Source organism: Pinus tabuliformis, chromosome 4_1 (assembly GCF_031772625.1).
Source record: "Pinus tabuliformis cultivar Carrire ecotype Pingquan chromosome 4_1, CPIR1, whole genome shotgun sequence".
Classification (NCBI taxonomy): Eukaryota; Viridiplantae; Streptophyta; class Pinopsida; order Pinales; family Pinaceae; genus Pinus; species Pinus tabuliformis.
Window position 1 is genome coordinate 331,589,893 of NC_142303.1, and position 144,179 is coordinate 331,734,071.

The following is a 144,179-nucleotide window of genomic DNA, read 5'->3' on the forward strand; positions in this document are numbered from 1 at the left end:
GGATTCTCCAAGGAAGAGTTATGTGAAATCTCCCACAGTGACTTGCCTCTAGACTAGTTCAGTAGAGAAAACTTGTACAACGTGCCACGAGTCATTGTTTCAACCTTTGGACCTAAAACATGCATACAAGAAACTACAGTCCGTCCTCTTTCTGTACCTTCTTACGAAATTTCAATCCGATCCTCAGAGAGAAAGTTATGACGATTTTCCCCAGGTCACCTGTTTTGAATGTAATTCAGGAGTCTGCAAAAAGACCAACTTCCTCAGATCATATCTCTGAAAATATCGTGCAAAAAGCTCTGAAATTCGGACCCAAGGTTCAGCGCAATTTCTTCTCAAATGGGTTTTTTTTACGACTTCTAAAACATCGCAGAAAAAATGTTATAGCGAAAATTCCACGATGGCTTGTTTGGAGCAGCGAAACCCTAAAATCAAAAGCTCTGATACCAAATGTTATGAAACCAGCTCAAGAAAAGATAGAAAAGATAGATCAACGCCTTAGAATTCAGCCTCTTCGAGGGGGCAACCTCCTTTACATTACATAAATGAACAATTCTTGGATGATTCAAATGACAAAACCTCCTTTCTATATATAGGAGTCTAAGGAGTCACAATATAATCCAACCGACCTAACAATAATAATATAAAGCCACAAAAATAACAATAGAGGGATTCTATGGGGCACAGAAATAACAACATGGGGGTAATAGGGGCACAACAATATAAATAAGGGGTATAACTACAATAGTAATGGGGTAATCACTAGTATTATAGGGACCCAACAAAACATCATCAAATGGGTCCTTCTCATGGCTGAATATTTTTACTTTGACCATAGTGGTAAAATCCTTGACAATACCGAATGGGTCGTATTGTCTTCCAGGAAACTTAGGTAATCGTAGAGACAACATATTATCTACTTCACTAAACGCATTTCCAAGTTCATGTAATGCAAACACTCCACATGACACAGGAAATTGAGGCTAAATGTCCTTCTTTGACGTCTTCAATGCTTTTCTCATACCTCCTTCACTGCATGTCTGATAGGCTATCTCTATAGCCATTAATTTATCTGGGACATAGAAAGGGAGAACATGGGGAGAGGTGATGCTGTCAAATACTCTGATGTATGTAAATGTCTCTTCCCCGACCCATCGGGCTACTGGGAGGATGTCCATCTCGGCTTCTTGGGAGAATCTGGTGGCATCTTGGTTTTTAAATTCGTTTATGGATGACAAGCATAACCCCGTGACAAATCTTGAAAAAATGTGGTTCAAAATTGGATTCCCATATGTCTTTGTGGTAGATGTGAATAGGAAGTGGATCTTGAATTGTCCACTTCCATCCCATAAGAGGGAAATTAGGACCAAAACAAATAGTGTCCATTATATAAGCACACATGAAAAACGGAGGATAAACCCTTGAAGCAATACTCCTTTTCCTTTTATACTCTATAATTGCTTTAACTAAATTATCAGACACGATTTGTGCCCAATCTATTATTGTTGCATTAATAGCTGCATCTATTAAGGGCAACCATTCTGAGGAGAATTTGTTACTGTCGGGTTTGCCAAATAGTCTACAGAGCATAGCCGCAGCAAAATAGAAAGGGGAACAAACAGATGCGGTGGTGTACATACCGTTTTTGTCTTTCTTGATTATTTCTTCATTATTTGACCAATTCTTTGTGTAGTCCACCGGGTCTTCATTTTCTTTGATGAATTTCTCAAACTATTGCCTGTTGTAGGTACCCTGTGGCTCCGGAAGGTGGTACATAAGCCTTAGGTTATCTAGAGTGAAAGACCTTATAACTTCCTGGCCTCCTGTTTTGAATTCTCTGTTAGATATATCAGCATTGTCAATGATCCACTTAACCATGTCGGTATAGGGGATTATTTTTGGTCGTGTGGCTATTCGGTGCAGAAATGAGCACGCAAGTTCATTTATGGAAGCATCAGAGGAATCGCGCCCATCAACTGTAATCATTGTCTCAAGAATCCTTGGTTGTTCTTCCTCTAGTAACTGATACATAACCTCCCATGTAGACGTCCCTGCTTCTCTATTACATGTAGTATCTGTGAATAGAGGAGTAATTTCTGACTTCTCAGAGGTGACTTCTTTCCCTTTCTTCACCATTGCTTTTGGCTCCCTGTTTTGCGGCTTTTTCCTGAAAGTTTCAAGAGGAACAGTTTATCAGATAAAAATGATACTGAACGTAGGAATGAATCGATGAAGAAAACCAGAAAAGGTCATAAAGGCGTTTTATTTGAAATCACGTAAGAAGATATCAAAACACTCTAAATGGCCTTTCACACATAAATGCAGTTACTTCTTCATAAATTCCCACTAATGATCCGTTATCCTTTAACTTGAATGTCCATAAATATTCACATTGTAAATCAGGAAACAATCTCCTAGGGTGGTGAGCCTTTAAACTGCGATAATAGCGATTTTGCGATTTGCAAAGCAATATCGCAGATCGCTATATCGCATAATTTTTTTTCGTTTAACTTACCACTTTTTTGAGTTTGTGCGAGATGCGAGATGCGAGAAACAAACGTCATTACTTATCGGGCTTATTTTTAACGAATAATGGACCTCCGCATGTGTTGGTGGAAATATTAAGAGGTAGGTCCAAGATGTGATTGCATTTTGCAATATTGGTTTATGATAGGTTGAGGCTTGTGTTGTATGATTGAAATGTGATGCGAGAAAGCTATTATACCATCGCAATTTCGGAGATAGCAATCTTGCAGATCGCAATACTTCGGGGTAGCATCTTAAGAGAAGTCTTTTATAAACAATGATGTTACGATGCGAGACTTTTAGCTTTTTAAAGAAGCTTTAAGGACTTCCTAACATTATGACCATTTTTTGAATATAGATTTACTTTTTTGGTTGTTTCGTCATATATCGTGGTGGGTTAAAAAGGTAGAGTTTGTGATGTATTTCATGCTAAATACGTAAAGGTAGCATTTTAGTGGTTTTTAGAGGTTTTGTTTGATATCTTGATTTATTCCAGAAATAAAAGAAATACCTACATGCTAGGATTGATTTTTTGGGTATATACATTTTCTTGAAAGGGTCCCCATTTATTAAAGTAATATTTTACTACTAACGTTAATAAATGGGGGGTTGTTGACAAGCACAACATGACATCCCCTGGAATTGAAAGTATAAGATGCACTGATGCCATGTCTTATTTTGATTTTTGTTGAAATGATGATTTGATGGTGAGGTTCTTATTTACCATTTTGTTGGAGGATCCTTGTATGCCACTTCATGTGAGAGTTTGTTATTTTGTCATGTTGAAGGAGAGATTTTATGAATGAGAGTTCTTATAGAAAAGTGTCTCATGGAGAGACATGCCACTCTAGTTAAGGGAGTTCTTCCTTGTATTAACAAAGAACACATCTTGTATTCATCATCGTCTTGCAACAATTAATGAACGAACTCCCCACTCTTGACATCGGGCCTAAAGACGTAGTCCACATTGGATGAACTCCATTATCAAGTTGTGTGTGTTCTTTGATTTTATGGTTGCATTTATGTTTCCTCTTCTTTAAAGTATGCACATGTGGTTTTTCATACTCTTTCACATGCAATTCTACTAACATCACAGAAGTAAAAGATCTTGGTTAATTCTAGTAGCTGAGAGAATCTGAATCATACATACCTCAAGGTCTTGGCCCATGTTCCACAAAACCTTACCTAAGGGTTTTGGTTGATCTGTTGTTGAATGTTAGTTTTGCTGTGCTAATTTCAACTTCAGAATTAAAAACACTTGCTTATCAATTTCTTAATGTGCATAGGTTTCCTTATGGTGTTTTTGAATGGAAATAGGTAAATTTGTCAATTTTTATGTCAATTTCATGAGAAAAATAACATGAAAATCAAGTTCTAAACAACAACAAACAAATGTACAACAAACCATCAAAATGAACACTTAACATAGTGTTTTGATGAAGCAGTTTACCGCTCTTGGGCTACATCTCCTTGGCCCAGCTTCCATGGCTTGAGCCTCTGTATTAGCTCAAAAAAAAAAGGGTTTTTTACAATTATCTATTGCTCCTGAAACCTGCTTCAATGTGCTCAGAACATCAAAATCATCTAGGAAAACCTTTTCCTAATCCCAATTTGGTCGAATTTTGCAAAAGTTATGACCAAAATAGTTTCTCCTAGTAAAACTCCACTAAAACTGGAAGAACTCCAATTAGTCCTGCTAATTTTGGAGAAATCCCCGATTTTTTTGGTCCACCAGAAGTTCCGTCAAGCTAAATGCGCATTAACTAAGTGATAAATGCAGATTAAGCATTAATCGTGCTTAACGCTAATACCGCATGTTTAATGGCAAACCGTTAGCATTAAGTGTTGTAGTGGTCACATAGGTGACATAAATGTTAGCGGTTTTGTGTTTGCATTGGCCGTTGGTTAACTGTAACCATAGCCATTGGGGTTGTGGTTGTGTTCACATGGGAGGGGGCTGGCCCACGGTTGGCTCCCTCCTCCCCCCAACTACCAAATCGTTACATTTTAAATATAACTTATGACCATTACATATTAAGATCCAATGCGTTGGTGTAACAGTATGTCGTGGAGTTTACGTGGACGAGGTCACGGGTTCGACTCCACTGACCTACCCAAAATTTTACCACTGTGCCATATTGCCAGTCCTTTGGGGAGGGACACGTGGTGCCTCCGTGCTTGCCACTTGTCCCCTCCTCATTGATCTATCCTCCGACTAGTAAAAACATGCCAAATCACCACACCTACAACCCAATAGAAATGTGCCACTTGGAAAAACTTGATAGGTTATTGACCACCCTTTGGCCTGCCCAGTCATCTACCACGTCCGCAGTACGGACTACTAACTGTGCAGTGACTGTACAATTTTTTTCAAAAATTTCTCTGTTTGGCAAAGCGGACAGAACACGATATCTTCCTCATATGAACTCGGTTTTGAGTGAAACGAGTTGAGCTGGGATCGTATCGCCGAGACGGACACAATCATTCAAGTTTTGAGAAATTCTAAGATTTTTTATTTTTGAGCTAAACACTGAGCACTTGATCATTACTCCCCACTCAAAGCCTTTTGGACCCCAAAACATGCTATCAATTGTTTAGCAAGTGAGGGTACAACTCCCTCACCTTCTCGATCTGCAATGATTTGGCCGTAGAAGTTTTTTGTCCCTTGAGTCCCACTCTAAGGTATCCAACATTCCCTCTCTTTGAAGTTCTAAGTCTTGTGTCAAGTATGAGATCTTTCTGAAGTTCATCAAGATATTTTGACGAGAAATCATCTATTGATGGCAGCTGAACATGCTCTCCTTGATCATCAATCAAAGGAGGCTCAAACAATCTCAAATTATCAACATTAACAATAGATTAGATTTGCATATAAGGAGGCACATCTAGCTTAAATACATTGTTACCAATCTTTTCCAAAATTTTTAAAGGACCATAACAGATTGGCTTCAACTTTTTACCTTCCCCTTGAAGTCTTTACTAATATATAACCAAACTTCATCTCCAACTTGAAATTTATGATCGACATAGTGTTTGTCATGCCTTGCCTTGTAGGTGCTCTAACTTCTTTCAAGTTGTTCTTGCATTATCTGATGTATCAACTGAATTTTCTCTATGACCTTCCTTGCCTTATCGATGTCGCTATGACCATCGATGATGACATATTTCTCAAAGATGAAGTCCAATGCTGACCTTGGCAAGTACCCAAAAAACACCTCAAATGGCGATGTATTTGTAGAAGAATGCTTTGCCCTGTTGTATGCATGTTGTATGTAATGCAATTGTTCATCCCACAACTTGGGATGTTTTATGCAATATCCTCTAAGAAGATGAATGATTGTCTTGTTGACCACCTCGGTTTGTCCATCTGTTTGTGGATGAAAGGATGTACTCTTCTTCAACTTAGTTTCCATCATGTCCCAAAAATTTGACCAAAAATTCCCAACAAATCAAGAATCTCGATCACTTACAATGGAAGTAGGAAGACCAAAATGAACCCAAATATTTTGAAAGAAAATATGAGCTATTTTTCAGCTGTAATTTTCTTTTTACATGGTGTTAGAATACACATTTTTTTGAACCTGTCTACAACTACATACAAGTAATCATGACCTTTCCTTGATAATGGAAGACCTCCTACAAAATCCATTGAGATACTCTCCCATGAACATGAAGGTACAAGAAGTGGAGTATACAATCCTAATTTCCTATTGCCAGGCTTACTTGTTGCACACAAAGAACACCCTCTAATGAATCAGATACATTATCAAACATGTGTGGCCAATAACAATACCTTTGGAGATTCGCTACTGTCTTGCCTACACCAAAGTGTCCAACAATCAATGAAGTGTGCGCCTCCCTTATGATATTGTTTCTTTCTCCCTGTGGAATACATAACTTGCCCAAGTGATACAACAAACTGTTATGTACATGGTAATCTAACTCTTCAATTTGGTTTCCTTTCCTCAAGCTTGCATACACATCTTGAAATTCATTATCATATGAATAGTGATCAATGTAACTTTCATGTAAAACAGAATTGTGCTTGAGTATAATAGATGAATTTACAATAGGCCTAGAAAGCATATCAGCTACCTTATTGTAGATTCCCTTTTTTTACTTGATAACCAAATGAAACTGTTGTAGAAAACCCATCCATCTGAAGTGTCGTGATTGCTGCAACTTTGACTATGACTGTAAGTACTACAATGGTTGATGGTCAGTATAGATAATGGTCTCCTTCCCCATCAAGTAGTGTTTCCATTTTTTGACACTTTGTACCAATGCGTAAAGTTCTTTGTCATAAGTGGGATACTTAGTCAGAGCACCATTAAAAATTTCAGAATGAAATGAAATGGGCTTACCATGCTGCATAAGAACTTCTCCCATGGCGTAATAACTAGCATATGTTTGAATCTCAAATGGTTGTCTAAGATCTGAAAGAGCCAATACCGGTGCTAAACTAATAGTTTATTTTAAAGCATCAAATTCTTTCTATTTTACATCTCCCCAATGGAAGACTTTCTTGACACTAGTCAATGCATGTAGTGGAGCTGCAATGGAAGAAAAAATAGCAATAAATTTCCTCCAATATTGTGTTTCCCCTAGAAAGCTTCTTACCTCTGTAACTATATTGGGCTTTTGCCAATTCATAATGACCTCAAACTTAGAGGGGTCTATCTTCGGCTCACCTCCTCCAACAATGTGTTCCAAATACACTAAATAATTCTTGCCAAATTCAAACTTTTGACATATTTAAAAACAGTTGTTCTTTTCTCAAGACATCAAGTACTTTGTTCACATGCGTGACATGTTCATCTCTGGATTTTCTAAATATGAGAATATCATCTAAGTAAACAATGACAAATTCATCTAGAAATGGTCTCAATACATCATTCATAACTCTCATGAAAGTAGCTGGAGCATTTGTAAGACCGAAATTCATAACAAGCCACTCAAACAATCATTGTTTAGTTTTAAATGTGGTTTTACAAATGTCCTCTTCAACTATTCTAACTTCATGATAACCACTTCGTAAGTCTAACTTAGTGAAATACTTTTCATAGCTCAATTGATCAAGAAAATCATCAATTATAGGGAGTGGATAACAATTCTTTATTGTTATTTTGTTCAGTGCACGGAAATCCACACACATGCGCAAAGTCCCATCCTTCTTTGGCACCAAAACAATGGGTGAACCACATGGCGAAGTAGATGGGCATATGATACCTTTGTTCAGGAATTCTTGAATTTGCTTCTTGATTTCCATGCTGTCCATAATCGACATGTGATACATTCCAATGTTTGAAAGTGGAACATCCCGTTGTAGCTATATCTCATGCTGAATTCCCCTCTTGGGAGGTAAACCCTTTGGTTCCTGAAACATCTTGCCATGCTTTCTTACCACATCAAACAAATCAAAAGATTCAAAATCAATATCATTCCTTGTCTTGATCATGAGAAGCGCAAAGTTTTAACTTGCATTTACTAGTCTCTTCACCTGCCCTGCATTAACCAAAGAAATGTTTAACCTTTTGCGATGGGCTCTCACAATATACTCCACTCCATTCTTGAGAAACATATATTTGTTTTCATGGAAATAAAATATTTCTTTCCTATCATACAAATAAGGACTTCCCAAAATGATTCCTAAGATGTCAAGTGGAACTACATCTAACTCAACTTCATTAATGAACTTTTCAGTAATGGCAAACCTGAATAAGCATTTCCTTGTAACTTGTAAATTTTCATTATTAACTATCCAACCCAAGGGATATGGCTTGTGATGAGGTATAGTTTCAAGGTTAAGCTTTTTGACCAAGTCTTCTGAAATTAAGTTTGATTGTAACCCACTATCAAATAATGCATCAATCTTTGTATGATTTGAAATTACCCTTACACGGAACAATTATATCCTTGATTCTTCATTTGGAGTGTTGTTGTGACTATGTGAGGAACTATTTCTTGCAAAAACTTCGTTTCTTTTTGTGACCACGGCTGATATCTTGGTCTCATCAATCTAATCCAAGATCATGTTGTGTGGTAGCAATCGTCTTTTGTTTTCCCTTATTGTTTGGTTTCGTAGGCCTTAGTTCCGCATGTAATTTCCAACAATGGGTTTCATCATGCCCCGCTTTGGAACAATGTTGACATATAGTTTTATCCTCTTCTTTTTTCACACTTGCATTCTTCTTTCCCTTCCATTTTCCACTCTTCTCTTTCTCCTTACCCTTGAACAAGGAAAACTTTAAGGATGGAAAATTTTCTTGAAGTTTAAAAATATTGGCGAATCTCACTAATCCCTAATATGCAAAATATAAAATTTTTATTGATATATTTGTAAAATTATTCAAATTTATAATTATTTTATATATAGTCTCTATATAATGTTGGCGATTTTTAAGGTAGAATAATTTTATATTCTAAAATTTGGGTGAATCATCTTTATAAAAAATGGAAATTGGTGAATCTTTTTTGTGGAAAAATCATGGAAAATTAGCCCACTGGATGAACATTAGCCCCCAAAATTTTCCATGCCCTTGAATGGCTTCTTCTTACTACCCTCTTCCTGAATGTTCTTTCCTCTTGCTTCAAGGTGCATGGCTTGCACACATACCTCATCTAAATTGCTTGGATTGAACATAAGGATAATATGTTTTAAGTAGGAATGTAAACCCCCAATATATTTCAACAGTGTATCTTGGGAATTCAAGTTTACTCCTAACAACAAAGCCCTCTTCCTAAACTCCTGGGTATAGTCTTGAACTGTTTGGCCCTTGAGTTGCCTAAAATTTTGCCAACTCATAATGGCTTTTTGCATATAGGCTAAAGGATAAAACTGTCTTTTAATTGCATAAACAAATTCAACCCAAGAAATGGATATCTTACCATGAATTCACATTTCCTCTTAAGTATTTGCTTCCCACCAAACTAGTGTTGCTCCTTCTAGCCTCAATGAAGCCAACTAAATTTTTATGTCATCTTCTTGAAGGTTTTGAATTCTGCAATAAACCTTGAATTGTCAAATCCAAGTGTCTAACTTTTCTGCATTGACCTCACCATTGTACATGGGAAGTTCAAACTTAATGTCCAATTTGAGTAAGGGAGTTTTTTCCTTTGGGTTTTTGAATGAGTATGAACATTTTTTGTGGTGGAAGTGGAAGATGATGTTGTTTGAGATGTTGAGGATGATGAAGATGATGAGGAAGATGATGAAGATGGTGGAGATGGAGGAGGATTTCCTCCATTACCCTTTGAATCCTTCTTTTCATCCTTTTTATCTCTTGAGATTCCCTCTCTATGTGGGGACTTAGAACCCTCTCCAGCCATTCTAGCATTCCTCTCTTCATATAGGACTCTAACCATGTCAGTTAATTCAAGAAAGCTTTCTTGAATGCTTCCTCTTCTAAAAGACCTTCAGTCTCTCTTTCTCCAGACATGATGACTTTGGATTCAAGCTTAGCTTTTGGTACTATTTGTACCTCCTCAATCTCAATTCAAGGTAAGACTTGAGGTGTTTCAAGTGCAGCTAGGATTGGAACTTTGGGTGGAGATTTTGGCCTTGTGGCTCTCCTTCTTCTGGGCATTACCTCAAGAGTTGCAACCAATAGTTTCCCTTCTCCTCTCTCCATCTTCAACCTTGTAAGCATCACAAATTTGCAACCATTAAAACCCTACTTGCACAAAACTCAAGCAATCAACCAAATAACCTTTCCTATGATACCAACTTGATATATTGTTGAATGTTAGTTTTTTTGTGCTAATTTCAAGTTCAGAATTAAAAACACTTGCTTATCAATTGCTTCATGTGCATAGGTTTCCTTATGGTGTTTGTGAATGAAAACAGGTAAATTTGTCAAGTTTTATGTTAATTTCATGAGAAAAATAACATGAAAATCAAGTTCTGAACAACAACAAACAAATGTACAACAAACCATCAAAATGAACACTTAACATAGTGTTTTGATGAAGGAGTTCACCCCTCCCGGGCTACATCTCCTTGGTCCAACTTCCATGGCTTAGGCCTCTGTATTAGCTCAAAATGGGAAGAATGTTGTTTACAATGCTCTATTGCTCCTGAAACCTACTTCAATGTGCTCAGAACATCAAAATCATCTAGGAACACCTTTTCCTGATCCCAATTTGGTCGAATTTTGCAAAAGTTATGACCAAAACAGTTTCTCCTTGTAAAACTCCACTAAAACTAGAAGAGCTCAAGTTAGTCCCGCTAATTTTGGAGAAATAACTAAATTTGTCAGTCCACCAGAAGTGTCACCAAGCTAACTGCACATTAACTAAGTGATAAACCCAGTTTAATTAAGCACTAATCGTGCTTAGTGCTAATACTGCGCGTTTAATGGCAAACCGTTAGCATTAAGTGTTGTAGTGGTCACATAGAAAGCATAAATGTTAGTAGTTTTGTGTTTGCATTGGCCATTGGTTAACCGTAACCATAGCCTCTAAGGTTGTGGTTTTTTTCACATGGGAGGGAGCTGGCTCGTGGGCTGGCTCCCTCATCCCCCCAACCGCCAAACCATTACATTTTAAATATAACTTATGACAATTACATGTTAATATCCAATGTGTTGGTGTAACAGTATGTTGTGGAGTTTATGCGGGCGAGGTCGTGGGTTCAACTTTGCCGACCTGCCCAAAATTTTGCCACTTGTCCACTCCTCATTGATCCATCCTCTCCTCATTGATCCATCCTCCGACCAATAAAAATATGCCAAATCACCACACCTACAACCCAATAGAAATGCGCCACTTGGAAAAACCTGACAGGACGTTGACCACTCTTTGACCTTCCCAATCATCTTCCACATCAGAAGTACACACTACTGACTATGTAGTGACTATACATTTTTTTTTTTAAATCCTTTGTTTGGCAAAGCGAATAGAACGCAATATCTTCCTCATATGAACTCGGTTTTGAGTGAAACGAGTTGCGTTGGGATCGTATCACCAAGATGGACGTGGTCATTTAGGTTTTGAGAAATTCTAAGAACTTTTATTTTTGAGCTAAATACTAAGCACCTGATCATTTGGCTCCTATTCCACATAATCATACCTCAGGATCTCACATTGTTCCATACATAAGCATCCCTAGATTTGTGAGCTAATAGTCTCCTTCTTGCCACAAATTAGCGAGTTGTATAGCCTCGGATCGTCTCTGAATTATGTCATAGAGGAGAGTGAATAGGCTTTATTTATAGTTGTTTGTTCATGCAAAGGGGCATGTCTCTTGGGCAGGACGACTTGATCCTCGGAGGGACGACTTGGTCTCTATGGAGGTAAAATTCAAATTCAAATTTTTTTCATTTTCCTGCTCTTTGATGAGCCTTATAATATTTTTCTTTTGAATAAAAAATAATATTTTTTCTTGCAAGCATGAAGAACATGCTTCATATGATTTTCTTTTAGAAATATAATTCATTTTTCAATATTACAAGTACAAATGAAAATATTATGAAGACCTACCATAGCTACAAAATTCAACAATTCACACACAACCATAGTTAGTTGATCATGTCAACAGTCAAACATAAGCACACAAGTAACTTTCCATTTAGGAACATATCAACATTACAGGGATCCACAAGTCCCTTTCAACCATGAGAACCATTCACAACCATCACATTAAAATACACGGGAATACATATCCTCATTAATAGTCCTGATAAACCCATTGCCATGCAATCACATTAATCACCATTCACATTGCACTATCATGCAAAAGATACACACAACTTATCTTATTAGTTGAATGATTGGCAACTAAGGGAGGGACTTCAACTCTCCACCCAATCATAGGCTAGCTATACTACAATATTTCTTGCAGTTGGCCATCCCCAAGTCGGATTCAGAGTCTACGGAGATAATTAATCAAGAGTACTCCCACCAATGACCATTCAACATATGGTAAGAGGCAGAGTCCATTTCTTAAGTGATTTCTCAATGGCCCCCAACTATAACACCATAATGATTGTCTATTTGGTAGAACATTGACCACAAGGGTTCATCCAAGATTCAATGAGTTTCAGATTAGTTATAGGAGAAGGAATATATATGTATAAAGGGAGGCTTATCAGTTGGAATAGCACTATAGAAGTAAATATCCCACTTCCAAGAGATTTATTATCGTATTGCACAAGTACCTAAGTGGTTTATCAACCCCAAGTCTAACCACTCAAGGGTTTATCATACCTTTTAAATAATTCTCGGGTGTCTCAGCTTGTCAAGTAGTTTATCAACCCCAACTAGTATCCTAGTGGTTTTTCAGCCCTAAGGCTAGCCACTTCCCAGGCCTTTATTAAGTTTTTGAGCAAACATTAGACCTATTTATCAACGTCGGCTAACACTTGGGTGTCACAACTCCACTGGACTTTCTTTGGCCATTCATTTCATCAGCACACTCGTAGGCCTTAGCAAACATACAGAATACCATTTCAAAGAATAACACAAGCTCTATCAAATTCTTTTTCCTTGTAGATTCATGTTCACTACCAATTCATATTATTTTTTCTCCTCTTTTGTGCACTTCCTCATTCTTTTTGTTAATCGACTCACTCCCCATCTGTTCACTTTTTTTAATTCCTCCAATCACTCTCATATCCACACCTTCCCTCCCCTATGCTTTTCCTTCTTGTACTTTTTACATGCATGTTGACCACTCCCACACTTCCACGAGAACTGAGATTGCATGTTTGTCCTTTACTCGAGGAGCCTATTCCTTGAATTCAAAGTTGCACCAACAGTGTCATAAATCCAATGGGGAGACAGGTAGTAAAATAAAATATAGTGGCTTAGGTTTACAAGCAACTCCTCCTCCTTAGTCCTCTAAATTCCTGTCCACTTCCCTCAGCAAATCAATGTGTTACATTTCCACATTATTTACATGAATTACAATTCATAGCAATATTTGCAAGAGGGATTAGCAAAAGGGATCATCTCAAATAGACATTTGAATTTATAATATCTATGAGAAGAGATGAGGAATGAGGAAAATATCAAGTTAAATAGAAGCTCTCTATCCTCAGTGACATCAAAAGAAAGATTTGAGAATGGGCATCAATGCATTTCTCAACATGCAACCATAATGAATTGAGTGGTTCAACAAAGACATGGGATACACATCTTGAAAGTAGAATGCACTATGGTAAGGAACTTGCACTCAACCTTAACAAGAACTCCCTATCTTTAACTTTAAACAATATCTATCAACTCTACACCTTTCATTGGTGGTCATATTTTTCAAAATTATTAAATTATTAAGTATTTTATTATATAAGCTACCTACAAGAACATACAAGATATAATAATTATAATCTTTAGCAAACCATCTTGTATTATTTTTTAGCATTACCTATTTTGTTATAAAATCTTTAGAATAGCTTTTGGTAAATTTACAATTAATCTATCTACATCATCTTTTTAATATATAATGCTCTGGTATTTCAATAAAATAAAAAATAAAACAAGAGATAATATCAATGCTTCTCTCTCTCTAAGGTGGATTGACTCACAGAGATTTCAATTTTGAATCTAATAGTTTACATAATACTTTATAACATGGAAATGGCCAATTGAGGTACTCACTTGAGCTACATTTTGTAAAATATTATTAAAATCAAAATTTCTTACTATTTTCAACTTTCAAATATTTTTCTCACATTGAAACTTTTTTTGTTTTAAATGATTTAATATAAAACAATTCTAGAAAATATAATTTCATTTTCTCTTAATACAATCAAACAAAATAAAAGTTGATTTCAAATAATAATGACTTTCTCAATTGTCTCATACATTTGAATCTGCATTGATTTATATTTTTTTAGCATATTACTCTCTAAGAAGAATAATAAATACGAAATTGATATATGATTTTATATATATATATATATATATATATATATATATAGATATATATAGATATATATATATATAACTTTATTATTATAAAAATATATATATATATTTATTATAAAAAAACACATATTCTTAACTATTCCATTTAAAAAAACATTAACACATATTCTTAACCATTACATTTAATCAAACTATATATAATATATAACCACCAATAATTATGATTTTTTATGTTCAATTTGTCAACACTATAATTGCATTTGCATTTTCCAACTCTTTAGCACTACTCGACTACTTTCTGTTTGTTTAATAAAATTACTCAGTTTATAGTTCTTGATGATAAGATAAGGCTAGCTATATGCAACCAGCAGAATTTTTGTTGGGTATTTTAATGTTAGTAGAGCTTTCTTGTGGGTATTTTGATGTTACTGAGCATCCAAGTAAAATTACATAAATTAGTAAAAAAATAATTGAAAAAGATTAATGATTATGGGTAAATAATCTACAAGGTTCTTATCTCTAGCTAATAGAATAGAGTTTATTTTATCTCTGCGATACTTCTTAATTAGTCAGTTTATCTGTATTTAGGTTACAGTTATGAAACTTCAGAATTTTGGGTGCCTTGGAAGTTCTTGATCGTGTTGAATCTATTTCCACCATCAAAAAATGATTCAAACACAAGCATTCTGATTTTTTGAAGATTTTTTTACCGGAAGAAAACTTTCACTTAGGCCTATCTTTAAAAAAATTGTTGCACAAGGAAACCTACCAAAATTGTTTAATCTCACCACTATCATGTTCATATAAATTAAAGGTATTGTCTACAGAGGCCACAAAATCACCTAAAAAGTTACTTTCGGTGAATTTTTTTTATTAAAATCTGATCGTAAGAGTGTTCCAATCGTTTTATCATCGAAATGGATTCAGCACCATCAAAAACCCTCAAGGCACCCAAAATCTTGAAGTTTGACAGTTGTAACCCACATTTCCCAAAATTTCTAGGGAATTTCAGCAAAATCATGCCTGAATTTCCAATATTTTCTATGTGAATTTGTGACCTTCTTAAACTACTCTTAAATTAAGTTGTGCTTAATCTCACTATTAGCATGGTCGTACAAATTAAATTGCTGACAAATATAGAGAAGCATCACAATCTACTTATGTTTTATTTATAGTACTGAGGTGGAGGAAATGGAAAAACCCCTTAATTTCATCCATTGAGTTGTGTATACGACAAAGAATATTTAGCTTATTAAAGGTGGAGGTTGGAAATGGAAAAAATATTTGGAAAGTGCATCCATGAGTTGTGTATACAACCAAAAAATAAAACCACACCTATTAAAAATAAAACCACACCTATTTTGTGTAAAAATCTCAGCTATAGGAGATTTATTTTTTTGGGCTTTATCTCAAATTTATTGAAATAGTAATTTTGAACTATGTAATTCATAGTAAACAAATTCGAATTTGAATATGAAGAATTTGAATATGAATCTAAATTCTATTCGATATTTAAAAAATTGGACTACGTAAAATTCAATATATGCAAAACATTCATATATTACAAAATTGGATTATATATATATATATATATTTACTTTCTATTTTCATGAACTAATTATTTATAAATTAAAACAATTAAAAAATATATTATACATGTACCTAATATTATATAATTCTATAAAAAAAAATCCATAAAACAACATGTTTTTAGAAAAGAATAACAACCTCAAAAATTTTAATATAACTCTTAAAAAAGAAAATTAACAACATTATTAATTTTATAAAAAAATATTATACATATATATAATACTATATAATTCTATAAAAAAATATAAAATAAATCACTTTCAAAAAAAATAATAACCTCAAATCATAAATTTTAATATAACTCTTAAAAATGAAAATTAACAACATTATTAATTAATAACTAAAAGAACCTAAATCTCTTTAGCTTTTCTAGTGGATCTTGTTGAAAACACACTTTCAAGGAATTGTTTATTTTGTAGATTTTGTTCATTTAGTTGAAGGTAGCACATTATACTCAATCCAAAACACACAGGAAGAGAAAAGCACACCCAAATCTTAATTCATGGTTTTCTATTTAGTTAAGGGCGGGGAAGAAAATTGGAGTGTACCAATCATATTTGCCAAATTTGAAAAAGAATACCATGGTATAAAATTCAATATGAGAAAAAAATAGAAATTATATATTTTTCAAATATTTATAACAAGAATATTTTCTATATTCGGACTTTTGTGATCCGTAATGAATTAAGCAAAAGTAATTCAATATGAGAAAAAAATAGAAAATATATATTTTTCAAATATTTATAACAAAAATACTTTCTATATTCAGGTTTTTGTGATCTGTAATGAATTAAGAAAAAGTCTTTCAGTATAAATCACATAAGAATACTTACTAAATTTGAAAAATAATACCAATATATAAAATTTACTATAATTTAATATGGAAAAAATTCAAAGTTATATGTTTTACAAACATTTATAAGTAGGAATTTATTATTTTTGGCAACTACAAACATACTATATGGTATTTTAATATGAAATTTATTGTTTCTCACAACTACATTTTTTTAATAAGCAATTTATTGTTTACTATACTTTTTTAATATACAAAATTATATTTTTAATTCTTTTAAATATTAAATTTTATATAGGCATACCCAATTTTCAGGGAATGGAATACGCTAGCCAATAGGGTAGAACTTGGTAATTATGATATAATTTACAAAATCCAAATATACTTAGGGGTTTGTGGTACTAGTGAAAGTCTGCTCCTTACTGACACTAGCTCATAATTCAAGTTGGCATGGTTTTCTTTGAATGACACTGATAGAATCAACTTTAGCAATTAGTGATGACTATCTCCATTGCTACTTTGACCACCGAATTATGATGAAAATAAATATTTCTAGAGAAACTCTGTTATAAATGGATGAAACTTTTAGATGTTTCATCATAAACATGAAGTTAAAAACATAGGTTAAGACTTCGCCTGAAACGTCAATGTTTTATCTATTTTAACACAACATCTTTATAAATAATTATTTTCATTATAAATTACAACTATGGAAATCTACCTCCTAACTGAATTAAAATAGATTTTCTCACACATCCTCCATGCCAATTTTTATCGCCCAATTCTATATTGCTTTTAGAAAAACACAACAAAAGCATCTCCGTTCGACTGTTCCTCCACAAAACCTACGAAGTGACAGTTCAATGCAAACTCCTCGAAAAGGGGTTAACGAGATCTTAATCTCCACAGAATATTCTATATTGACAAAATCTTGATTACCGACAGAGGTGACAACTAGGGTACAATGCAACGCCCTCTGAACTTTGCGAAAAGGGGTTAGATTTGACCAGTTAACACGGCAGTTCTTCGGAAAATCTTGTTAAAGAAAAATGGGTGTTGAGTATTCCAAAGAAGCTCCAGCGTTTACCAGCTGCCAAAATACCTGGAGAATGGTCTCAAACAATAAGTCCAGTTTGTGACAATATCTCCTTGGAAGGCGGTTCTGACAGGAGAATGCCCAGAAAATCTTATTGAAAACAAAATATGCTGCCAAATGTCCTCCGGCGCTTACCAGCTGCCAAAATAGCCGGAGAGTCGTCTCAAACACTAAGTGCAGTTTGTGATAATGTCTTATTCCAAGGCAAGGCAATTTCTACGGATCATTGCCTAATCGCGTAGTTCCCAGGAAAGTTTTGGAAATTTTGGTTATATTTAGATAAAATCCGGTAAGGATTTTTGTAAATCCAAGTTATAGTTGTTAAACTTCAAAATTTTAGGTGTCTTAGACGTTTTTGATGGTGCTGAATCCATTTCCACCATCAAAAACACAATTCAAACACTGTCTCTACAAGATTTTTTGAATTTTTTTTCCCGGATTCCGACCACTTTTGACCGTCCGAGCAATTCCTCCTCCTGGTTAGACGACTCCTTGCCTAATTCATCCATTTAGCTTTTAAATTTTAACATAACATGTCTATCCAATGGCTTTTTTTGTTTTTTTGTTTTTTGGAAAGAATTTTGATCATGAAAACCACGGTTATATTTTAATGAGAAGGGTTAAATTCATTTTAATATGTTAATATCAATATCTTCAAATAAGATTTTTTTTTAAATATGAAAATTACAACAATAAAAAATCATATATATAGTATATATCACTAAATTTTTAGTATGAAAAATTTCAAAAAAGTAAATCATATATTATTATTATTATTATTTTATTTTAAGGTTAGAGCTAAATCTGACACTAAATTAGTGTATGAGACTTTTTTGTTTGTGGAATAATGTACCTACACATATATACTCTACCCCCTCTGTTTTTGAACCTATGACCTCTAAAGAGGAAACACATGCTCTTAATCTTTAGGCCCACTCAAATTATATATATATATATATATATATATCACAATTTTTAGTGTGTCAAGTTGTGCATACCTTAGACAAAGAATTTTATATAGAGACTAAAATTCTAGGTACACTTGAATAAGTACACATAAACAATGTTTGTTCACGAGCAGTCTATATAGAAATAATATGGAGGAAATTTAATAAGACTATTTACTCTTTCATTTCATGGACACCATTTTTCAAATACAATGAAACTATTTTTCTTTCTTATATGGCAATGGGCCCAATCATTCAAAAACTTATAACTATTTCTTAAAAGAAATGGAAATATATATCATTTTTTTGAATATCATTGAAATCTATAATTTAAAAAAAACAACAACAACAACAACAAATTATTTAAAATCTTTAATAACACAATTTACATAAAATAAATATAACTTTCAAGAATTATAAGCCTAATGATTAGAACACATATGCATTATAATGCATGAGAACATCTCATATATATATATATATATATATATATATATATATATTTAGTATTGAATTTTTCATAATAAAGATATCAATTTTGATCCCTAGTTCTTATTGTTGTGTCTTCATATTAAGTAGGCATAAAGAAGACATGAAGGTAATATTTATAAATGTGAGCAAGAATAGCAAGTAGTAAATGCAAGCAAGCTATGTAGGCAGTAAATACAAGTGGAGTAGGTTGCTAGATACCATTTGTAAATCCCAACTCCAAGAGGATGGGGAGCTTATTTGAATTAGAATTGTATCTCCTCTTTGATCAACTAAAGGATTCACCACAACCAAATTTTTTGATCTACAATGCCCACTACTAAGATACAATTTCAATAAATAGGTGATACGTGGATGCATGAGCTCCATTTGCATAAAAATGATAACATTTCTTTTTTGAACTAGAAAAATTGTTAGCATTATTTATTTTTAAATGTTATAGTACATAGGAAAATGATTGATGAAGAAAAAAAATAAAAATAATGATAAATAGAATATGTAATGAAAAAATTCTGTCTTTCAATTAAACAATTTCCATTTTAAATTTGACAAATCTCTTTTTTATTTTAATTTTCATTTACATTGGAAATAATTCTACACCTTTTCATGATGAGTTAAAAAACTCTTAAAAACAATGATAATTTCAAATTTAAACCCTGATTGTGATATACTAGAAAACTATTACAGCCTCCTAGATTTGAAGATCTAAATAAAATTAATATATTGAGCTAATACAATTTATTAAACTATTACAGCCTCCCAGATTTGAAGATCTAAATAAAATTAATATATTGAGCTCATACAATTCATTAATTGGATCACTCCATTACTTTAAAAAGAATTAGGTAAGTTTATATGAAAAATTAAAACAAGTGATCCACAATTTGATGAAGAGATGGCTTCCACTAATATATATAAAATAAAAAGGTACGTCAATCAATCTTTACACGTAGAAATTAAGTGATCAATAAAATATCAAATCCTCTTTTAAATTCATTTCAATGTAAAGAGTATGTTTTTTTTTTAAGTTTTTCAAACTATTTTGTAATATAAGTTAATTACTAAATATTAAAAAACATTTTTTTTTTTATAATATTAGTGAATCATTAATATTAAAATTTTGTGAATAATTATGGCATTTCTAATTACAAAGTATTTTATGCTTCTTCTTTTTTCATTAAACATCTAAATATCTAAAAAAATCATTGCATTATGTATTAAACTAATAAAATAATCCCTATAATATAATTTTATTACTTTTTATTTTTTACGGTAATGTATAAAACCAATCTCACAAAAAAATAGTAAACTCAAATATGCCAAGCTTTTGTAAATGAGTTTGTTAATAGGTGGAAGATCTTTAAATATCCAAATAAGTATTTTTGCAAACATCATTTCCACATAAATAAAAGTGAAATATTAACCTCAAAGGGCACCCTCAACAATGAACAATATCCACATAGTTCATGTATTTCCAAGGATGCCCATCCTCATAGTTCACGTATTTCCAAGGATGCCCCAACCATGTGGGTATGTCCTCACTAATCAACGAAAAGATAGACTTGGTGTCACTAACAACACATGTGGTGACCCTCTAAGGCTCCATTCATGGTTTCCTAAAAAAATAGACTTGGTGCCACTAACCCCTACCCCACTGGTAGTGCAAAACACATATGGTGGCACTTTATTCATAAATATTGAATGAAATGATAAGTTCATTAACGAAATGATTATTAATTACCTTCTCTCCAACTAGATTAGTTATATACCTGAACTCATCTTCCATCTAACTAGATCTAACTAGATTAGTAATACAGGTAACTTGAACTCTAGTTCCTTAGCAACATTTACAAGATAAACCAATGTATTCATAGCTATTAAATAGAGCAATGTTATCCAAAACACCATTTGCAAAAACAAAAATTGATGCTTGAGAATGCAAATTTTCATAGGCATTTTAATGTATATCAACTTCTAGATATCATTAAGTAATTCACACATAGAAAAGGTCAATGAAAGACTTCACTATGGACACAAAATATTATATAAATCTGAGCATAATTAACATAATGAATATCAAATCTACTCTATCATAACGATTATCAAAATCAATTCCTAATAGAAAAATATATTGACCAAACTCACACACTTAAGATCATCCCAATATATCATATATCAAAGTTGTATCAAGCATAAATTTAACATGAAAAAATCTCGACAAAGCCATCATAAGAGGCATTAAACAATTAAGACATACAATTATAATATCCATAACCAGTTTTTCTTAGAAATAAACTTAATCAATCCCTAAATACCCATATAAATTTAACTATCAATATCCTAATTAAAATTTTAAAAATAAACTTAATCAATTTCTTAAAAAACCAATGTATTCAATTATCTTCCAGAAAAACAACGTGTGTTTAACAAATTTATTTGTTTTATAAAAATATTTTATTTTCTTATATATTTTTAAATTTAAATATATAAAATTTATATATCATCTCATTATAAAACATTTATATAAATTTATAATATATATAAAGTTGACATTCATACGTATATGACATTTATAATATATATAATTTGAGTACAACCACCTTCATCCCTTTTAAAATCGCTTCCTTCCATGATTCAAAATCTAATCTATTTCTTAAATTGATTTCATAATAAAAAGACATTATTTTTTTAATTATATCATCTTTTCTCTCCGCTTATTATGAAAACTGCTTTTGAAATGTCTTTATTTTTTGTTAAAGATATTTCAACATTGGATCTAGGTTAAGTTAAATTGGTCTAATATTACTTTAAGTTAAAGTGTATTTTTAATGTGTTTTATAGTTGTGTTTTTGTACTTTATTAATTTGATTATCAGAGTCATGTTTTATATCTCAATAAGTTAATGGGTCAAATATCTTGTTGATATTAATGACAATTCATGGCTTAGCAATTGATTTTTTTTTTAAATATCTTGTTGATATTAATGACAATTCATGGCTTAGCAATTGATTTTTTTTTTAAATAATAAATATTTGTTTGTTGATGATTGTTATGAATCTTATGTCTTAAAAATATAATAAACTAATAATTATAGTCATTTTCAAGGGGAAACCTTCTTTTACAATGAACATGTTCGAGTCAGTATTTGCATACTACCATCAATGATCAAAACTCCTCTTTTATATCATATTAGGGTCCCATTCTGAAATTTTTGTCATTCCACCTAGGTCCTCATTCAAAAATTTACTCATTGATGGTAGCCCTAGTCAAAAACCTCACTCTCCCTCAAAAATATATACTTGTTGGCCCACCTTCATGTCTCACTGAGCATACATAAATTATGAAAGTTTATTTCATCATGTCTCTATGTCAGTCAAGTCACCATGAAGTCTGCTCACTCAAGGTTTTCATTAGGTCTCTAGGTTTCATTTTTTCAAGGTCCAATAAAACACCATTTCACTACATAAAGCCAGCAAAAGTATGAGAGTGAACACCAATAATATCCCTTTTTCATTTAAAGAGGATTTGCAAACATGTGAAGATGTTTGCCAAAGTTCTAATTTTGATTTCAACTATGAGTTTCATCCCAAATTGTAATTTTATTCCAAAAAACAGAGATGTATAGATATATATATATCTATATATATATATATATATATATATATATATATATATATATATATATATATATATATATATATATATATATATTTATGTAATTTTATGTCATTATATGTAATAAGTAACTTTTCCCAAAGCTGCCAACTCGACATTAAATGTCAAAATAAAAAGTGTCTACTCCAATAATTGATCAATCTGCAAAGCAAAAGCATAAGGTAAAAGGGTATTAGTGCAATGTTTCAAAACATTAGCAAATGGGTTTTAAATCAACAAAATCAAATTATATCAAGTATTTAAAACCTTCAAGACATCCATTTTCCCCTCATTTTCTCTTGTCATGGTCGAACAACCACAACAAATGAGAAAATTTTGAGTTTGACAGGTGAAACCAGCAAAAGAGAGTTTTCATTGCACGTTTCAGTGTCACGTTGTGTGTTTGCCCAGGAGGGTGAGTTTTTGTTATACGTTGCACGTTTGACCAGTGAAAGGGCGTGTTTCAGTTGAGCGTTGCGCGTTTGACCAGGGTTGCTCTCCAGCCTCTAAAACAAAGTGCCATTGCCTCTGAAGCTTCAGTTCGGTTGTTCTCTTCCTCCAACAAGTAAGTAGCCCTGAAGTATACCCTCGTTTCATTTCACATCTCACAACTTCATGGTTAAGTCTCTTGAATGAAATTTCGAGTCTTCAAACCTGCAAACCCTAGTTTCATTCCCACACCTCTAATTTCACACCCTAATACTTCTATCCCTTTCCCATACCCCTATTAAACCCTTTCCCAACCCTCGTATCATTTCTTTATTTCCCAAAACCCTAAGACCTAGGTGTTCTATTTACCTAGGCTCCCAAAACCCCTAACCTGTAAAAAAATTCCCTATCCTAAATCCCTTTACATTCCCACTCCCTGTTACTTACCTTAAACTAGAAACCCCTTTCCTCATCTGCCTGAATTTCCTCACACCATTCCTAACTCCCTACACCTACATTCCACTATCATTTCATCTCCCTAGGGTTTCAAAATCAAGACACCATGTTAGAAGAAGAAAACAAAAGTTCTAATGAAGAGGAAAGAAAGGGGAGGAAGTCAAACAAAGGAGCGAGAATCCTTAGATTTGAGCCAAGAAATAGTAATGAACTCATGGCATCTCCCACGACTGTGACATATTTCAAACATCTAGGATGTTTTGAATTTTGTGAGAAAGTACAAAAGGTCCAATATCATCCTATGTTGAGTAGATTGTTCATCTCCAATCTCCATTACAACTAGGTAACCCTTGTTGGCGTCACTTTCACTGTATCCACTGCCATCATATCAGCTGCCACTGGAATCCTAGATGTTAGGGGAAAATTGTTTAAGCAAACAAACTTGGAGGAGCATTACTATGAGCCCTATATTAAACCTAGATACGGAAATGATAGAAAGAGGTTGTTTTTTTCTCTTACCTCCTGGATAGATATGTTCCCATGATGAAAATCATCATGAGATACTTTACTTGTGAAGGAAGGTTTCCAGACTATATACCTATCATATTCGGCTACTCATGCAATTCACAAGGGTTAAGATGCTCAACATACCTTATTATCTCTTCTGGAGCATTAACAAGATGGAATATATTGTCCAAAAAAGAGAATACAAGCATCAAATGAGGAGTATTTTCCACCACTCCCTCATCAAAATCATTGTCCTCCATCACCTCAAACAGTTGAACATTGCATGGAGTACGTTAATTGCCAATGACATATTCATTGATCCATCTATTCAGCATGTTCAAGATGTGCCTTCATCATCTCATCCTTCCACCTCCATTCCTCCATCTCAGCCCATATATCATTCATCATCATCTGATCAGTCACCCTCACCATCACCTCTATCATCACCATTTCATGAGCATATTCATTCACCTAACATAGATGAAATTAGAGAGCAAGAGAAAATTGAACAGGTTAAGGTCATCAAGCCTAAAGGGGTTGATTTGGGCACTTTGACACACACTTATTAGAGAGGCCATAGGCAAGTGTTTGCCCCATAGATTGTGGGAGGGGCCTTGCCTTCTTCATCGGCAAAGCAGGTATAGAAGGGCAAGGAAATGATGACAAAGGCAAAGATCTAACATGAGGAGGAGGACCTCCATGAGACAGAGCATAATTTTGACTTGGTTGACCTAGATGAGCATGATGACAGTGAGAGCACAAGCATTGTCATTAAAGAAAAATATGCACTCATAAGGGAGCTCCAGATCAATCTAGAGAGGGAAAAATACATCATCTCATACTATGAGCAGAAGAATGAGCAGTTTTAAGCCAAACATGATGTCATGGAGATTCAGCTCATCAAGGCAAAGAAAGAAGCAATGAAAGCCAAGGCATTGCTTGATGAGGCCTATGACAAGTATAGTGAAACTGAAGAAGAGAAAGAACCTAGAAGAAGACCTAGAACTAGAGGGCTGAAAAGAGCTCTAGAACTAGAGAAACAAAAGGAGGCTAAGCTTGCTAATAAGCTCACATGGAATGAGAAATTTTCCATCTTGATCAATGAGAACAGGAGCATTGGCTTGATAAGGTCAATCAGAATTTAGAGAAGCTCCTAGACAAAGCCAATCAACAAAATGAAATTCAGAGGAAGATGGAAAAACACTATGCCAACAGAGAAAGGAATGCAAGGGAAAAGCTCAAGGCTGCAAAGGCAAAAATTGAAGCCCTAACTCACCAAAAAGAGAAGGAGAAGCTAGACATCCTTGCTGAAGCCTCACTCCATGCACAAAACACATGATCAACAATAATTTCACCAATTTTGAGAAGTTATGGGGTAATTTTGAAGTTTTTGTGCTTTTCAAGTAATTATACACAATTTTTTACAGCTAGAATGCCAAGGGCAAGGGCGCTGCACTTTTGTTTGGGTCACTTTTTGGACAAAAGAAGACCACCATTGGATTCAGAGCAGGGAAGACATGCAGGAAAACAACTTTACAAGCCTTGTTTTGCACAACTGGCAGGTGAAAAGGTGAAAAAACACCTAAAAAATCAATGTTTTGCCTCCTTTTTCACCTTGATGTTGTGTGTTTGACCAGTCTTGGGTGAATCCATTTTTGGAGGATCAAATCATGTCCATTTTTAAAACTAAAGGTAGATCTAGAAACTAGACAGGATAAGCTTTCCAATGAGCTATCTTGGGCTCCATTTGGACACCGGGAATGCAGTCAAAATCAGTATGCAAGATGAAGGGAGTGTTTGACACTGAGAGGATGCGTTTGACACTGAAAGGGCGCATTTGACACTGAAAGGGTGCATTTGACCAGTTGCTTAATTTTTCACTGTTTTTCTCCAAATTGATTTTCCTCTAGGAAAATCAACTTTTTACTGATGTAATTGATCATGTAAATGTAATTATGGTATTTTTACTATTACCTAGGGTAAATACATTAGGTAAATAGACTCTATGAGGCATAATGAATCAGTTCATTGTAATTAGGGTTGAGTCATTTTGACCACCCTACACTCTAGCTATCTGTTCATATTTTGGTGGAACTACTCATCCTCTCATGGATTCGACCCCTGATGGCTGGGAGGAGTTTGTTTGAGGCCTATATCTTGTATTTTTTAGTCTTTTCAAAGGTTTGACTCAGTTGGACGTTGTGCTAGTGATCAGAGACACTATTGTATCAAATTTTGGCCAGTATTAATAGATGAGTTGCAACTATTTCTTTGGGATACACATGGTATGGATGTTTAGTAGTGTTTCTTCTTTGTGATCATTTGTATGAATGTTTTGTATGCTCATAAACCATTCCATGTCTATTATATGGTAGTTTTCAAGTTGATAGGCAGAATACATGTTTGTTCATGCTCTATTTTGGGAAAGTTATCATAATTTGTACATTTTTCTTCAGTTTAGGAAGAATTCATCTCATACGCTCTTCCAATCTCCTCACCAGTATTAAACCATCTCACCAAACAACCTTTTAATTATTAAACTTCATGCCTACCTTGCCCCTTTGAATGTTTGCAATCATAACTGATTAGCCCTGACCTAGCCTCTTTGACCTAATACCTTCATCCATCAATAACCCCGCCAAATCAAATCAAACAGCCTCGGAACATTATACCTATCCTAAAACCCTAATCCATCCAGCCCTCTTGGCTGTGATTTTTTGGAGAGATCCCTCTCCAGCTTGGTGGGGCTAGCTACCAAGTCAAAAGGTTGGTCTGTGGTTACTCAACTGGATTCTTCCTCAACCATGGAGATCTAGAGGAGTGATAACATACTGGCGCCGTTTCTAAGGAACGAAAGGTTCATTTTCCCTAGGTGTATGACAAGCTTTCGTTGGAATTTGGTCCTTTGGTTGACGGGACTAAATTTCATAAAGGTTGATCCCATAATTGCAGTGTCAAGATTGTAGAGCTGGCTTTGAGGAGACAAACAAGACAAAATTCTGCATCTTGATCCAGCTAATTCAGTCGAAGATATTCAGAGCTTGTTCAAAAAGCAAAGAAGGTTACTGATCACAAGTTCAATCAAACCTCATTACATTGTGTCAAGATTGTAGATTTGGCTTTGAGGAGACAAACAAGACAAAATTTCGCATCCTGATCCAGCTGATTCAGTCGAAGATATTCAAAGCTTGTTCAAAAAGTGAAGAAGGTTACAAATCAAAAGTCCAATCAAACCTCATTACATTGGTAAGCTCTTGATCGTTACCAATTTAAATTTCTCTGTTGAAGACTTTCCTTTGCTGTGAAGTTTGAAGATATATTTTTTCCACTCAAGTCTGAAGTCTTTTACCTCACATAATCTTTGACCTTGTTAAGATATTGGCTCTAAAAATATATACCAGGTCAAACCCTGACCCAAATCCTCCTTCTCCGGTTGATGATCCTAAAAGATTGTTAAGAAAACCTAAAGTCCCTTTCCCCAAGACTGAAAGCACAAAATTGGAAAGGACCACTTCCTTGCCAGATCAGATACTTAGTATTGAGGATATTCCTTTTGACATTAAATTTCAATTCCGTTCGAAGTCTTAATCTTGTCTTACAGAGGAAGTGTTTGATCCCATAAAGTTTGATTCATACTTACCTGCCTCAAAATCTTTGTTTAATCAACCTTCTTCTACTTCTCAATCTTCAAAACTTGAGCGTGAGGTTTCGTCTAATTTTGAGAAACTTCAAAGCCTAGTTGCTCAATTACAAATTACTACAGAAAAATCCTATATTCAGTATCATCTTGAAAGCTTATCTTCTGCCATACCCCCTACTGCACCTCTGAAAACATCTGTATCGCCACCTCCATCTTCATCCCAACCAAAACAACCCATTGTAGTTCCCATTCACCATCCCCCAGCAGTCATGGTGAGATTTTCACCCTTAGTATTACCTGGCCAATTGGCAGCTTTACCTTAGACCCATGGCCAGAGACTTCCTCTTTTTGATGGCAGCCCGGGAATCACAACACAACAGCATATTGATAAAATGGTTGATTTCATTGATTTAGAGGAGGTTGATGAGGATGATGCCAAAATGAGACTAATGGCTCAAATTTTTTCTAGAGATGTGAAAAAATGGTTCTATGGTTTAGCAGCTCGCTCCATTGATACCCTAGCAAGGCTTAATGAGTTTTTCTTAGCCAGGTGGCAGGAAAATAAAAATCCATTGCAAATATTGACGGAATACAACACATTGAAAATGAATCCAAACGAGATGGTTCAGGAGTTCACTATAAGGTTTAATCATATCTATAATTCCATTCCGAATAACATGAAGCCTCCACCTGATTTGGCACTTCAACATTACCTGGATGCCTTTGATCCCGAGATGGCTTATCAACTAAGGGAAATAGATCCTGTAACTCTAGAAGAAATGCAGAATAATGCAGTAAGCGTGGAAGCAAACTTGATTATTAAAAAGTCTCATTTAAAACATGAGAAACCGAAAAAGAAAGTAACAATGTTGGCTTGTATGGGCCTGACCCAGATTTAGCCAAGAAAATCCCATTACCACTGGCCCTTTCAGTAGCAGTCCGTGGAGCGTGGACTAAAGTCTCACCCGGAGTAGTATGGGAGGGTGCTAGAACCAGGTTTCTGCACCCTGGGGATGTCTGATGAGATTTTGGAGGTCCGTGGTTTGACCCTGCGCGTACGTCGCTATGTGCACCTGTTAGTCCTTCGCAACCTGTGAAGCTGCTTCCGTGCAGCCCTACTTGGGGCGTGACCCGTATTATACCCAAGTAGCTTGCTATTTAATCTATTATTACCCGATTACTCAACTTATTTGTGTAAGACTAGTGATAATTAACCGTATATTCAACAATCATATAAGTGCACACGATAAACAAAATAGTATAAATGTAAAGAAGGCAATACACAAGCAGATGCACAGAAATTGGAATCAACTTCTATTTATTATTCTTTGTTCAAGATTATAGACTCGAAACCACCCTGCGCACTCTTCTACAAGGGTCCGCGCACTCAGCTACAGACTCTACTAAGCCTCTGTGCACTCAGTTGCAGAGCCTCTTCCTACTACTACAACCCAATACACTTAGGATCTTACTCTATGCTCGGACCATGATAATCATCTATTTCTCTGATATGCTAATTAGCTATCTTTACAACTTAGAGCGTCGCTAAATTTATACAATCCCATAGGGCGGACAACTCTATGACTCAACCTATCCTTCGCGCTCCGCGCCTGTAATTCGTAGAGTCTTACAATACATTTGACCAAAATTTGGGCTTTGAGGCCCAAAACATGCTGTGGGGGGAGTCCATGCCCAACAGGCCCCCAACACAATCATCGTGACTTATCCTGAGTCACTCTGTTAGTGTGGCGATCTTGGCGAGGAGTCCCTCCAACTGGTCCCGTACTACTCGGAGGTCCACAACGCACTGTTATGCAATTTGCTGGACCTGCTGTATGCGCTCTTCTGATGCTTCTTTGTTAGGATCAACTGCCTGCCTTAGCACGTAGAGTCCCTGAATCTGTGCGAGCTTGCATTCGATATCTGCCATAATGGTGAAGGCCTCATCAATCCATGGCTAGAGGCGCGCTTTGAGAAGTGCCTCTTTTTGTCTTGCAGCATCCACCTGCTCTTTCAATGCCCTTGCTTGCTGCATCTTTACCAGCCGTTGAGTGAGGATGATTGTCCGTGTAGTTGCCCTTACATTATCGTACTGCTCCTGAAGCTCAGGCGCCTCTATTTCCAGGTGCTGTATGTTGGGGTCCTCCTGTAAGGTTGTGAGGACGTCAAGGGCTTAGTCCAACATACTGATATAGTCCTACACTGCCCGTCCAATTTCTTCCAATCCTTTTTGAATAGCACTAACGCGCTGCTCTCTAACTTCCTGAGGAGTGGAAGGCTACGCCTTCAACTGCAGCTTAGCAATCTGGAGATTCAGCTCTAGCTGCACATGTGTTGTTTCCTGCGTGCGTTTCAGACTCCACTTGCCAGACAGTGGATCCACATCTCTATTGGTAGGTCTGCAGCAATGGACAACTCTGGGACTCGTCGGCATGCTTCATCAACTATCTACACTATCTGCTGGTTTTGTGACACTAGTTCATCACGTTGTAGGCTGAGCTGTTCGATATTGATCTTTTGCTCACTCATCACCTGAATCGCACGGCCCTCCCTGGTGTGGAGCTCTGCTGTTATGCCATCGATAGTTGGTACAATGTGTCTTGAGGAAGAGCAACCAAATTAAGGTTAAGTCCCTTGATCCTGCCCATCACGGCTCTGTCGAATTCATTCTCTGCTGTTAGCTCTCCTTCCGGTAGCACTATGGTGTTGACCATCTTTGCGTGTAGCAGCTACTCTGCTGCTGATGTGTCTGCTGCGCTGTAGGTGACTATAGTTCCTTCCTGTGGGGGCCGCACCTATAGTTCCTGCAGCTGCGCCCTTAGGGCCCCCAACACAATCTGTTGCTCCGACATGGCTTCCTGGAGCGCTTCCTTGGTGACCTCGCAAACCATGTCACCAATGTCATAGAGGTCACCTTCTGTTAATGTGATTAGGTTGATGGCCAATTTGGATGCCTTGACCTTTTTTCGTGGACCCAATCTCTCTGTTACATGCGGCCTTTTCAGTTGGGTGGAAGTTGTGCTCGGGTCCACGCCTTCTTCTACTAGGTTGGTGTCCTCTGCCTCCTATCCCATAGACAATTTTGGGCCCTCTTCTTCCTGTGTTTTTGCGGCCCCTATTGTCTACATTGTTGCTGCTACTTCAGCGGCCTTTGCATGTGACGCAGCTACCTTTGCTGCCTCGTAGACAACCCTTACCTCTGTTGCCGCTTTTTCATTGCACCTCATCTTGGCCAACTTCGTGACATGCAACTTGGCCTCATCCTTTCGTTTCTGTGCTGTTGTCCTATCCAGCTCCACCAAATCCAGGGCGTGCCACTCAGGAGGCCATGATTCTAACACTGAAAAAATCGCATCATCAATGGCGATGAAGGGAAGCTTGGTCCACTGCTACGCCAGATCCTTTCGCGCCTTGATGTAGATGTTGTGCATGTTCGCCTTGAAGTCTACAAAGCTCTGCAGACTGTTGTAAACTGTGGGGGATAAGCGCAACCTCCTATTTATCCACATCCTTGGTAGCCCAGAGCGACGCGTATTTTGCAGCCTCTGGTAAGTCTTGTTTGATGCTCGGGAACTGACTGTCCTCTTGCAGTTCTCCCACTACCAGCAGAATGGACAAGAGCAACCATTCGTAGTGGAAGGTCTTACCCTGCTCTTGAGCTTCTTTTTTGTTGGTCAAGAATTCCTTGCAGAGGAACTCGGCCCAGTTGAATTGGACCCCCTCCGTGCATTGTTCAGCCAACTCAACTACTAGCGCTGTTACTTCGTCGCCGCGACATTTTCTCATTACTTTCCCGGCCAGAAGTTGAGTGGCTATGCGCACCCCCTTATCTTTGATGCTGCTAATTGTGTAACCCCACTTCTTCTTCTCGAGCTTTTATTTCTTCTTCATGGCTTCCGTGAGAGCTAAATCACCACTTTTTCCTCCGATCTTCGCGGGGTCCTTTCCCTTACAGGGAAGGCGAGAAATTCAGTGGATGAGATATGTCATGATGGGAATAGGCTCCTCTAACCATAAGTACCCATTGTGCACCAGGCAAAGTGGCTACTTGATGACAAAGTGGTGAAAGTGTGGAATCCACAGCAAATGAAGCAATCTGACCTTCTCCACACCGCGCAGCCATTTTTGCGATTCTAATGTTGTGATTGGCCCCTCTGTGCTTCGCTTCATGAGGCTCTCCATCTCTAAGTGTGGGAACTTCTCACTGTTTGCGAGGTCCCAATCTTCAAACTTCATTATGGGAACGCAGCCCAGGTGTGAGCCCTCAAACACAATTCCATCAGGGAGGAGCGAGGTCTGGATTGCGCTCTTGGTGGCATCCAGATCATTTGGTATCTTAGTTTTCCCTTCCTACGGAGGGACGTACTCGGGCAATTTTGCTATACAGAGCACAGGCTGGATGTCTTCTTCCATGTCCTCTGCTTCCTCTATCTCATCGACGAGACCCTGTAGGTCCTCCTCCTCATCATCTATCTCAATGGTGATAGCCTTGCCCTTTTCTTCCATTGAGAGCTTATTTAACTGTGGATTCTTTGGGGACAATTGGATTGGTTCCACTGCATGCTTATCTTTTTACATCCGAGGTGATTTCGAAATTTCCGGCGTGTCCCCAGCATCTCCGAGAACATCCTGCACCGTGGGGTTCTGCGCGGCTTCATCGGCGATTCTTTCTAAATATCCCACACCTCTCCTTGGTAGCTTCCATCTTGTTTGAATAGTATGTGGTCGTGTGTGAACTTTGGGGCTTGAATATCGCTTGGCGCTAGACACTATGGGCTCTAATCAACTGCTCAAATCTCAAGTGAAAAAGTGTTGTCATGTGGTTAGCCCCTGGAGTTTTATGGCGCCTTATGAATTCAAATTTGACCATTTCCCCCAATTTTGGGTCATTAATGCTTTCTTGGCGGTAGATTGTCCCAAATCTTGCCCTTAATTCGTGTCTTAAATACCCGCCGCATACTACCTTTTGCCTTAAATCAGACATCCCGTCATGAACAGTGACAACAATGGTCACTTCCCAGCCTACCCGCATGGCAGTGCAACCCCCCGTGCGTAGGCACAAAACTTGTGACATGCGGATTCTGCGCGCATCTCCCTTATCACGGAGCTCCCAAATAGAATCTTTTATAGTCTCACACTCTCTTTCAACTGCCTGGAGTGCTGAGACTATGCTCCCTACGGCTAGTTAGGTGGTCGCACCACTTGTGTGAGACTTCAATTTACCTTCCAGTATAGTCCGCGGAGACTCCTCCCCTCACGACAGCCGACGCCACGTGTTCTATTGTATGTAGTGCATTCCCCTGGTTACTATGTTTGATGAGGTGCGGTCATAGCCATGGCGGCAGAGTCATAAATTCTCGGCGACAATCTTCTAATGCAGTGGTATGATCATCCATATCTTGCCTTGTCCTCCTTGGCTTATCGACGAGACACGCTTGCATGATCTTGTTTTCCAGCCTCTTGATCTCAACATCCGTCAAAATGTTTTTCTTCCTCAACCGTACCTGGTCCTTTTCGAGTTCGTGAAGTCTAAGGTTCCCTCGCCAAATGGCTTCCTGAATCCTTATATGTTCGTCCTCACGTAGCTATGTGATTTCTTCATCCTGGTCTTCACGCACTGTCACAACTATGGGAGCCATTACGTGCGGATTCCTTTTTGTATTCTCTTCATAACTTACAGTTTCTACTCTATTTCGCACCTTTGGAATCGTTTTCGTGCTCAGGGTTTTGCACATGGTCCTATAGGCCCATCGAACTGTTGGCACGCATAGGTCCCAATTAGTTTGTATCGCCTGGTGAACCCTATTCAGTACTTCGCACACCCTATCGAATGCTTCTCTGTGGATAATTGGTAGCACGCGTCACCTTTCCTGCTGCTGCAGTCTGTTCTGATTCTCTATTCTGGGAGTGGTGTGCACTTGTGTAGGCTGTACAACATATGCTCGTACCCATCAGGAAAGGTGGGTACGCAACTTGTTCCACCCTAGTTAACTGGCTCTTGTTCTGAGCTGGGGTTTTCCAAAGCATAGGCGCATCATCCTTCTGCATCCGCGCCAGTCCTCAAAACTTCCTTTATGCGTACCCCACCATCGTGCAGGCACTACGCGCAACACCCACTTCAAAGCATCGAATCGCTGTTGTTCTGGTACTGCGCTTTCAAATTTTCTCAGAAATTCATCCACCACTCTCAATCCATCATATGTCGATAACGCCCTTGCTTTTGTTGTCACGCAGTGTAGTGATCTAACCATCATGTTTCAATTAAGCATTGTTACTTCGTGCAACCGATTCTGCCATCACTCTATTTCTTCGTCTAAATCTAAAGTGTAGGAGCTTCCGCGCTCCCATGAAATCCTTCCATCTGCAGTTGGATTCACCCAATCCTCTTCTCGCACAGTTATCTTGTAAATACAATTGAGATCGTCATCACTATCATCGTTGCACACTGGTTCAGTGTATCGCGCTCCTTCGGCTGGATCTAGCGGTACTACTACGCATAGTGACTTTTTCTCAAAGATCATTTTGCGCTTCTTTAGATTTATGACTCTGTTCATATCGGTGCCCCAGTCTATTCCTAGTAGTGTGGGATAGAGATTACTGTCATCAACAATCTCTATCACTTCAGAATTCACCTGCGCACTCGCACCTTCAATATCTACTGTTACCCCTTGCAATCTTCCCATGGGCAAGATCTTCTGTTGGTTCTCCATTCGTAACTGAATAGGAGACCATTGTAGCATGGGTCTGCCCATGCGTTCCCATGTTTGTTTTGGTAGTACATTCACGTCCGATCCTAGATCCAGGATTACCTAATCCATTTCATACTCACCGATTTGCACAGTCAACCTCATTTCCCTTCCTGTGCGCAATGCATGTTTTCCAAGTTTCCGGACCACGTGTGGTTCTCCTAACCCCGCGCACCTAGTGATAAGTTCCTATAGTCCTTTGACTACCTTTTTGTCATGCAACAGTTTCATGCATGTCTTCAAAAAGGTAGTGAGCATTGAAGGATCCATGCCTGGATCTAGTTGATCCTTACTACCTGAAGTGGAGGCCTCCATGAAGCTCTTCTTAGCTTCCATGAATGTCTCTTTCACAAGTTCTAAATCAAATCCGGGTTCCTTTGTAGGAGCCTTGTGAACCCATGCACTTTCTTCTAGATGCTTCTCTTTTTCATCACCTATGGTCATACCGCTCATGAGCATCATGTTTACATTTGGGTCTTCTTCGCATGGCTTAGACCTCATCATTTGCAAATTCTGAGTCGAAGGGGGCTAGAGTACCCCTTTTTCACGCATCCTCGCTATCAATGAAGGGTAGTCTTCTGCCTCATGATCAAATTGAATACAGTACAAACATGATGTCCTTGTCGGGTTTGTACAATCGCGAGCGTAGTGCCTTGTCTCTCCGCAATTGTAACAAATTAGTTGTCCGCGACCCCTTCCTGGTCCCATTCCTCCTCGACCTCAACTGCGCCCCTGAAATCTAGCGTGCGCCATTCCTGCATTTAGGTTGAGGGCTCGTGTTTTGGTCTGCACCCTATAGGCAGGGGTCTGATCCATCATTAGTTCGTAGCTTCTGCAGGTGCGCTCATCATGGTCTACCGACCTACAAAAGTTACAAAACAATTATTGGGACGTCTATGTATATTTCTGCAATAGATGACAATTGTCTGTAGTGTGTTTTCCTCCTATCTCATAGATCGCGCACCATAATGTAGGTGCCATGCTCGGTCCTGTATGTGCCTCAGGTCTTAACGGAATCGGCCCTCCTCTTTCCAAGTAGTTCACGAACACTAGATAGTGGTCCTTGTCATGCCCCTGGCCTTTGCATTTTATGCACCATACCTTCTTGCGCGCCTCAGGCCGAGGTGTCCTGTCCTGTTTCAAACTTTGCATTTCCAGACACAAATTTTCCAATTGCACATGGATTTGTTGGACTCCAAGACCAGGGTCTTGTATAGGGGTCTCATGCAATCTCATCGCCATTTCTAAAGCTTCGACCTGGGTGGAAATTTTTTGCTGTGATAGTGTCGTCCTTAAGTGCAGTGTCAGTGATGCTACAAACCATGCGTGGTGTTGTCCATCCGTCAATGTCATGTTGGCTTCACGAATCATACCCTTCAGTCTTTGGTCCAGATCCCAGGGGGTCTCGCCCGAGAGCATCGTGATCTTCTTAAACCTGATGATTGATTGTGTTTCTGACTTTGGCTTGCTAAATTCCCTGTTCAGCGTAACCTGGATTTCTGCGATTCCTACTTTTGGATGGTCATTAGAATGCTTGATGTACCATGTTAATGCGCGATCTTGAAACGCACTCACCAGTGTTGCCTTCCTAATATCGTCATCTGCGAGGCCTTGTGCTTTCCATACTGCTCTTACCATGAACCAAAATTGGTTTGGATCTTCATTCCCTACTGCTCTGAATACCGGTAGTTTGATCGCACTCGCCATGTTGAATTGTGGTGGTGGCGGAGGTGGGGTGGGTGGAGATGTAGGTGAGGAGGGTGAGATGACTGGCGGTGTAGATGGAGGTAGTAAATGTGGAATGCGCTACCTTATCAGACTGATCGCGCTTCTCGGAGAAACTTTCACAAGCTATTCCTCACTTTCCCGCGAGGGGGAAATCAAGGGACTGGTTTCCAATTCTTCACTACTTCTACTCCTGTAGATCTTCCCACTTCGCATAGTCCCAAACATTAATTTATTCGCATAACCCGATTTTCACACAATAACATCTTAATCCAAGTGTTCAAAGATTTGATATACTTACCTCACAGTCCCTTGAGGAAATTTCTCTTCGCCACATTGTAGCTGACGGTCATGTCTAGTGCGAACTCAGTGATAAATCCTCTATAATTCGGTCGAGCCAATGGTCCATAGCTCGCACAATCTTATCTCCTGATGCTTCTAGTTTGCGCACTAATTCCGAAGTCCACACGATTGGTTTGTCGAGCCTACACCTTCCTTGACTATCTGCTAGCTTCACGATCCACTCATATAGCTCAGAAGGAAAGGATGCAAAGAAAATTTTGTGTATTTCCGTATACAAGTAGCGTTCCAACCACTGTTCCTTAGATACTCACGGATTTCTGTTTTCCTATGCCGCGAACTCGTGAATCTTCTTGTTCAACCACTCTTCAATTTCTTTCTTTGTTGGATTCTAGTGGCACGACATGAGACATCCCTTATGCAGATCCTAGTCTCGGCAACGGAACCATTTCTTGGCTTGTATGGGACTGACCCAGGTTCAAAGGTGATTTATTGGTGAGCACCAGTATTGCAGCAATAACGCTGCAACTCCTAGGCTTCCTACTTTACTTTTATCAACCCGGTAGTTCGTAACAAACTTGGAAGTGACGGTGCTGTATGCACAAGTACTAGTTCTTACTGCAGGCTGTCACTTGGCCAACTGGTGCAAGATCACTAAGAGCTCAAGCCAGCTTCTATGGATTCTAGAAGAAGCTCTAGATGTGATGAAAGAAAGGAAAGCTTACTCTACAGAAGCTACTCTACTTGCAGAAAGGAGAAAGAAGACTGAAATGTAAAGTAAACCTAGCAAACCCTAATTAACCAAATAACCCTACTTTTGCAAAAAGAGAGATGAAAAACCCATGAAATGAATGCCATTACCTACTTAGGAAGTAAACAACATCTACTCAAGCTATTTCTAGAAGGAAATGAGAAAAAACATATTTTTGGATTTTTATGTGAAATTGTCATGCATGTAATTTATTTGTTTGTGGACGTGGCAGCGATTAGGTGGCGATGGAGGGAGACTTTGGGATTTGCAGAGTTGTAGGAAGGTGTGGATGGGTCCTAGGAGGCCTTTGGTGGCCTTCTGGAGGCTTTCCCTGCAATCGGACTTCAAAAAGTCACCTACAAGAAAATCTATAGGAGGCTGGAGGGGATCTACAGGTGGTCTATAGGAGGATGTCGAGAGCTATTTTAAAGGTTTTGAAGGTGGGAAAATGGGTGGAAAGGGTAGCTGAAGGCTAGAAGGATGCGTTAAAGTGTCTAGGGTTTATCAAGAAGGATTAGGAAAGAGAAAGATGGTTGGACTTGTTCAAGGAAAGAAAGGAAAGTTTATGAGAAAAGTGCAGAACATTAAGTCAGATTTAGGAGGGACTTTGGCTGACCTGTGGAACATGGATCAAAGAGAGATGATGATGGCTTATTGACTGACTTATTGTGAGGAGAATATTGCTGCAAGAGAATTGTAACTCAAACAATGAGATTAAGCAAGCAACGAAACTAGCTACACCAAGAAACAGAAATGTGCATCAAGCTATTCTAAATTTTGATCTAGAAAATAAATGCTGAACAATGTTATATGGAAAGAAAGCATGGAAGTAAATTCATTGTAAAGACAGAAATGAGCATGGTGAAATGGATCTACAACAAAGCATTAACCTTCTAACAAACTGCAACACTAGAAATCCTATGGAAAAGGGAGATCTTTGTTTTTTATGGCAGCAAGAGGGTCTTGGCCTCAGTTCATGGTCCCAGAGGGAGGCAAGGAGGCCAAGGCTTTGTTGATGGCCTTTTTGTATCTTTTTCATATCACTATTCAACCTGCTACAGCAAACTGAAATGGAAACAACCTTTTAAATCACCAAAAGCAACCTATTCTTAACCAAGAAAGAAATTTATCTAACAACAACTAATTCATAAACTGAAATGAAACATAAAAGTACAGGAAAAGAGGAGCTTGGCTGCTTGGATTGGGCCCTAACCCAAGAGCTTCAACCCTCTGAGAAGACTTAGTGCTAGCTCAAAAACAATCTCATCTTCATTATAAAAAATACCAGTAAGATTACATGAAACTGTCCAGAAAAGTAAGCTCGAAATTGAGCAGAGCAAAATTGCAACAAAATTTCAAAAATTTGACTAATATTCAACAACCTAATGAGGCCCTAGGCCTCTCTACTTATACAACTAAAGCTCCCAACAGCTTCCTTAAAATCAGGGAGGCTTGGCTCCCAAAACTTGAGATAGATAGAAGTTATCCTCCACTTGCTCGGCTACCTCTTTGGTGCATTAATGTGGCTGCTTGTGCTCCAAGCTTCCTGAAGGAGAATTCAAAGTAGGAAGTCATAAATGAGGGGGACACCCTCCTATAAATCCTCTCCCTTGTTTTCTTCGAATATTTGCTGCCAAATGTCCATTAAATCTTTGACTTTGTCTCCAAAATTGACCAAAAATTTGCATTAAGCACACATTAGACTCCATGGCATAATGACCAACCCAACTCACTCTATTAGCATAAATATAATAAAAAACATGCAATAAAATAATGAGAATGGTGGATTAAGCTAAGTTAGGAGGCAAAATGAGCCCATATAATTACCCATTTATGGGGCTCATCATCACCCCCCTACTGAATGTGTTTCTCATCCTCTGAGCAACTAGTCCACCTCCTCATCTTTGATGGCCCTGATGGCCTCCCTAACATCCCATGCTTTTGATGTGAGATCCTCTTCTTTATCATGGAATCCTACCTTTCTATCCACTTCTTCCCACTGCTATTGTTCTTCTTCCTCTTTTATGCCCTCTAGCAGTCCTAGCAGCAGTGGGGGACTTAGTTTGAGGCCAATCCAATTGACCTTCAAACTCTACATAGAGTGCTTGTACAATGGCACTCTCCTTAATGCTTCTTTCATCCTTGTTGGGGAGTGATACTCCCTTATCTGCAAGTTGTGTGGCTGTGTATTCGACCTCCTCATACAAGCATGAATACAGTCATCTCCAAGTAATCTAACCATGTCCTCAAAATGTGTAATGGCCGGAGCCTAATCATTGATATTCTTAGGGGTAGTTTGAGGATTATTTGCAAGCAGCTGGTGTGTACTGATGAGAGCCATGGGGTCTGATGGCTTAGCTCTATTCATTAGGGGTTCATTTTGCTATTTTTCCATCAACTTTTTTATTTTTGTTGCCCTTTTCTCCTCATGATTCATCCATGAGGCCATGGCCATCAGCTGCAGGTCCCCTAGCCTAGCATTGGGATCCCATAGGTTCATATTGGCAAGGGCCATGTTATGCAAATAGAACTCTGTTATCTTTGCCTTGTCTTTTGTTGAAATTTGGTCACATAGGTCCATGCACTGTTTGTAATCCTGAAAAGGCATTGTGCCTCTCCGTGCCAAAGTCTTGATCTAAAACTGTAGCCACTGGTCTTTGAGGTATACTCCATATGATTTTACTGGTGTTCTGCACTATAGTGCCTCCATAGACTAGCTGGCCATGCATGCCAATTGTGTTTCCTTTTCTTGCAGCTATCTTCTTAGCAACTCATTTTCTGTTTACAAGTGAGTTCTTCTGATTGCCTCTCTATTTCTTACAGCACTTAGCTCCCTACCCATCTCTTTAAGTTGGTTCTCCATGTGGCCAATATCCTCTACCCCCTTGGATTTGGCAATTTTCATCCATCTATGGCTCCTTATTCTTTCTTTTTCCCACTCAAAGAAAAGTGGGACTGCAAATTTCTGTGGAATGATTTCCCCCCCCAAGAAGATTGTAGTAAGAACCCAAACTAGGCTGGGGGTCAAGTTCTTGAGTCTTTGTTGTTTCCTCCTTCCCTTTTGGCTATTCTTCCACCCTTTTCTCAAGTTTTTCGGTCTCCTGTAGCTTAGTTAGGGTCTCCTGTAGAATAGTCTGTGCCTCCTGTAGAGTTGTTTTTGAGTCCTGTAGTTGCACTCTTTCCTTCCAGGTGGAAGATCTGGGACTTCCTCTTTCATATGTGATGGGGGTTTTAGAGGGAGATTCTTCCCCTTTGATAGTGGGTGAATCTTCAATGATAATAGGCACTGTTGAAGATGGTTGTGGTTTCCCTATTTTTATCCTTGTGCTTTCTTGAGCCTTGAAATACATTGATGTTACCCTCTTCCTCTTTTGTTTGGGTTTATCTAGGGTGTTGAGGGCAGCAAGAATAGTTGTTGCTTCCCTTTCTAGGGTCTTAGGAGACACTTTTGTCTTTTCTGCCCCTTTTTCCTCTCCTTTTGTCTTATCTGTCTCTATTGGTTTTGTTTCCTCTTGCTCTGTTCTGGTTTCTTCCTCCTCTTGTTTTGGTGTCTTCCTCCTTTATTTGTTCCTTAGTTTCCTCCCCTTCTTCCCCTTGTTGCTCTTCCTCCTCACCTTCAGAAGGATTGTGGTCATATGTGAGGGCCTTTATATCATCTTCTCATGTCATATTTCTAAATATTTCCCATGCTATGGGGATTGTGAAGGTGTGGAGGGCTTCTTCTACTAATAGTTTAATTAACCCATGGTGAGCCAACTGATCTGGACCTCCTGCCTTCAACTTATTGCTGGAGTCTATGAGGGACTGCAGGAGAAAATAGGGGATGCTGAGTTTTTGTGGTGTGGGAGTGTCCATGCCATATCTCAGCTCATGGAGAAGTCTAAAATGGTAGCCATAAACTATGTTATACCTCCCTTCATAGGAAATATACTTGATGATTTGGTAACTGACCTCATCCCAAGGGTAAGGTATGCTTGTTCTTCTAATGCCATTTTTGTCTTCTACAGGATGTTCATTTGGTTGGAAGAAGGTTTTCTTGGCAACTTGTCCCATTGGCTTTTCATCTTTGCTCCAAGGTAATCCAAGTGGGAGGCTAGTAACCCTACTGATAAATTCTGGGGTGATTTCCATGGTGAGACCTCTGAAAGTAATAGTGGCATGGGTCTTTGAGTGAGGTACTAAAGAAAGGGAAAACTCCTGAGCCACTTCTTCATCAAACCCTTGAAATTTTTTGAAAAATGGCATCCAATTTGCTCTGGTGAAAATGGATACCACTTCGGGATGTTCATGGAGCCTAACTCAATTTGTGGGTTCTTCCTCATGAATCCCCCTTTCATTTTTCTTATACCCCCTTTGAACACCCAAAATAGAGATGGAGACAAGAATTTTGAAGAAACAGAGAAAAACTGTGTTTTTTTTTTAAGAAAATAGGCAGAAATTGTTTATAGAATTCTTCTCCTTCTACAGGCTCAATTCCCCCTTAAAATTGTATCATTCCTTGCACATATTAATAATCAAGGTAGGTATGTATAGAACCTACCTCCTCAAACCAGAATTTGAGCAAAAACCCTGTGTTCTCTTCAAAAAACTGCTTACTGCCCCTCCTGTAGAACTGGTTGTAGGTGCTCCTGTAGAACCTGTTACTGTTCCTATAGATTGCCAATAGCAGAAGGATGGCTAAAAATGATAGAGAATGATGGTTTCAAGGTTATGGAGGTGCTATAGAGCTTGCTGCAGCTAAGTGGATGAGGATGAAATGGAAGAAAAGGTGGTGAAGGACTTTCGAGGAGGAGTACTCATGTCTTCTTTGAGATATTTACGGTAATGGGGTGAGCTGGAAAAACTATACGTTGCCATATTTGGACCGTTGGTCTCCACTGCCTTGTCATCAGGACTCCTCATGACTCCTTCCCACAATCACTTCCCATCATTGCATCGGAGTTTGTATACCCTCCACTACCTGTCCTTTGGATTTTCTGTGAGTTGACTAGGCACACGTGTGGTGGCATCTCCGGATGAGCGCAGTCAACTAGACGAGGGTGGCCAGTTAACTGGCCACCTTTTCTCGTTCAACCCTAACCATCTCATTTGCTTATGCATATTTTCCAATTACATAGATGCAACAGAGGAGAGGGTTAGTCACTTACCTGTGAGTCGAATGTACATGCTGTGAGGCATTTTGGTTCCTTTTGCTGCTGCATGCTTGTATTTCAGTTGTTGCATGCCTGTATTTCCTTTGTTGCATGCTCTCTGCTTTTTGATGTGTGGCTGTTTTCTTTGTGTAGGTATCCTCTGGCTGGAATTGATCTTCAAGTGTATGTTTCAACCTTCAGATTTGCACCCTCATGCTGCTGATGCTAGATTTTAATAGGACAGTGACTTGTTTTGTCCATATCTCCCAAACGGTAGACTGGATTGACCTGAAATTTTCTGAGCATGTTTCCATCATCATTATGCACCACCCATAGAAAAATTTTGGTCAATGGATGCATGGATTTCGAGAAAACTAAAAATGGTTGAAAGTGATGGAGGTTGATTTCTTGGAAACTGTGCACTAGAATTGGCTGAAATTGCTTGGGCATGTTACCATCATCCATATGCATCTCCCCATGAAATAGTTTTTTAAATGGATGCACAGATATGGAGAAAATGCAAAAACTACTGAAGGTGATGGAGACCAATTTATTGGTAACCGTGCACTGGAATTTGTTGAAATTGCTTGAGCATGTTACCATCATCCATATGCAACTCCCCGTAAAATAGTTTTTTAAGTGGGTGCACGGTTTTCAAGTTAAAGAAAAAACAAATTTCTGCTCTATGTATTTTTGTATGAGAGCATCCTGCAGTTTTTTTGGACAGTAAAAAATGAGCTTGGGGTGTGATGCAGACTTGGAAATGATGGAAGAAGGTTTGAAGACTGGAGGAGGATTTATAAACCCTTTATGAAGCTTCCCTATTCCCCAAACTGCTTTTAAAATCCATTTCTGGCTCTCTGTAATTTTTATAGGAGCCTCCCGTAGAAAACACAGGGCCTCCTACAGAAAACACAGTTCTCGAAAAAGAAGCACAGTGAGGTGAAAAGAATGTCAAGAATGATGGAGAAAGTTGAGGGAAGGTAGGATAGGTGTTGGTATTGGTTTCATAGCTCCCTTGGCACTTGCTGCTACTTCCTAAAGTCCTGTAAACTTGCAATACAACTAGAAATTCATTTTTTTTTCTTTTTCTCTCTTTTTTTCTTGAAAACAACTAGGGCGCCTCAGACAGGTTTTCACCCTAATTGCCTACCCTAGGCGCCTCCAAAGGAGGTTTTCACCCAGGGATCTTATTCTCTTTTTATTTTCTCTTCTTTCCAACCCATTGACTGTTGGAAGAATCACCGCACCTCTATAGAATCCGTAATTTCCACCCTGGGGATCCTAGTCACTGTTTGTTACGTTTACCAACACCTGCGGGTTTTGGTGTAACGGCAAACCTCTACATGGTATCAGAGCTTGGACCCAGGTTCGATTCCCCCGAGTTGCATTTGAGGGGGGTGTTGGAAGAATCATCGCACCTCTATAGAATCCGTAATTTCCACCCTGGGGATCCTAGTCACTGTTTGTTACGTTTACCAACACCTGCGGGTTTTGGTGTAACGACAAACCTCTACATTGACTGCCTCATGGAGGTTTTCAATCAATGAGCCAATTTGAGGCGCCTCCAAGGAGGTTTTCACCTTAGATTTTTATTTTTTTTCTCTTATTTTTCATTTTTTCCTTCTTTTTTTTTCTCTCTACCCTACCCTACTTAAAAGACAAAATCACTTTCAAGTATACGAATACTTCCAATGGAGCCATGTGCACATCTAGATGATAGACAAAATGATGTGGAAGCTTGAAATGTATGCTTTGACATGTATCTGGATTTCTGAGACCAAATGATATGACTTTGAAGGGATCAATCATAGTTGAGGAAGGGAGTGATGCTGCAACTTGTCTTCTTCTACCATGACCTTCATATCTTCCTCTTTTTGCTGATTTTTCTCTTGAATACATGGAGGATTTGATGGTAACCATGAGGGAGCTCTCTCGATCTCTGATTTTGATGTCTTCTCTTCATCAAGTGTAGCCCATGGTTCTTTGATCTTCTCTTTTACATCTTCTTCTACTGGATGTGGTCCTTCGATGATATCAATATAATCTCTTTTTTGCAATCCTCTTCCTGAGCTATGGTGAATACCATTGAACTCAAGAGGAGTTGTTTGGAAGTGTTGTACCTCAGCATTGTAAATGGGTTGAGCTACTTCAATGTGTGGGTTTGGAAATGGTGGTACAGGTAGTTGAGTGGGAGTGTATATTTGAGATGGATGTGGATGGAGTTGTGGTTGGGTAGGTGGTGGAGGCAGAAGAGTGGGAAGAGAGATGTATTGGGGCCTCCACCCTTGATGAGATGCATTCCACTGAGGTTGTGGCTGAGCATAGGATTGAAATGAATGAGCAGCTAGTTGGTCATGATATTGAGATGGAAAGGACCAAGGAGGAGGTGTGGACTAGGAAGGATGAGTAGGAGGGCCCTAACAAGGTATGGGAGTGACTTGGTTGGGGGTGTAGTATGCCTGAGATGTCCCTTGCATCCCCTACTGATATGGTCTAGGTCCATGTGGCCTCCTTTGGTTTATGTAATAGATCTGTTCAGTGGCTCCTTCGGCCCCTTGGTATACAGCTTTAAGTCTGGGCAAGGACAGGCACTTATCTGTAGAATGATTTTCTTCACAAATTGAACAAACCCTTATAGAGTTCAATGGGCATTCATTCCTAGGATGCCTCCTGGTGCATCTAGGGCAAAAAATGGCCAAAGCCCTCTCTTCTTCCTCTTGTTTCCTTTTGATATGTAAGGCATCCATTTTCATGGCAAGAATCTGCAACATCTCACTCTTGAGGTCTTCCAGCATGCTTCCAATTTCACCTTTAATGGATGAATTGGAAGAAAAGGTACTGCTCCCAACATTTCTATTTTCAGCCATTGGCTCTAGAGGAATGTTTTCTTCTTCTTCTTCCCCTATAGGTTCTTCAAATATGTTTGGTTGTTACCTAAGGGTTTTTCTTGATTGCAGCCACCGAAGAAGAGAGAAGGTTGGCTGTGTGAAGCAGTGGGGGTGTTGGGCAAACATTTTCCTGAATTATCTATGTTCCTACGAGGCATGAAAGGAAATATTTTTGGTTGGTTTTTATTTTTTTTTCACTAATTGTACCTGAAAAACTGAAAATGATTGAACAAACAAATTGCAACTAATTGAAATGAAATTGCAAAACTGAAAAGGAAAGCAAATGGAATGCAGAACTGAAAGCAAGGAAATGACTAATCTACTTTTGCAGAAATAAAGTTGTTGAAATGAAATTTGTAGAACTAAAAATGAAAGCAAATGAAATTCAAAACTGAAAGCAAGGAAATGACTAATCTACTTTTGCTGAAATGGAAATTTCAGAATTGAAAAGAAAGCAGGGAAATGACTAATCTACTTTTGCTGAAATAAACTACTTAGCAAAATGTTGCAGTAGAAAATAGAAAAAAAGCAGTCATCACAAAATACTCTGACGCTTCCCCGGCAACGGCGCCAAAAAGTGGTGAGCACTAATATTGCAGCAATAATGTTGCAACTCCTGGGCTTCCTACTTTACTTTTACCAACCCAGTAGTTCGTAACAAACTTGGAAGCGACGGTGCTGTATGCACAAGTACTAGTTCTTACTGCAGGCTGTCACTTGGTCAGCTGGTGCAAGATCACTAGAAGCTCAAGCCAACTTCTATGGATTCCAAAAGAAGCTCTAGATGTGATGAAAGAAAGGAAAGCTTACTCTACAGAGGCTACTCTACTTGCAGAAAGGAGAAAGAAGACTGAAATGTAAAGTAAACCTAGCAAACCCTAATTAACCAACTAACCCTACTTTTGTAGAAAGAGAGATGAAAAACCCATGAAATGAATTTCATTACCTACTTAAGAAGTAAACAACATCTACTCAAGCTATTTCTAGAAGGAAATGAGAAAAAAAACATATTTTTGGATTTTTATGTATTTTTATGTGAAATTGTCATGCATGTAATTTATTTGTTTGTGGATGTGGCAACGATTAGGTGGCGATGGAGGGCGACTTTGGGATTTTCAGAGGTGTAGGAAGGTGTGGATGGGTCCTAGGAGGCCTCTGGTGGCCTTCTGGGGCTTTCCCTACAATCGGACTTCAAAAAGTCACCTACAAGAAAATCTACAAGAGGTTGCAAGGGATCTACAGGAGGTCTACAGGAGGATGTCGAGAGCTGTTTTAGAGGTTTTGAAGGTGGGAAAATGGGTGGAAAGGGTATCTGAAGGCTAGAAGGATGTGTTAAGGTGTCTAGGGTTTATCAAGAAGGATTAGGAAAGAGAAAGATGGTTGGACTTGTTCAAGGAAAGAAAGGAAAGTTTATGAGAAAAGTGCAGAAAATTAAGGCAGATTTAGGAGGGACTTTGGATGACCTATGGAACATGGATCAAAGAGAGATGATGATGGCTGATTGGTTGACTTATTGTGAGGAGAAAATTGCTGCAAGAGAACTGTAACTCAAACAATGAGATTAAGCAAGCAAAGAAACTAGCTACACCAAAAAACAGAACTGTGCATCAAGCTAATCTAAATTCTAATCTAGAAAATAAATGTTGAAAAATGCTATATGGAAAGAAAGCATGGAAGGAAATTCATTGTAAAGACAGAAATGAGCATGGTGAAATGGATCTACAGCAAAGCATTAACCTTCTAACAAACTGCAACACTAGAAATCCTATGGAAAGGAAGATCTGTGTTTTTTATGGCAGCAAGAGGGTCTTGGCCCCAGTTCATGGTCCCAGAGGGAGGAAAGGAGACCAAGGCTCTGTTGATGGCCTTTTTGTATTTTTTTCCTATCATTGTTCAACCTGCTACAACAAACTGAAATGGAAACAACCTTTTAAATCACCAAAAGCAATCTATTCTTAACCAAGAAAGAAATTTATCTAACAACTAATTCATAAACTGAAATGAAACATAAAAGTACAGGAAAAGAGGAGCTTGGCTACCTAGATTGGGCCCTAACCCAAGGGTTTCAGCCTTCTGAGAAGACTCAGCGCTAGCTCAAAAACAATCTCATCTTCATTATCAAAAATACCAGTAAGATTACATGAAACTGTCCAGAAAAGTAAGCTCGAAGTTGAGCAGAACAAAACTGCAACAAAAGTTCAAAAGTTTGACTAATATTCAACAACCTAATGAGGCCCTAGGCCTCTCTACTTATACAACTGGAGCTCCCAACAACTTCCTTAAAATTAAGGAGGCTTGGCTCCCAACAACTTCCTTAAAATCAAGGAGGCTTGGCTCCCAAAACTTGAGATAGACAGAAGTTATCCTCCACTTGCTCGGCTGCCTCTTTGGTGCATTGATGTGGCTGCTTGTGCTCCGAGCTTCCTGAAGGAGAATTCGAAGTAGGGAGTCATAAATAAGGGGGAAACCCTCCTATAAGTCCTCTCCCTTGTTTTCTTCGAATATTTGCTGCCAAATGTCCATTAAATCTTTGACTTTATCTCCAAAATTGACCAAAAATCTGCATTAAGCACACATTAGACTCCATGGCATAATGACCAACCCAACTCACTCTATTAGCATAAATATAATAAAAAACATGCAATAAACTAATGAGAATGGTGGATTAAGCTAAGTTAGGAGGCAAAATGAGCCCATATAATTACCCATTTATGGGTCTCATCATTTAGCCAAGCAAATCCTGGTACCATTGGCCCTTTCAGCAACAGTATGCGGAGTGCAGACTGAGGTCTCACTCGAAGTAGTATGGGAGGGTGCTAGAACCAGGTTTCTGCACCTTGGGGATGTCTGATGAGCTTCTGGAGGTCCACGATTTGACCCTGCGTGCACATCGCTACGTGCACCTGTTAGTCCTTCGCAACCTGTGATACTGCTTCCGCGCAACCCTACTCGGGGCATGACCCGTATTATACCCAAGTTCCCTGCTATTTAATATGTTATTACCCGATTACTCAACTTATTTGTGTAATACTAGTGATAATTAACCGTATATCCAGCAATCATATAAGTGCGCGTGATAAACAAAACAGTATAAATGTAAAGAAGGCAATACACAAGCAGATGCACGAAAATTGGAATCAACTTCTCTTTATTATTCTTCGTTCAAGATTACAGACTCAACACCGCCCTGCGCACTCAGCTGCAGGGGTCCGCACATTAAGATGCAGACTCTACTAGGCCTTTGCGCACTCAGCTGCAGAGCCTCTTCCTACTACTATGACCCAATACACTTAGACTCTTACTCTATGCTTGGACCATGCGTATTCATCTATTTATTTGATATGCTAATTAGCTATCTTTACAACTTAGAGCCTCACTCTATTTATACAATCCCATGGTCTGCAGACCATAGGTAGGCCGACATGTCATTGCATTACTTTACAATACTTAGGGCGGACAACCCTATGACTCAACCTATACTTCGCGCTCTGCACCCGTAATTCACGGAGTCTTACAATACATTTGACCAAAACTTGGGCTTTGAGCCCCAAAACATGCTGTGGGGGGATTCCATGCCCAACAAACCATCAAAGAAGAACCTTCTCCTTCCACCAATCTTAAACTAGATTCACTGATCAGAACCATGGAGAGGATGGCCGACCAGATGATAAATTCAGATAGACCTCAGGAGCCACAAGTTAGAAATTCAAACTTCAGAAACTAGCAGTAACCTCAGTACAGGATAAAATAAAGAGAGCCGAAATATTTTGAAGCATCGACATCTTAGCAGCCAATTCAAATACCCTTGCAGCATAATTATGCTCAAGGAGAATTTGATGATGAAACAAACCCGATTTTCGAGGAAAATCACTTCTTTAGGGAAGATTACCATCCCATTTTCTTGACTAAAAATGAGAAGTATGTCGAGAAGACGAAGGATCCTAAAGATGAAGATTACATACTGGAAAATGACTATGCATTGGAAACTCAATCCAATGATTATCAAAGAGGATACTTGAATGCACTCAGCTCTCAGCAAAAGCAATATTCCTTGAGAAATAGGGATGTCCCAATTACTCCTATTCAGAAAAGGACATCGTAGCAGAAGGATACCCAACAGAAGACAAACCCTCAAGATAATCAAAGAAAAGGTAAAGAGTTGGCGACAACTAACCAAAGCAAAGTAAATCAGCCATCTACAAGCAATCCAAACAAGGACCATGACAGTCAGAAGAAGGATCAGACACCAAAAGATCTGCCCGAGAAGAGAGACATCATCCAAAGAGAGGTAGATAAATCGAGTTCATTCAATCTAGAAACTGAAATTTCAAAGTTGAAAGTGTCAATCCCTCTTACTAAACTAGTCAAAAATAGCCATTACAAGTCTGATATAATTAAAATGCTCAAAGTTGATCCTATGTCCGACATGGTTAATGTTGAAGATGACCAACATGAATTAATTTTTGGTCCAACCATAGATGGTCAGTCAGGAGATAGTGAGGTTCCTCCATTTTACCTGAGTTTAAGAATCCACCAATGCATTCTTCACAACTCCATGCTTGACTCCGGAGCCTCTCATAATCTAATGCCCAAAGCCATCATGGAAATTTTGTGTCTAGATATAACTCATGAACACCATGACCTATACTCTTTTGATTCTGGTAAGGTCCATTGTCTTGGTCTAATCAAATATTTGGTAGTATCCCTGGACCAAATCCCGACAAAGAATGTTTTAATGGTTGTGGTGGTAGTTGATATACCACCACAGTTTGATATGTTATTGTCAAGACCCTAGGGAGCAAAACTAAGAGGCACACTGCAATTAGACTTCTCCTATGCTACCATCTTGGTTTTCGAGCAATTGAGGAAATTGTACCGCGAAACCAAAATTAAATTCATGATAACTAGCAAGGAGAAGCCCAATAATCATCCTATAAATGTTGTACATACAGATTTAGAGTCATTTATTTTATATAATGATAGTGGATTGAATGATGTAGATAGTCAGCTTGTGGAAATTAAAGATGTATCAGAGATTTCCAATTGTATAAGGACAATATTAGATCAAGAAAAAGAAAAGATGCCAAATTCATTTGAACAACCATCCGATAAGGCAGAGAAAGGCTCAGAACAACCGTCAGAGAAGGTAATGGAAAATTCAGAAAGCCATGAAGACAAAGTTCAGAAAGTTGACCCAAAGCAGAAACAAGATTTACAGCCCTTGGAAGAGGAGCATGGCCTTTGGACCATGGACTTTGATGGTGCTCTTGGGAAAGATGGAGCAGGCATTGGCATTTGGATTCGAAGTCCACATCATCAGCAAGGTGAGATCCCTCAGAATGTTAGATTATGCTCATACAAGTTAGCTTTTGATTTCACTAACAATGAGGTGGAGTACGAAGCACTAATCATAGGTTTAAAGATCTTGAAAAGATTGGGTGCAAGAAAAAATTATATGTATGGTGATCAAGCAAGTTAAAGGTGAATATCAAGCTCACCATCCACGAATGAGACAATATAGAAATGTTGTTTTAGATATTTTGAGGATGTTTCCTAAATATACACTTTCAGTTGTACCAAGGAGTCAAAATCTTATGGCGGATTCATTAGATACAACTGCAAGCAATCTCAAAATCCCCATTTTTTCAAACAAGAAATTTGAAAAAATGGGGATTTTCAAGATGATGTAGCAAGGAAGCCTACTTTGGTTCCTACAGATAAAGGTGTTGAATATGTGAACATTGGAACAACAGACAAACCAAAAATGATCAAGCTATCCAAATCATTATCTCTCGACGTAAAAGAGAAATATATTCATTTATTGTTTGAATTTTCTGATGTTTTTGTGTGGGATTATGCAAACTTGAAGGAGTATGATAAGAAAATAATTCAACATATCATCCCAATCAAGCTCGATCAAAAGCCCTTCAGACAAAAGCTAAGAAGGATTAACCCAAGACTATTGCCATTTATAGAGAAAGAAGTTAATAGACTTTTGAAGGCGGGCATCATTGTTCCTAACAGATTTTCTGATTGGATATCAAATCTAGTTCTGGTGAGAAAGAAGACCAAGGAAATAAGGCTCTGCATAGACTTCAGAAAATTGAACAAAGTATCTCTGAAAGATAATTATCCACTTCCCAAAATGGACCATATCCTTTAGAGAGTTGTTGGTGCTTCTCGGTTGTCACTTTTGGATGGCTACTCTCATTACAATCAAGTTTTAGTGCATGAAGATGATCAGGACAAAACAACACTTACCACACCTTGGGGCACATTTAAATATGAAAAAATGCCATTCGGTCTCAAAAATGCAGGGGCCACGTTTCAGCATGCCATGGACATAACATTTTCCAATGAAAAAGATGTTTTCTTGGTTGTATACTTAGATGATGTAACAATGTTTTCACATTCAGATGATGAACATTTGCATCATTTAAGAGTCATTTTCCAGAAATGTAGAAAGTTCAGAATCTCTCTCAATCCGAAGAAAAGTTTGTTTGCTATGGAGGAAGGCAAACTTCTTGGCCACATCATCTCGAAGGACGGCATCCAGATTGACCCTTCACGAGTAGAAGCCATTCAACAAATTGATTTCCCTCGCAGCAAGATGAATTTCTTACGCAGATTTATTCCTAATTTGGTTGAACATCTTAGAGAAATGACAAATATGTTGAAAAAGGATAATGATGTAAAGTGGTCCGAAGAAGCCCGCAAGTCCTTTCATGCAGTAAAGCTTGCCTTAACCACTGCCCCTATTTTAATCAGTCCCGATTACTCCAATGATTTTATTATATTCTCTTTTGCTTCTGAGCATACCATGGCAGCAATATTAATGCAGAAAAAGGATAAAACCAAGCTGCCAATAGCATTTTTCAGTCAGAACATCAGGGATGCAGCCCTTAAGTACAACATCATTAAGAAACAGGCCTTGGCTTTGGTAAAGGCAGTGAAAAATTTCAGAGTTTACAATTTACATTCACATACTCTTGCTTATATGCCTAATGCAGTGGTAAAAGAAGTTCCTGTGCAAAATGACCTGGAAGGTATAAGAGGTAGATGGATAGCAACATTATTAGAATATGATCTTGAGATCAAGCCTACCAAGCTGACCAAGGGTCAAGGCTTAGCCAAACTCATGGCTGAGTCAAATCTCCGTGCTCTAGATATCAACCTTGTAGCAGCATTGTCTGATAATGAAGAAGAAGTACATCACATTTAGGTGTCTGATATCTTTCTATCATCTCCACGATATTCTGATATTATTTATGTTTTGCAACATCTAAATCCCCCTCCAGGCATGTCTAAGGCTAAGAGCAGGTCATTGAAGTTGAAGGCTTCAAAATATTGTATTATGGACAGCGCACTTTATTGGAAGGATCCTGGAGGTGTGTTGCTAAACTGTTTGACCGAAGATGAGTCTAAAGATGTAATAAATGACTTCCACAAAGGAGATTGTGGGGGCCACTTGTACTGGAAGACCACAACCAACAAATTACTGAGAGTGGGTTACTATTGGCCTACACTTTTCACAGATATCTACAAAGCAGTGATGAGTTGTCACGAGTGCCAAGTTTTCCAAGGTAAAAGAAAACTTCTTCCTTTGCCTCTACAACCTATTTTAGTTCATGCACCGTTTCAGCAGTGGGGCCTAGATTTCATAGGCGAGATTAACCCATCATCATCCGCACAACACAAGTGGATATTGACAGCTATAGACTACTTTACCAAGTGGATTGAAGCAATTCCTACCAGGCAAGCAATAGATTCAGTTATCATTTAGTTTTTAGAAACTAATATCTTGTCTCATTTTGGTTGTCCTAATAAGATCATCACAAACAATGCAGCATCATTCAAGTATAAAAATATGATTGAGTTTTGTGACAAATATAAAATTAAATTGGGACATTATATAGCATACTATCCACAAGGAAATGGTTTGGACGAGTCCTCCAATAAATCCTTAATCAAAATCATCAAGAAAATGTTGGAGGCCAACATAAAGAATTGGCACAAAAAGTTGATCAATGCATTATGGGCAGATCGGGTGAGTAGTAATAAATCTCTTGGGCTTTCTCCTTTTCAAATTGTGTATGGAATAGATATTGTCTTTCCTTCATCATTAACAGTGTCGGTCATGAAATTGCTACAAGAAGCAGGAAGTGAAGAGAATGATATACAGCATTGGATCAATCAAATGATTCACCTACAATAGACACGGGATGAGGTATTTCAAAATACCTCTAAGCTCCATGATAGGATAAAGAAAATCTATGACCGAAAACTAAAGGAAGATGATTTCAAAATTGGAGATGTGGTGCTTCGTTGGGATGCCAGAAACGAAGACAAGGGTAAGCATGGTAAATTCAAAAATCTGTGGAAAGGCCCTTATCAAATTTTAGCTTTCCGAGGACAAAATGCTTTCTTGTTGGATGAGATGAATGGAGAACCATGCTTAGGAGGACCAGTCAATGGTAGGCTCCTTAAGCACTATCTTTTCTGAAATAGGTCGGTTTCATTGTACATAACAGTTTAATTTTATGCAAGTGTGAAGTAGAGAATCCCTGGAGTTCAAAGCCCGAAGTGAAGGCCATGGAGCTTCATTTATTTTCTTCCATTTTCAAAGTTCAGTCATTAGATAAGTAAGTCAGTTTTGAGTCAGTTTGTGTTATTTGAGTTGTCAGAATTCAATCATGCATTTCAGTTTATTTTTTGATCGTATTGGCCCACATGGTTAAGCACTTGATCTACGATGTTCTTGACACCTCGAAGGAGCTGCCTTCCCCAAATAAGGTCGATGGTAGAGTCAGTATTTGCATACTGCCATCAGTGATCAAAACTCCTCTTTTATATCATATTAGGGTCCCATTCTGAAATTTTTGTCATTCCACCTAGGTCCTCATTCAAAAATTTACTCACTGATGGTAGCCCTAGTCAAAAACCTCACTCTCCCTCAAAAATCTATACTTGTTGGCCCACCTTCATATATTAATGAGCATACATCAGTTATGAAATTTTATTTCATCATGTCTCTATGTCAGTCAAGTCACCATGAAGTTTGCTCACTCAAGGTTTTCATTAGGTCTCTAGGTTTCATTTTTTCAAGGTGCAATAAAACACCACTTCACTGCATAAAGCTAACAAAAGTATGAGAGTGAACACCAATAATATCCCTTTTTCATTTAAAGAGGATTTTCAAACATGTGAAGATGCTTTCCAAAGTTCTAATTTTGATTTCAAGTATGAGTTTCATCCCAAATTGTAATTTTATTCCAAAAAATAGAGATGTATTTCTATTTTTTTTTATATTTATGTAATTTTATGTCATTATATGTAATAAGTAACTTTTCCCAAAGCTTCCAACTGGACATTAAATGTCAAAACAAAAAGTGTCTACTCTAGCAATTGATCAATCTGCAAAGCAAAAGCACAAGGTAAAAGGGTATTAGTGCAATGTTTCAAAAGCACTTTCAAAACATTAGCAAATGGGTTTTAAATCAACAAAGTCAAATGCTATCAAGTATTTAAATCCTTCAAGACATCCATTTTCCCCTCATTTTCTCTTGTCATGGTCAAACAACCTCAACAAAGGAGAAATTTTCGAGTTTGATAGGTGAAACCAGCAAAACAGAGTTTTCGTTGCGCGTTTCAGTGTCACGCTGTGTGTTTGACCAGGAGGGTGTGTTTCTGTTATACGCTACGCGTTTAACCAGTGAAAGGGCACATTTCAGTTGAGCGGTGCGCATTTGACCAGGGTTGCTCTCCATCCTCTAAAAGAAAGTGCCATTGCCTCTGAAGCTTCAGTTTGGTTGTTCTATTCCTCCAGTAAGTAATTAGCCCTAAAGTATACCCTCATTTCATTTCACATCCCACAACTTCATGGTTAAGTCTCTTGAATGAAATTTCGAGTCTTCAAACCTAAAAACCCTAGTTTCATTCCCACACCTCTAATTTCACACCCTAATACTTCTATCCCTTTCCCAACCCTCATCTCATTTCACTATTTCCAAAAACCCTAAAACCTAGGTGTTCTATTTACCTAGGCTCCCAAAAACCCTAACCTGTAATAAAATTCCCTATCCCAAATCCCTTTACATTCCCACTCCCTGTTACTTCCCTTAAACTAGAAACCCCTTCCCTCATCTCCCTGAATTTCCTCACACCATTCCTAACTCCCTACACCTACATTCCACTATCATTTCATCTCCCTAGGGTTTTAAAATCAAGACACCATGTCAGAAGAAGAAAACAGAAGTTCTAGTGAAGAGGAAAGAAAGGGGAGGAAGTCAAACAAAGGAGGGAGAATCCTTAGATTTGAGCCAAGAAATACTAATGAACTCATGGCATCTCCCATGACTATGACATCTTTCAAACATCTAGGATGTTTTGAATTCTGTGAGAAAGTACAAAAGGTCCAATATCATCCTATGTTGAGTAGACTATTCATCTCCAATCTCCATGATAACCAGGTAACCCTTGCTAGTGTCACTAAGTGGGCCCGGAGGCAAATTATGGCGCAAAGTCTATTTTTAGACATATGGATCATGGTCTATGAGCTGCAGAATGTTGTTTATGGATGATTGGTCATGTTGGGAAAAATAGATGGACTTCTATTTTTTTATCACATCAGAAGTGATCAGAGTCTATTTTTAGACTATTAGTCAAAAATAGAAAAGTCTAATATTATTGTCTCATAATAATATTTAGACTATAAACTTTATCTTATCCTCTTGGAGCACTTCAGTTTGAGCTACAGATGTGGCACATGCAGCTGTCAGAAGGAAATACGCTTTCTTTGTGGGTCAGTTGAGTTGTTGCATGCAGGACTTCAGTTAGAACTCAAGCAGTTGAGTTTGGTGGAGTTGATTGTGGAGTTGATGGAGTTGTGTTCAGTTTGACTTGGTTAAACTAGTTGTAATTAGTCTAACTATAAATAGACTAATGATGAGTTGTTAAACTAATTATTAAGTCATAAAGCAACTAAAGAATACATCAGTTAACTCAGTTGCATGTCAGTGCATGTAAAGTTCAATGGGGACAGGTGTTAAATGTTGAGATTGCTATCAATTGTGACTATAGTTGTGCATGAGGATTTGCACAAGCAATGTATTGAGTATGCCAATGAGTATTGCATTGATTTGCCCAGTAGAATAGTCTGTGCTCACGTGATTTCCAGTGTGAGTGATTCTCAGCAGGTTTATGCAATAGAGGAAGGCAAAGCAGTGGAGCAGATTTGAACTTGTGACTTGTTTGGGTTTGAGCTGGTTTGTGTGTAACAGGTGGAGATAGTGTTGGATACTTGTGAGGAGTATTGACTATGTAATGTTACATGTTCTCAATCATTAATATACAGATAGTGTGGGGTTTTCAGCTGTAAGCTTTCCCCAGGTTACATATTGTGTTAATGTGTGCATGCTATTGATGTTTTATTTTTATTGATGCTGCTAAATTGATGATCAACATAGAGGAGCTTATGTATTGTGTATGTATTCCACAATAGTACATGATTAGGATAATCTCCATTGAATATGTGTTTATTATTCAAAATTTCTACAGAGGAGCATTACTATGAGCCCTATAATAAACCTAGATACAAAAATGATAGAAAGAGGTTGTTTCCTTTCTCTTACCTCCTAGATAGATATGTTCCTATGATAAAAATTATCATGAGATACTTTACATGTGAAGGAAGGCTTTCTAGACTGTATATCTATCATATTTGGATACTCATGCATTTCACAAGGGTTAAGATGCTCAACATACCTTATTATCTCTTTCAAAGCATTGACAAGATGGCATATGTTGTCCAAAAAAGAGAATATGAGCATCAAGTGAGTAGTACACCACTCCCTCATCAAAAACATTGTCCTCCATCACCTCAAACAGTTGAACATTGCATGGAGTACCTTCATCACTAATGACATATTCACTAATCCATCTATTCAACATGTTCAAGATGTGCCTTCATCATCTCATCCTTCCACCTCCATTCCTCCATCTCAGCCCATATATCATTCATCATCATCTCATCATTCACCCTCACCATCACCTCCATCATCACCATTTCATGAGCATATTCATTCACCTAATAGAGATGAAATCAGAGAGCAAGAGCAGATTAAAGAGGTTAAGGTCATCAAGCCTAAAGGGGTTGATTTGGGCACTTTGACACACACTTATCAAAGAGGCCATAGGCAGGTGTTTTCCCCATAGATTGTAGGAGGGGCCTTTCCTTCTTCATCAGTAAAGTAGGTATAGAGGGGCAAGGAAAATATGACAGAGGCAGAGATCAAACATGAGGAGGAGGACCTCCATGAGACAGAGCAAGATTTTGACTTGGTTGACCTAGGTGAGCATGATGACAGTGAGAGCACAAGCATTGTCATCAAAGAAAAAGATGCACTCATCAGGGAGCTCCAAATCAACCTAGAGAGGGAAAAATACATCATCTCATACTATGAGAAGGAGAATGAGCAGCTTCAAGCCAAACATGATGTCATGGAGATTCAACTCATCAAGGCAAAGAAAGAAGCAATGAAATCCAAGGCATTGCTTGATGAGGCCTATGATAGGTATAGTGAAACTGAAGAAGAGAAAGAACCTAGAAGAAGACCTATAACTAGAGGGCTGAAAAGATCTCTAGAACTATAGAAACAAAAGGAGGTTGAGCTTGCTAATAATCTCACATGGAATGAGCAATTTGCCATCTTGATCAATGAGAACCGAGAGCATTGGCTTGATAAGATCAATAAGCATTTAGAGAATCTCCTAGACAAAGCCAATCAGCAAAATGAAATTTAGAGGAAGATGGAAAAACACTATGCCAATAGAGAAAGGAATGCAAGGGAAAAGCTCAAGGTTGCAAAGGCAAAAATTGAAGCCCTAACTCACCAAAAAGAGAAGGAGAAGCTAGACATCCTTGCTGAAGCCTCACTCCATGCACAAAACACATTATCAGCAATCATTTCACCAATTTTGAGAAGTTATGGGGTAATTTTGAAGTTTTTGTGCTTTTCAAGTAATTATACATAGTTTTTGACAGCTAGAATGCCAAGGGCGCAGTGCCCTTATTGACACGCTTTTGTTTGGGTCACTTTTTTGATAAAATAAGACTCCCATTGGATTTAGAGTAGGGAATACATGCAGGAAAACAACTTTACAAGCCTTGGTTTGCACAACTGGCAGGTGAAAAGGTGAAAAAACACCTAAAAAATCAATGTTCTACCTCCTTTTTCACCTTGACACTGCGCGTTTGACCAGTATTGGGAGAATCCATTTTTGGAGGGTCAAATCAAGTCCATTTTTCAAACTAAAGGTATATATGGAAACTAGCATGATAAGATTTTTAGTGAGCTATCCTAGGCTCAATTTAGACACTAGGAAAGCAGTCAAAATCGGCCTGCAAGATGAAGGGTGTGTTTGACACTAAGAGGGTGCATTTGACACTAAAAGGGCGCGTTTGACCAGTTGCCTAATTTTTCACTATTTTTCTCCAGATTTGATTTTCCTCTTGGGAAATCAACTTTTTACTAATGTAATTGATCATGTAAATGTAATTATGGTATTTTTACTATTACCTAGGGTAAATACATTAGGTAAATAGACTCTATGAGGTGTAATGAATCAGTTCATTGTAATTAGGGATGAGTCACTTTGACCACCCTACACTCTAGCTATCAGTTCAAATTTTGGTGGAACTGCTCCTCCTCTCATGGATTCAACCCCTGATGGCTAGGAGGAGTTTGTTTGAGGCCTATATCTTGTATTTTTCAGTCTTTTCAAAGGTTGGACTTAGTTGGATGTTGTGCTAGTGATCAGAGACACTATTGTATCAGATTTTGGCCAGTATTAATAGATGAGTTGCAGCTATTTCTTTGGGATACATGTGGTATGGATGTTTAGCAGTGTTTTTTCTTTGTGATCATTTGTATGAATGTTTTGTATGCTCATAAACCATTTCATGTTTGTTATATGGTATTTTTCAAGTTGATAGGCAGAATACATGTTTGTTCATGCTCTGTTTTGGGAAAGTTATCATAATTTGTACATTTTTCTTCAATTTAGGAAGAATTCATCTCATATGCTCTTCCTAACTCCTCATAAGTCTTAAAACATGTCATTAAACCACCTTTTAAGTGTTAAGCTTCATTCCTACCTTGCCCCTTTGAATGTCTACAATCATAACTTATTAGCCCTGACCTAGCCTTTTTTACCTAATACCTTCAGCTAGTAATAACCCCACCAAATCAAATCAAACAACCTCTGCACTTTATACCTATCCTAAAACCCTAATCCATCCAGCCCTCTTGGCTGTGATTTTGTGGAGAGAGCCCTCTCCAGCTTGGTAGTGCTAGCTACCAAGTCAAAAGGTTGGTATGTGGTTACCTCAACTGGATTCTTCCTCGGCCTTGGAGATCCGAAGGAGTGATAACATAACACAATATACAAGACAATATTTGATGGTGCTAAGACTAGGTATCCTTTATATATATAGGAGACAAGGGGTGCAATTATAATAAAATGGGACCATGAGAGGTTCTAGTTAACCTCCTAATTTACTAGTTAAACTCATAATGAATGCTTATTAGGGCCTTAATATATAGCCCAAGGGTCATAACATATCCCCCTCTTTTAAAAGGTTTTTCCCTCAAAGCTTGTTGTTGAGAGTGTTTCTTCATGAACTGCTCATTTTCTCAAGTAGTTTCTTCTAAAGGTATGTCCATCCACTTGATTAGGTACTCCATATTGATTCTATTTCGAAGAGATAGAGAGTGTTGATCCATAACATTTTCTAGTTCAAAAATCAACTTTTTTTCTACATCTAATTCTGTAAGTTCTGTTTGCACTAGCATAGTTTATCCCAAAACCTTTTTGAGGAATAATACATGAAAAAACTTATGAACATGAGAAGAGGGAAATTCTAACTCATACACCATATGTCCAATATCGTGTAGTGCCCATCAAGTTTTGGAGCTAATTTTCTATTCTTATTTTGCTTAAGTGTAGATTGCTTATACAGTTGTAGTCTTAGAAATACCTAATTAGCCTCCTCAACTTGTCTTTCACTTCAATGTTGATCTACTTGTTGTTTCATATTGTTTTGCACCATTTGAATGTTTTTCTTAAGAATTGTCAAAGTTTCTTTAGTCTTCTCTATAAGTAACTCTATTACTTGTACTTTGGACTTATCTTATAAAAAATATGAGATATGAGGATCCAAATATACATAAAGAGCCTCAAATGTGGTCATTTTAGTTGATATATGATATGTAGTATTATACCACCATTAGAGGAAACCACTTCATCCATTGAGATTGCTTATCTGACGAATAACATCGTAGATAACATTCTAAATATTTTTCACTATTTTTCTTTGACCATCTATTTGTGGATGATATGTTAAACTCATTGCTAGTGTTTTTCACTCATCTTCCATAATTCTTTCCAAAAATTACCTCTGAAATTTGGATATCTATCACTTTCTATTACCTTAGGAAGACCATGACGTATATAAATTTCCTTCATGAATTCTTTGGCTATTCTGTATGTACTTTGAATTCCACAAAAATGTGCATATTTTGTGAGTCTATCGATGACAAAAAAATGGAATTATGAGGAGTGTTTCCAGGTATTAATTAAATTTGATGTTCATGATCTCTGGATGGAGGTATACCTTTTGTAATTTCTTGGAAATCCCTATGGTGCTTTTCCAAGGTATCTTTTAATTCCCTGAGAATATTTTCATCTTCTTACTTAACTTCCATAGAATACAATTAAACCACAATTCCATTGCTACCCATTTTTATAATCTTCTCCATTCTATCAGATTTGACAGCTTGACAGGGTCCAAATTTTAATTTTGATATCATGTTAACTCCTTTCAATTCAAAGCTCATGAATAATTAATTATAGTTTCTATAAATTGTACCAATGTTCTCCACCATTAAATTCCTAGAACAACATCCATACCTCCAATTGGAACGAAATACATTGATATTTCCATATTATATTCTCCCATAATCATTTTTAATGTTGTGGCATTTTCCGCACAATCACTACTCTCCATTGACAACTAAAACTTGAAAATTTGTCATTGGATGTACAAAACAATTAAGGTGTTCTCCCAATATTTTATCAATGAAGTTATCGGTACTATCCGATTCAATAACCACTAGGACTTTTGCTTCTTAATGTAACCAACAATCCTTGGGGACTAAGGAGCTAATAAACCTGCCAATACATGAACATACATCTCACACATGTTCGAACAATGTGATTAGGCGCTTGGTATTTAGGTCAAAAATCAAAGTTCTCAGAATGGCTTGAAACCTAAACGACCACATCTGTCTCAGCAAAACGATCCTAATGCAACTCGTTTCACTAAAAACTGAGTTCGTATGAGGAAGTTATTGAGTTTTGTTCGCTTTGCTAAACATGTGAAATTTTGCAAAACAAAAGACGAGTCACTGCGCAGCAAGCAGTTCATACTGTTGATGTGGCAAGTGACTAGGCAGGGTCAACTTTGGTCAACGGACCAATTAGAGCTCGCCAAGTGTCAGAGTATTATTGGTTGATGAGAGGTGGTGATGTGGCATATTGTGATTGGTTTAGAGCTGGACCAATGAGGAGGGGACAAGTGGCAAGCCCGAAGGCCGCCACATGTCCCTCCCCAAAGGACCGGGCTTGGCACAGTGCAAAATTTTTATGGAGGCATCGGGGTTTGACCCCACGACCTCCCCTCCACGACCAAGACTCTCTACCATCTCCGCTACTGCATGTTTCTTACCCCTATAGTTCACCATACATATTTGAATTGTAAAATGTTGAGGGTTGGCGGTTAGTGGGGGGGCAGCCCGCGGGCCAACCCTCCCCATGTGAACACCAATCGTTGGCGGTTACAGTTACCATAACCTCCGGCGGCTCCAACGCAAACCATAACTGCAACGGTTTATGTCACCATGTGACACCATCGCGGAAACCGCTAGGTCAGGGTTACAGTTAGGTGGTGGTTAATTAACCCAGCGGGCAGTGCGACCATTAACCCACGACATGTGTCACCTCCACAAAAACAGTCAGGGTTACGGTTTCGGAACCATTGGGGGAAACTCCTTTCTAGTACCTTAGAGCTTGCATGCCTCAATGGCAAGTTCTTCGTGCTCGACGATAGGTTCTCATCATTGGCCCTCGATCGAGTGATTTCACAGGTGTTCGACTTCAGTTCCTTATTCACACTTTGTGAATTATACTGATAGTATCTTGAGAGCCATTGACATTATGGGTGGTTTCTCTTGCACTTGTTAATGGTTCACATCATTGGCCGGTAATCAAGTGATTTTCTAGCATGTTCGACTTCAGCACGTCTATTCACATGTTAGAATTTGTACTTTGATCAGGTTGTGTTGGAGTGCAAGACCCTGGGCTTAAATCACAAAGTCCACGTTGCGAGGAGTGATGAGTCATTCATGATTATATACATGATTCTTTAGACGGATGGCTACGACCATGCTGTGGGTATGATTGTTATCCTACTCAATCAAATGGATGCGACCATACCATGGGTATTTTCATTTTGATTCTCTCTATGCAGATGGTTGCACCCATGTCGTTGATCTATTTCATATGATCCCTTCATTTAGATGGTTGTGTCCATGCTGAGGATCCATTCACATGATATTTTTCTTGATGGATAGTTGCGCCTGTACCATGGATTCGTGTATTATTATATGCCTCTCATTTTTATTAGGCATTACTATCAGATTTCAGATATGTACATGTATGTTTGAGTTGTAGGTCTTCCAATGCTAGTATTCTAAGTCCTTGCTCTGTCTTAAAGCATTTTAGCCATAGCTCTGAGCTCTGACTTCATGCTTTAGGGGGCATCTGTTACATAGCTTTTTCACTCTCTTGTCACACCCCATTCTTGATCTCGGAGAACCCTAGTAGTGACTATTATGTTATACTTTCACCATGAAACCTATGCTCTTGCATCCCTTGAAGTTTGAATAAATTATTCCCCACTACCTTCAGAACATTTCTAGAGAATCCTTCTTAAAACCCAATTTTTAAGATCAACGCTCTTTCCCAGTGTCTCACCCGCACTGATGGCATATTTTTACACTGTGACCGACGTCGATCAGTGCTACTGTTAGCCCAATACCTGCGCTAGTCTACTTCTGGATTGTTTTTATGAAAGGAAACAGAGTTTCACATCTAGAAACTTCTAGTGGCGATGTGTTGGATGTTCATTTGGTTGGATAAGGGCCGAGAACTCCATATAAGGTTCTTTCCCCCTTAAAAGTGGACCTTCCCAAGGAGATAAGACCTTCTTCCCCCTTGAGTGGATCTCATTCTTATCCTCCTCTCCCTATATAAACCACTTCCTCTTACCCTTTTTGGTTACAATACAACACATAGTGAAAGTGGTGGAGAGATAGAACCAGCTGCAAAATTCTAAAATCTTTAGCTTTTGATAGAAGAAGATTAGTCTTAGATGACAAAAGACTAGTCTTTGGTAGCTAAAGCATGAGGAGAGAGAGTTAGAGCTTGGAAGCCATTTCATGTCAAGCTAGAGGAGGAAAAGAGTGTTGAAAAGGTGTGTAGCGGGACTTGGATACCGCAAAGGAGATCTCCAACGTCAAGGCTTCAGTTGTATTTCTCTTTGAAGTTTATTTTAATACAACTAATGGTTTATTTCCTATATCGGGTGTAATATTACATTTGATAGCTTAGAACTCCTTGACCTTTTAAGTAGATTGGATTCGATTTTATGTTATCACGTTTGTTGTTGTTTCTTGCATGTTTGTTTCAGGTACTTGAATGAAAGGAATGAAAGGAAGTTGGAGCAAGGAAGCAAGATCACCATCAAGTGGATTAGCATTATAAGAGGTAGGCCTTCTTATTTGATTCTAATCTAAGGAAATTTACATTAGATTGTCTTGTTTGTGGCTAGACCCACTCTCTTGGACTAGATGGATCATCTATGTCTGCATAGAGGATATTCCTACACCACAGTTAGACTTACGAAGTGGTTATCATCAAGTTAGAATAGCTAAAGAGGACATTTGGAAAACTACATTTAAAACTAAACAACGATTTTTTGAGTGGATTGTTATGCCTTTTGGTCTTACAAATGCTCCAGCTACTTTCATGAGAGTTATGAATGATGTATTGAGACCATTTCTAGATGACTTTGACATTGTGTACTTAGATGATATACTCATATTCAACAAATCCAGAGTTGAACATGTCATGCATGTAAACAAAGTACTTGATGTCTTGAGAAAAGAATAGTCGTTTTTAAAGATGTCAAAGTGTGAATTTGGCAAGACTTCTTTGGTGTATTTGGAACACATTATTGGAGGAGGTGAGCTGAATATCGACCCCTCTAAGGTTGAGGTCATTCTAAATTGGCCTAAGCCCAATATAGTTACAGAGGTAAGAAATTTTTTATGGGTAGCACAATATTGGAGGAAATTTATTGCTAATTTTTCTTCCATTGTAGCTCCATTACATGCATTGACAAGTGTCAAAAAATTCTTCCATTGGGGAGATGTACAGTAGAAAGCATTTGATGCTTTGAAGCAAAAGATCAGTTCAGCACCAGTATTGGCTCTTCTGGATCTTAGACAGCCATTTGAGATTCAAACGGATGCTAGTGATTACGCCATGGGAGCAATTCTTATGCAACATGGGAAGCCCATTTCATTTCATTATGAAATTTTAATGGAGCTGTAACTAACTATCCCACTTATGACAAAGAACTTTATGCATTGGTACAAAGTGTTAAGAAATGAAAACACTACTTGATGGGGAAGGAGACCATTATCCATACCGACCATCAACCATTGCAGTACTTACAATCACATTCAAAGTTGCAGCAGTCACAACATTTCAGATGGATGGGTTTTCTACAACAGTTTCATTTGATTATTAGGTACAAAAAGGGAATCTACAATAAGGTAGCTGATATGATTTCTGTTGATTTTGGGTAGCAGCGGATGTGCTCTAGCTACGAAATTTGGTGGAGAGCTTAGGGCACATGAGATCTCCAATACCCAGAAAGGGTTTGGGAAGACTATAAGCAATTCATGAGATATTAAAATAATTAATATTTTTAATGGAGTCCCTAAGTCTAAACTTAGGGAAATTAAAATATTAATGTGGATTAATATAAAACTGTGTTATAATGGTCCAAAAGGAATGGATCAAGCCATATCTAATCTTAGCCGTTGATTAGGGACTTAATCTCAGTCGTTGATATGTCAACGAGAAAAATATAAGAGGAGGCTTGAGGGTCACTTGGAGAGCACACTAGAGTGATCAGTCATTCTATTCTCTACAATGGGGTTGGCTAAGAGAGATAGAATCATTGATGGGAGTTGCAACTAAGGGGCATTGAGTATAGAGGGACAGAAAGGAAAATATAGTGTCGGGAGAGCAACACAGTAGCTGGGGAGAGGGACGCAGTAGTAGCCAGAACTCACGCAGGGCTAGGCAAAGGTAGCCAGGAGCTACGTAGAGCTTCAGAGAGGCCAGCATTGCTGACACATAGGGCCAGAAGGCTGATGCAGGGCCTCCTAAGGCTAACACAGACCCATCTGGGGTGACACAGGGCTAGCGATGGGCAGAGAGGGGCTTACCCAGTCCAAAAAGGCAAATGTTAGGGTTTTTGGGGCAGATTGGGGCTGAGGAGCTACCAAAAGGTGTTTTTGGGGTTTCAGCCAGGATATGTAGGTTTTAACCCCGTACAGAAATTACCCGCATACAAATTCTAAAACACAGAAAATAAACAATGCGAGAGCATAACACATAAAACACATATACATTGAGATTTTCCCCTGGATCCCAAAACTGGGAATACTAGCTTGATTTTTCATTATATTCCTTTCAATGTTACAATACATATTTATACATACTGAAGCATCCAATACCATGGACCGAAAACCATCGCATCCAAAACCATGGACTGAAAACCATCACGCCCAAAACCATTTGCAAAAATCATGCACAAAACCATAGGTAGGTCTACCCAACCTAATATAGGGTCCAAAAACAAAATTTTTCGGGGTGTTATCCTGGACCCCATAGAGGGGGCTACCTGCACCCCTCAAACCCTCTATGACCCCCTCACTACACAATCGGCACAACGAAGGGGTGGGGGGGGGGGTGCTCTGCCCCCCCCCCTAGCCCCCCAGTTAGGCTAGTTGTGAAAAGAATATAACACAACGCAACATTCTCCCACTTGTTTTTTTCTTTCCACAGGGGGCCACAAGAGAGCTTAGTCATTTATCCAACCCTGCAACACCCATTGTTTCTCTACACCAAGAGAACTTCTCAGAGCTTACAAATTTTTTCAATGCATCTGCAGTATTCTTCAAAGTGTCCACCTTTACCAACAACGCCTTTTTGTCTTCTATCATATCCCTCACAAAGTGATACTGAACATTAATGTGCTTTGTCTTTGAATGATATGCAGGGTTCTTTGCCAAGAAAATTGCACTTTGGCTATCACAGTCTATCCTTATAGCTCCCTATAATAACCCCATACTTGAACACAATCTCTACAACCAAACTGCTTCCTTGCTTGCATGAGTGGTTGCCATGTATTCTGCCTCTCTAGTTAATAGTGCCACTACAAATTGTTTCTCACTCATCCAACTGACTGCACCTCAAAATAGGTTAAACACATACCCACTTGTAGATCTTCTCTGATCCAGATCTCCAGCCCAGTTTGCATCAAAAAAGCCATGAATATCCAACACTCTATCGAATCCTGGTCTTCCTTGGTAGCACAAACCATAATCACTAGTGCCACGCAAATACTTGAAAAGCCGCTTCACAGTGTCCAATGCTCCTTTCCTGGTTTTGACATAAACTTGTTCAATACTCCCACTACATGTGCAATGTCTAGTCTAGTATAGACCATTGCATACATCAAGCTATCGACTGCACTTGCATATGGAACACGGGACATGTCCTCTTCCTCTTCTTATGTCTTGGGACACTGTTCAGCAGATAACTTTACACCTACAAGAATAGGAACCTTCACCGGTTTACTATCATGCATATTAAATCTCTGCAATATTGTCTTGACATACTTCCTCTAGTTTAACAAGACCTTCCTCTTTGCCTGATCTCTTTTAATTTCCATGCCCAAAATATAGTTTGCAGTACCAAGATCTTTGATGTCGAATTTGGAGGACAATTGGGTCTTCAAATCCTGGATAATTTTTTTGTCATTTCCAACCAACAACATATCATCCACATACAAGACCAAATAAATAACACGGTCACCAATTAATTTAATAGAATAGAAATAGAAGTCACCTTGGCAACAGGAGAAAAAATATCACCAAAATCAATTCCCGGCACCTGGGAATAACCTTTTGCTACGAACCGAGCTTTGTATTTCTCCACCTTACCTTCTGCATTTGTCTTCTTCTTGAACACCCATTTTTTGCCAATGGGTTTCCTTCCAGCTGACAAATCCACCAGATCCCAAGCCTCATTTTTGTGCAAAGATGTCATTTCATCATCAATGGCCTCTTTCCAAAGTTTTCCATCCTTTGAATCTACTTCTTCCTTCATAGTTCTGGGATCATCATCAGTAACAGATAAAGCAAAATTTGAACAGAAATCAAATGGACTATACCTTTACGGTTGCCTTCTTTCTCGAACTGATCTTCTCACACTCGGAGTTTATGGCTCTTCATCTTTTGATTCCTCCTCTATTGTAGAGTCTGATTCTTCCTCCTTAAGCTCAAACTCTATCTTCTCAGGTTCCTTTGGTTGGACTTCATGTTTAATAACATATTTCACCTCTCTGAACACCACACCTCGGCTATACACAACCTTCCTTGTTACTGGGTTCCAAAGCTTATAACCCTTTAAACCATCCTTATACCTAATAAAGATGCACTTTTCAGATTTACTATCCAACTTGGTTCTTTTCTCCTTTGGAACATGTACATATGCATCACATCCAAATACCCTTAGATGTAAAAGAGAGGGTTTCTTACCAGTCCATACCTTTTGTGGAGTCTTATCCTCCAATACTGATGAAGGTGATATGTTGACCAGGTAACATGCTATCTCCACCGCCTCTGCCCAGAATTCCTGTCGTAACTCGGCACCACTAAGCATGCTTCTTGCCCTTTCCATCAACGTCTTGTTCATTCTTTCTGCAACTCCATTTTTCTCTTGTGTGTATGGAGTAGTCTTCTGTCGTGCTATACCACACTTCTTACAGAATTCTTCAAATTCCATGCTGCAAAACTCTCCACCATTATCTGTCCTCAACACCTTTATCTTCTTCTCTGTCTAGTTTTCCACCAGAGCCTTAAATTCTTTAAACCTGTCAAAGACTTCAGATTTCTTCTTAAAGAAATATATCCATGTATTCCTTGAGAAGTCATCTATAAATGATACATAGTACACAAACTTACCCAGTGATGGAACATTCACAGGTCCAAACACATCACTGTGCACAAGTTCTAATATATGTTTCGCCCTCTTACCACCATAGGGGAAACTCACACGATTTTGCTTCCCATATACACAATTTTCACAGAAATCAAAATCCAAAGAGTTTTCACTCATACCTTCTACCATACCTTTACCATGAAGTATTCGAAGGCCCTTCTCTCCAGTATGTCCAAGCCTTTGATGTCACAACATGGTCTTCTCTCTAGAGACCACTAGATTTTCTACTCCACTTTCAAGAACCACAGAACTGTTTCACCCATCAATAATAGTGCTACCTTGCAGCTTGTACATAGTTCCAATCTGAACTCCTCGAATCAATACCAGTGCTCCCCGAACCATTTTGCAGGTATCCTTCTCAAACACTGTTTTTACACCTACATCATCTAACTTGCTTACAGAAATCAGATTTCTGGCCAATGCAGGAATATGCAGAACACCCAGAAGAGTTATAACCCTTCCACCTTGTAACTTCAACTTTACTTTTCCACGACCAATGATTCTAGCCTTCTTGTCATCCCCCAAGAAGACATCACCACCATCATATTTCTCATACTCACAGAACCACTCTCTATGGGGAGTGAAGTGAAAGGATGCACCTGAGTCAATTAACCATGCCTCATGATCTACATGTGTACTTGAAGAAGCCAAGTACACATACCCACCTTCATATGATGTGGTTTTTGCCTCTGCAGAAAGAGCATCATCAGATCCCTTTCCTTTGTTAGGAGCTTTACATTTACAATCCCTTTCGTAGTGCCCTTCCTTTCCACATTTCTAGCACACCACCTTTACAGGTTTTCCTGGAGATTTAGATCTCCCTCTAGATTTAGATCTCCCACTTGATGACTTATTTTTGTTTATGTTCTGGGACCGTCCTCGTACGGATAAGGCATCACCATTATGGCTCTCCATATTTTTCTGTCTTATCTCCTCCCTCAGCAAGGATGAGACTATTTCATCAAACTACAACTGGTAGTTTCATTTCTACCTATTGCAATTGTTATCTCAAAATCAAGCCCTGGAAGGCTATAGACCAGGAAGACTTCAAGTAACTGTTTCAGACCAATCTTTTAGCTAAGGCTTAGCCTCCTTAGCCTGAGAGGGATCTCTCAAAGGATTTAAGGTTTGTGATTATAATTGAGATGGCTAACTCTTTATAAAACAAATAGGAATGAGGCTGGTAAAATCTAAATTAATAAGCATCCATTGGGCTCATGGAGTCATATGTCATTCAGCATCCTATTAGCAGCCTATTAGGGTCTGATTTTGTGATAACAGCAATAACCGGACTATCCCATGAATCTAGTAGAGAACACAACAAACTGATGCACTTATTTTCATCTGAAATTTTAATATCAACAAATAATAACTGACTTACCACAGTATTAAATGTGTTCAAATGTTCTGTCACCGAGTCTCCATATTTCATCCTCAGGTTATACAGCTTTTTCCGTAGGAACAGTTTATTCACCAAAGACTTAGATTGATACAAAGTCCCTAACTTGTCCCACAAAGCCTTTGTCATAGCTTCCCCCGGATACATTTAGCAATACTAAATCTGAGACACACAATCGTATTGTGGTCTTAGCCTTCCGACCCAACTTCTTCCATTCTTCATTGGACACTCCCATTGTTTAGTACCTGGATCTACCATGACCCACTGATCTTTATCCACCAACAGATCCTCCATGTTGAGTTTCCATAACTCAAAACTCTGACAATTAAATTTCTCGATCTCTATCTTTCCACTGCTCGCCATCTTTTTTCACCACCAGAATCGATCTCGTAGATCTCCCACTGAACAAGGTCTACCACAGGCTTGAGCGAAACCCCTCAGCAACAAAGGTGTCCCCTTGAAGCCAAAACAACTCTGATACCAAATGTAGGTTTTATACCCGTACAGAAATTACTTGCATACGAATTCTAAAATACAGAAAATAAACAATGCGAGAGCATAACACATATACACAGAGATTTTCCCCTAGATCCCAAAACCAGGACTACCAGCTTGATTTTTCATTATATTCCTTTCAATGTTACAATACATATTTATACATGCTGAAGCATCCAATACCATAGACCAAAAACCATCGCATCCAAAACCATGGACTGAAAACCATCATGCCCAAAACCATGTGCGAAAATCATGCACAAAGCCATAGGTAGGTCTGCCCAACCTAATATAGGGTCCAAAAACAAAATTTTATGGGGTGCTGCCCCAGACCCCATAAAGGGGGGCTACCTGCACCCCTCAAACCCCCTGTGACCCCCTCGCTACGCAGTCGACGCAACGAAGGGGGGGGGGGGGGGGGCTCCGCCCCCACTCTATCCCCCTAGTTAACTACGTGGCTAGTCATGGAATTAATATAACACAACCCAACAGGATATTTGTCTCAAACTAAGAGGTATTACTACCAAGGAAATTCTCTGTTGGGTAGGCCAGATTTGGCACCCAAATTGTACTCTGATATTGCTTAATAAGAAAACCCTCAGATAGTTGCACTGGTTTTCCCAAATTGGGTTTTTCCGGGGACATTGGTCCAAAAATAACAGTGTCATTTGGTGTGATTGTTTTTGTTTTTGGCTATTTCAGGGAAATCTCATGTTTAATGTCTTCTTTTAATCTCCCAATAAATGTTCATCACTTATGGTATCCACCCCTTTGCCCAAAACCTAAAATTCTAAATTATAGTCTTCGTTATCATAAAATTGATTGATTCTTGCCAATTGACTAAAATAGTCTTGTTCCCAAGCTTTGTCATATTGCGCTTTTAAGTGGTTTGTAAGTAAACCCAAAGTATAATGATAAGAATGGGGCTTTCTTTTAACTATCCATTGATATCATTGATAGGGTTTTATCACAAGGTATAAAGTTTCTATGTGAATCCTTTTCTTATCAACCATAATATTATGCAATTCAAAATATTTCTTTATTGGTGCACCCAATTAAAGATCTATGTTCCATGAAAAAAATTTAATTCAACCTTAAGAAGGTTCACTCTTTTAGGAAACCATCCATGAGTAGCTCCACAATTGGAGTCATTTGAAAATTCTTATTATTGGCAAGTTGTTCAACTTGAATATTACCTTTATTTTCATGATTTCCTTCATACACATTATCAATTTTAAGGAACCTCCTTTTTATGGTTTATATAATATTTGTTCCATTTTTTCATATTCTTATGCATTTCTTCTTATTTTCCTTCACTTTTTGTTCAATGTCCCATTTTATTTGATTCTTGCAACTATGACGATTGATTTTCCAACTTGATTATCCAATAGTTGGCATCTTCTATTTCTTCATGAGTCATGGATGAACCTTCATGAGGTTTAATTGGCATTGTAGTTTTTTTATCTTTCTTTAGAGACATGTGGGAAAACAACAATAATAATAATATTCCTCTTTATCACAACTTCTAGTCACCCAAAAGAAAATGGATATTCTAATCCAAAGTTATGTCACTTGTAAGTTAGGTACCTTAATAATTTAATTTGTTGAATGTATAAATTGTTGACCTTTTTCTTGATATATCTCTAAGATTTGAGCCCTTCTGAATTTGAAATTTCAATATGTAAAACTTTGATATTTCTTCTCTAGAATTCCACAAGTCTGGCCAAATTTTGATGTTCCAAGTGAAAGTTATGGTCGCTTTCCCAAGACTTGCTAATTTTTTGTCTCTTCCTAAGAGACAATATATATATAGCTTGCCACATGTCCAATCCTTAAAATATAATTTTGAAATTTTTATCTGAGGTACTTTATTATATCTCCTCAGATCCCTAAAAATTTCACAGTCTAAACAGGAAAAAAATGGTTATAGTGAAAATGTTGAGTTCACTTTTTTTAAATTGATTTCAAGACCCATCACAAAGCCTAACTTTTAGAGAGTACATCTCAATTATAGTGAACCAAAATATAATTTTTTAACAAGATATTCCTAGAGATATCTCTGTAATATGCTCAAACTTTTACTATCTAAAGCATTCCAAAAAAAAAAAAAAAAAAGTGAAAATTTCAAGATGACTTGTTTGAAACTAACTTTAAGATCCTTCACAAGCCCTAACTTCTACAAAGCATATCTCAGAAAATATAGCAAACCAAACTTTGAAATTATAACTAGATATTTTCCAAGATCTCACCCCAATATTCTCCAAGTTTCACCATCTAAAATGTCCCAAAAAAAAAAATTATAACAAAAATTCCAAATTAACTTGTTTGAAGTTGATTTCGAGAGCATTCAAGAATTGTAAATTCATCAATTCATATCTCCAAAAGTATAGTGAACCAATATCTAAAATTTTAACTAGATGTTCCCTAAGATTTCTCCTTAATATGTTCAAAAATTCACCATTTAAAGCATCACAGGAAAAACAAATCATAGCAACAATTCCAAGATGGCTCGTTTGAAGAAGAAAAACCCTAGGGTCATATGCTTTGATACAAGATGTTATGAACATTGCACCTTAAAAATGATAAGAAACCAATAATTATAGTTCTCTTCGAGGGGGAACCTCTGTTTACAATGAATACAATGTACAAGACAATATTTGATGATCCTACAACTACATCTCCCTAGTGTATATATATAAGAGACAAAGAGTATAATTATAATAAAATGGGACCATGAAAGGTTGTAGCCAATTTCCCAATGTAAAAATTACACTAATAATGAATACTTATTAGGGCCTTAATATAGGGCCTGGGGCTATAACAATGATCATAAACTGAATAGATGTTCATATAAATTATTTCTTGCATTAATAAATTGTCTAAGTACCCTATATTGTTTATCTCCTTAACGGTTTTAACCACATAAATCATGGTGTACTAATCTTTGATCTAAGTGTGAGAATTTTTCACTTTGTCTTTAAACATTTTTTACAAATGCTTTCTCCAAGTTCATCTTTGAGATCTTATTCACAATTTTATTATTCAATGTGACATTAAGGCAAAGTCATGTGAATAGCTTCTTCAAACCAATTTCTTTTGGATATTATTTTTACCATAACTATTTCACTCTCCTCTTGTTCACTAATTTTGTACATAATCATGCTTTCAATAAAAGAAAGCTCATCAAATATGCATATGTATTTTAATGATATTTCGAAAATTATCCTTCTCTTCTTAATTTTGTTTAATAAGATTTTGTTGGGTGTGGAGCTTGATTATCTCCTTGGTTCATAGGTCTTATTTGAGTCATGTTTGGATCTCAATCCTTGATAGGGGGTGTGGGGGGACTCCCCCCCCTCCCCCCACTCCCACTAGCGTCACCAAGGGGGGTGGTAGTAATTCTTTGGAGGGCATCGCCCCTGAAGTAAAAATTAAATAAAATTTTCCTTGTAAAGTATTGTAATTTCGTAGTCAATTTGGGTTGTTCATTAGGTGGAAGATTTGATGGTAGAATATATGTTAATTTATGGATTTTTTTCCCTAGAAGGCAAACCTCGATTTATATGGGGGAATTTTATTGTGGTTGTGTATTATTTTGTGCGAGAAAAATAGAGGAGATTGTGTGAGAGCGAAGAGGAAGTTACAATGGATTTTTTGTAGATTTTATCCCTTAATTTTGTTGGATAATATAGGGAAAATAATTTATTGTTTCTCTGTATAAATAGTCCAAATTGGGTAAACCACTTATATCTGTGTCTCTCTTATTCTATGTTTTTTTGTTTCTGCAATATTTTATGTGTTCCGTTGCTTTGTTATTTAATTTCTAACAGTTTTAACTTCTTAAAATAATGTAAACGCATTTTGTTTCCATTGAATTTATGTACTTCTCTTCACCATTTCTCTATATTTTCAAGTACCCTAGATTGAGTCATTCACACTCTCAAATCAAAAGCATGTAATTTGAGATTTGGAGATTTTTTTTCCAAGAGTTATTGACCAATGGTCAAAATCTATGCCTTTGACTCAATGATCTATGTTGTCCAAGTAAGGACAATGAACAATGGTATTAACTAAATAATTAGTCTATGTTATGGTGGAAACATGTAGTAACAATGATGTAAAACCATCATATATAGAAAACAAATACAAACCACTGAAAACAATAAATAATAACAAACACATGAAGATGAGCTAGGAAATAGTTATAGAGAAAACCCAAGGGGTAAAATCTCTAATTTATTGTGCAATATCCCTTATAAGTCAATCTTAAAAGTACATAAGATCTATCTTGGAATAGAGTTGAACTAAGTTGATAGATTGGTATATAATGAAAAAGGAAACTACAGGTCTAACCATGCCAAATTTAAAATCAATGTCATTTACTCATAGAGCATATGTATATTTATAAAATCTCTAAGTGATGCTTGGGTTCCCAACTTGTTGCATTTCACTTTCATTCCGTTACAAGAACCATTGAAGCAGACCAAGCAACTCCTTGTAAGTCATTGGCTAGAAAAATGGAAAGGGATGCATGTTGTGACATCAAATCATGGTGTTTCCCAAGTTTCCATTATATGTTCAAAATGTCATATGACATGTCTACTAAATCATTAAAAATTGTCTAACATGCATAATGATCTATTCTTATTGAAGGATGCATGAATCAAATAAAGTCTATAAAAGGAGTTTTAACTAAGATATCAACTTAGATTTGACTAAGAAATCAAATGAGGATTGTACACAAGTTCATTCAATAATAATGAAGTCTTCGCCCTGCATCACTCAAACATTTAATCCACCCAAGTGTTGGGAGCAGGATCCCCCAAGGGCAGTTTTGGGGCTAAGGGCCCATGTTTTAGTCAATTTTTTGTAATATTATTGTAAAGACTCTGCATTTTGTGGTAGCAGAGCACGAAGGTATTATGTGTCACAAAGGAGATAAGCTCTAAGTAGTTAGAATAATCAAGCATCGGACGAGTAAGAGAGTCATAGCTTTACAGCAAGAAGTTTAAGTCTTGGGTTGTAGCGTAGGTAGAGGCTCTACAGCTAAGTGCGCAGAGGCCTAGGGTAGAAGTCTGCAGCTGAGTGCACGAACCCCTGCAGTTGTGTGCGCAGGGTGAACAGAGTCTGTAATACTTGGAAGATATTAATAAAAGGAGTTATTCTGCAATTTCTGTGTATTTGTTCTGTTGATGGGTTTGGATATTTTGTGTATGAATTTCCTTTATTATGTTTATATGGTGCGCGAATGAATGCAATTACATTGAATAATTGAACGCAATCACGAATATCTTCTTACGCGGTGATAACTTTAAGTATTTGACAAGATAAGCAAATCACTTAGGATAATTGAGGAATCTGCACAGCACGTTGCCATAGTAGTGCGAAAGTACCCGAGCCACAGGTTAGGGCTGCGCGAAGGTCAATCGTATACTTTCACGAAGTTATTGAAAGCCAGAATAGAGGATTTGTCTTACAATCCCTAGAGCGAGATCACCTGCGCGAAGGCAGGGATAAAAGAGATCAAACGACATCACAACCATCTCAAGGGTGAGAAACTTGGTTCCAACATCCCCCCATACTGCTTCGGGTGAGACTTCGGTCCGCGCTCTGCGGGCTGATGCCGAAAGGGCCAGTAGTGTAGGGATTTGTTTGGCTAATTAACGCTGAACCTGGGTCAAGCCCCCTCAAGCCAACAAATGGTTCCGTTGCCAGGACCGGAATTTGCATAAGAGATGTGTGATGTCGTATCACTGGAATCCAACTAAGAAGGAGATTAGAGACTGGTTGGATAGAAAGATCCACGAATTCACAGCACAGGAGAACAGAGACCTGCGACTGATAAAAGAATAGTGGTTGGACCAGTACCTGTATACAGAGATCCACGAGATCCTTTTCTACTATTTCCTTATTGAGCTATAAGAGTGGATCGCAAAGCTAGCAGATAGCCAAGGAAGGTGGAAACTTGACTGTCCTATTGTGTGGACCCCAAAGCTAGTGCGAATGTTCGAAGCATCGAAGGATAAGATTGCCTATGCTATTGATCATTGGCTCAACCGCATCATAGGAGAATTTGTGACTGAATTCGCAGTCGACACCTCAGTGAGCTATAGTGAGGCGGAGCGACACTTTTTCAAAGGACCGCAAGGTAAGTATGTAAAATATTTGAATACTTGGATTAAAATGTTGTTGTGCGAAAAATGGGTTATGCAACTACCTTTATGTTTGGGACTACACGAAGTGAAAAAAACTTACAGAAACGAAGGAATTAAGGGTCTAGAGTATAGCCCCTTGATTTCACCTCCGCGAAGGGATGAAGAAGGGATAGCGAAGGCTTCTCCACGAAGTGTTATTCAGCTAATAAGACAAGGATTCCCACGAATACCACCTCTGCCCACACCACCTCCGACTTCACCACAATCATCTCCAACTTCGCCTGTACCACCTCCACTTCCACCACGGTTCAGTATTACAGTGAAGTTGCCTTTGTTCAAAGGCTTGGGAAATGAGGACCCGAACCAATTCTGGTTCATTGTAAGGGCTGTATGGGAAGCTCAAGGTGTTACAGATGATCATATAAATAAGGCGACACTGGTTAGCACTCTACAAGATCATGCACTAACCTGGTATATTAAGTACTCTAATGATAACCCAAATGTTGGAATAACAGACGTCCAAGCAGCACTAAATAGGGAATTTAGTAGGCCTAAATCTGAGGCGCAGTCGATAGTAGGATTCAAATAGATCACGATGAACCGGGTGAGATGCCTTGGGAACTAGATCAGAGGCTAAAATGTACAATCCACGAAGCCAACATGAATTTGACAGATGGACAGCATCGTGAGTGGTTTGTGGATTCGCTACTACCACACTTAAGGAGTGCATTGTCGCAGCAAAAGATAACAACTCAGGTAGAGGCCTTGGAGATTGTCATGAGACTACATGAGACTCTGATGCAAGATCTTAATCTAGGAGTCCAACAAATCCATGCACATCTAAAGAATTTGTACCTTGAGATGCAAAGTCTGAAGCAGGACAGGACGGTTCGGCTAGAGGTACGCGAGGAGGTATGGTGCTTGAAATTCAAGAGTCAGGGTCATGACAAAGACCATTGCCCAGCTTTTGCAAATTATCTTGCAGGAGGAGGACTAATGCCTTTAATTCTAGAACCTCAAGCAAGACCTAGTGCGGGGACTGCATTATGGTGTGCTATCTGTCAGGTAGCCGGAAAACATGCCACAGATAACTGTCACTAGTTATAGAAGTATGTAAAAGCATCGCAACAGATGTTCTGCAACTTTTGTAGATCGGTAGGACATGATGAGCGTACTTGTAGGAGCAATGAATTAATGATGGATAGAACTCCCGCTTACAAGGTTCAGGCTGCAATGCAGCCCCTTGACCAAAATGCAGGGATGACGCAGACAGGATTTTAGGGGTGCGGACGAGGCTGAGGCAGGGGAGGACCTAGTAGAGGTCGAGGACAGTTGATTTGCTACAAGTGCGGAGGACCAGGACACTATGCCCGCGATTGCACTAATCCAACGCGTCCGTCATGCAAGTATTTCACATTTTTTTATCATGAAACGGAAGATTGTCCTACGCTGATAGCTAGGATATGTGACAAAGGGGCGCTACCACCTCCACCGACTCAAAACCTACAGATGATGAGGTCTGATCCACGTGAGGAAGATCCGAATGTAAATATAGTACTTAGGAGTGGGATCGCGACAGGGATGACAAGGGGAAATAGCCAAAAGACAATACATGCGTTTGTAAAGCCCCAGAAAAAGAGGTTGATTTTGACTTGAAGCGCGCTCATGAAGCCTTCATGGAAGCTAAGAAGAGCTTCGTTGAGGCCTCCACCTCAAGAAGCAAGGATAAGCCTAAGCCAGAGATGGATCCCTTTATGCTCACAACTTTCCTGGAAACCTGTATGAAGTTACTGCGCAATAGTATGGCTATAAAAGGGCTACAAGAGCTCATCAATAGATGCGCTGGAACCGCACCAGGTGAGCCGCGCGTAGTGCGAAAGATTGGCAAGCATAAAACAAGAAAGATATGGGAAATGAGACTAACCGCACAAATAGGAGAGTATGAAATGGATCATGTCATTTTGGACCTAGGGTCAGATGCGAATGTCCTACCAAAGCAGACTTAGGAGCGAATGGGGAGACCTGCACTGCAATGGTCTCTGATTCAGCTAAGGATGGAAAATCAGCAGAAAATCATTACCATGGGGTGACTGTAGGGGGTGACTATGAATATTGAGGGAGCAAGTGTGCTGGCGGATTTCGAAGAAATAGAGATAGTGGATGACAACAATCCTTACCCTACGCTCCTGGGAATTGACTGGGCTACTGATATGAATGGGGTAATCAATCTGAAGAAGCGAAAGATGATATTTGAGAAGAAATCGCTGCGCGTAATAATACCCCTCGATCCTACTGAAGGGTCGCGCTATACGGAACCAGTTTGCGATTATGAGAGTGATGATGATCTGGACTACATCTATAAGATAACAATGTGAGACCAAGACTAGGTGAATCCCACCGTGGATGGACAGATTACGTGGGATCGCAAGAGTTCCTACACTTTAGACTCTGATGAAGAAATAGAACACTGGCAGAATCGGTTACATGAAGTAACTACACTAAATTACAACATGATGACCTGGTCGCTACGTTGTGTGTCATCAGAAGTAAGAAATCTGCCTATTTATGATGGTCTAAATGAGGTAGATATCTTTTTGGATGCATTTGAAAGGGAAGTACCAGAAAAGTAGTGCTTCCAGGCCTTGGATTAGGCACTGCCCGCTATGCCCGCAAGATGGTGGGGTACGGACAAGGGAAGCTTTGATGATTGGCGCGAATGTAGGAAGATGATGAGAACACGATTTGGGAAGCCTAAGATGCGACAGACAGACAAGTACAATGGGCAGAATGATCCATGCGTGCATTTGGCCAAATGGACGAAGGCTTATGGAGAAAATCCCTAACCTGAGTGGGTGTGCCTGTTCTATCATACCTTGGATGTTATCCCAATGAATTGGCATATAGAAATAGAGATTTGCCATGGGATAGACGAATGGGATATCCTGCGCAAAGGATTCATGATGACATTCAATTTTGAGGATGGGTTTGACAGTATTGATGAAGCGCTACAAGAGGTGAAAGCAGCCATATTTAGGATACTGCATGATCCTTTAGACCTAATTCAGCCTGAATGGGCTACTTAGCCGAGTCATGCGCTCAAATGTTATAATGCAACTACTAAAGATGAGGATGAGGATCTGCAGAAGATTAACATTCTAGAAACAGAAGGCCACCGCGAGGTTCAAGGACCACAGATTGAGAACCCTGATATAACTGCGCCAGTGAAAACTAAACAAGTGAACATTGGTACGGAGGTAGAACCCAAATTCGTGAATATTGGAGACTACTGGGACGATGTGACGGTGGATAAGATCATTGAATTGCTCCGTGAATACCAAGACTTATTCCCTACCAAGTTTATGGATCTAAAAGGAATAATCGGAGACCTAGGGGTGATGAAGATCACGTTAAAGCCCGATGCGAAACCATTTAAGTAGAGGCCTTACCACCTCAATCTGAAATACAAGTAAAAGGTCCACTTAGAACTAGACAAGATGCTAGCAGCAAGCATCATTGAGCCTGTGGAAGAATCTAATTGGGTAAGCCCAATGGTGGTGCAAGAGACTGAATGACGCTTGTGTGCATCATCCTTTCCTGACTCCATTCACGGATGAAGTGTTGGACAATGTAGGTGGCCAGGAAGCATATTCCTTCACTGATGGGTTCTCTGGGTACCACCAAATCAAAATCGCACCGGAGGATAGGAGCAAGACAACCTTCGCGATTGAGTGGGGTTGTTTTCAATACACTGTAATGCCGTTTGGATTGAAGAATGCGCTTGCAATCTTCTCGCGTGTGGTTGTTGCGACATTCAAGGAATTTATTCATAAGTTCTTGGAGGTATATTTTGATGACTGGATTGTATTTGGGCTGGTTAAGCGCCATGTAGAAAGCTTGCGCCTAATGCTGGATACCTGTCGAAGATACCAGATCGCATTCAAGCTCAAGAAGTGCCTATTTTGTGTTCCTTTTGGGAACATATTGGGGCATGTGGTTTGCAGACAAGGACTGATGGTAGACCCCGTGAAGATCATGGTAATACTGCACTTGGAAGCGCTGAGGAGTGTGAAATAGTTGCGTGCTACTTTGGGACATACAAGTCATTACAGAAAGTTTATCAAAAGCTATGCCCAAATCACCGCGCTGATGGAAAAATTGTTGAAGAAGGATGTCACATTTTGCTAGAACGATGATTGTAAGAAAATCTTAGATATATTGAAAGAAAAGATGGTTACCGCATCGAATTTAGTCTTCCCAGACTGGAAGAAAAAGTTTCATGTACATGTCAGCGCGTCATATATAGCATTGGGGGCAGTACTAACACAGGATGGCAGAGAAGGCTTGGATCATCTAATCGCATTTGCAAGCCACAGATTATCCAAAGAAAAGAAGAACTTCTCTACCACTGAACGCGAGGGGCTAGCTATGGTGTATGCACTCTAGAAGTATCGGATCTACTTGTTAGGAGTCCATTTTAAGATGTACACAGATCAGTCCGCACTGAAGTACCTCGTCAATAAGCATGTGTTGGGGGGGCGAATCTGCAAATGGATCTTATTGTTCCAAGAGTATGATTTTGAAGTTTTTGTGAAGCTTGGATGATTGAACGCGGGACTAGACCATCTGTCGCACATCGAAACAGGCGAGGAACCTACTAACTTGGAAGAAGGATTGCCCGACATGCAGCTATTTGGAGTGCATGTCGCAGATGGTCATTTTGAGGATATAATACACTTCCTAACAACAGGAACTGCACTGGAAGGATACTCTATCTAGCACAAGAATGAATTAGTGGTGCACACGGTAGATTTCTCTGTCATCACTGGGCATCTATACAAGATGGGGACTAATGAGATATTGCGATGATAGGTGCATGAGTTTGAACGAAGCAGTGTCCTCGCAGATGCTCATGGGGGCGCTGGCCAACCCTTCATCAGGATTCAAAAGCATATTGCAAGGCATGTGATGTATGTCAAATAATAGGCAGGCCATCGCGGAGGGATGAAATGCCTTTGAATCCACAAATGATGTTGCAACCCTTCGAAAAGTGGGCAATAGATTTTGTAGGACCCATCCAGCCACAAGGGAAGACAGGAGCAAGGTACATTATCACTGCGACGAAGTATTTGACTCATTGGGCAAAAGCGCAGCCGGTGAAGGATTGCATGGGCACGACAGATGTAAAGTTCCTTTTTGAGCATGTACTGATGTGATTTGGATGTCCATGGATCTTGATGAGTGATCATGGTACGCACTTTCTGAATGAGACAATCAGTGCACTAACGGAGGAATTTCAAGTATATCACCAGAAGAGCACACCTTATCACCCACAGGCTAACAGGACAGTGGAGGCGTTCAACAAAGTGCTTGAAAATGTGCTGACCAAGGTTTGCAATGCTCAGAGAAGTGATTGGGACCTACGCATACCTGCAGTATTGTGGGATTATCGAACGACATGCAAGAAGTTGACGGGACAAAACCCTTTTAGGCTTGTCTATGGTGTGGAAGTCATAATGCCTATGGAATACATCGTGCCTAGTTTGCACATAGCAGTACTCACAAGTATGACGGATCACAGAGCCTTGGAAGAGAGGCTTGCACAGCTGGATGAGCTTGAAGAAGAAAGATTTCTAGCTGGATTTCACCAGCAGGTCCAAAAGCAGGGTGAAAAGGCATGGCATGATCAACACATCAAGCTACGCACATTTAAGGTAAATGATCTAGTCTTGTTGTATGATAGTAAGTTTGATAAATTTCCTGAGAAATTCAGGATACACTAGTTAGGACCTTATGTTATTAAGGAGATTACCGATGGAAGAGTGGTACAGCTAGTCAAGTTAAATGGAGAACCCTTCCCAGGAAAGGTGCATGGCAGTCGCTTGAAGCCATACACCAGCGGTCCGGCCATGTGACTAAATGAAAGTAGCATAGTCTTAGCACTCCAAGAAGCTGAAAGGAGGAGCGGGATTATAAACTACACTACCTGAGTTGGGGAGCTGTGCAATTGGTGTTGAGATTGCAACAAGATGATGGAGCTTAGTGAAAAGAGTTGCCTTCACTAAGTGGGCCCGCAGGCAAATTATGGCACAAGTTCTATTTTTTGGATCCCAGCGGGGATGATCACAGCAGGAGTGACCACAGTAGGGATGATCACAGTAGGAGTGACCACAGCAGGAGTGATCACAGTAGGATTGAGCACAACAAGAGTGATCACAGCAGGAGTGATCAAAGTCTATTTTTAGACTGGCTGTCCAAAATAGAAAAGTCAAATATTATTGTCTCATAATAATATTTGGACTATAAACTTGATCTTATTCTCTTGGAGCACTTCAGTTTGAGCTACAGATGTGGCCCATGCAGCTGTCAGAAGGAAGTACGCTTTTCTTATGAGTCAGTTGAGTTGTTGCATGCATGACTTCAGTTAGAACTCAATCAGTTGAGTTTGGTGGAGTTGATTGTGGAGTTGATGGAGTTGTGTTCAGTTTGACTTGGTTAAACTAGTTGTAATTAGTCTAACTGCAAATAGACTAACGATGAGTTGTTAAACTAATTATTAACTCACAATGCAACTATAGAATACATCAGTTAACTCAGTTGTAGGTCAGTGCATGTTCAGTTCAACAGGGACAGGTGTTAGAGGATCAGATTGCTATTAGTTGTGACTATAGTTGTGCATGAGGATTTGCACAATCAAGGGATTGAGTATGCCAATGAGTTTGCTCATGTATTTGCCCAGTATTATAGCCTCTGCTCACGTCTAACACAGTGTGAGTGATTCTTTGGAGGTGAAATACGAGTTTGGTAAACCATTCTCATTCATTCTTGAGCAGGTATTGAGCAGTGGAGGCAGGCAAGCAATGGAATAGATTTGGAGATCAGATCTTAGTTGTATTGTGTGTAACAGGTGGAGTTGGTACTGGATTGCTTGTGATAAGCATTGTACTTTGTAATGTTACATGGTCTCAATCATTAATATACAGATAGTTGGGGTTTTTAGCGAGATGCTTTCCCCGGGTTACATACTGTGTTAATGTGTGAATGCTCTTGATGTTTTATTGTTATTGATGCTGCTATATTGATGATCAACGTAGAGGAGCTTATGTATTTTGTATGTATTCCGCAATAGTACATGATCAGGAATATATCCATTGAATATGTGTTAAATTATTCAAAATTTCTACAATTGGAAGATGGTGTGAAGCAAGGACGTGTCACTGGGTCCGCAACAACGTGGAGGGAGCTGTGCTACCCAGGGAGAAATCGCGTAGGTTGGCTAGAAAGTGACTGTTAAAGTCACAGTTCATGAAAAGATGACAGAAGTGAGGCAAAATAGAGCGGGTGACTAGCATTTAAGACAGAATTTATGGCTTAGATCCTTGAAAATCTGCCGCTAATCCGGCATTAATGAATCGATTTTAGGGGGAGCAGTTAGATTTGAATTTAAATTGCCCTATAAATTACAAGTGGTTGTCCAGGAACAAACACTTGGCATTTTTAGTATTCAGCTGCTGAGCTCTCAGATGCCTATGGACCCAGAGTTTTTCAAAGCTCTCAAATAGACTCCTGTATTTGTGAACTTGCCTAAGACGTTGCGAGTACTGATAGAGAGTGTTATGTCATCACCCCTAGAAGTTATAAATACACAACAAGTGGTAGAAGAGCTGGCACAAGAAATGGAGAAACAGGACGAAGAAGTTGCCCCAGAAGTAGCCGAAGTACTGGCGGAGGTCCCTAAATCTCTGAGAACACCAAGTCCAAAGCCAACCCCAACCAAGGAGACCGTGAAGGATAAGAAGGGCAAGCAGCCTACCATCCCGGTGCGCATGTCGCTGAGACAGAACCCAAAAAATCACACTACCCAGGAGAAAGGCAAGGCTATAAACCTAGAGGCAGAAGAGGAGGATATCAAATACATCCCCATGGACGATGAAGATGTGGGAATGGAAATAGAGGAGGTTGAAGCCCAGGGTGCAGACCCTATTACACGGTTGTTGGAGTATGTCCCTCCGCGCAAGCCTAATTCCAAGGTCCTAAAGGACATTGATGAAAGCAAGACTCCCCTGCAAACCCCATTACTACCGATGAAATCGCTTTTGACAGTCTGCGTTTAACACGGTTTCCCACATTGAAGCTCGAAGACTGGGGCTTAGCAGATCATGAAAAGTTCCCACACCTGGCAACCGAATAGTTGAGGCACCACATCATAGACACAAAGACGGGGATGACTACACTAGAGCCAAGGAAGTGGCTCAAAGGAGTAGAAAAGGCAAGATTACTCAACCTGCTCTGGGTGTCGCACTATAACCACACCCCCGTGACAGTTTTAGTCATCAAGAAGTTGTTGTGCTTGGTGCATGATGGGTGTCTATGGCTGGAGGAGCCAATACCCATCACCGATATGTTGATTCACCACATCACACGCCTGCTGTATACAGGCAAAAATCCAACTATGATCTTTGGTGGCAAGGGCGGCGAGCTGGCACTCGCAGAATCGATGAAAGAGAAATTCAAGTTGGTGAAGAAGTCGTGTGGGTATGCCATCTCCAGAATCAACGACCTCGCTATGAAGGTGGCAACATAGATCCTTGCAGGGAAGGTGATGCGAAAGTGTCACGCCGACGAGGTGACAGCGCTTGTCGTCGCGCTCGCACAGCAGTGCGCAGAAGGAGTCCAATTTAATTGGTTGGACTACCTTCACGGCGAGTTCATGGCAAACTTCCATGAGGCGCAGGAGAAGAGCAAGATGTTCCACTACGCATGGCTCTTGCTATCGATTGTTCTCATAGCATGGTAGCTACCATAAGAGAGCCAATTCCCCTCAGTCGCATCGGACCTTCCTGAAGTAGCAAAGTACACTTTACTCAGGGCAACTAAGGATGCATACCGCGTTCGGGACAACAAAATCTTCTGGATCCTGATGGAAATGAATATCAGGATGGCTATCAATTGCAAGCCGCAATTTTTTCCCATAGTATATGCTAACCTGCAGAGCTATGCCGAGTTCAAAGCTGATTTCCATCGGATCTCAATCAAGGCATGAAAGGACCCTATGCAGAAGTGGTACGATTTTTCGTACCTGGCCACAGATGATGTCATCAATGTAGTATTGGATAAATGGTCGGCGGAGTGGCGCACTTCCACGGAATTGGAAGTAGATGGAATCAAGTTTGCCACACAAAAGAATAAGGATGAGGCCAAGCTCGAGATGGTGCAACAGGTCGAGAATAGGAAGAAGGAGGCCGCTGAGAAGGCCAAGACAGAGTAGACAGGAAAGGAGGCAGGGAAACAAACAGAGGGCACAAAGTGGGGCTCTAACAAAGGTGCACAGTCACCTTCACCAGAAACTGAAGAAGAGGACACATAGCAGCATGACGCAGACCCTCAAGATACGTTCGGCCATCTTAAGCACCCGAGAGAGCCGGAAAAGGGAGGGTCCATAAAGAAGTCCAAGGTGACCAAGACCTTGTTGGACCCCATCAAACTAACAGAGGGAGACTTATACGACATCGGTGACACAGTAAGAGATGTCACCACGGAGACCCTGCAACAATTTGAAAAGCAGCAACAGATCGTCCTAGGGGCCATCCAGACTAGATTGCAGGAGTTACAGGCCCGCGCGTCAGAAGTTGGTACGGTGTCTACCAGCTTGGCTACTATCACATCAGAGGCTGTCGATATGCTACGCATGAAGGCTTCCTGTGCACTAGTGTTTCCGAATGGAGAACTGACAACAGAAAATGAGGCTGACAGGCCCATTGTCAGCACCTTGAAGGGTGTAGGATTGAACCTAGCAGTGCTCCTGCATGAAGCACTCCACTCCTTGTAACATGGAGTAAATGTAGAGCTGAGGACCCGTGAGCACTACGCCCTCCAAGTGATCAGGGAACAAAGAATAAAAAATGAGCAGATGGCCTTGCAGAGGGATGTTGCCATCGCTGCCGAGGTCGAGGCGACTAGCCAGAGATAGAAGATCATAAAGGTCGTGGAGGAGGCCTGCAGAATGGTGCCAGAATTGGCCATTCCAAAGGAGGAGCCAGCTGAGGTTCGCATCTGTAAATTGGCCATAGGGGTGCACGAAACTTGGACAGAGATGGCGAGGGTTCAGTTGGAGCTGAACTTGCAAATTACAGAGATCCAGTTGACGGCTCAGACTTCAACGCCTCCAGAGCTAAAGGAACAATGGGTGGTCGTTGTCACAAAATCAGTTGCAGCAGTGGAGAGTGAAGTAGCAGACTGCACCCAATTGTTTGAACATTCATTTGAGGTCCTGACCAGCTTGTAAGAGGACCCAAACATCCAAAGGCTCGAGACAGAAGTGCGCAAACTCCAATAGCGCTATGACAAAGTTAAGGGTACAGCACGAATCACCACGATGACACAGAGGTTAGCCAAGCTACATGAAGCCAAGCAGCTAAAGGAGCAGGTGGACGCAGCGCCGCATAAGGAAGTAGTACTGAAGGCGCAACTAAAGCCCTGGCTAGAGAAAGTCTATGTAGTGATAGGAAATATTGAAGGCAAGCTTACGACTCTGCAAGAAATGTAAAAACAACTTCAGGCTGAAAGCGCAGGGGTAGTAACTGAGAAGACAGTCGAAAATGCAAAGCAAGCAGCAGCTCAGTGCATAGCTAAAGTTGCGGTCATCAGGGTCAAGTTGGATGAGCTTCATGCAAAGATCTTCGCGCCTGCTGAGTGACTCGAGGGTGAGTCACGATGTTTGTGTTGGGGGCCTATTGGGAGCGGGATCCCCCAAGGGCAATTTTGGGGCTAAAAGCCCATGTTTTAGTCAAGTTTTTGTAATATTATTGTAAAGACTCCGCATTTTGTGGTCGCGGAGCGCGAAGGTATTATGTGTCACAAAGGGTAGTCTGCCCTTAGTTTTTTAAAGTAAAGTCAGCTGTAAGAGATCTACCCATGGTCCACAGACCATGGGATTGTATAAAAAAGAGCTAAGTTCTAAGTAGTTAGAATAATCAAGCATCGAACGAGTAAGAGAGTCGTAGCTTTATAGTAAGAAGTCTAAGTCTTGGGTTGTAGCATAGGTAGAGGCTTTGCAACTGAGTGCGCAAAAGCCTAGGGTAGAAGTCCGCAGCTAAGTGCACGGACCCTTGCAGCTGTATGTGCAGGGTGAACAGAGTCTGTAATACTTGGAAGATATTAATAAAAGGAGTTATTCTGCAATTTTCGTGTATTTGTTATGTTGATGGGTTTGGATATTTTGTGTATGAGTTTCCTTTATTATGTTTATATGGTGCTCGAATGAATTCAATTACATTGAATAATTGAACACAATCACGAACATCTGCTTACGCGGCAATAACTTTAAGTATTTGGCAAGATAAGCAAATCACTTAGGATAATTGAGGAATCTGCACAGCACGCTGCCATAGTAGCGTGAAAGTACCCGAGCCGTAGGTTAAGGCTGCACGAAGGTCGACTGTATACTTTCGCGAAGGTATTGAAAGCCGGAATAGAGCGTTTGTCTTACAAGCCCTAGAGAGAGATCACCTGCACGAAGGCAGGAATAGAAGAGATCAAATGACATCACAACCATCTCAAGGGTGTGGAAACTTGGTTCCATCATCCCCCCATACTGCTTCTGGTGAGACTTCGGTCCACGCTCTGCGAGCTGATGCCGAAAGGGCCAATAGTGTAGGGATTTGTTTGGTTAATCAACGCTGAACCTGGGTCAGACCACCTCAAGCTAACACCAAGTTAAGTATCGACTATCTAATGATATATTTGTTTAATGGCAATGAAGTTTGATCCTCTCAAACTATTAATACATGTATAACAATTTCTTTATAGTAATTAAATGATTAGCTTCTATGAACTATCTAAAAGATTAAAATGCTAGTCCACCCTTCTTTGAATTCATTTTTTCTCATCCAAATTTGGTATATCAATGAAGTCATAGCCTATATTTATATTGGTTATAGTGATCGTGTGGAACTAATTTCCCTTTATGCATGGCTAAGCTTTATCAAATGGGAAAAAAAATAAATAAATAAATTTGAGGATGAGATAAATTAGTTTCTACTTGTAGGTCTAGAGGTATCTACTATATTTAACCAAAAACATTAAAAAGACCACAAATTTGCTTCGAAAGAACATTAATTAACATGAAAATTACTATATTTTATTATTAAAAGTGAGGAATGATTAGCTAATTGATAGTTTTGTATATGTTATAATGATGTTTACTTATATGTCAATAAAAATCAATTGTTGTAATGTGTAAATTTTTTGTCGTGTTCATTAAATTAAGTTACTCAAGTCAAAAAAATCCATTTATATTTTTATCAACATATCTTTTGATTTGAGAAAGAACTTTAAAACAAACAAAAGTAGTAAGAAAAAAATTTCCCATGTTGAAGTTGTCTTGTCAATTAGAATTCAAAAATAAGGACTCAATCATCATTTTAGTAGAGAGAAGAAAGGATAATGATTGTATTGTCCTTTTTCTTCATTAAAAAATTACATCTTAAATTTTAGCATGATAATAGTCACCTTTGGGACCTTAACTAGGAAACAATGTTGTGGATATTCATTACCAGATTAATAATATTTTTAGTTAATGCAAATGAAATTTGGTTATAACTTCTAGTTACAACGGAAAATTTAGACACGATGATATCAAACTATAGATATTACATGACATATGGTTTTGTTTATGTTTTGGACACATGGAGAATTTGTTTTTGTTTTAATCTTATTTAGATTTTGTAATCTTAAATATAATCAATCATCGATCTCATAAAAACAAACTTAAAATTATCTTAAATTGGTTGTATTAAGTAGAGTTGAATATTATCTTAAACTCATGATTTAAAAATCAATTTAATTGTAGAAATTCTTAACCATATATGCAATGAATAATCTTATTCAATTTTAATATTAAGAGGTAGCACAATGAATATCTTTATTCAATTATAATATTAAGCTGTAGTATATCCCGCAAGAAGTTGATTGAGGGGATCAATTTGAATGTCTAGTTGTTTATAGCCTATGTTGATAGCCACCAAATAGTCACCTCTCCTAATTTGTGTTTCTTATGTTTGAAGATAATAAATATATTTTAATGATGAAGTAAATATATTTTTAAGAAAATGTGTTTATAACACTCAATATTTCAAGAATCATTCAGTTTCCTTCTCTGAAATAAAGCATTTACTTGTGATGGGAAGATTAGGCATGTATCCTCCATAGGAATTCTATGTATGGTTCACTTACACGGTGAGTTTTCCATTAAAAAAATGAGCAAGCTTCATTTTATCATGACTAAGGTTATCAAGCTCATATTTGACATTAAGAATGTCATTAGTTCTATTCAATTCAATAATTTCTCTTTCACTCAGTTGTGATGCACTTCTTGCAGGGTGCCATAATGGTAATTTTAGAGAATATGTTGACGACCATGAAAACGCAACCATGGTCGTGCTTAGAAGAAGGAAGGTCTGACATGTAATCCATAGAGATGGATTCCCAAGGTTGACTAGGAGTAGGAAGAGGAGTATATAAGCCTTGCTTCTTGATGGTTGGTTTGGAAATGGCACAAGCAGTGTAGGATTTAATGTACCTCCCAACATCCCGATGAAGGATCAGCCACTAAAAATACTTTTGCAGTACTGCCACTATTTTCTCTACCCCGAACAGTCCAACGACCCAACTGTAGTGCACCTCCCAAATCATCTTGGAACACTCGCTTTAAGGAACACATATGTGTCCCAGGTGGCATAATAATGCATCCTGGAGGTGAAAATTTGGAACTTTCTTACCTTCCCAGAGTGTCTAGTATGTGCTGCCGAATTCTAAATCACTCTTGTAAAGATGCGGCGACCCCGAAGTCTCATGCCCACAGGAGTCGAGCACAGCGATTAGTGCCATGACTAGTGGTCAGTTGAAGCAGTCTGCAACATCATTGGTGTTTCCCTTCTTGTACTTAATGTTCAAATGGAATTATTGCAGGTGTGTATACCACTTTTGTTGGTGATCGTTGTGCAACTTCCCTTGTGTCTGTATGAACTGTAGGGGTCGGTGATCTGTGTGGATGACCATTTCCTTCCCCAAAATGTAGTTCTTCCATTGACAGTGGACCTGCACAATGGAATAAATTTTTTTGTCATAAGTGGGATACTTTCGCACTGTGTCTTAAAGTGTCTCACTATGGTAAGCCATTCGATGCCTCATTTGAGTAAGAATTGCACCAATAGCATAGTCGGAGGTGTCTGTGTCAATCTCAAATGGTTGTTGCAGGTCTGGTAATGTGAGCACTGGTGCAGAGGAAGGGTGATGCTTTAACTCGAAAAATGCCTTCTATTGGATTTCGGACATAAAAAAAAAAAACTTTGCTTTCACTCTGCCCTTAGTGACTTGACTTAAAGGCCAAGTGATATGAGAGAACCCCAACACAAACCTACTATAGAAATTGGAAAGACCAAGAAATTTGTGGAGCTCTGTTAGAGTGGTTGGGGCTGGCCAATCCCGAATGACTTGTATCTTGGTTGGTTTCACATGCACACCTTGCTCATCAATGATGTACCCTAGATATTGAAACTGGGTCATGCCAAAAGTGAATTTCTCTAAATTGGCACACAGATTGTGTTATCATAGCGTTTGAAGGACTTGTCAAATATGGTGGAGGTGCTCTTCCCAACTCTAGCTGAATATCAAGATGTCATCTAAATACACCACCATGAATTCATTGGTGAATGGTCGCAATATGTCGTCCATCAATCTCATGAAGGTTATGGGGGCATTTGTCAACCCGAAAGGCATGACCAACCATTCGAAAAGGCCCTCCTTGGATTTGAAGGTAGTCTTCCACACATTGGAGGGTTCGATAGGCACCTAGTGATAACCAGACTTCAATTCAATCTTGCTGAAATATTTGGCCCCCTTGAGCTAGTCTAGAAGGTCGCCAATCCGTGGGAATGGGTACCTATTCCAAACAGTGATCTTGTTCAGTGCCTGATAGTTAATACAGAGTCTCCACATCCCGTCCTTCTTCTGTACCAATACAATCGGTCTCCCATAGGGTGATGAAATTGGCCTGATGTTCCCTTTCTACAACGGCTCCTGAATCTTCCTATTAATATCATCATTATCTAGAACAGGGCATCAATAAATCAGTCCATTGGGTAGCACCACGTCAGGGGTCAGATCGATGGAGTGCTTGACCTAACAATGCAAGGGTACCCCTGTAGGTGAGGTGAAAATGCCTTTGTACTCCTCCATGACCTTGTCCATCTGTTGAGGAGCCCTATCTCGAAGTCGTGGCCACAACCTTCTTCTTGCCCTGAAGGTGAATAATAACGAAAACAAATTTCCTGGTTTGTGAAATGATCTTACTGTAATGGTTTGTAGTGATCAAAGAGATGGTGGTAGGCGAGGCTACCCCCAGTATCCTGTGCAACTTATTACCCAAATTAATAATAATGGAGTGAGGTCTAGACTCATATATATCATGCCACTTCCACAAATATGGTTGTCCTAATAATACATAACAAACTTCAAGAGGAGCAACATCACATAGTACCTCATCCCTAAAGGGCTTGATGTTGTAGGGAAGGCGGCATTATTGTCTAACACAGAGATCTCATCCTTGATGAAGCCACCAGATGGTATACAGCTGCAGATGTCTTGTCGTCAATAGGCCCAGTCGCTTAATGACCTCTACTGAAATGAGGTTCTTTTGGCTTCCGCTATCGACAATGAACTGCAGTGGAGAACCCTTCACCCACATCTATGAGTGGAAGAGGTGTTCCCCCTCCTCTGGATCTTCAAGCTCATTCTTCTCGATCTTGGTGGTGGCCACAGTTGCACTAGGCTTCGCGTCAATGATCTGCTTCCATTTTTCATTCCCCTTGTCGGGTTCTAAATTAGAGTTGAAACATGTGTCTGATTCGGAAGCCTTCAACTCGACCACCAATGATTATTTGGCCCGACACTCACTTCTGTTGTGAGTGGAGCTCTTATGGAACTCACAGCATTTTCCCATGTCCTTCTTTATCTTTAGGGTTTTCTTTCTTTGCTTGCGGGTTTCCTGGGTCGCCCGCCTTGGCTTTGGCCTTTGCTCTGTGGTTTGGGGGCACCTTTTCCTTGCTTGGATTCGCAGATCCAAAGTCTCGCTTCTTCTATTTAAGCTTCTGCTCAATCTTGACAGCGTATCGGTATGTCATGCCGAGCAAGGAGATGTCCAAGAACCCCATCTCGTCCTGGATGTACTTATGTAGTTAGCCACGGTACTTGAGTACCAAATGCCGCTCAGAATCCTTGATACCCAATTTTGTGCAGAGGGCATGGAAAACATTGTAAACTCTAGCACATCTTGGTCCCTTCCCTGCTGAAGTGTGGTCCACTTTATGTGTTTATATTCATAGCTCTTGACAGGGTAATATTGTTCCTTGATGGCATCTCAGAAAGAATCTCAAGTGGGTGCAGCTGAAAACAATGATTATTCCCTATCGTCCTTTTGTTCACAGTATGTTTCCCACCAATCCTTAACATGTGGGGCGCCTTGAGAAGTGCAAAAGTAATATTTTCCCGATTGGAAAATTCATGAACTGAAAAATATCATTCAAACAGATTCAACCATTTATCTATGACGTCTCCATCTATCTGGCCCTCAAATATGGGAATGTCAAAGTTAACTTTTAACTTAAAAGGAGTGCCACCTCCAAAGTGGTTGTTGAATAAAGATGCGTCGCGTGTGGGTAGCCGTCGAAGGATCTGGGAAAAGTTATCCATCATTGCATTCGTTTGTCGCTCTAGGGCTTCCTCGAGAAATATTTTGATAGGATCTTCTGCCCCCTCGTCTTCATTTTCTTCCACCATATTAGGTTTTCGGGGTTTGTTAGGCTAGTCTTGCAAAGGTTCAACCCGATCGAGCCCTAACTCCTTATACACTAAACTCGTTGGGGACATGCAAAGAAAAACAAAGAAAAAGCAGACCGCTCTGATACCACTAATCCAAACTTTAAAAAAAATGCAACAAATTATAGATATAACCACAAATACAAAGATACAGTAGAAATAACACTTCATTTCATTAATATCAGAATATTGAAATATGCTTACAAATAGAATGGAAATAAACTAGCTCAGGTGATAGTAGCTTATCTCTCAGAAGATATGTGGTGGCTACATGCCTCTGAATCATGTTACAATGAGGCTCAAGGGCCTATTTATTATTGAAAAACAAGGGAAAACCCTAAACGACCAAAACCCTAACCCCAGGAGAGGGAACACTAAGAGTTTGTGGGCCTCATTGGGGATAGTTTAGCAGCCAACTTCTCGAGGTCGTAACTTGGCCATATTATCTATGTTTGGTGCATATGATACCTTGTTGGAAAGGTCTCTCAGAGTACTGTAAGATTTGTGGCAGGCCCCTGCCAATAATTATGGGCCTGCAACGGACCTCGAAAAAATGTCATTTAGGGGGTCAAAACTACTCTGGAAGTTCAGGACCTGAAAAAAACTGCTAAAAATAGTAAATGTTGAAATAAACAAGGAAACAGAGGAAACTAACTGGAGTTCTAGGCGGAATAGGCGAGTGGACACAAATATCCTCCTGGATCAACTCCACGGGCAAAAACCTTGGTTTCACTCTTAGTTGTTTTTTTTCCACCTCCGAGCATGGTCGCACATACAAGGCATGGATTTTTCGATTGACCACACTATTAACATGGCCATTTTTCGGTTGAAGGCCACATTGTTAGCATAGCCATTTTTTGGTTTAAGGATTTCAACTTCCCTTATGGGCCTTCCTTCGTGCCACTGGGGCTTTATGTATGGAAACTCCTCCACTGCTTAATCCGGAAATTGCCAATTGTATTCCTCATGCTCTTCAACACCTGTTCAAGCCTTTGTATCACCCTACAAACCTCTACAACTTCTTGTATTCAAACATCAATCATGCTCTTGACACTTCAATATTTCACTATGGTTGTTGACCATCAAACATACATGAATACATACAGACAAGAGATGAACAAATAATCATCCATGTAAACATATTGATATGGAATTGTGATGAATCCATTAATCAAAAAACCATACAATCCATCTCTTAAACATCCATAGAATCCTACTCTTCAACATCCATACAATTCTTCTCTTATGATGATAGAATCTAAGTCAACATTCAAAATCTAGGTTGACATCGAGGCCAACACATTAGCCATAATGCAACACTCTGCAAGTAAAAACAACTAAACACGCTGCGAATAACGGGAAATAAATAACCCTGAAATGTTAATGTAGCAGAATACCAACTTTAGCAAATCAACCTTCTCAAGATAGAGATGTAAACACTAACTTCTGGAAATTAGAAATTGTTCATAAAATCAAAACATAAGGAATTACATAACTCCTATGATAAATCTAATTAACAAATAACACTACAACACATAACCAATGAAGGGATCCCTCCTTCACCAATCATGGTTGCTAAAGCTTACTCACAGATTAGCGCTTCAAATAATAGAAAATTGCACACTTTATTAAAAATATGAAGCAACAACAATCTCGTTGTGTCTTTGTTTACTGATACAACCCCTATCTCTATTAATTCTTCCTCTAACTTAACACCCAATCTTCTATACGCCCATACATTTATAGCAAAAAATATCAGGGGGCGAACTAGAACTAATTCACCCAAATATGGGTTGTAGAAATTATTGACATGTTACAGAATATTGACTTTGTTTGTTTATGGGAGATATTTGTTGTATAACAACTCAAGATCAGATTACATTTGACTTATTTAACATATAATCACCATAGAGTAGGTTAAAGTTGTTTCAGTTGATAATTGGTTGCTATGTTTGGGACGCAAACTGTCAATGGTCGCAACAATAAATATGTGCCCGAAAGAACCATATGTAGTGCCAAAAATATAGAAAATTTTGGAAAACCACTCAAGTTTCAACTCAATTATTCCATTTTGCACAAAACCCATGTCTTAGATTTTTGAGATTCATCCTAATTTTCCTGAACAATCCAACATAAAATGGTCACTTCTTATCTAGCATATTTTTAACTAAGAACGTTTGACCATGAGCTAGAGCTTAGATTTTTCGACCTGGATGAGTACTTGGAGGTTCGAACCATGATTTTTGTTATAATAATTCTCTTCATAAACCATCATCAGTAAAATTATGCATAATAATCTTTAATCTATTAAAAATAAAGGAAAATAAAAATTACTTAACCATGAAAGCATAATTAAGCATGATATGGTATTTTATAAGAAATTATGGTAAATGGATTGATAAAGGAGTTGTGAAAAGTGGTGAAATGGATGTCTAGAAGTGATAGTAATTGTGACAAATCAGTGACCCAATAGTTACATGAATTACCTTAATTGGTTATTCTTTCTAAAGCACATCATTTCATGGCAATCTTGATTTTCTCCCTTTGTCATTGGTGTTTTCAGCTATCTAGGCAAGATCCTGCATTTGAAGTCAACTCCCTGTAAAGTTGAGCAAGAGTTCCTAGAGTAGATTTGACTTCTCCCTCTAGATAAAATATTTCGGTCAGTGCAACTCCCTTTAACATATGAGCTTTTATACTTTTGTCAAAGAGAAATTCATATAGGATCAACCTTGATCCATTAGTCTAAGTGTATCAACTCTAATGAGCCTATATAAAGCCTTATTTTTGGTTACATGTGTAGGAATTCTTCATGTACCTCATCAGCTTGAGTCAATTCACTTCTTTCATCGAAAAATATGGTCTCTACATAAATGTACTTGACAAGATATCCCTTCATAGCCTTCTTCCCTCCTGTTCAATTAATCTTTTGCTTTAAATTGCATTCCATCCAATCATAAGACATTCTACTCCCTCTGAATTCAAATTCCAACTAGAACAATATTTCTCAATACAAGTTCTCTTGTCATAACCTTTGTTCTTCCATCCTTTTTCATTTGCTACCAGAACCTTGGCAGTATTCATTGTGTACCTGCAATCCTCACTAGGAGGTACAATTAAAATCAAGCAAAGATTCAAGGACAAGATACTAACTACTAGTAGAAATTTATATCATTAGTGATAATCAATTAAGAGAGATATAAGATACTTATCTTTGGAGAAGAATGAAAACTCCCTCGTGATCTATAGACTTATTGCATACATCTGTAGCTTTTTCAGCTTCATCCACATCATCATCATCATGTCATTTCTTTCTTGTAAGATCTAGGGTTTCTATTTTCAACAAAAACATCCAACCGTAGGATTTTGTCTATAGAACCTTGGGTTTCTCATGTTCAAACCCCTTTGTATAATAGGGTTTCCAAACCCTAAATCTGATATGTTTTCCTTGGCATAGATCAACCAATCACCTTCATTCAAACAACTTGACTTCTTTAAAGCAGTTCTTTCAATGTGTAAAGAGTAAATCCTTTCAACATTCAAATACCCATCATATTTGAGTATGCTTTAGTATTACTGATTTTTAGCCCATAATATCTTCCAACTACTTGTATTTCTTGAGAGACATTTTTGTGCTTAACTTTGAAATAGGGTATGGCTTATGATGAAATGACAATGCCCTGCAACATTTCCAAAGAAAGCATTCTAAAAACTTGGTACATGTTACTTCATGTCTTCAAAGACGTGATACGAGCAAGCCCATCTTCTTTAGAATACTCTTTTCCTTCAAAACTTGAAGGAAGACATGGCCCTCCTACGTCAATCATCTTGGATCTCTGGCATAACATACCCATAAGAATGCATACAAATATTAGTTAGGTGAACTCCCATATCAGTTTCCTACATGTTATCCTTCTTTATAAATAGAACAAAGACCTTTTTCTCTTCAATCAAAAATTCTAAGAATAATATTTTGAGCTTATGGAGACTAAGGAAACTCGAGCTCCTCTAAGATTAATTAGCCTCTATCCTTGAATACTATTCATAAAAAATCAAAGGTTTCTTACTGCAATGATGAGATCTCATAAGTATTCAAAATATCTTCAGTCTAATGACATTTATATAATCCTTTGACTAAGAAGGAGGTTACAGCCTTGCACAAGAATAGTAACAATACATTACACATCTTCAAGCAATTCATAATATAGTCTTCTAACAGAGCTCCTTTGAGAATACAATAATGCATAGTTCTTATTCTAGGAGTCATTAAACTCTAGCATGAAACCTTAAGCAATATTTTTAAGGATACTTCAATCAATGCCACATAAGGTTTAAGAAAGGATTTTTTTAAGATCAAGGTATTCAGTGTAAATGAACTTTAGAGAACATATGCTTAATCCATTTTGAAAGACATATATCTCGAAACAACATACCTTGTATTATGTCGGCTTCTGAAAGGTGATCTTCCTTGGAAATATTAGCAAATTCTATTTGAACTTCCAGATCCTTCGATCTACAACACTTTCCTCTTGAGAACCATATACAATATACCAAAACAAGGCATAGTGGTTGATAAGTCTTTAGGCCTGAGGCTTTAAGGTTCCATATGAAGTTTTAATGTATTTAAGTGTGTGTGTCTATGTGTTTTAATGTATTTAAGTGTGTGTGTCTATGTCCATGGACCCTTCTGGTGCCATTTGTGCAGGAGCAATGAGGAAGACACTGAACACCTGTTTCTGTCCTGCCCTGTAGTCATTGAACAATGGTCCCTCCTTTCTTCTCTTTCCCCCTCCCTCAATCGATGGCAAGGACAGTCAATCATCGAAGCCTGGCTGAATTGGCTGGAGCACCACTCGGGCAAAGATAGGAACATCCCTCTCCTCATGTGCTGGGCTATCTGGACGGCGAGGAATCGCGCAATCTTTGACCAAAAAATTCCATCCTGGCCAACCATTGTCTCCCACATCCTTGCAGATTTCGCTCTCATCCCTGATGACCCCCCGCAAGCCCCTCCTCGAACCATCTCCCCGGAACTCATTGATAAATCCTACCCCTGGGCCTATTTTGATGGCTCAGCCCAAGCGGAGGGATGTGGGGGCGGGGCCCTCCTTTTCCTTAGGGAAGCCCACTGCTTCAAACTACAAATTTACCTGGGAAATAATTTTGCCGAGCTTTCTACAGCCAAACACCTCATACACTTTGCACTTGAGAAACGATGCACCAAACTACAACTGTTTGGAGACTCAAAACTTGTCTGCAACTGGCTCAACAGAAAATCTACCTGCACTGTTTTTTCTTTGAGACATATTCTGGATGAGACACACAGACTTATAGCTGCTTTTGAAAAATTTGATTGTTATCACATTTACAGGGAGCGCAACTCACGAGCGGACCTCCTATCCAAGCAAGCAGCGCAAAGGCAAGAAGAGGACTGGTTAATATAGGAAGAAGTGGATGGAACCTTCCATCAACACTATCACAGGCCTTTTGTGGACCTACAGGCATAAAGGGAGATACAGCTCTGAAGGCGGTTCCATCATATCCACACTCTGTAATTTTGTTTTTGCTTATTATTTTTGCTTCTAGTTCGACCCACGGGGGTACTTCTTCTACAGGGCAGCGGTGCTACAGCTGCTAGAAACAGATGACAGTCTTTCATTATAGACGCTTCTTATTTCAGACTGCTATAGGCCTGGAGTTTCCTTAGTTTTTTTTTCAGTTTTATACAAGTCTCCCTGCGCGGAGTTCAGCCAGTAAACTCCCTGCGTGGAGGCAAAAACAGGGGATCTTTTGTGCTATTTTGTACATGGTTGAAACAAACTATCTTATTTTTTGCTACTGTCCGAGAGGCAGCCAGCCTCAATATGCATATGCTCAGACATCTACAGAATGTAATTTCTTTTGACTTAATAGAAATTACGACTTTTTTCTACGGGAAAAAAAAATAAAAATATATATATATATATATATTCAATTTTTCACTAAATTTGCTCCTTTAACATAAACTTTGGAAAATGATTGAACTTCAATTAGGCTTTTCATTATCATATTCTGTCCAATCACATGAGACATTAGTCCTGATACAAGACTATGATATTTCAAATCACTAAAATACTGAGGCATGGAAAAGGGTTATTCGCTCTCCTGGACCTAATATTATTCATCTTCTTAGAATAAAGCATTTTGACCTTGAGAGACTGGCAGTTTCAGTCCTTCATATTATATTCTCTGAGGTCTTTCATTAATCATACGAGGTCTCCTAGGATTAGATCTCCAACTAGGGATTCCAAGAATTCACCATAGCTTTGATACCATGTTGATTTTTGCATGGTCTTGTTTACTGATAATTTATTTTGATGTTTCAAATGATCTTCTTTCACATTCATAAACATGATTACATCATTAAGCAAATTATAGAATACATCAATGATATAATGACATTAGAACCATGAAGAAAAAGGCATACAATGAACATAAGATATTACCCTAGGAAAACCCAACCAACCTTTTCCTTAGAGAACCAATGCAACAAGAGATACATCACATTCAAATAACCAACAAGATGACCAACCTCCAAAGAACAAGTCAAACCTCCACCATTTTGTCTAAATAATCCCTGCAACTAAGTCAAGATATTTGTCCTTCAAGTCTGCCTCTGAACTTGTATTATGCCGCATAGATCAGCCACTTTCCACACAGATTAACCATAGGATTCTTTGATCCCCTACCTTAGAGATAAACCACAAGGTCTCAACCCCTTTCCATAGATACATTGATTTGGGTGGCTCGAGAAAGGGTCAAGAATAAAAGTGTTCAGATTTTGTAGAAACTAAGACCAGAGCATAGAGCTCGGCTTCCTGATTCCAACGGCGCAAAGATCACCTCAAGCCGAGTTCGTATGCGAAAGTTATGCTAAGTTAAAGTTTCATTCAAACTCAGAAAAATACAAAGTCAAAAGTCAACCAGAGGGCGCCACATGGCACTCCAACAGGCTTCTACATGGCATCTCTGATCCGAATGGAAAATGGCATCAACCCATGGTACTCATCCACCCATATTATTCATCGACCCATGGAATTTACCCATGGTATCGTAAATGGCATCCACCCATGGTATTGTAAAATCCACCCGTGGTATTCATTCACCCATGGAATTGACCCATGGTATTGTAACTGAAAAATACTATAAGTAACAAGTCACATTTTGTAAAAGGACAGGTGGTCCGCCACAATGTAGCCTTTACAGTTCAGATGCATGTAGCCACACATGTCTTCTCAGAGATAAGCTACCATTGCCCTAGCTGGTTTATTTCCATTTCTGGTTGTAAGCATATTTCAGTATTTTCCATTAATGAAATGAAGTATTATTTCTGTTGCATCTTTGTGTATATGGTTATCTCTGTAATTTGTTGCATTCCTATTTAAATCTAGATCAGTGGGTTTTAATAAAAAGTTTCTTTGTGGTTTTTTTTATTGGGCATTCTCCTATTTTCTTCTGGCAATTCAAGTTTTCAGATCTTGGGGTCCTTTCCCCCAAGATCCATTCAAGTTTTCAGATCTTAGGGGTCTCGCCTCCCAAGATCCATTTCAATCTGATCTGGCATTTCAAGTTTTCAGATCTTGGGGGTCTCTACCCCAAGATCCATTTCAATCTCTTAGATCTTGGGGGCCTCCCTCCAAGATCTGGAATAAGCTACCATTGCCCTAGCTGGTTTATTTCCATTACTATTTTAAATAAAAGTTTCTTTGTGGTTTTGTTTATTGAGCATTCTCCTTATTTTTCTTCTGGAAATTCAAGTTTTCAGATTTTGGGGGTCTCTCCTCCCAAGATCCATTTCAATCTTTTAGATCTTAGGGGCCTCCCTCCAAGATCTGGATCAGTGGTATCGGAGCGGTCTGCTTTTTCTCTATTTTTTTCTTTGCATGTTCCCAACGAGGTCGGAATATAAGGAGTTAGGGGAGGCCCCCAAGATCTAAAAGATTGAAATGGATCTTGGGGGAAAGACCCCAAGATCTGAAAAAAAATTGAAATGCCAGAAGAAAAAAAGAGAGGAGAATGCCCAATAAACAAAAACCACAAAGAAACTTTTTATTAAAACCGATAATAACTGTAAAGGCTACATTGTGGCGAACAATCTGTCATTTTACAAAATGTGACTTCTTACTTATAGTATTTCTCAGTTACAATACCACGGGTCAATTCCATGGGTGAATGAATACCATGTGTGGATTTCACAATACCACGGGCCAATTCCATGGGTGAATGAATACCATGGGTGGATGTCACAATACCATGGGTGAATGAATACCATGGGTGGATGTCACTTACAATACCATGGGTGAATGCCATTTACAATACCATGGGTAAATTCCATGGGTCGATGAATAATATGGGTGGATGAGTACCAAGGGTTGATGCCATTTTCCATTCGGATCATTTCTCCCTCCTTAAGAAGCAATGGTCCCCATTGTGTAAAGTTCCCTCCTGTGAAGCCTTTGTTGAATATGAAGAGCCACTGAAGATAAGGGTTTTATGTGGTTAACCCATAACCATGATAAACGAAGATCTGAGGATAGAGATATCTTGTAATGCTTGTGACCAATTGTGATGATGATAGTGTGCGGCCTAGCAAATGGACTTCGATGAAGTGTGGGTTTATGGATGACCCATAACCATGATGTTGGTTGTTGATGAAGTAGTAGGTGCCTACATAGTCTGGGGTGGGAGGGCATGTCTCCAAATAACCCAAGCTGAATTTTGCTATGTTGAAATTGATGAATGTGAAGTAGGTGCCTACTAAAGTGAGGTGGGAGGGCACGTCTCCAATGGGAACCCACTCTAAATGCTGCTCCAGATTAAAATGGACATAAATCGGTTAATATAACTCAGAATATTTATTATAACCTGGTTTTGGAAACATAAGGATCTTTTTGCATCTTCCCATGTGTTGGAAATCCTTATCTGGACACTCTAAAAACTCAAATTCGCACTGCAACTATTCCACCGTCACAAAAGTTCTGAAAAATAGCTGATTTTAAATCAGCGATATCTCCCACATCCGAACTCCGATTCGACCCATTTTTTTTTTTGAAATTGGGTGATTTTTCGCAAGGAATCCAGATCTGGTATTTGTTTTTGTAAATTTTGTACCAAATGTTTCAGATCTGATCTGCAAAGTCGCCGCCCAAGAACATTCCTGCAAAAAAATGAAAAAAGAAAAATTCTTCCCGCTTGGCCCAAGAAAATGCTCTGTGGAGGACGTAGCACATGCCTGAAGTTTGTTGAATATTGCTGCAAAATTTGAAATTGAAATATGCATCAAACCCTCATTCCCATGGAATCATAACCTGCTCTGATACCACTGATCCGGATCTTGAGGGGAGGCCCCCAAGATCTAAAAGATTGAAATGGATCTTGGGGGAAAGACCCCAAGATCTGAAAAAAATTGAAATGCTAGAAGAAAAAAAGAGAGGAGAATGCCCAATAAACAAAAACCACAAAGAAACTTTTTATTAAAACCGATAATAATTGTAAAGGCTACATTGTGGCGGACAATCTGTCATTTTACAAAATGTGACTTCTTACTTATAGTATTTCTCAGTTACAATACCACGGGTCAATTCCATGGTGAATGAATACCATGTGTGGATTTCACAATACCACGGGCTAATTCCATGGGTGAATGAATACCATGGGTGGATGTCACAATACCATGGGCCATTACCATGGGTGAATGAATACCATGGGTGGATGTCACTTACAATACCATGGGTGGATGCCATTTACAATACCATGCGTAAATTCCATGGGTCGATGAATAATATGGGTGGATGAGTACCAAGGGTTGATGCCATTTTCCATTCGGATCATTCCTCCCTCCTTAAGAAGTAATGGTCCCCATTGTGTAGTTTCCTCCTGCGAAGCCTTTGTTGAATATGAAGAGCCATTGAAGATAAGGGTTTTATGTGGTTAACCCATAACCATGATAAACGAAGATCTGAGGATAGAGATATCTTGTAATGCTTGTGACCAACTATGATGATGACAGTGTGCGGCCTAGCAAATGGACTTCGATGAAGTGTGGGTTTATGGATGACCCATAACCATGATGTTGGTTGTTGATGAAGTAGCAGGTGCCTACATAGTCTGGGGTGGGAGGGCATGTCTCCAAATAACCCAAGCCGAATGCTGCTATGTTGAAACTGATGAATGTGAAGCAGGTGCCTACTAAGGTGAGGTGGGAGGGCACGTCTCCAATGGGAACCCACTCTAAATGCTGCTCCAGATTAAAATGGACATAAATCGGTTAATAAAACTCAGAATATTTATTATAACCTGGTTTTGGAAACATAAGGATCATTTTGCATCTTCCCATGTGTTGGAAATCCTTATCTGGACACTCTAAAATCTCAGATTCGCACTGCAACTATTCCACCGTCACAAAAGTTCTGAAAAATAGCTGATTTTAAATCAGCGATATCTCCCACATCCGAACTCCGATTCGACCCTTTTTTTTTTTGAAATTGGGTGATTTTTCGCAAGGAATCCAGATCTGGTATTTGTTTTTGTAAATTTTGTACCAAATGTTTCAGATCTGATCTACAAAGTCGCTGCCCAAGAACATTCCTGCAAAAAAATGAAAAAAGAAATATTCTTCCCACTTGGCCCAAGAAAATGATCTATGGAGGACGTAGCACATGCCTGAAGTTTGTTGAATATTGCTGCAAAATTTGGAATTGAAATATGAATCAAACCTTCATTCCCATGGAATCATAACCTACTCTGATACCACTGATCCGGATCTTGAGGGGAGGCCCCCAAGATCTAAAAGATTGAAATGGATCTTGGGGGAAAGACCTCAAGATCTGAAAAAAATTGAAATGCCAGAAGAAAAAAAGAGAGGAGAATGCCCAATAAACAAAAACCACAAAGAAACTTTTTATTAAAACCGATAATAACTGTAAAGGCTACATTGTGGCGGACAATCTGTCCTTTTACAAAATGTAACTTCTTACTTATAGTATTTCTCAATTACAATACCACGGGTCAATTCCATGGGTGAATGAATACCATGGGTGGATTTCACAATACCACGGGCCAATTCCATGGGTGAATGAATACCATGGGTGGATGTCACAATACCATGGGTGAATGAATACCATGGGTGGATGTCACTTACAATACCATGGGTGGATGCCATTTACAATACCATGGGTAAATTCCATGGGTCGATGAATAATATGGGTGGATGAGTACCATGGGTTGATGCCATTTTCCATTCGGATCTTGAGGGGAGGCCCCCAAGATCTAAAAGATTGAAATGGATCTTGGGGTCCCTCAAGATCCGGATCTTGGGGGCCTCCCCTCAAGATCCCCTCAAGATCCATTTGGTGAGGAGATGTTCAAGAACTCCATCTCTTCCTGGATGTATCTGTGTAGGCAGCCGCGGTATTTGAGTACCAAATGCAGCTCAGAATATTTGATACCCAACTGTGTGGGAAGGGTATGGAAAATTTTTGTGAACTCTGGCACATCTTGGTCTCGTCCCTGCCGCAGTGTGGTCCATTTGATGTATTTGTCCTCATAGCTTTTGACAGGTTAGTACTGCTCCTTGATGGCATCCCGAAAGTCATTCCAAGTTGGTGCGGCTAAAAATAGTGAGCCTGTACTTTCATCCTTCTGCTCACAGTAGGTTTCCCACCAGTCCTTGACATGGGGGGCTGCTTTGAGAAGAGCGAAAACAATCTTTTCCCGACTTGAAAATTCATGAACAGAAAAATACCCATCTAGCAGATTTAACCATTTATCTACGGCATCAGCGTCTATTTGACCCTCGAAGATGGGGATTTCAAAATTAACTTGTACCTTAAAGGGTGTGGCATTTCCAGAGTAGCTGTTGGAAGCCGATGCGTCGCCTCTGGGTAGCCGCTGAAGGATAATGATCCGAATGGAAAACGGCATCAACCCATGGTACTCATCCACCCATATTATTCATCGACCCATGGAATTTACCCATGGTATTGTAAATGGCATCCGCCCGTGGTATTGTAAAATCCACCCATGGTATTCATTCACCCATGGAATTGACCCATGGTATTGTAACTGAAAAATACTATAAGTAACAAGTCACATTTTGTAAAAGGACAGGTGGTCTGCCACAATGTAGCCTTTACAGTTCAGAGGCATGTAGCCACACATCTCTTCTTAGGTTTACAAGCAACTCCTCCTCCTTAGTCCTCTAAATTCCTGTCCACTTCCCTCAACAAATCAATGTGTTACATTTCCACATTATTTACATGAATTACAATTCATAGCAATATTTACAAGAGGGATTAGCAAAAGGGGTCATCTCAAATAGACATTTGAATTTAGAATATCTATGAGAAGAGATGAGGAATGAGGAAAATATCAAGTTAAATAGAAGCTCTCTATCCTCAGCGACATCAAAAGAAAGATTTGAGAATGGGCATCAATGCATTTCTCAACATGCAACCATAATGAATTGAGTGGTTCAACAAAGACATGGGATACACATCTTGAAAGTAGAATGCACTATGGTAAGGAACTTGGCACTCAACCTTAACAAGAACTCCCTATCTTTAACTTTAAACAATATCTATCAACTCTATAGTTTTCATTGGTGGTCATATTTTTCAAAATTATTAAATTATTAAGTATTTTATTATATAAGCTACCTACAAGAACATACAAGATATAGGAAGGTCATTTATGATAGAGTCATGTTCTTCTTGTAAAACATCTTTTTGCAGACCTTGCTTATAGTCAGGGGGAGCATGAACAGCACACTTCAGCAGAGCAGAGACTTCAGCATGTACTCAAGGGGAGCATGGACAGATTGGTACACCTTGGCATATACAAAGGGGGAGCTCATTCAGAAATTTCAACAGGCACTCAGGGGGAGTATGGATAGCAAAGGAAGAGAATATCTTGGTCCACCCTTTGCCCTTGATGTCAAAGGGGGAGAGTGATTTGGTATTGTTGCCATCAAGTCCAAAGGGGGAGATTGTTGGCATTATGATGCATGTGTTGTACTTGATGGCAACCAACTCGTAGAAGATCAACTCACTTATATATATCTAGATGAATCTATGGAAGAGATATCATATGTGACAAGGAATCAGATGACAATTCTCAGTATGACAAGTCCAAAGGGGGAGATTGTTGGCATTATGAGACAAGTGTTGGAAAATTTATTTGATAAATTATAGTGCAACAAAGTTTCCTTCATGTAGAGAAAAGTTCACGCACTTTTATGCAGAGAAAAGTTTATTCCATGTAGAGAAAAGTTCACACACTTTTATGCAGAGAAAAGTTTATTCCATGTAGAGAAAAGTTCACGCACTTTTATGCAGAGAAAAGTTTATTCCATGTAGAGAAAAGTTCACGCACTTTTATGCAGAGAAAAGTTCATTTCATGTAGAGAAAAGTTCACGCACTTTTATGCAGAGAAGAGTTTATTTCATGTAGAGAAATGTTCACGCACTTTTATGCAGAGAAAAGTTTATTTCATGTAGAGAAAAGTTTACGCACTTTCATGCAGAGAAAAGTTCCCTTCATGCAAGAGAAAAGTTCACACACTTTCATGGTTGGTTCATGGTATTAGTCCGACAGTTTTTGATCCTATGGCTTTGGTCCGTGGTATTGCATCCAAAAGTGTTGATCTCACGCACTTTCATGGTTGGTTCATGGTATTAGTCCGACAGTTTTTGATCCTATGGTTTTAGTCCGTGGTATTGCATCCAAAAGTGTTGATCTCATGCACTTTCATGGTTGGTTCATGGTATTAGTCCAACAGTTTTTTTGATCCTATGGTTTTGGACCGTGGTATTGACAAAGGACTAAGGCTATAAAAGAGGAAGGAGATCATTTGGCAAAGCATCATCTGAATTATTGAATATCTCATAAAGTGGTAGATCTGGAATACTGTGATTGGGTTATGGTGCAGATCTAGATCTGAGCTAAAGAGGGATCTCACCAGTTGATGGAAAACAAGATCTAAGGATAGATCAGGATCAAATGGTTTGAAATGAACTATCTCTATATATTTGATTATGCTTATTCTAGATCTGTATACTGACGCTTGTAATGATCTGAACTGGGTATAACTCGAGTTTGGAATCGCTGCAAGTCATGTTTGAATATTTATAGATCTGTACGCGGGTTGGCTTTGGTGTAAGCGCGTATGTATGTAGGTTTGGTTCATTGTAGTAGCGTATACAATTTGAGCTATGATATTTGAAGTCACAGGTGGTTCTGGTTGTTGATGGGTTCTGATGACAGTTTAAAGGTGTCAGTATTCTGCATATCCTGTTTGGTTGATTGTGTTTAGCTTCAGTATTGATGGATGAGAACTAATATTGGATCAGGATCATAATGGCTCATATTTATGTGATCTGATGGACTAGATCTGGGTGCTAACACATATATTATCCTTGTATATGTATTGATCTAGTGTTTGGGTGATTCAGAAGATTGATTGATTATGTGCTTCAATGATATTAATGGGTCCAGTATGAAAATTGGATGAAACGTGGCCTTTCAGATTATGTGTTGTGCTTCAGGAGTATCCAGTATGAAAATGTATGAAACGTGGTACCCGGAGGAGAGAAGATTGTAGGCCAGCGCCTACGTACTAGTATCTTAGCTAGTACAAGAGCTAAGGGGTTGGCAGCTCCCTTCCAGTAGCAGTTGAAAACTTTGGAGCATTGTAGCAGGTAGCAGCCTGCGTACTAGTAAATGGATCGGCTAGTACAAGAACTATGGGGGTTGTAGCTCCCTTCTAGGAAAGACTGGAGAATGAGAGAGGGTTGTAGCTCTCTGCAGGTAGAAGCCTGCGTACTGGTATAAGACTACACCAGTACAGAAATATTGTAAAAAGATTTTCTTATTAAGAAGAAGATTGAGATGACTTGCAGCAGCTGGTTTTCTCCCACATTGGGTTTCCACCTTATATCATGGTGTTCATGTGTGTGGCTTATGTGTGATGATCCGTTCTATTTTACTGCACCTGTTTACTGTTAATATGGTTGATAATGTTCTAATGCACTCATTAAGGATCAACTAACTGAATCATAAGAAGTTGTGGAAGTAGCATATATGAATCTGAATATGGAAATGAAAAAGTTTTATTGATGTGATAATATTGATTCACCCCCCCCTCTCAGTATTGTTTCCAATAATTACATTGTGCCTCAATATAGTGAGCAGATTCAGGTGCTTTACCTTTGTCTGTATCATCAGTTTTACCTTTCTGCTGGTTTCTTTTCTGCTCAATTTTGTCCCATGGTAGCTTGCATGTAGAAGCATCATGTGATCCATTTCGTTTGCAGCGAATGCAATGCAGATCTGCTTTTTCTGCTTGAGAATGTCTGCCCCCCCTGCCTCTGAAGTATCTTCCTCTTCCTCTTCGTCCACCTCTTCCTCTTGTAGAATCTTGAGCATGATGCTTTTCTTTATGAGCAAGGCAAACAGTCTCTTCAGAAGATTCAGGGACTGTCTTCTTTCCAAAGGCTTTCTCTCTTTCAGCAAACTTTTTCACAAGAGAATCAAAGGTTATATCTTTAAGATTTCCATTTGCTTGTAGAGACTCAAGATAATTGGAGTAAGTAGGATAGAGTGCCTTGAGAAAAGCAATAAGAGGGATATCCAGCTCAACCTTAGTGGATTTAATATCATGCATTATAGACTTTACTTCAGATGCAAGAGCAAGAGGATCATTATTTTTCAGTTCAAGAGTGAAGAGTTTAATCATGAGCTGAACAACTTCAAGTGCAGAATGTGAGTCATAGAGTTCTTTCAGCTTTTGTAAAGCTTCAAAGGCAGTTGAATATGATGAAATATGGCGACTTACTTCTTCATTTACAGATGCTGCGATTAATGCATAGGCTTTGTTGTTCTTGTTTTCCCAAATGACGAGCTCTTTGTCTGATGTAGGCTGCACTGGGTCATTTTCTCCTTCTCCGACACAGACTCCTTTCCACAACTCATTGAAGATGAGGGTGTGTTTTATCATCCGGGACCATTCAGGATAGTTCTCCTTGCCAGTGAGAACTATTCCTACCATAGAGATGATTGAATGCATTCTGTGAAAAAAATAACTTCTGCTGATAGAATAATACTTCTAATGGCAAAAAAAATGTGCTTTTGTGGAGAAAAAAAAAAACTTTTGCTGCTAAAAGAATGATTCTGATTCTGCTACGCCATTTATATATTATTGACTATTGAAATGAATGCTGATAACATGCTACCACTGTAACATATATCACCACATATATATCACCGCATGAACAATTTGAGCGCTTGTGTTAAACGTTGCCACTGTAAAATATGAGCACTGTGTTGAACGCTATCACCGTACCATATATCACAGCATATATATGTCACATAAAAATTGAGCACTGCTACTGTAACATATATCACCGCATACATAAAAATTGAGCACTGCATATATATATCACATGAAAATGTAACATATATCACCGCATACATAAAAATTGAGCGCTGCATATATCACCGCATATATATATCACATGAAAATGTAACATATATCACCGCATATATATATATCACATGAAAATTTAAACGTTGCCCAAACCATGTCAGTTCATACCAGTCTTTAGCCGCATTCGATACCATTCATAAGTATCGATCAGCAATATTTATTTGAAACAGGCTCTGATACACAATTCGATACCATTCATCCAATCTTTAGCCGCATTCGATACCATTCATACCATTCAAGTGCCTCAAGGCATGTTGAATGCCAGACGAGCTGACGAGAAATACATTATACGATCTCTGACACCAAGATTTTCACAAAGTTTGAGTCGGAAAACCACTCTTTTCTGCTCATGAGCTACTGCTCCGGAGGGGACCTCAATACGCTCAGGCAAAGGCAGAAGAACAGGAGGTTTTTTGTGTCTGCTGCTAGATTCTATGCAGCAAAAGTTGTGCTTGCACTAGAGTATTTTCACCAGCATGGAATTTTGTACAAAGACTTGAAACCTGAAAACATATTGCTTCAAGCAGATGGGCATATCATGATCACTGATTTCGATCTCTCGCTTATCATCAACAATCCACGAGGAGAGTGTAAGACAAAGGATTCTTACAGGGATCAAAATGGATCATTTAAGAAGAAGAGCAAGTCACTCATGGCGAAGTTGAATCCCGGGCATCAGTCTTTAGCCACTTTGGGGGAGTGTTCGAGGCTTGATGTGGAGCGCCTCAGGTATCTTGACTGTTCAATTTCAGATGTCAGGCCTATGCAGGTCAGAGACAAGCGTTATGGACAGAGCGCAGTGGCAGAGGCAGATTATTTTAAAACAAAAGGGAATAAAGCAGAGGCAGAGGCAGAGGTCAGGACAGAGGAGTTACAAGGAGCATAATAGCTCAAACAAGGAGCTGGCTCTGATACCATGTCAGACCAGGAGTAACTCCAGACTTGGTAGAAAAACTGATTCATTTATTTCATTAGGTAGCTATTGTTATATACATGAATGTGACTGATCAGTTCATCTTCTTGATGACTGTTCACATTCCAAATTCACCCAATCGCAGAGGATTAGGTGTCAACACATTTCTTAAGTGATTTCTCAATGGCCCCCAACTATAACACCATAATGATTGTCTATTCGATAGAACATTGACCACAAGGGTTCATCCAAGATTCAATGAGTTTCAGATTAGTTATAGGAGAAGGAATATATATGTATAAAGGGAGGCTTATCAGTTGGAATAGCACTATAGAAGTAAATATCCCACTTCCAAGAGATTTATTATTGTACTGCACAAGTACCTAAGTGGTTTATCAACCCCAAGTCTAACCACTCAAGGGTTTATCATACCTTTTAAATAATTCTCGGGTGTCTTAGCTTGTCAAGTAGTTTATCAACCCCAACTAGTATCCTAGTGGTTTTTCAGCCCTAAGGCTAGCCACTTCCCAGGCCTTTATTAAGTTTTTGAGCAAACATTAGACCTATTTATCAACGTCGGCTAACACTTGGGTGTCACAACTCCACTGGACTTTCTTTGGCCATTCATTTCATCGACACACTCACAGGCCTTAGCAAACATACAGAATACCATTTCAAAGAATAACACAAGCTCTATCAAATTCTTTTTCCTTGTAGATTCATGTTCACTACCAATTCACATTATTTTTTCTCCTCTTTTGTGCACTTCCTCATTCTTTTTGTTAATCGACTCACTCCCCATCTGTTCACTTTTTTTAATTCCTCCAATCACTCTCATATTCACACCTTCCCTCCCCTATGCTTTTCCTTCTTGTACTTTTTACATGCATGTTGACCACTCCCACACTTCCACGAGAACTGAGATTGCATGTTTGTCCTTTACTCGAGGAGCCTATTCCTTGAATTCAAAGTTGCACCAACAGTGTCATAAATCCAATGGGGAGACAGGTAGTAAAATAAAATATAGTGGCTTAGGTTTACAAGCAACTCCTCCTCCTTAGTCCTCTAAATTCCTGTCCACTTCCCTCAGCAAATCAATGTGTTACATTTCCACATTATTTACATGAATTACAATTCATAGCAATATTTACAAGAGGGATTAGCAAAAGGGGTCATCTCAAATAGACATTTGAATTTAGAATATCTATGAGAAGAGATGAGGAATGAGGAAAATATCAAGTTAAATAGAAGCTCTCTATCCTCAGTGACATCAAAAGAAAGATTTGAGAATGGGCATCAATGCATTTCTCAACATGCAACCATAATGAATTGAGTGGTCCAACAAAGACATGGGATACACATCTTGAAAGTAGAATGCACTATGGTAAGGAACTTGCACTCAACCTTAACAAGAACTCCCTGTTTTTAACTTTAAACAATATCTATCAACTCTACACTTTTCATTGGTGGTCATATTTTTCAAAATTATTAAGTATTTTATTATATAAGCTACCTACAAGAACATACAAGATATAATAATTATAATCTTTAGCAAACCATCTTGTATTATTTTTTAGCATTACCTATTTTGTTATAAAATCTTTAGAATAGCTTTTGGTAAATTTACAATTAATCTATCTACATCATCTTTTTAATATAATGCTCTCGTATTTCAATAAAATAAAAAATAAAACAAGAGATAATATCAATGCTTCTCTCTCTCTAAGGTGGATTGACTCACAGAGATTTCAATTTTGAATCTAATAGTTTACATAATACTTTATAACATGGAAATGGCCAATTGAGGTACTCACTTGAGCTACATTTTGTAAAATATTATTAAAATCAAAATTTCTTACTATTTTCAACTTTCAAATATTTTTCTCGCATTGAAACTTTTTTTGTTTTAAATGATTTAATATAAAACAATTCTAAAAAATATAATTTCATTTTCTCTTAATACAATCAAACAAAATAAAAGTTGATTTCAGATAATAATGACTTTCTCAATTGTCTCATACATTTGAATCTGCATTGATTTATATTTTTTTAGCATATTACTCTCTAAGAAGAATAATAAATACGAAATTGATATATAATTTTTAATTTATATATATATATATATATATATATATATATAACTTTATTATTATAATATATATATATATATATATATATATATATATATATATATATATATATATATATATATAGATATATATATATATATATATATTATAAAAAAACACATATTCTTAACTATTCCATTTAGAAAAACATTAATACATATTCTTAACCATTACATTTACTCAAACTATCTATATAATATATAACCACCAATAATTATGATTTTTTATGTTCAATTTGTCAACATTGTAATTGCATTTGCATTTGCCAACTCTTTAGCACTACTCGACTACTTTCTGTTTGTTTAATAAAATTACTCAGTTTATAGTTCTTGATGATAAGATAAGGCTAGCTATATGCAACCAGCAGAATTTTTGTTGGGTATTTTAATGTTAGTAGAGTTTTCTTGTGGGTATTTTGATGTTACTGAGCATCCAAGTAAAATTACATAAATTAGTAAAAAAATAATTGAAAATTATATAAATTAGTAAAAAAATAATTGAAAAAGACTAATGATTATGGGTAAATAATCTACAGGGTTCTTATCTCTAGCTAATAGAATAGAGTTTATTTTATCTCTACAATACTTCTTAATTAGTCAGTTGATCTGTATTTAGGTTACAGTTATGAAACTTCAGAATTTTGGGTGCCTCGGTAGTTCTTGATCGTGTTGAATCTATTTCCACCATCAAAAAATGATTCAAACACAAGCATTCTGATTTTTTGAAGAATTTTTTACCGGAAGAAAACTTTCACTTAGGCCTATCTTTAAAAACATTGTTGCACAAGGAAACCTACCAAAATTGTTTAATCTCACCACTATCATGTTCATATAAATTAAAGGTATTGTCTACAGAGGCCACAAAATCACCTAAAAAGTTACTTTCGGTGAATTTTTTTAGAAAAATCTGATCATAAGAGTGTTCCAATCGTTTTGTCATCGAAATGGATTCAGCACCATCAAAAACCCTCAAGGCACCCAAAATCTTGAAGTTTGACAATTGTAACCCACATTTCCCAAAATTTCTAGGGAATTTCGGCAAAATCATGCCTGAATTTCCAATATTTTCTATGTGAATTTGTGACCTTCTTAAACTACTCTTAAATTAAATACAGAGAGGCATCCCAATCTACTTATGTTTTATTTATAGTACTGAGGTGGAGGAAATGGAAAAACCCCTTAATTTCATCCATTGAGTTGTGTATACGACAAAGAATATTTAGCTTATTAAAGGTGGAGGTTGGAAATGGAAAAAATATTTGGAAAGTGCATCCATGAGTTGTGTATACAACCAAAAAATAAAACCACACCTATTTTGTGTAAAAATCTCAGCTATAGGAGATTTATTTTTTTGGGCTTTATCTCAAATTTATTGAAATAGTAAGTTTGAACTATGTAATTCATAGTAAACAAATTCGAATTTGAATATGAATCTGAATTCTATTCGATATGTAAAAAATTGGACTACCTAAAATTCAATATGCAAAACATTCAGAAATACAGATATTACAAAATTGGATTTTATATATATATATATATATATATATATATATATATATATATATATATATATATATATATATACTTTCTATTTTCATGAACTAATTATTTATAAATTAAAACAATTAAAAAATATATTATACATGTACCTAATATTATATAATTCTATAAAAAAAAATCCATAAAACAACATGTTTTTAGAAAAGAATAACAACCTCAAAAATTTTAATATAACTCTTAAAAAAGAAAATTAACAACATTATTAATTTTATAAAAAAATATTATACAGGTATATAATACTATAAAAAAATATAAAATAAATCACTTTCAAAAAAAATAATAACCTCAAATCATAAATTTTAATATAACTCTTAAAAATGAAAATTAACAACATTATTAATTAATAACTAAAACAACCTAAATCTCTTTATAGAATTAGCTTTTCTAGTGGATCTTGTTGAAAACACACTTTCAAGGAATTGTTTATTTTGTAGATTTTGTTCATTTAGTTGAAGGTAGCACATTATACTCAATCCAAAACACGCAGGAAGAGAAAAGCACACCCAAATCTTAATTCATGGTTTTCTATTTAGTTAAGGGCGGGGAAGAAAATTGGAGTGTACCAATCATATTTGCCAAATTTGAAAAAGAATACCATGGTATAAAATTCAATATGAGAAAAAAATAGAAATCATATATTTTTCAAATATTTATAACAAGAATATTTTCTATATTCGGACTTTTGTGATCCGTAATGAATTAAGCAAAAGTAATTCAATATGAGAAAAAATAGAAATTATATATTTTTCAAATATTTATAACAAAAATACTTTCTATATTCAGGTTTTTGTGATCTGTAATGAATTAAGAAAAAGTCTTTCAGTATAAATCACATAAGAATACTTACTAAATTTGAAAAATAATACCAATGTATAAAATTTACTATAATTTAATATGGAAAAAATTCAAAATTATATGTTTTACAAACATTTATAAGTAGGAATTTATTACTTTTGGCAACTACAAACATACTGTATGGTATTTTAATATGAAATTTATTGTTTTTCACAACTACATTTTTTTAATAAGCAATTTATTGTTTACTATACCTTTTTTAATATACAAAATTATATTTTTAATTCTTTTAAATATTAAATTTTATATACGCTTACCCAATTTTCAAGGAACGGAATACGCTAGCCAATAGGGTAGAACTTGGTAATTATGATATAATTTACAAAATCCGAATATACTTAGGGATTTGTGGTACTAGTGAAAGTCTGCTCCTTACTGACACTAGCTCATAATTCAAGTTGGCATGGTTTTCTTTGAATGACACTGATAGAATCAACTTTAGCAATTAGTGATGACTATCTCCATTGCTACTTTGACCACCGAATTATGATGAAAATAAATATTTCTAGAGAAACTCTGTTATAAATGGATGAAACTTTTAGATGTTTCATCATAAACATGAAGTTAAAAACATAGGTTAAGACTTCGCCTGAAACGTCAATGTTTTATCTATTTTAACACAACATCTTTATAAATAATTATTTTCATTATAAATTACAACTATGGAAATCTACCTCCTAACTGAATTAAAATAGATTTTCTCACACATCCTCCCTACCAATTTTTATCACCCAATTCTATATTGCTTTTAAAAAAACACAACAAAAGCATCTCCGTTAGACTGTTCCTCCAGAAAACCTACGAAGTGACAGTTCAATGCAAACTCCTCGAAAAGGGGTTAACGAGATCTTAATCTCCACAGAATATTCTATATTGACAAAATCTTGATTACCGACAGAGGTGACAACTAGGGTACAATGCAACGCCCTCTGAACTTTGCGAAAAGGGGTTAGATTTGACCAGTTAACACGGCAGTTCTTCGGAAAATCTTGTTAAAGAAAAATGGGTGTTGAGTATTCCAAAGAAGCTCCAGCGTTTACCAGCTGCCAAAATACCTGGAGAATGGTCTCAAACAATAAGTCCAGTTTGTGACAATATCTCCTTGGAAGGCGGTACTGACAGGAGAATGCCCAGAAAATCTTATTGAAAACAAAATATGCTGCCAAATGTCCTCCGGCGCTTACCAGCTGCCAAAATAGCTGGAGAGTCGTCTCAAACGCTAAGTGCAGTTTGTGATAATGTCTTATTCCAAGGCAAGGCAATTTCTACGGACCATTGCCTAATCGCGTAGTCTAACGAGGTTGAGGAGTTTCCTGGAAAGTTTTGGAAATTTTGGTCATATTTAGATAAAATCCGGCAAGGATTTTTGTAAATCCAAGTTATAGTTGTTAAACTTCAAAATTTTAGGTGTCCTAGGCGTTTTTGATGGTGCTGAATCCATTTCCACCATCAAAAACACGATTCAAACACTGCCTCTACAAGATTTTTTGAATTTTTTTTTCCCGGATTCCGACCACTTTTGACCGTCCGAGCAATTCCTCCTCCTGGTTAGACGACTCCTTGCCTAATTCATCCATTTAGCTTTTAAATTTTAACATAACATGTCTATCCAATGGCTTTTTTTGTTCATCCATTTAGCTTTTAAATTTTAACATAACATGTCTATCAAATGGCTTTTTTTGTTTTTTTGTTTTTTTGGAAAGAATTTTGATCATGAAAACCACGGTTATATTTTAATGAGAAGGGTTAAATTCATTTTAATCTGTTAATATCAATATCTTCAAATAAGATTTTTTTTTAAATATGAAAATTACAACAATAAAAAATCATATATATATAGTATATATCACTAAATTTTTAGTATGAAAAATTTCAAAAAAGTAAATCATATATTATTATTATTATTATTTTATTTTAAGGTTAGAGCTAAATCTGACACTAAATTAGTGTATGAGACCTTTTTGTTTGTGGAATAATGTACCTACGCATATATACTCTACCCCCTCTGTTTTTGAACCTATGACCTCTAAAGAGGAAACACATGCTCTTAATCTTTAGGCCCACTCAAATTATATATATATATATCACAATTTTTAATGTGTCAAGTTGTGCATACCTTAGACAAAGAATTTTATATAGAGACTAAAATTCTAGGTACACTTGAATAAGTACACATAAACAATGTTGGTTCACAAGCAGTCTATATAGAAATAATATGGAGGAAATTTAATAAGACTATTTACTCTTTCATCTCATGGACACCATTTTTCAAATACAATGAAACTATTTTTCTTTCTTATATGGCAATGGGCCCAATCATTCAAAAACTTATAACTATTTCTTAAAAGAAATGGAAATATATATCATTTTTTTGAATATCATTGAAATCTATAATTTAAAAAACAACAACAACAACAACAAATTATTTAAAATCTTTAATAACACAATTTACATAAAATAAATATAACTTTCAAGAATTATAAGCATAATGATTAGCACACATATGCATTATAATGCATGACAACATCTCATATATATATATATATATATATATATATATAGATATCTTATTTAGTATTGAATTTTTCATAATAAAGATATCAATTTTGATCCCTAGTTCTTATTGTTGTGTCTTCATATTAAGTAGGCATAAAGAAGACATGAAGGTAATATTCATAAATGTGGGCAAGAATAGCAAGTAGTAAATGCAAGCAAGCTATGTAGGCAGTAAATACAAGTGGAGTAGGTTGCTAGATACCATTTGTAAATCCCAACTCCAAAAGGATGGGGAGTTTATTTGAATTAGAATTGTATCTCCTCTTTGATCAGCGAAAGGATTCACCACAACCAAATTTTTTGATCTGCAATGCCCTACTACTAAGATACAATTTCAATAAATAAGTAATACGTGGATGCATGAGCTCCATTTGCATAAAAATGATAACATTTCTTTTTTGAACTAGAAAAATTGTTAGCATTATTTATTTTTTAAATGTTATAGTACATAGGAAAATGATTGATGAAGAAAAATAAATAAAAATAATAATAAATAGAATATGTTATGAAAAATTTCTGTCTTTCAATTAAACAATTTCCATTTTAAATTTGACAAATCTCTTTTTTATTTTTATTTTCATTTACATTGGAAATAATTCTACACCTTTTCATGATGAGTTAAAAAACTCTTAAAAACAATGATAATTTCAAATTTAAACCCTGATTGTGATATACTAGAAAACTATTACAGCCTCCTAGATTTAAAGATCTAAATAAAATTAATATATTGAGCTCATACAATTCATTAATTGGATCCACTCCATTACTTTAAAAAGAATTAGGTAAGTTTATATGAAAAATTAAAACAAGTGATCCACAATTTGATGAAGAGATAGCTTCCACTAATATATATAAAATAAAAAGGTACGTCAATCAATCTTTACACTTAGAAATTAAGTGATCAATAAAATATCAAATCCTCTTTTAAATTCATTTCAATGTAAAGAGTATGTTTTTTTTGAAGTTTTTCAAACTATTTTGTAATATAAGTTAATTACTAAATATTAAAAAACATTTTTTCTTTTATAATATTAGTGAATCACTAATATTAAAATTTTGTGAATAATTATGGCATTTCTAATTACAAAGTATTTTATGCTTTTTTTTTCATTAAACATCTAAATATCTAAAAAAACATTGCATTATGTATTAAACTAACAAAATAGTCCCTATAATATAATTTTATTACTTTTTATTTTTTACGGTAATGTATAAAACTAATCTCACAAAAAAATAGTAAACTCAAATATGCCAAGCTTTTGTAAATGCGTTTGTTAATAGGTGGAAGATCTTTAAATATCCAAATAAGTATTTTTGCAAACATCATTTCCACATAAATAAAAGTGAAATATTAACCTCAAAGGGCACCCTCAACAATGAACAATATCCCCATAGTTCATGTATTTCCAAGGACACCCATCCTCATAGTTCACGTATTTCCAAGGATGCCCCAACCATGTGGGTATGTCCTCACTAATCAACGAAAAGATAGACTTGGTGTCACTAACAACATATGTGGTGGCCCTCTAAGGCTCCATTCATGGTTTCCTAAAAAAATAGACTTGGTGCCACTAATCCCTACCCCACTAGTAGTGCAAAACACATATGGTGGCACTTTATTCATAAATATTGAATGAAATGATAAGTTCATTAACGAAATGATTATTAATTACCTTCTCTCCAACTAGATTAGTTATATACCTGAACTCATCTTCCATCTAACTAGATCTAACTAGATTAGTAATACAGGTAACTTGAACTCTAGTTCCTTAGCAACATTTACAAGATAAACCAATGTATTCATAGCTATTAAATAGAGCAATGCTATCCAAAACACCATTTGCAAAAACAAAAATTGATGCTTGAGAATGCAAATTTTCATAGACATTTTAATGTATATCAGCTTCTAGATATCATTAAGTAATTCACACATAGAAAAGGTCAATGAAAGACTTCACTATGGACACAAAATATTATATAAATCTGAGCATAATTAACATAATGAATATCAAATCTACTCTACCATAACGATTATCAAAATCAATTCCTAATAGAAAGATATATTGACCAAACTCACACACTTAAGATCATCCCAATATATCATATATCAAAGTTGTATCAAGCATAAATTTAACATGAAAAAATCTCGACAAAGCCATCATAAGAGGCATTAAACAATTAACACATACAATTATAATATCCATAACCAGTTTTTCTTAGAAATAAACTTAATCAATTTTTCTTAGAAATAAACTTAATCAATCGCTAAATACCCATATAAATTTAACTATCAATATCCTAATTAAAATTTTAAAAATAAACTTAATCAATTTCTTAAAAAACCAATGTATTCAATTATCTTCCATAAAAACAACGTGTGTTTAACAAATTTATTTGTTTTATAAAAATATTTTATTTTCTTATATATTTTTAAATTTAAATATATAAAATTTATATATCATCTTATTATAAAACATTTATATAAATTTATAATATATATAAAGTTGACATTCATATATATATGACATCCATCCGCTTCATCCAAGATTGTAGAATATAATATGAGTACAACCACCTTCATCCCTTTTAAAATCGCTTCCTTCCATGATTCAAAATTTAATCTATTTCTTAAATTGATTTCATAATAAAAAGAGATTATTTTTTTAATTATATCATCTTTTCTCTCCGCTTATTATGAAAACTGCTTTTGAAATATCTTTATTTCTGGTTAAAGATATTTCAACATTGGATCTAGGTTAAGTTTAACATGGTCTAATATTACTTTAAGTTAAAGTGTATTTTTAATGTGTTTTATAGTTGTGTTTTTGTACTTTATTAATTTGATTATCAGAGTCATGTTTATACCTCAATAATTTAATGGGTCAAATATCTTGTTGATATTAATGACAATTCATGGTTTAACAATTGTTTTTTTTTTTAAATAATAAATATTTGTTTGTTGATGATTGTTATAAATCTTATGTCTTAAAAATATAATAAACTAATAATTATAGTCATTTTTAAGGGGAAACCTCCTTTTACAATGAACATGTTAGAGTCAGTATTTGCATACTACCATCAATGATCAAAACTCCTCTTTTATATCATGTTAGGGTCCCATTCTGAAATTTTTGTCATTCCACCTAGGTCCTCATTCAAAAATTTATTCATTGATGGTAGCCCTAGTCAAAAACCTCACTCTCCCTCAAAAATCTATACTTGTTGGCCCACCTTCATGCCTTACTGAGCATACATCAATTATGAAAGTTTATTTCATCATGTCTCTATGTCAGTCAAGTCACCATGAAGTCTGCTCACTCAAGGTTTTCATTAGGTCTCTAGGTTTCATTTTTTCAAGGTCCAATAAAACACCATTTCACTACATAAGGCCAGCAAAAGTATGAGAGTGAACACCAATAATATCCCTTTTTCATTTAAAGAGGATTTGCAAACATGTGAAGATGCTTGCCAAAGTTCTAATTTTGATTTCAAGTATGAGTTTCATCCCAAATTGTAATTTTATTCCAAAAAACAGAGATGCATATATATCTATATATATATATATATATATATATATATATATATATATATATATATATATATATATATATATATATATATTATTTATATATTTATGTAATTTTATGTCATTATATGTAATAAGTAACTTTTCCCAAAGCTGCCAACTCGACATTAAATGTCAAAACAAAAAGTGTCTACTCCAGTAATTGATCAATCTGCAAAGCAAAAGCACAAGGTAAAAGGGTATTAGTGCAATGTTTCAAAAGCACTTTCAAAACATTAGCAAATGGGTTTTAAATCAACAAAATCAAATTATATCAAGTATTTAAAACCTTCAAGACATCCATTTTCCCCTCATTTGCTCTTGTCATGGTCGAACAACCACAACAAATGAGAAAATTTTGAGTTTGACAGGTGAAACCAGCAAAAGAGAGTTTTCATTACACGTTTTAGTGTCACGTTGTGTGTTTGCCCAGGAGGGTGAGTTTCTGTTATACATTGCACGTTTGACCAGTGAAAGGGCATGTTTCAGTTGAGCGTTACGCGTTTGACCAAGGTTGCTCTCCAGCCTCTAAAACAAAGTGTCATTGCCTCTGAAGCTTCAGTTCGGTTGTTCTCTTCCTCCAACAAGTAAGTACCCTGAAGTATACCCTTGTTTCATTTCACATATCACAACCTCATGGTTAAGTCTCTTGAATGAAACTTCGAGTATTCAAACCTGCAAACCCTAGTTTCATACCCACACCTCTAATTTCACACCCTAATACTTCTATCCCTTTCCCATACCCCTATTAAACCCTTTCCCAACCCTCGTATCATTTCACTATTTCCCAAAATCCTAAAACCTAGGTGTTCTATTTACCTAGGCTCCCAAAACCCCTAACCTGTAATAAAATTCCCTATCCCAAATCCCTTTACATTCCCACTCCCTGTTACTTTTCTTAAACTAGAAACCCCTTCCCTCATCTCCCTGGATTTCCTCACACCATTCCTAACTCCCTACACCTACATTCCACTATCATTTCATCTCCCTAGGGTTTTAAAATCAAAACACCATGTTAGAAGAAGAAAACAAAAGTTCTATTGAAGAGGAAAGAAAGGGGAGGAAGTCAAACAAAGGAGGGAGAATCCTTAGATTTGAGCAAAGAAATACTAATGAACTCATGGCATCTCCCATGACTGTGACATATTTCAAACATCTAGGATGTTTTGAATTCTGTGAGAAAGTACAAAAGGTCCAATATCATCCTATGTTGAGTAGATTGTTCATCTCCAATCTCCATGACAACTAGGTAACCCTTGCTGGTGTCACTTTCACTGTATCCACTGCCATCATATCAGCTGCCACTGGAATCCCAGATGTTGGGGGAAAATTGTTTAAGCAAACAAACTTGGAGGAGCATTACTATGAGCCCTATATTAAACCTAGATACAGAAATGATAGAAAGAGGTTGTTTTTTTCTCTTACCTCTTGGATAGATATGTTCCCATGATGAAAATCATCATGAGATACTTTACTTGTGAAGGAAGGTTTTCCAGACTATATACCTATCATATCCGGCTACTCATGCATTTCACAAGGGTTAAGATGCTCAACATACCTTATTATCTCTTCTGGAGCATTGACAAGATGGCATATATTGTCCAAAAAAGAGAATATGAGCATCAAATGAGGAGTATTTTCCACCACTCCCTCATCAAAATCATTGTCCTCCATCACCTCAAACAGTTGAACATTGCATGGAGTACGTTAATTTCCAATGACATATTCATTGATCCATCTATTCAGCATGTTCAAGATGTGCCTTCATCATCTCATCCTTCCACCTCCATTCCTCCATCTTAGCCCATATATCATTCATCATCATCTGATTAGTCACCCTCACCATCACCTCTATCATCACCATTTCATGAGCATATTCATTCACCTAACATAGATGAAATCAGAGAGCAAGAGAAAATTGAACAGGTTAATGTCATCAAGCCTAAAGGGGTTGATTTGGGCACTTTGACACACACTTATTAGAGAGGCCATGGGCAAGTGTTTGCCCCATAGATTGTGGGAGGGGCCTTGCCTTCTTCATCGGCAAAGCAGGTATAGAAGGGCAAGGAAATGATGACAAAGGCAGAGATCTAACATGAGGAGGAGGACCTCCATGAGACAGAGCATAATTTTGACTTGGTTGACCTAGGTGAGCATGATGACAGTGAGAGCACAAGCATTGTCATTAAAGAAAAATATGAACTCATCAGGGAGCTCCAGATCAACCTACAAAGTGAAAAATACATCATCTCATACTATGAGGAGGAGAATAAGCAGCTTGAAGCCAAACATGATGTCATGGAGATTCAACTCATCAAGGCAAAGAAAGAAGCAATGAAAGCCAAGGCATTGCTTGATGAGGCCTATGACAAGTATAGTGAAACTGAAGAAGAGAAAGAACCTAGAAGAAGACCTAGAACTAGAGGGCTGAAAAGAGCTCTAGAACTAGAGAAACAAAAGGAGGCTAAGCTTGCTAATAAGCTCACATGGAATGAGAAATTTTCCATCTTGATCGATGAGAACCGGGAGCATTGGCTTGATAAGGTTAATCAAAATTTAGAGAAGCTCCTAGACAAAGCCAATCAACAAAATGAAATTTTGAGGAAGATGGAAAAACACTATGCCAATAGGGAAAGGAATGCAAGGGAAAAGCTCAAGGCTACAAAGCGAAAAATTGAAGCCCTAACTAACCAAAAAGAGAAGGAGAAGCTAGACATCCTTGTTGAAGCCTCACTCCATGCACAAAACACATGGTCAACAATAATTTCACCAATTTTGAGAAGTTATGGGGTAATTTTGAAATTTTTGTACTTTTCAAGTAATTATACACAATTTTTTACAGCTAGAATGCCAAGGGCAAGGGCGCTGCACTTTTGTTTGGGTCACTTTTTGGACAAAAGAAGACCACCATTGGATTCAGAGCAGGGAAGACATGCAGGAAAACAACTTTACAAGCCTTGGTTTGCACAACTAGCATGTGAAAGGGTGAAAAAACACCTAAAAAATAAATGTTTTGCCTTCTTTTTCACTTTGACGTTGTGTGTTTTACCAGTCTTGGTTGAATCCATTTTTGGAGGATCAAATCATGTCCATTTTTAAAACTAAAGGTAGATCTAGAAACTAGACAGGATAATCTTTCCAACGAGCTATCTTGAGCTCCATTTGGACACCGGGAATGCAGTCAAAATCAGTGTGCAAGATGAAGGGAGTGTTTGACACTGAGAGGGTGTGTTTGACACTGAAAGGGTGCATTTGACACTGAAAGGGCACGTTTGACCAGTTGCTTAATTTTTCACTGTTTTTCTCCAAATTGAATTTCCTCTAGGAAAATCAACTTTTTACTGATGTAATTGATCATGTAAATGTAATTATGGTATTTTTACTATTACCTAAGGTAAATACATTAGGTAAATAGACTCTATGAGGCGTAATCAATCAGTTCATTGTAATTAGGGTTGAGTCACTTTGACCACCCTACACTCTAGCTATTAGTTCAGATTTTGGGAACTACTCTTCCTCTCATGGATTCGACCCCTAATGGATGGGAGGAGTTTTTTTGAGGCCTATATCTTGTATTTTTCAGTCTTTTCAAAGGTTGGACTCAGTTGGATGTTGTGCTAGTGATCAGAGACACTATTGTATCAGATTTTGGCCAGTATTAATAGATGAGTTGCAACTATTTCTTTGGGATACATGTGGTATGGATGTTTAGCAGTGTTTCTTCTTTGTGATCATTTGTATGAATGTTTTGTATGCTCATAAACCATTCCATGTGTATTATATGGTAGTTTTCAAGTTGATAGGCAGAATACATGTTTGTTCATGCTCTGTTTTGGGAAAGTTATCATAATTTGTACATTTTTCTTCAGTTTAGGAAGAATTCATCTCATACGCTCTTCCTAACTCCTCACCAGTATTAAACCATCTCACTAAACAACCTTTTAATTATTAAACTTCATGACTACCTTGCCCCTTTGAATGTTTGCAATCATAACTGATTAGCCCTGACCTAGCCTCTTTGACCTAATACCTTCATCCAGCAATAACCAAATCAAATCAAACAGCCTTGGAACATTATACCTATCCTAAAACCCTAATCCATCCAGCCCTCTTGGCTGTGATTTTTTGGAGAGATCCCTCTCCATCTTGGTGGGGCTAGCTACCAAGTCAAAAGGTTGGTCTGTGGTTACTCAACTAGATTCTTCCTCAACCATGGAGATCTAGAGGAGTGGTAACATACTGGTGCCATTTCTAAGGAACGAAAGGTTCATTTTCCCTAGGTGTACGACAAGATTTCATTGGAATTTGGTCCTTTGGATGATGGGACTAAGTTTCATAAAGGTTGATCCCATAATTGCAGTGTCAAGATTGTAGAGCTGGCTTCGAGGAGACAAACAAGACAAAATTCTGCATCTTGATCCAGCTAATTCAGTCGAAGATATTCAGAGCTTGTTCAAAAAGCAAAGAAGGTTACAGATCACAAGTTCAATCAAACCTCATTACATTGTGTCAAGATTGTAGATTTGGCTTTGAGGAGACAAACAAGACAAAATTCTACATCCTGATCCAGCTGATTCAGTCGAAGATATTCAGAGCTTGTTCAAAAAGTGAAGAAGGTTACAGATCACAAGTCCAATCAAACCTCATTACATTGGTAAGCTCTTGATCATTACCAATTTAAATTTCTCTATTGAAGACTTTCCTTTGCTGTGAAGTTTGAAGATATATTTTTTCCACTCAAGTCTGAAGTCTTTTACCTCACATAATCTTTGACCTTGTTAAGATACTGGCTCTGAAAAGATATACCAGGTCAAACCCTGACCCAAATCCTCCTTCTCCAGTTGATGATCCTGAAAGATTGTTAAGAAAACCTAAAGTCCCTTTCCCCGAGACTGAAAGCACAAAATTGGAAAGGACCACTTCCTTGCCAGATCAGATACTTAGTATTGAGGATATTCCTTTTGACATTAAATTTGAGTTATCCCTATTTCATTCGAAGTCTGAATCTTGTCTTACAGAGGAAGTGTTTGATCCCATAAAGTTTGATTCATACTTACCCGCCTCAAAATCTTTGTTTAATCAACCTTCTGCTACTTCTCAGTCTTCAAAACTTGAGCACGAGGTTTGGTCTAATTTTGAGAAACTTCAAAGCCTAGCTGATCAATTACAAATTACTACAGAAAAATCCTATATTCAGTATCATCTTGAAAGCTTATCTTCTGCCATACCCCCTACTGCACCTCTGAAAACATCTGTATCGCCACCTCCATCTTCATCCCAACCAAAACAACCCATTGTAGTTCCCATTCACCATCCCCCAGCAGTCATGGTGAGATTTGCACCCTTAGTATTACCTAGCCAATTGGCAGCTTTACCTTAGACCCATGGCCAGAGACTTCCTCTTTTTGATGGCAGCCCGAGAATCACAACACAACAGCATATTGATAAAATGGTTGATTTCATTGATTTAGATGAGGTTGATGAGGATGATGCCAAAATGAGACTAATGGCTCAAATTTTTTCTAGAGATGTGAAAAAATGGTTCTTTGGTTTAGCAGCTCGCTCCATTGATACCCTAGCAAGGCTTAATGAGTTTTTCTTAGCCAGGTGGCAGGAAAATAAAAATCCATTGCAAATATTGACGGAATACAACACATTGAAAATGAATCCAAACGAGATGGTTCAGGAGTTCACTATAAGGTTTAATCATATCTATAATTCCATTCCGAATAACATGAAACCTCCACCTGATTTGGCACTTCAACATTACCCGGATGCCTTTGATCCAGAGATGGCTTATCAACTAAGGGAAATAGATCCTGCAACTCTAGAAGAAATGCAGAATAATGCAGTAAGCGTGGAAGCAAACTTGATGATTAAAAAGTCTCATTTAAAACATGAGAAACCGAAAAAGAAAGTAACCATGTTGGCTTGTATGGGCCTGACCCAGATTTAGCCAAGAAAATCCCATTACCACTGGCCCTTTCAGTAGCAGTTCATGGAGCGTGGACTAAAGTCTCACCCGGAGTAGTATGGGAGGGTGCTAGAACCAGGTTTCCGCACCCTGGGGATGTCTGATGAGCTTTTGGAGGCCCGCGGTTTGACCCTGCGCGTACGTCGCTACGTGCACCTATTAGTCCTTCGCAACCTGTGAAGTTGCTTCCATGCAGCCCTACTTGGGGCGGGACCCGTATTATACCCAAGTAGCTTGCTATTTAATCTGTTATTACCCGATTACTCAACTTATTTGTGTAAGACTAGTGATAATTAACCGTATATCCAGCAATCATATAAGTGCACGCGATAAACGAAACAATATAAATGTAAAGAAGGCAATACACAAGTAGATGCACAGAAATTGGAATCAACTTCTATTTATTATTCTTCATTCAAGATTATAGACTTGAAACCACCCTACGCACTCATCTGCAAGGGTCCGCACACTCAGCTACAGACTCTACTAGGCCTCTATGCACTCAGTTGTAGAGCCTCTTCCTACTACTACGACCCAATACACTTAGGCTCTTACTCTATGCTCGAACCATGATAATCATCTATTTCTCTGATATGCTAATTAGTTATCTTTACAACTTAGAGCCTCTCTAAATTTATACAATCCCATAGGGCGGACAACTCTATGACTCAACCTATCCTTCGCGCTCCGCGCCCGTAATTCGCAGAGTCTTACAATACATTTGACCAAAATTTGGGCTTTGAGGCCGAAAACATGCTGTGGGGGGATTCCATGCCCAACAGGCCCCCAACACAATCATCGTGACTTATCCTGATTCACTCTGTTAGTGTGGTGATCTTGGCGCGGAGTCCCTCCAACTGGTCCCGTACTACTCGGAGGTCCACGGCGCACTGTTCTGCAATTTGCTGGACTTGTTGCATGCACTCTTCTGATGCTTCTTTGTTAGGATCAACTGCCTGCCTTAGCACGTAGAGTCCCTGCATCTGTGCGAGCTTGCATTCGATATCTGCCATAATGGTGAAGGCCTCATCAATCCATGGCTAGAGGCACGCTTTGAGAAGTGCCTCTTTTTGTCTTGCAGCATCCACCTGCTCTTTCAATGCCCTTGCTTGCGGCATCTTTGCCAGCCGTTGAGTGAGGATGATTGTCTGTGTAGTTCCCCTTACATAATCGTACTGCTCCTGAAGCTCAGGCGCCTCTATTTCCAGGTGTTGTATGTTGGGGTCCTCCTGTAAGGTTGTGAGGACGTCAAAGGCTTGGTCCAACATACTGGTACAGTCCTACACTGCCCGTCCAATTTCTTCCAATCCTTTTTGAATAGCGCTAACACGCTGCTCTCTAACTTCCTGAGGAGTGGAAGGCTATGCCTTGAACCGCAGCTTAGCAATCTGGAGATTCAGCTCTAGTTGCACATGCGTTGTTTCCTGCGCGCGTTTCAGACTCCACTTGCCAGACAGTGGATCCGCATCTCTATTGGTAGGTCTGCAGCAATGGACAACTCTGGGACTCGTTGGCATGCTTCATCAACTATCTACACTATCTGCTGGTTTTGTGACACTAGTTCATCACGTTGTAGGCTGAGCTGTTCGATATTGATCTTTTGTTCACCATCACCTGAATCGCACGACCCTCCCTGGTGTGGAGCTCTGCTGTTATGCCATCCTATAGTTGGTACAGTGCGTCTCGCAGAAGAGCAACCAAATTAAGGCTAAGTCCCTTGATCCTGCCCATCACGGCTCTGTCGACTTCATTCTCTGCTGTTAGCTCTCCTTCCGATAGCACTATGGTGTTGACCATCTTTGCGTGTAGCAGTTACTCTGCTGCTGATGTGCCTGTTGTGTTGTAGGTGACTATAGTTCCTTCCTGTGGGGGCCGCACCTATAGTTCCTGCAGCTGCCCCCTTAGGGCCCCCAACACAATCTGTTGCTCCGACATGGCTTCCTGGAGCGCTTCCTTGGTGACCTCGCGAACCATGTCACCAATGTCATAGAGGTCACCTTCTGTTAATGTGATTAGGTCGATGGCCAATTTGGATGCCTTGACCTTTTTTCGTGGACCCAATCTCTCTATGACACGTGGCCTTTTCAGTTGGGTGGAAGTTGTGCTGGGGTCCACGCCTTCTTCTACTAGGTTGGTGTCCTCTGCCTCCTATCCCGTAGACAATTTTGGGCCCTCTTCTTCCTGTGTTTTTGCGGCCCCTATTGTCTACATTGTTACTACTACTTCAGCAGCCTTTGCATGCGATGCAGCTACCTTTGCTGCCTCGTAGACAACCCTTACCTCTGTTGCCACTTTTTCATTGCACCTCTTCTTGGCCAACTTCGTGACATGCAACTTGGCCTCATCCTTTCGTTTCTGTGCTGCTGTCCTATCCAGCTCCGCCAAATCCAGGGCGTGCCACTCGGGAGGCCATGATTCTAACACTGAAAAAATCGCATCATCAATGGCGTTGAAGGGAAGCTTGGTCCACTGCTACGTCGTATCCTTTCGCGCCTTGATGTAGATGTTGTGCATGTTCACCTTGAAGTCTGCAAAGCTCTGCAGATTGTTATAAACTGTGGGGGATAAGTGCAACCTCCTATTTATCCACATCCGGACACTCGCCTCCACGAGCACCCAGAAGATCTTTGTCTCGCGAATCCGCTTTGCATCCTTGGTAGCCCAGAGCAACGCGTATTTGTAGCCTCTGGTAAGTCTTGTTTGATGCTCGGGAACTGACTGTCCTCTTACAGTTCTCCCACTACCAACAGAATGGACAAGAGCAACCATTTGTAGTGGAAGGTCTTACCCTCCTCTTGAGCTTCTTTGTTGTTGGTCAAGAATTCCTCGCAGAGGAACTCGGCCCAGTTGAATTGGACCCCCTCCGTGCATTGTTCAGCCAACTCAACTACTGGCATTGGTACTTCGTCGCCGCAACATTTTCTCATTACTTTCCCGGCCAGAAGTTGGGTGGCTATGCACACCCCCTTATCTTTGATGCTGCTAATTGTGTAACCCCACTTCTTCTTCTCGAGATTTTATTTCTTCTTCATGGCTTCCGTGAGAGCTAAATCACCGCTTTTTCCTCTGATCGTCGCGGGGTCCTTTCCCTTACAGGGAAGGTGAGAAATTCAGTGGATGAGATCTGTCATGATGGGAATAGGCTCCTCCAACCATAAGCACCCATTGTGCACCAGGCAAAGCGGCTACTTGATGACAAAGTGGTGAAAGTGTGGAATCCACAGTAGATGAAGCAATCCGACCTTCTCCACACCGCGTAGCCATTTTTGCGATTCTAATGTTGTGATTGGCCCCTCTGTGCTTCGCTTCATGAGGCTCTCTATCTCTAAGTGTGGGAACTTCTCACTGTTTGCGAGGTCCCAATCTTCAAACTTCATTATGGGAACGCAGCCCATGTGTGAGCCCTCAAACACAATTCCATCAGGGAGGAGCGAGGTCTGGAGTGCGGTGGCATCCAGATCATTTGGTATCTTAGTTTTCCCTTCCTACGGAGGTACATACTCCGACAATTTTGCTATAGAGGGCACTGGCTGGATGTCTTCTTCCATGTCCTCTGCTTCCTCTATCTCATCGACGAGACCCTGTAGGTCCTCCTCCTCATCATCTGTCTCAATGGTGATAGCCTTGCCCTTTTATTCCATTGAGAGCTTACTGAACTGCAGATTCTGTGGGGACAATCGGATTGGTTCCACTGCGTGCTTATCTTTTTACATCCGAGGTGATTTCGCAATTTCCGGCGCATCCCCAGCATCTCCAGGAACATCCTGCACCGTGGGGTTCTGCGTGGCTTCATCGGCGGTTCTTTCTACAAATCCCACACCTCTCCTTGGTAGCTTCCATCTTGTTTGAATAGTATGTGGTCGTGCGTGAACTTTGGGGCTTGAATATCACTTGGCGCTAGACACTATGGGCTCTAATCAACTGCTCAAATCTCAAGTGAAAAAGTGTTGTCATGTGGTTAGCCCCTGGAGTTTTATGGCGCCTTGTGAATTCAAATTTGACCATTTCCCCCAATTATGGGTCATTAATGCTTTCTTGGCAGTAGATTGTCCCAAATCTTGCCCTTAATTCGTGTCTTAAATACCCGCCGCCTGCTCCCTTTTGCCTTAAATCAGATATCCCGTCATGAACAGTGACAACAACGGTCACTTCCCAGCCTACCCGCGTGGCAGTGCAACCCCCCGTGCACAGGCGCAAAACTTGTGACATGCTGATTCTGCGCGCATCTCCCATATCGCGGAGCTCCCAAATAGAATCTTTTATAGTCTCGCACTCTCTTTCAACTGCCTGGAGTGCTGAGACTATGCTCCCTACGGCTAGTTAGGTGGTCGCACCACTTGTGTGAGACTTCAATTTTCCTTCCAGTATAGTCCGCGGAGACTCCTCAATTGCCGTCATGATAGCCGACTCCGCGTGTTCTATTGTATGTAGTGCATTCCCCTGGTTACTATGTTTGGTGAGGTGCGGTCATAGCCATGGCAGCAGAGTCATAAATTCTCGGTGACAATCTTCTAATGCAGTGGTATGATCATCCATATCTTGCCTTGTCCTCCTTGGCTTATCGACGAGACACGCTTGCATGATCTTGTTTCCCAGCCTCTTGATCTCAACATCCGTCAAAATGTTTTTCTTCCTCAATCGTACCTGGTCCTTTTCGAGTTCGTGAAGTCTAAGGTTCCCTCGCCAAATGGCTTCCTGAATCCTTATATGTTCGTCCTCACGTAGCTATGTGATTTCTTCATCCTAGTCTTCACGCACTGTCACAACTATGGGAGCCATTACGTGCGGATTCCTCTTTGTATTCTCTTCATAACTTACAGTTTCTACTCTATTCCGCACCTTTGGAATCGTTTTCGTGCTCAGGGTTTTGCACATGGTCCTATAGGCCCATCGAACTGCTGGCACGCATAGGTCCCAATTAGTTTGTATCGCCTGGTGAACCCTATTCAGTACTTCGCACACCCTATCGAATGCTTCTCTGTGGATAATTGGTAGCACGCGTTGCCTTTCCTGCTGCTGCAGTCTGTTCGGATTCTCTATTCTGGGAGTGGTGTGCAGTTGTGTAGACTATACAACATATGCCCGTACCCATCAGGAAAGGTGGGTACGCAACTTGTTCCACCCTAGTTGACTAGCTCTTGTTCTGAGTTGGGGTTTTCCAAAGCATAGGCGCATCATCCTTCTGCATCTGCGCCAGTCCTCGAAACTTCCTTTATGCGTACCCCACCATCGTGTAGGCACTACGCGCAGCACCCACTTCAAAGCATCAAATCACTGTTGTTCTGGTACTGCGCTTTCAAATTTGCTCAAAAATTCATCAGCACTGTCAATCCATCATATGTCGATAACGCCCTTGCTTTTGTTGTCACGCAGTGTAGTGATCTAACCATCATGTTTCAATTAAGCATTGTTACTTCGTGCAACCAATTCTGCCATCGCTCTATTTCTTCGTCTGAATCTAAAGTGTAGGAGCTTTCGCGCTCCCATGAAATCCTTCCATCTGCAGTTGGATTCACCCAATCCTCTTCTCGCACAGTTATCTTGTAAATACAATCGAGATCGTCATCACTATCATCGTTGCGCACTGGTTCAGTGTATCACGCTCCTTTGGCTGGATCTAGAGGTACTACTACGCGTAGTGACTTTTTCTTAAAGATCATTTTGCGCTTCTTTAGATTTATGACTCTGTTCATATCGGTGCCCCAGTCTATTCCTAGTAGTGTGGGATAGAGATTACTATCATCAACAATCTCTCACTTCAAAATTCACCTGTGCACTCGCACCTTCAATATCTACTGTTACCCCTTGCAATCTTCCCATGGGCAAGATCTTCTGTTGGTTCTCCATTCATAACTGAATAGGAGACCATTGTAGCATGGGTCTGCCCATGCGTTCCCATATTTGTTTTGGTAGTACATTCGCGTCCAATCCTAGATCCAGGATTACCTGATCCATTTCATACTCACCGATTTGCGCAGTCAACCTCATTTCCCTTCCTGTGCGCAATGCATGTTTTCCAAGTTTCTGGACCACGCACGGTTCTCCTAACCTCCTGCACCTAGTGATAAGTTCCTATAGTCCTTTGACTACCTTTTTGTCATGCAACAGTTTCATGCATGTCTTCATAAAGGTAGTGAGCATTGAAGGATCCATCCCTGGATCTAGTTGATCCTTACTACCTAAAGTGGAGGCCTCCATGAAGCTCTTCTTAGCTTCCATGAATGTCTCCTTCACAAGTTCTAAATCAAATTCGGGTTCCTTTGTAGGAGCCTTGTGAACCCACGCACTTTCTTCTAGATGCTTCTCTTTTTCATCGCCTATGGTCATACTGCTCATGAGCATCATGTTTACATTTGGGTCTTCTTCGCATGGCTTAGACCTCATCATTTGCAAATTCTTAGTCAGAGGGGGCTAGAGTACCCCTTTTTCACGCATCCTCGCTATCAACGAAGGGTAGTCTTCTGCCTCATGATCAAATTGATTACAGTACAAACATGATGTCCTTGTCAGGTTTGTACAATCGCGGGCGTAGTGCCTTGTCTCTCCGCAATTGTAACAAATTAGTTGTCTGCGACCCCTTCCTGGTCCCATTCCTCCTCGACCTCAACTGCGCCCCTGAAATCCAGCGTGCGCCATTCCTGCATTCAAGTTGTGGGCTCGTGTTTTGTCTGCACCATGTAGGCAGGGGTCTGATCCATCATTAGTTCGTAGCTTCTGCAGGTGCGCTCATCATGGCCTACCGACCTACAAAAGTTACAAAACAATTGTTGGGACGTCTATGTATATTTCTGCAATAGATGACAATTTTCTGTAGTGTGTTTTCCTCCTATCTCATAGATCGCACACCATAATGTAGGTGTCACGCTCGGTCCTGTATGTGCCTCAGGTCTTAACGGAATCGGCCCTCCTCTTGCCAAGTAGTTCACGAACACTAGACAGTGGTCCTTGTCATGCCCCTGGCCTTTGGATTTTATGCACCATACCTTCTTGCGCGCCTCAGGCCGAGGTGTCCTGTCCTGTTTCAAACTTTTCATTTCCAGACACAGATTTTCCAATTGCACATGGATTTGTTGGACTCCTAGACCAGGGTCTTGTATAGGGGTCTCATGCAATCTCATTGCCATTTCTAAAGCTTCGGCCTGGGTGGAAATTTTTTGCTGTGATAGTGTCGTCCTTAAGTGCAGTGTCAGTGATGCTACAAACCATGCGCGGTGTTGTCCATCCGTCAATTTCATGTTGGCTTAACGAATCATAACCTTCAGTCTTTGGTCCAGATCCCAGGGGGTCTCGCCCGAGAGCATCGTGATCTCCTTAAACCCAATGATTGATTGTGTTTCTGACTTTGGCTTGCTAAATTCCCTATTCAACGCAACCTGGATTTCTGCGATTCCTGCGTTTGGATGGTCATTAGAATGCTTGATGTACCATGTTAATGCGCGATCTTGAAACACACTCACCAGTGTTGCCTTCCTAATATCGTCATCCGCGAGGCCTTGTGCTTCCCATACTGCTCTTACCACGAACCAAAATTGGTTTGGATCTTCATTCCCTACTTCTCTGAATATCGGTAGTTTGATCGCACTCGCCATGTTGAATTGTGGTGGTGGCGAAGGTGGGGTGGGTGGAGATGTAGGTGAGGAGGATGAGATGAGTGGCGTTGTAGATGGAGGTGGTAAACGTGGAATGCACTACCTTATCAGACTGATCGTGCTTCTCGGAGAAACTTTCACAAGCTATTCCTCACTTTCCCGCGAGGGGGAAATCAAGGGACTGGTTTCCAATTCTTCACTACTTCTACTCCTGTAGATCTTCCCACTTCGCATAGTCCCAAACATTAATTTATTCGCATAACCCGATTTTCACATAATAGCATCTTAATCCAAGTGTTCAAAGATTTGATATACTTACCTCACATTCCCTTGAGGAAATTTCTCTTCGCCACATTGTAGCTGACGGTCATGTCTAGTGTGAACTCAGTGATAAATCCTCTATAATTCGGTCGAGCCAATGGTCCATAGCTCGCACGATCTTATCTCCTGATGCTTCTAGTCTGCGCACTAATTCCGAAGTCCACATGATTGGTTTGTCGAGCCTACACCTTTTTTGACTATCTGCTAGCTTCACGATCCACTCATATAGCTCAGAAGGAAAGGATGCAAAGAAAATTTCATGTATTTCCGTATACAAGTAGTGTTCCAACCACTGTTCCTTAGATACTCATGGATTTATGTTTTCCTGTGCTGCGAACTCGTGAATCTTCTTGTTCAACCACTCTTCAATTTCTTTCTTTGTTGGATTCTAGTGGCACGACATGAGACATCCCTTATGCAGATCCTAGTCTCAGCAACGGAACCATTTCTTGGCTTGTATGGGACTGACCCAGGTTCAAAGGTGATTTATTTGTGAGCACCAGTATTGCAGCAATAACGCTGCAACTCCTAGGCTTCCTACTTTACTTTTATCAACCCGGTAGTTCGTAACAAACTTGGAAGCGACGGTGTTGTATGCACAAGTACTAGTTCTTACTGCAGGCTGTCACTTGGCCAACTGGCGCAAGATCACTAAGAGCTCAAGCCAGCTTCTATGGATTCTAGAAGAAGCTCTAGATGTGATGAAAGAAAGGAAAACTTACTCTACAGAAGCTACTCTACTTGTAGAAAGGAGAATGAAGACTGAAATGTAAAGTAAACCTAGCAAACCCTAATTAACCAACTAACCCTACTTTTGCAAAAAGAGAGATGAAAAACTCATGAAATGAATGCCATTACCTACTTAGGAAGTAAACAACATCTACTCAAGCTATTTCTAGAAGGAAATGAGAAAAAAACATATTTTTGGATTTTTATGTATTTTTATGTGAAATTGTCATGCATGTAATTTATTTGTTTGTGGACGTGGCAGCGATTAAGTGGCGATGGAGGGAGACTTTGGGATTTTCAGAGGTGTAGGAAGGTGTGGATGGGTCCTAGGAGGCCTCTGGTGGCCTTCTGGAGGCTTTCCCTGCAATCGGACTTCAAAAAGTCACCTACAAGAAAATCTATAGGAGGCTACAGGGGATCTACAAGTGGTCTATAGGAGGATGTCGAGAGCTATTTTAAAGGTTTTAAAGGTGGGAAAATGGGTGGAAAGGGTAGCTGAAGGCTAGAAGGATGCGTTAAAGTGTCTAGGGTTTATCAAGAAGGATTAGGAAAGAGAAAGATGGTTGGACTTGTTCAAGGAAAGAAAGGAAAGTTTATGAGAAAAGTGCAAAACATTAAGTCAGATTTAGGAGGGACTTTGGCTGACCTGTTGAACATGGATCAAAGAGAGATGATGATGGCTTATTGGCTGACTTATTGTGAGGAGAAGATTGCTGCAAGAGAACTGTAACTCAAACAATGAGATTAAGCAAGCAACGAAACTAGCTACAACAAGAAACAGAAATGTGCGTCAAGCTAATCTAAATTTTGATCTAGAAAATAAATGCTGAACAATGCTATATGGAAAGAAAGCATGGAATTAAATTCATTGTAAAGAATGAAATGAGCATGGTGAAATGGATCTACAACAAAGCATTAACCTTCTAACAAACCGCAACACTAGAAATCCTATGGAAAAGGGAGATCTGTGTTTTTTATGGCAGCAAGAGGGTCTTGGCCTCAGTTCATGGTCCCAGAGGGAGGCAAGGAGGCCAAGGCTCTATTGATGGCATTTTTGTATCTTTTTCCTATCACTATTCAACCTGCTACAGCAAACTGAAATGGAAACAACCTTTTAAATCACCAAAAGCAACCTATTCTTAACCAAGAAAGAAATTTATCTAACAACAACTAATTCATAAACTAAAATGAAACATAAAAGTACAGGAAAAGAGGATCATGGATGCTTGGATTGGGCCCTAACCCAAGAGCTTCAGCCCTCTGAGAAGACTCAGTGCTAGCTCAAAAATAATCTCATTTCATTATCAAAAATACCAGTAAGATTACATGAAACTGTCCAGAAAAGTAAGCTCGAAGTTGAGCAGAGCAAAATTGCAACAAAATTTCAAAAATTTGACTAATATTCAACAACCTAATGAGGCCCTAGGCCTCTCTACTTATACAACTGAAGCTCCCAACAGCTTCCTTAAAATCAGGGAGGCTTGGCTCCCAAAACTTGAGATAGACAGAAGTTATCCTCCACTTGCTCGGCTGCCTCTTTGGTGCATTGATGTGGCTGCTTGTGCTCCAAGATTCCTGAAGGAGAATTCAAAGTAGGGAGTCATAAATGAGGGGGACACCCTCCTATAAATCCTCTCCCTTGTTTTCTTCGAATATTTGCTGCCAAATGTCCATTAAATCTTTGACTTTGTCTCCAAAATTGACCAAAAATCTGCATTAAGCACACATTAGACTCCATGGCATAATGACCAACCCAACTCACTCTATTAGCATAAATATAATAAAAAACATGCAATAAAATAATGAGAATGGTGGATTAAGCTAAGTTAGGAGGAAAAATGAGCCCATATAATTACCCATTTATGGGGCTCATCATCACCCCCCTACTGAATGTGTTGCTCATCCTCTGAGCAACTAGTCCACCTCCTCATCTTTGATGGCCCTGATGGCCTCCCTGACATCCCATGCTTCTGATGTGAGATCCTCTTCTTTATCATGGAATCCTACCTTTCTATCCACTTCTTCCCACTGCTATTTTTCTTCTTCCTCTTTTCCGCCCTCTAGCAATCCTAGCAGCAGTGGGGGACTTAGTTTGAGGCCAATCCAATTAACTTCAAACTTTACATAGAGCGCTTGAACAATGGCACTCTCCTTAATGCTTCTTTCATCCTTGTTGGGGAGTGATACTCCCTTATTTGCAAGTTGTGTGGTTGTGTATTCCACCTCCTCATACAAGCATGAATACAGTCATCTCTAATTAATCTAACCATGTCCTCAAAATGTGCAATGGTCAGAGCCTGATCATTGATATTCTTAGGGGTAGTTTGAGGATTATTTGCAAGCAGCTGGTGTGTACTGATGAGAGCCATGGGGTCTGATGGCTTAGCTCTATTCATTAGGGGTTCATTTTGCTCTTTTTCCATCAACTTTTTGATTTTTTTTGCCCTTTTCTCCTTATGATTCATCCATGAGGCCATGGCCATCAGCTACAGGTCCCCTAGCCTAGCATTGGGATCCCATAGGTTCATATTGGCAAGGGCCATGTTATGCAAATAGAACTATGTTATCTTTGCCTTGTCTTCTGTTGAAATTTGGTCACATAGGTCCATGCATTGTAATCCTGAAAAGGCATTGTGCCTCTTTGTGCCAAAGTCTTGATCTGAAACTGTAGCCACTGGTCTTTGAGGTATACTCCATATGATTTTACTGGTGTTCTGCACTGTAGTGCCTCCATAGACTAGCTGGCCATGCATGCCAATTGTGTTTCCTTTTCTTGCAGCTATCTTCTTAGCAACTCATTTTCTGTTTCCAAGTGAGTTCTTCTGATTGCCTCTCTATTTCTTACAGCACTTAGCTCCCTGCCCATCTCTTTAAGTTGGTTCTCCATGTGGCCAATATCCTCTACCCCCTTGGATTTGGCAATTTGCATCCATTTATGGCTCCTTATCCTTTCTTTTTCCAACTCAAAGAAAAGTGGGACTGCAAATTTCTGTGGAATGATTTTTCCCCCCTCAAGAAGATTGTAGTAAGAGCCCAAACTAGGCTGGGGGTCAAGTTCTTGAGTCTTTGTTGTTTCCTCCTCCCCTTATGGCTATTTTTCCACCCTTTTCTAAAGTTTTTCGGTCTCCTGTAGCTTAGTTAGGGTCTCCTGTAGAATAGTCTGTGCCTCCTGTAGAGTTGTTTTTGAGTCCTGTAGTTGCACTCTTTCCTTCCAGGTGGAAGATCTAGGACTTCCTCTTTCATATGTGATGGGGGTTTTAGAAGGAGATTCTTCCCCTTTGACAGTGGGTGAATCTTCAATGATAATAGGCACTGTTGAAGATGGTTGTGGTTTCCCTATTTTTATCCTTGTGCTTTTTTGAGCCTTGAAATACATTGATGTTACCCTCTTCCTCTTTTGTTTGGGTTTATCTAGGGTGTTGAGGGCAGCAAGAATAGCTGTTGCTTCCCTTTCTAGGGTCTTAGGAGACACTTTTGTCTTTTCTGCCCCTTTTTCCTCTCCTTTTGTCTTATCTGTCTCTGTTGGTTTTGTTTCCTCTTGCTCTGTTCTGGTTTCTTCCTCCTCTTGTTTTGGTGTCTTCCTCCTTTGTTTGTTCCTCAGTTTCCTCCCCTTCTTCCCCTTGTTGCTCTTCCTCCTCACCTTCAGAAGGACTGTGGTCATATGTGAGGGCCTTTATATCATCTTCTCATGTCATATTTCTGAATATTTCCCATGCTATGGGGATTGTGAAAGTGTGGAGGGCTTCTTCTGCTAATAGTTTAATTAACTCATGGTGAGCCAACTGATTGGACCTCCTGCCTTCAACATATTGCTGGAGTCTAATCGCATTTGCAAGCCACAGATTATCCAAAGAAAAGAAGAACTTCTCTACCACTGAATGCGAGGGGCTAGCTATGGTGTATGCACTCTAGAAGTACCGGATCTACTTGTTAGGAGTCCATTTTAAGATGTACACAGATCAGTCCACACTGAAGTACCTCGTCAATAAGCATGTGTTGGGGGGCGAATCTGCAAATGGATCTTATTGTTCCAAGAGTACGATTTTGAAGTTTTTGTGAAGCCTGGATGATTGAAGCGGGACCAGACCATCTGTCGCACATCGAAATGGGCGAGGAACCTACTAACTTGGAAGAAGGATTGCCTGACATGCAGCTATTTGGAGTGCATGTCGCAGATGGTCATTTTGAGGATATAATACACTTCCTAACAACAAGAACTGCATTGGAAGGATACTCTATCCAGCACAAGAAGGAATTAGTGGTGCATGCAGTAGATTTCTCTGTCATCGCTGGGCATCTATACGAGATGGGGACTAATGAGATATTGCGATGATAGGTGCATGAGTTTGAACGAAGCAGTGTCCTCGCGGATGCTCATGGGGGCGCTGCGGGAGGACATTATGCAGGAAGAGAAACCGCGCAGAATATTCTACACACCGGGTTGTGGTGGCCAACCCTTCATCAGGATTCAAAAGCATATTGCAAGGCATGTGATGTATGTCAAATAATAGGCAGGCCATCGCAGAGGGATGAAATGCCTTTGAATCCACAAATGATGTTGCAACCCTTCGAAAAGTGGGCAATAGATTTTGTAGGACCCATCCAGCCACAAGGGAAGACAGGAGCAAGGTACATTATCACTGCGACGAAGTATTTGAATCGTTGGGCAAAAGTGCAGCCGGTGAAGGATTGCATGGGCACGACAGATGCAAAGTTCCTTTTTGAGCATGTACTGATGTGATTTGGATGTCCAAGGATCTTGATGAGTGATCATGGTACACACTTTATGAGTGAGACAATCAGTGCACTAACAGAGGAATTTCAAGTATATCACCAGAAGAGCACACCTTATCACCCACATGCTAACAGGACAGTGGAGGCGTTCAACAAAGTGCTTGAAAATGTGCTGACCAAGGTTTGAAATGCTCAGCGAAGTGATTGGGACCTACGCATACCTCCAGTATTGTGGGATTATCGAACGACATGCAAGAAGTTGACGAGACAAAACCCTTTTAGGCTTGTCTATGGTGTGGAAGTCATAATGCCTATGGAATACATCGTGCCTAGTTTGCACATAGCAGTACTCACAAGTATGACGGATCACAGAGCCTTGGAAGAGAGGCTTGCACATCTGGATGAGCTTGAAGAAGAAATATTTCTAGCTGGATTTCACCAGCAGGTCCAAAAGCAACGTGAAAAGGCATGGCATGATCAACACATCAAGCTACGCACATTTAAGGTAAATGATCTAGTCTTGTTGTATGATAGTAAGTTTGATAAATTTCCTGAGAAATTCAGGATGCACTAGTTAGGACCTTATGTTATTAAGGAGATTACCGATGGAAGAGTGGTACAGCTAGTCAAGTTAAATGGAGAACCCTTCCCAGGAAAGGTGCATGGCAATCGCTTGAAGCCATACACCAGCGGTCCGACCATGTGACTAAATGAAAGTAGCATAGTCTTAGCACTCCAAGAAGCTGAAAGGAGGAGCGGGATTATAAACTACACTACTTGAGTTGGGGAGCTATGCAATTGGTGTTGAGATTGCAACAAGATGATGGAGCTTAGTGAAAAGAGTCGCCTTCACTAAGTGGACTTGCAGGCAAATTATGGCACAAGTTCTATTTTTTGGATCCCAGTGGGGATGATCACAGCAGGAGTGACCACAGTAGGGATGATCACAGCAGGAGTGACCACAGCAGGAGTGATCACAGTAGGAGTGACCACAACAGGAGTGATCACAGCAGGAGTGATCAAAGTCTATTTTTAGACTGGCTGTCCAAAATAGAAAAGTCAAATATTATTGTCTCATAATAATATTTGGACTATAAACTTGATCTTATTCTCTTGGAGCACTTCAGTTTGAGCTACAGATGTGGCCCATGCAGCTATCAGAATGAAGTACGCTTTTCTTATGAGTCAGTTGAGTTGTTGCATGCATGACCTCAGTTAGAACTCAATTAGTTGAGTTTGGTGGAGTTGATTGTGGAGTTGATGGAGTTGTGTTCAGTTTGACTTGGTTAAACTAGTTGTAATTAATCTAACTACAAATAGACTAATGATGAGTTGTTAAACTAATTATTAACTCATAATGCAACTATAGAATACATCAATTAACTCAGTTGCATGTCAGTGCATGTTCAGTTCAACAAGGACAGGTGTTAGAGGATCAGATTGCTATCAGTTGTGACTATAGTTGTGCATGAGGATTTGCACAATCAAGGGATTGAGTATGCCAATGAGTTTGCTCATGTATTTTCCCAGTATTATAGCCTCTGCTCACGTCTACACAGTGTGAGTGATTCTTTGGAGGTGAAATACGAGTTTGGTAAACCATTCTCATTCATTCTTGAGCAGGTACTGAACAGTGGAGGCAGGCAAGCAATGGAATAGATTTGGAGATCAGATCTTAGCTGTATTGTGTGTAACAGGTGGAGTTGGTACTGGATTTCTTGTGATAAGCATTGTACTTTGTAATGTTACATGGTCTCAATCATTAATATACAAATAGCTGGGGTTTTTAGCGAGATGCTTTCCTCGGATTACATACTGTGTTAATGTGTGAATGCTCTTGATGTTTTATTGTTATTGATGCTGCTATATTGATGATCAACGTAGAGGATCTTATGTATTTTGTATGTATTCCGCAATAGTACATGATCAGGATAATCTCCATTGAATATGTGTTAAATTATTCAAAATTTCTACAATTGGAAGATGGTGTGAAGCAAGGATGTGTCACTGGGTCCGCAACAACGTGGAGGGAGCTGCGCTACCCAGGGAGAAATCGCGTAGGTTGGCTAGAAAGTGATTGTTAAAGTCACTGTTCATGAAAAGATGACAAAAGTGAGGCCAAATAGAGTGGGTGACTGGCATTTAAGACAAAATTTATGGCTTAGATCCTTGAAAATCTGCCATTAATCCGGCATTAATGAATCGATTTTAGGGGTAGCAGTTAGATTTGAATTTAAATTGTCCTATAAATTACAAGTGGTTGTCCAGGAACAAACACTTGGCATTTTTAGTATTCAGCTGCTGAGCTCTCAGATGCCTATGGACCCAGAGTTTTTCGAAGCTCTCAAATAGACTCCTGTATTTGTGAACTTGCCTAAGACGTTGCGAGCACTGATAGAGAGTGTTATGTCATCACCCCCAGAAGTTATAAATACACAACAAGTGGTAGAAGATCTAGCACAAGAAATGGAGAAACGGGATGAAGAAGCTGCCCAAGTACTAGCGGAGGTCCCTAAATCTCTGAGAACACCGAGTCCAAAGCCAACCCCAACCAAGGAGACCATGAAGGATAAGAAGGGCAAGCAGCCTGCCATCCCGGTGCGCGTGTCGCTGAGACAGAACCCAAAAAATCACACTACCCAGGAGAAAGGCAAGGCTATAAACCTAGAGGCAAAAGAGGAGGATATCAAAGACATCCCCATGGACGATGAAGATGTGGGAATGGAAATAGAGGAGGTTGAAGCCCAGGGTGCAGACCCTATTACATGGTTGTCGGAGTATGTCCCTCCGC